Genomic DNA, 122,454 nt, shown 5'->3' on the forward strand with positions numbered 1-122,454 from the left:
GTCACTCCGCCCGCGAGATCGGCGACGCACGCACGCGCGCGCACTATCACGAAGCAACACGCACGCGATGCGCGTCCACGCCGTGCTGCCGCACGCACGCGCTCTCCCTGCCGGCGATGCTCCCGCACACTCCACGAGGCGCTCGTGCCATGCACCGACCCCGCGCTCCTGAACCTGTGCTCTCCCATTTCTTCCCCAAACGCTGAGTGTGACCCGCGCGGACGTCGCGGATTCTCTGTGCCGTCGTTGGATGCGTTAAAATTTCGGGTGAGTGAGAGAGGCGAGCGCTCGCCCGCGGCTGGTTTGACCGCATTATTTTCGAAATACGTACGCCATGATCCGGTCGACCGCGCTAGAGCGATCAAAACATTATAACGACAAAATACGCATTCGTCAACGGCGAACCTGTATTCGGTTCCACTTAGAGTTTCTTGTGATAAAATAATCTCGACAGGTTTGTGTCATGTGCACAGATTAAAGTTTCATGAAGTGCATCCCGGGTGAGGGCGCTGGCGCGAGGTGAGCGCAGGGACTACGGCGGGCGATCCATCACCTGTCCGCCTCTAGTGCTCTCCGGGGCGAGTCGTCAATCGTCAATGCATCTCGTTGATGTCTTTTACTTAACGCTTAGGTACTTTGGAAAGTGCTTAGAGATAAGTGCGGTGTTCGATGTTTATATAATTCTCAATCTGAATGTTAATAACGGCTCTGTGTTGTGTTGTGTATGTTTCACACGCGGCCAGTTGTTTGTTTGTGTGAGTGATAAGGGCCGCGGCGGACTATCAGCAGTAAAAGTTACAAGTGCTAAATTAATCGAGCAAAAGTGTTAAGTTATTATCGGTCGAATCTAACTTTCTACGTAAGTTCACTTGCTGATGTATTTAAATTTTGTTAGCATATTATTTCTCTTTACTGAACAAATAATAGAATAGATGATATGAACAACATTCTTAAAACAATATGAAAATAAATATATGAATGAATATGCAAAAACTCATTTGTTTACATAGTATTAACCTATGCGTTTATCTCTGTGTGCGTAAAATTAAGTCTTGATTGTTGGAATTAATTTTATACATCGAAAAATTATTTTTAGGCTGATGTTCTGTTAAAATCTTGTTACTGTTATGGTTAAACCACGTGATAATAATACGCGCGTAAATTAAGGCCGTACCTTGGCTTTGCGAAATTTTTGTGCTACTCCGTGATGTAACCCATTGACCGATAGGGAAATCAGTCTATGCGCGAATTTTGGTCTCGGTAGTTTTTCGTTTATAAGTAGACAAACTTGCGAAATTTGTTCAGATGTCTTCCGATTGTCGAAGAGTGAGGAGCCAACAATTAAAAACAATACGAAGCTTTTTCTCCCTCGACATATTTAGAGCGACTCATATTTAATATTACGGCATTAAAGGTAATTAGGAATTAACTTTTCATTTGAACAATTGAATGTTTATTTTTTATTATTTTATTTATTTAATTAAATCTTAAACATATTTTTTTTATCTAAACACTTTAAAGATAACATAGTATGCTATTTTATTTTAGAATTTTAATTTTTTTTATTTTTAAACTTTTTCAACAATTTAAATTTGTTCGCTTTTCCAATAAAATATTTTGTCGTTTATACTACTTATTTAAAATATATTAAGTTTATTTCATAATAATGCAATAGCTCTCTACAATTACTGCGGTTATTCCAATATTTTTCACAATAATTATACAACTTTATAAGTTATTCTTCATTTTATATAATATTTTTTTTACATTTTCATAAGTTTAGAATTTTTGAAACAGGTTTTTTTTAACTTAATTATCTCATTTATATCAATATATTTTTTACTTTATTTGTTCATTTGGATATTGTTTCATGTAATTTTTCTATCTCCATATGTCAATTAGTATGGCGTAGGTCACAGAGTGCGCATATGCTCATTAACGTAACCCGGGCAGCGGGCAGCGGGAACGTTACAATGTGGATAAGTGACTTCATCAGAATTGGCGAGATAAATTGACTGCCGGCTACGACAATGTCGACCTTTGTTACACTCGTGTCGCTATTTAGAAATGTTACGTCCAGGAATTTAAAAACAATAACCGTACTTCTTTGTTTTTATTCTAGCTTTTCTTTATTATAAAACTGTGTAGCGTTTTGGAAAGCCTTCCCTTCACGATAATTTCTCTATTCTACGGATGTATTATTAATGTATCAACTACTGTAGTGATAGCTTAATATTACTAATATTATAAATGGATGTTAGTTTCTCGATGAAGCCGATCTTGATAAAATTTTGTATAGGTGTTAGAATACACGGTGGAAGGACACGTATAGGCTCTCAACAATCGCGGAAATGTATACGGTTCCCGTCCAATACGTTTGATCAACATATCTACTCAATAAATCTGCAATTGGTCGTGATATCTCATTATAATTTGGGGTAAAAGCATGTGATTGAATAGCGGAGCTTTTGATGTAGTAACGATTTATATTTAACCTATACATCTTATTTGCAGGTGGGTCGAGGAGAATTATGCGTGGGGCGTGCGCGTGCGCGGTGGTGTGCGCACTGGTGGCGCTGTGCGCCACGCTGGAGCCCGAGGCGCGCGCTGCCGCCGAGCGTCAGCTGCTCACCCTGCTCGGACTGCCGCGGCGGCCTGCGCGCCTCCGCTCTGCGCCGCCGCCCGTGCCGCGCGCTATGCGTCTGTTGTACGAGGCGCAGGGCGCGCTGCCCGCGCCCGCTGCCAACACGGCTCGCTCTTTCCACCACACACCCACCGAGCTCGATCGCCGGTTCCCCGCCGACCACCGTTTCCGACTCTACTTCAACGTGAGCGCCGTGCCCTCGGATGAGATCGCGCGTGGCGCCGAACTCACCTTACAGAGGTCGCACAACGTGACGGGTGCCCAGAGGCTCCTTTTGTACGACATCGTACGGCCCGGGCGTCGCGGACGCTCTGATCCTATCTTGCGACTGCTCGACTCCGTGCCGCTCAGGGCCGGCGATGGCGTGGTGAAGGCCGATGCGCTGAGCGCGGCGCGCCGCTGGCTCTCAGAGCCGCAGCATAATCATGGCTTACTAGTAAAAGTCTTAGATGAAGATGCGAAGGGAGTGCCCGCGCAAAGCCCGCACGTGAGGGTGCGAAGACGAGCGACGGAACAGGAGGAGCAATGGCGAGCTCTGCAGCCGCTGCTATTGTTGTACACTGAGGACGCCCGGGCGCGTGCCGCCCGGGAGAGCGGCGAGTCGCGCCTCACGCGGAACAAGCGAGCGGCAGCGAGGAGAGGGCACCGCGCACATCACAGGCGCAAGGAGGCCCGCGAGATCTGCCAGAGGAGGCCGCTGTTTGTGGACTTCGCCGATGTGGGCTGGAGCGACTGGATCGTGGCCCCGCACGGCTACGACGCATACTACTGCCAGGGCGACTGCCCGTTCCCCCTGGCGGACCACCTAAACGGCACCAATCACGCGATAGTGCAGACTCTAGTGAACTCAGTGAACCCGGCGGCTGTGCCCAAAGCGTGTTGTGTGCCCACGCAGCTGTCGCCGATATCTATGTTGTATATGGACGAAGTGAACAATGTGGTGCTTAAAAACTATCAAGACATGATGGTGGTGGGTTGCGGGTGCCGATGACGAAGGGCCACCGCCCCCCGGCGCCCGGCGCTCTCCTAGTGATATCTCGTGGACCCAGTGTAAATATAGTTGCGGCCTCGAAATCTGTACATACTCGTAGATTAACCTGTATATATATTCGTGTAATAATTATTTTATTGATGAGATGATGTTGATGTAATAAAAGATATAATTTTCTACTATAAATTCCATTGATTTTCTAGTGTAAAAATCGTCCCTTGGTACAGTGAATGTTCTGCCATATTTCTATAGAGTGTTTACGGAAGCGATTCTTATATTTGTACTAGTCGTAAAGTATTATAAATGATAAACTTATATTGAAACGAGTTAGCTACTCGTGTAATACATAAAAACGATAATTTGTAGCCTAAAGACGTCGATACCGTACGTAAAAAGCCTAAATGGTTTCCACGCATAATTCATGTTAAAAGTATAAATTATTAATTTTTATGTTTACCGCTTATCAAAATTTATTTATACTTAATTAAAATATTCTGTAAAATACTTAGAGCAAATGTGTAAAGTTTCTCTAAATATTGTATTGATACCATGATATCGAAATAGTGAAAACCAATTCACCTTTATTTTGTATAATCACAAGTCACAACAATAGTGATTCGGATCGCGTAGACCGGCGGGCACGCAGTCTCCTACTCAGGTTTTAAAGGTCAAGATTTTAGACTAAATACCTGTCCACGGCCGTCTACAGTTTCTATGGGCTGAGGTCGCGGCTAAACGATTCTATTGAATCGGTACAATGCTCTATAATTCATTGTTGTGACTTTTGTAATCTGTACTTTGAGCTCGGGCTATTCAAGTTAGCTCCAATATAACCTTATATATATAATTTCATGTCATTTAGAACTGATCATAGTTGTATATGTGTACGTTGAAGATTTTAAAATGTTGAAAGAGTAAAGGATGTTTTTATTGATGCATTTTGTATGTTTTTACATAACCGTCCGCAACCTGTAACACGGAGTATAATAATATACGACAAGTAAAATTGGAACCACAGTTTTATTTCATTATTATAACAATATTACCTTGTATTTATTAAATGCTACTAATGTAATAAATATCTCTGCAAAATAATACAACATACTGTATACAAATTACCATACTTTATATTACCTAATTTAAAAAAAAATGACAGCCAATTAAAAAAACAGTATTTAAATAATTTAGGTATGTGTTACGAAATACCTACGATTATGTAAACAAACCCTGTTGGCGTTTTACCACTAAACTGTTTTTATTAATTAAAAAAAACTGTGAACTATAATATGTAACTATAAACTTAATTATTTTCTAACACATAGAGATGAACTTGATTACATTAGATCAAAGTATTCAACGAGACTAGTATTCTGCCATGGAATGGTCAAGCGAAGCTCTACGAAAAGCATAGCTGATATATCGCTTGAGCTCTTATGAAGTCGTCCACAAACAATGTCCCAGATAATATTCCGAGTGAATTCCATTTAGAGTGTGGCAGGTCTCCAAATCTCAAATATTTCGTCACAGGGCGACTATATATCATGTTTTTGCCGGGCCGGCCGGGCCTCAGGAATGGCCGCCGTATAATTTGGCCACCCGGCAACCGCGGCCGGCGTCCTACGTCTATATTATCAGTAGATAAATTTAAGCTTTGTCTTTGCCTCGTATTTCGTCCTCTCGAGGTTTTGCTTTTGTTCTTTTTTTTCTCAACGTGGACGGCAACAAAAAACTGAGTCGAGAGGCGAGCGAAGTGGGTATAATTTATTTTATAGCCGGCTCGCTCGTAACTCGGCGGTGGACGGCTGGACGCCGATTTATCCCCATCTCGGTGTAATTAACGTAAATGGATTGGCCGAAGTCGGTGCCTGTGAGTGAGCGCCCGCCTGCGCCTTCGCGCCCTCGCGCCCTCTCCCAACGTTACCTTGACCACTCCCCGTTGGTTCTAGTACAGCTTTATTTTTTTAAACTATACGCACATAATTCTACGATGCTTAGTATCCAATTAAAGAGCCATTATGAGAAACCGCAAAACTAATAAGATATACGAAAGAGAGTTGCTTGCAATTACGCTCCGTTCGCGAGGAACGCAACTTAACCCTCGGGGAATTGTAATTGTTTTGCATTCTTGAGTGAGTATAAAAACAAAAGGGCGAAGTATGGGCCCCCCGCGCTGCCACCCTGCAGACCAGACCAAAGTCTGACGACTCGCATTCCCCGCAGACAAAAAGCTACGAATGAATCAGTGTAGGTAGAACCTTTGTCTCTCCTTTCGGTCACTACTCTCTCCAACATTTCGCTCTAATTAATTTATGTCTAACTTATTTTAAAAATAATTTTGTTTGCCTTGGCTAAATCGTTTACTGCACTGTATATCTTCATTTTAAGTTAAATGTCTTATAAATAAAATCATAATCACACGGTAAGTAGGTTGGGTTAATTTTTCCAACTTTTCGTGCAGCTGTTGGCAATGAGGATTTGGCACGATTGAGTGATAGTTTGGGATTTCCTATAATTTCACAAGCTATCAGTTGACACCGGTGTGTCTCGTGGTGCATATAATGAACTGTCACTCGCATATGTGTAGCACAGGGGGCGCGTGCAGGGGGCGCGCGGAGAGTGCGGGTCCGCGGCGGCCATCGACCGCGCCTCTCCTCACCAAATATTTCAAGCATGCACATATTAAACTGGTTCTTATTTCACTTAATATTACTTTATTACTTTTACATTAAACATTGTAACTTAAATAATACAAGCATACTGCGTTATGATACTTAGAATTTATTTTTTGATCGTACATTCCGCCTCTACAGTACTTACTATGTTACGCCGCAAGTCCAAAGTCCGATTGCAACAAAAAAAAATTGTAACCGCAAAAACAGCATAGTAACATGCATAATATTTCTTTGAAGAAAAGTCTAAGGTAATGATAAGAAAATTAGGCTGCAAGCTAACTTTAGTAGGTGAAATGCTGGAGTGAGGCTCGGAAATGCTGTCACATACCTTGTCGGGACCTATAGCTTATCTAATGTTTTGCCATCAAAATAGTACTCCATATTTTCAGGTAAATATATAAAATAAACCGTAAATAAATTATTGGCTTCCAACACATTCATACAGCACTAATATAATTCTATTAAGGTGACTATTATTTAAGTTTTCCTTATTAAAACAGACAGGACTTTCCCGCAGAGTTTTAACGGTTATTTTTAATATGGTTAGGGTTAACAAAACAAAAATAAAATAACAGTCGATCTGGACGATTAAAATAATACCAGATTGAAAAATTCAATAGTTTGTTAGTGACACCAATATTTCATTCAGCCGAGACTAGAACCTGAGACCTCAACATTTGATGCATAATTCAAACAACATGAAATTTACATGAGATGTTATAATACATGAACTCCAAACACAACTATGTAAGAAAAGTTGTGTCACTAAAAATACATCGAACATAGCTTTTTACGTGAATCTTTTTAATAGCAACTATTTTTAGTTTCATTTAATTCGTAGTCCGCGTATCTAGATGTTACGGTTTTAGGAAAACGCTACGTATATTACATTCGCACAAAATGTTGATTTGTTACTTAGTATTATCACAAAATAAAGCTACAGTGTGTTCTATTTTATAACTGATGGAACATAAAATGACAATTAGAATTGTGAATTTTAATTAAATACATATAAAGTGTACAGATTAAAAAGGTATTTTGAAGATGAGTGGACAATGTAAAATTTAATCAAGGTTCTATGGTAGAACGACACAAAATAACTTCAGTCAAGGTCACATTAGTGACGTTTCAGCAAAACAAACGTCTGTTTCTACATCAGCATGTATTATACCTTACGGAGGGTCATACTATATATTACTCTTTTATATGTATATATGAATCAGGTGTCATATCTGAATTAACTCTCTTCCTAAATATTATATTTAAAGGAAATAATGGAATAAAGTAGTAGGGGAAAACCGGACTTTATGTTGTAGTACGCATCTCTATTGTTTACATTATACGTTATATGAATTAATTATTATTACATTGGCGCCCATTGACGCAACAAGGAAAAACAACATAAATTAATATCAAATTCCAAGAACTTTATCTTATATGTTTGTACATAACAAATAAATAACATTTAAACTTTCTTTACCAAAAATTCACACATAACCTATAAATTTATTTAAACCAAAACTAAATTTTTGTGCTAATGTAGTAACGCACATAGATAAATTAAGAAAAAAGCGTATCGTTTTCTCAAGGCACTCATATGCTCCCAGATACCTTTATTAAAGGCCTGCAACTCGTCTGTAACTTTTATTATTATTGTCACTTAATTTAAACTTTTTCGAATGGGGAGAGACTAATAAGTCTCTTGATACAACTGATTGATAAATATTAAATGTTTACATAAGAATTATGAAAGTCGATTCGATTATTTATAATAGAAAATAGTAGAAAATAAACATCTCTTCTTTCCTTTTAACCACGACCTCGGAAGAATTAAATTAAATAATAACAATTTGTTTTCAAATGTAAACGTCCTACAACAATATGTAACAATTGCGTAAGTCAGCTAGTACCGATAACCCTATTCTGGGTGAGACTCACTAAGAATAGCTCTCGCTAACAATGCGGTCTCTTTTGCGGTCAAGTTTGCTAAATTATTGATTACTTGTATTGATTCTTATTTCTATATGTCATTTTGAAAAGCGATATCAATATGAAAATATTGAAGTCCGATATCATGAATTTGGACTTCTCCTATTTCATATTTGACCTCTCTTATTATTTTCAGACATGCGTAAAGTGGAAACAATTTGATGTTTCGTCTGATGATAGATGCTTTCCGGAGGGTTAATTTTACTCTTCTTTCCCTTCCCAGCCTTTTCTTGCAGGTAAAGGATGAGAAAGGAAGAGGATTTGACTGAGGAGTAGACGCCTAAAAATGGAAAATATTCTCTTTCTGTGCGTTCCCTCCTCCGTCAATTTAAGGTAGGCAATCGCTTCGCTATTTCAGCGAATACAGATGGCTGCTTGCTCGTTTTCGACCTTATAATATAAAAAAATGGAATAAAAAGTATTGCTTTTATTTTTACTTAACATAGATCTATCGTAAAAGATTACTATGAACACAATCAGTTGTTGATGCTTGTTTATCGACATGTTGCGTTAGTTTTTTTAATAACTTTCCTGCAAGTATTTATACGATCCGCGACCACTTCCCATAAAATGTGCAATACGTTCCTTGCCGTACTTTGGTATCCAATATAAAAAGATATTTATGGTGTACTCTTATCAAGCCTTCACGCTTTATTACGTGCGAACCATGCGTCTAGATGAAACTATGAAAAACCTACTTCAATTTTTATCGTAGAATTTAGTACTAATAATTCCCCACTTATAGTATAATTTGTTCTTGGTTAAATGGCTTTTGAAAGTGCCCTTAAAAATCTAAGAGTTAAATTTTGAATAAAGTAAAACATTAAGTCGAATGACGGTCATTGACCGATAAGTAGTAGGTAGGTAAAGTTAGCAAAACATTGCTTACATGATCGAGCTATTGTTTTATTCTTCAAGTACAAGTAGTTACAATATGAAAGTATATGCTACGCCTTCAACGAGGGGCTTTTAATTACACATTTTGTTTATATGATTTTCAAATATATATTTTTTTAACTAGAGTTAACTAGAAATCTTACGATGTACTATTGTAATACGTTATTAATTATAATATAAGAAAAGGAACGATAGTTTTTTTATGAGTATACTTTAACGTAAGAAAAGCTTATTGTCGAATAATGGAATCGAATCCTCGAAAGTGTCCGCTGTCCGTCTCCTTAACAACTACGCCATTGGAGCATAATAACCACAAATATAACAAATCATAATCGTTAATATCAAAATATATTCCAAATCAAATAGGTATCGTGATATTTGTTGCTTTTTATAGAATCTTACCTCATGATGTCTGAAATCAGAAAAAAAAACGGCAGTTTAATAATATTAGCTAATATACATAATTTAATTAATAGTTGTTAGCCAACATTAACATAATAAATACAGCCAATAAATGAATGCTAAATAAGCCTTTACGATGACTTACAATCGTATCACATTACACGAATCCAGGTGGCATCATGTTATTATAATATATAATTAAGAATAATGTTTATGTTCAAAGTCAATTTAAGGTTAGGAAAATGTTCCTTAAATCAATCGAACAATTATCGTAACCACTTCTTACTAAACTTATGTAGCCAATCCCCATAACCATACGACCATGCCAACTGACTTGATGTATTTAATTTTGAATCGCAATTTATTATTTTTCTTGATAACAGTATATAAAGATTTCATCATCATCAGCTCACTATACGTCCCCACCGAGGGGCTCGGAGCCTACCCTTAGTTAAGGGTGATTAGGCCATAGTCTACCACGCTGGCCAAGTGCGGGTTGGTTGACTTCACACATATCTTTGAATTACTTCTCAGATATGTGCGGGTTGCATCACGATGTTTTAATTCACCGTAAAAACGCGATAGAATTGTGGTCAAGTAAATCTTTACTTGACCACAATTCTATCGGATTCTTAGGGATAATATGATTGATTAGGGCAGTGGAGAATCTAAGAAAATGTTAAGGGTTGGAGCACACAAAGAGTGGAAACTTCAATGAATAAACAATATCTATCAAACAATGAAAACTAATAAAAATTGGAGTCTCTTGGTACTGAGCGGCACTTAGCAGCGCCGAGCAGCATTGCGTAGCTTTGCGCAGAACTGAGCGGCACTGAGTGGCACTAGTGCAGCAGCGCGCAGATGACGCGGTGTAACGGTGGTGACATATTTAACCGGCCACCTGCCTGCACGCCGCGTCTACATTATCAGACATTTCACCCAATGCTATTCTGATTTAATTCACTAACAACTGTAGTTAAATTGTAGACATTACTTAGTAATAACATAGAATATTTAAGATAGATCAAAACAACATTTACTATCTAAACTAGCATACATTCATTACCGTTAAATACTCAGATTTGTTTTGTGTTTTTTTTTTAACCAATGTATGTAATGGCATATGCTCTGTGGATCTATTCGTGTTTGCCGCGCTCTAGTGAGCTGTCAAAATTAATAAGAACTTTTTAATGTCATATTCCTTTACCTATTTTGTTGCAACAGATCAATTTATAAAGTCAGTCGTTTCCTTGTTTTCCTTTACAAATTGCTACCTAACAAAGAGAATTACAGTGAATGGCACATGATGTAGTTGAGAAAAAAAACTTGTATATAAATCGAAGGAGCGAGCTGTGGATGTTTTTTTGCAATGTAACTGAACCGAGCTTGCACATTGATGATATTTTTTTTATTAGATAGGATCAATTGTCAGAGTTCAATGATCTTGTTGCTCTTGTCTTTGTTGGACTATTTGTTAACTAATATAAATGTAAATCACCGCAGTGACCCAAAAAAAAAACGAAATATTTTCATCTTATTTATGAGATGTATCAAAGTAAAATTTGTTCAAAACAGTATTTTTGTTTTTATTGAGTTCAGATACCTTTTTATAGGAAAATTGCATTAATTATAAAGTCAGTTGTGTCAAAATGTATTGCGCTTCTTCAAAGAAGATTACTACGTTATTACATAACTCATGTTGTTTATCAACGCACAATTCGTATTTTTCCACAAGCTTATAGTAAATTACATAGTTATTTCAAAAGTTCTTGACCCTTGTTTGTTCACCTTTTGGAAAAATTACACTTAATTTTTTCCATTTTTTGAATTTTTGTGGTGGCAAGTTGAAATGCCTTCGATCAGAAGTTCAAAAAGTGAAATTCTTTGAAATCCCATACACTTTCATAGTTTTCAAGAAAAGTTTTCGTAACAAGTATATCAACGTCAATCGATTTCAGACTCTATATTTCATTACATTACCAATCGCCTTACCATTTAGTATATCTTACAATCTAGATGATTATTATATAAACATGTTCTTATATTAATATTTCATGGACTAACTATTGTTTATTTACAGTGGCTAGTTTCCGCATGTGTTGCGGCAGGGAACAGAGTGAAGGGGGCAGGGGACGTTATCGTCTAGCGATTTATTTCTGGCAACGAACCCGCGTCCTTGGCGCCGACCTTACATTGCGCAACACCGGTTTCCAGTGCGCGGGCGCTATCTACACGATACCAACGCAGGGCCGCATTCACACCTCAAATTGGACCGTGCATTAGATATACTTATTCGTATGCAACTTATAGATTTATATTAAATAAAATAAAAAACTTACGGAATCGTTAAATAGTCACGATTAATCTCTAAATTAATTTGTTCTTTGTTTTTTATCCATGTAAGGAAAGAAGCATAATATTTATTTTCTTTTATGATTGCAAATTACACTACTGTATTTAATTAAGACCGGAAAAGCTTTGAACAACGCGTAAGCAACTTACGTTTAGAAGCTTTGTTCTTGTAATTAAGTTAACCATTAAGTAGGCGTTAAACTGCAGCAAGTTGTTACTCGGTAACTGGTCATTAAGACAATAGTTCACACGAGCGTTATTATGAGTTCATTACAATTCTTGTTAATGCGCTTTTACAAATGCAATTTACTGTGCGTTTTAACTGCGACACTTGTTTTGCAACCTATGACTGTCTTTGTTTTTTCAAAGCGAATTATAGAGATGGCAATAATATGTCAAAAAGTATCACGGCAGTCAAAACCTACTCAGATTCAGTCATATCAGAATAAGAAACCCAATCAGATCTATCCCAAACCGAAGTCATTGAGTTTTTTTATGTTTGATTGGTGCGCAGCTGACATATCTTATCCAGACAATTTTTATAGCATTTGAATTCGCCAAAATGGCTAATAAATGTTGCCAGTAGACATCTGCATTTGCAGATGCATTACCTTTAATCGAGAAATAAAAAGCACGCAAAGAGGATATTTCCTCATCCTATGCGTCGACTACTCTGCCAAAACCACCTACCATCAGACGAAACGCGATATTATTTCAATTACACGCCAGTCTTCTGTTTTTCATTTAAATCTCATTGCTCATATAACTAACTTGTAAAAGTTGGTATCATTCATAACAAGGTTATATTATTAGATCCACAGGCAACTAACATTTATTCTAAGCGTACGTCTCTGTGATTGTTGTAAAAATTCCATGACAGTAAACTACAGTGGATTTGTTTTTAAATTAAAAACAATCGTCATTATTATCAGATGCCATGTTATGTAGAAAGAGCAATCTAATGTGAATAAATACTTGGCCCTCTCCTCAACCACAGTAATGCAAACATTTTGATGATCATGCATCTATGAACCGTCGGCCGGATAATTATTTTATAAAAGTCACCAATTCAAAACATTGGAATAAAAAAGTTAAGCAATATTTTACTGCCTCACTCATAATTCCTTAGTGTAGATCTCAACACTCACAATTGAATTAGTGAGTAATAATCGAATAAAATGCTAGGATTTAAAACATGAACTTATATATATTTAGTAAGAAATCTACATTCAGTATCATATGTGGTAGTTAAGGACAGATTAACTTTATGTTTTGCAATGGGCTAATATAGTTGTTTTATAAGCGATAGATTCGGAATGAGATGTTATGCCGTATCCATGTGTTATCGGGTTCAAATGATTGGTTGCGTGGCGCGTGGCGCGGTCGCCGAGTGAAAGTGGCAGCAGGTATCTCGACGGACGAAGGCCGATTGCCGATGCCGGCGCACAACTCGACAGCCGAGCAGCGACGCAACGCGACAACATCGCTAGCCACACCGCTGCGCCGTGAATAACATTAACCACTGAAACTGTGTTCCAAACCAATTTATAAACGTACAACACAGACCCAACATTCAAATCTTTGACGTTTTACAGACAGAACTTGGCAAGTTGGTAACATTTCCCTTTGTCAATTAAAAACGAACAATAAATTCTAAGCGTGCTTGCTTGTGTCATTGTTTTCTGTAAATTTTTGAGTCAATCTACGTTCATAAAAGTTTTCGATTTTACACATGTGTGACTGTAATTTTTACTACACCCCCGCGCTAAGACACAGAACTTATTATTTAGTACAAGCGTGGCGATAGCCTAGTCCATTTCTTTATAGTCGAAGATTCTAACAATTAAAGTACAAATGCAGAAACAGAAAAGATGTAAGTAAGAACGTAATGTCCGAGCTTACTAGCCTCGATAGAAATGGAGGAATAAGTGTATTAGTTGGAGTGGAGTGAGGCTGATATGTTAGTTCGGAACCCGTTTATACCGCTATACCATCCACCAACTAATTAAAAACTCGCTCAAGCGCTATTCTATTAACTCGTTAAGGGTTCCTTGAAGTCAGTTAATAATGATTTCTTTCAGTAATAATACTGTTTTTGACATATTTTCAAGTTCCTCATATCTAAGAACAAGAAATTAAAAAAAAAGGTTCTTAACCTTTTACAACACATAATTGATTTTATGGAGATAAATCGGTGAAATTGGTGAACTGTTACAGTACTCATATTGATTGCGATATGCTTTATTCCTTCATTACACACAACCATAAAACGATTTGCATTTTAATGGCTAACTAAATGAATTTAAACAAGTAGCATAGAGCCGTTAGACACTGATATCAGTAATAAATCGGTGTGCTATTGCGCGGGGAATCCGGATATAAATAAATGTTAGGCGCAAAAGCTTCGGCGATGGGCGGGCGTGCTCAATCTCAGTGCAATTACCACACGGCCCGCGGCCATTCTAAACGTTTACCCTAATTAGCCAAGTATGCGATGAGCCTTTGTCTAACAATTCACCTTGCCGCGTTTTTACGATTGCCTTTTGAATGCCGATCGTTTCGTACACACGACCTTTGGTTAGAGGACGTGTCCCTTTTGGCACAAAAACCAACTTGTTGCGTATTCTAAAGACTGCTTTGTGAAATATTAGCGCACGTCGAGCTGTATGCGTTCGTGCTTTATTTCAACGTGCTTATTTTATAGTATTTTTATTAAATTTTAACGAATGCTTTTCGGGTGTCAAATCCTAAATCATGCATTTATCTAATTGTGTCTGTATGCACACATTCACACATGCGCCCACTCAGTCTATCGTAATTAAGCTTAAGTAGACATTGTATCCCCTATTTACCCCAATGATTAAAAGCGCTTAAAGGAGTTTATTCTATCTGAACAAGAAGTATGTTTACAATACCAATGACCGAGTCTCAAAGTTCATTTCCGCGGCTTCCAATTTGGAAATTAGTGACGGCGTTGTCGGACATGTGTAGAGATGTTCGAAAATTTTTACACGAAGGTAGAACTGTGAGACAGACCAAAAGGATAAAACTGTACGTTAGTGTCCGTTCAAATAATACTGGATTGTCCACTGATCTGCTTGAGAATTGCCTTCGTGTGAAACTTGTATAAGCGAACGAGATGAGCAAACAGCGGGCAGCGGGCAGCGGACAGCGCCGCAAAGGCTCGCCCGAACACTGTTAGTTACGTAAACATGTCGGACACATAGTGCGCAAACAGCCGCTGCACTGATCGTTAAAAATAATATTTATTCAGCTACCGTAAGGCAGACAGAATGAATCCGTCGATAATGAGTGAGGTGAACGCTTCTAGATTCCGTACGAACGAAAACGTAGCAACTGCGGACAGATGTTTTTAGGAGGATAGGAATGAAATAAAAAGTAGTTTAAGAAAACAATCTCTTGTAATGAATTTTATTTGAAGATTGGCGAAAATTGAGGTCGAATAAACTAAATTTTAAATTATTATTACAATCAAAGAAACATATAAAATGGGATTTTCTTCAAAATTCGATGTGATTGATAAGCGAACTTATTTGTATCCAAGATTTGATATCAAGGTGAAATGTAAACTTTCCAAATGTTAGTAGATAACTGTAATTAAATAGGTTTCATCCTAGTCTTTCAAACAATAGAATATAACTGTACGGACCATAAACAAGAACTCATTACAAGTTACAAAGTTAAAGTGATTAAAAGTGTAAGAAATTGTCCAACTACGGTAACTCTGCATAAGTTATAAAGTACCAACAAATTTAGACAGTGGAATCACTATTAAAAAGTCAGTAACAGTATTTCTATGACAATGTCTAATTGTCGTGTTTTAAACGAAAAAACATTTTGACAATTTTGTGTTTGATCACGCTGATCTTCGAACATTGCAATTAAGGACGAAAAATCATTCAAAATACGCCTACTATCATATATTTGACAATGTTCAATCGTTTGTGTTATTGTTGTTAATCTGAACTACCATCTTCATGTCCTTATTCCACTCACGTAGAGTCAACGTACCAGATTTTTAGTCGCCAGGTCGATCTACCTTCCGTCATTAGTCGTAGGTACCTTGTCACGTGACTTTTTGCGCAATCTGTACTACCATGTGCATATATTTAATTTCTACTGTTGTCGATTTATTGTAGATTTGTCGTGGTTGGTGTATTTGGTGCGACCGTAGTGTCAGTGACATGAGACAATATCGTACAAGCTCGTGTGTGTTACGCAAATATTGTCAGCCGACCACCGAACCACGCGGCAGCGGTTGTGGTTGCGGTTTGGCGAAAGCTATGAATATTAGTAACATTTATTTGTTTCTGTAATTGCATCAAAATCATATAACAAAGTGTTCACAGGCGCGTATTGAGTCGTGTTGAGATTTGAAACTCAGGTTAATTGTTACATTTGGAATTTTTCCAGAAGACATATTGTTGTAACTCCATAATTTACATATTAATATTACAATATTTATTAATAGGTTTTATTGTAAACACGTCTTTCGGTATTACAAAGAACATGAATATGCAAAAAATATGTAAAATCTTTGTACACAATCCTGCATTCCGTCGTTCGCTAACGTGCGCTTGTTTAATTACTGACTATTGAGGTACGAGTTGTGACTCACTCTCGCTCATTTAAACTCTTGTCGCGTCCATCATTTAAAAATACGCAAATAAAGCTCATGGAAAATTATAGAGACTGCGCAACCAGATAGAGCACAATGTTTGTGTTGTCTACTCGCTATAGAGTCGTAGTTAGTGATTTAAGTACGCCTCGTGATGACTGGCATAGATTATCTTCGCTAGAACACTGCAGAAGCGTTAACTACATAAAAACCTCATCTCTTATGAGAAAATGGACTAAAGTATCCAAAATAACATTTTTAATAAAAAAAGTATAGAAGAAAAGTAAATAAAAATTATCTTCGTTCTTTTACTAAACATACTTTTTACCTACTTTGTCTGCCCTGCTGTCCAGGCTCGGGTTGAGATTTTTCACAAACAAATTCGACCTCAGACTGTCTGACCAATGTATTAATTTCGCATACATTTAAGAAAAAACAAGATTAATAAAAATATAAAGCAATCTCGGCTCGTTAAGGTGTATAGTTTTATTCTGTGTTTGCAGTGCGGTCTGATTTATAAATAGCCGGCGGCGGAGGCAGGTGCGCTGCGCCGGCAGACGAACGCAGACGCGCGGACGCCGCGCTTCCGCGAATCTTCCCCTGCCCCCCCACACTACTCCCCCCTGCACCCCTACAGCGCACCACGTCCTGATACCATCACATACCAACCAACAAGACATACCTTTGGGCAATAAGAAAACATCTATCAAACTGATACTGACTTATAACGCAAATAAACAAGACTTTTCATAAACATGTTCATGAGAACCTAATCGACTTTATCTAACACGATAATTAAGAAGTAATCATTTAAACATTATTCGTAGAAAGATCAAGCAGAAGAGTTTTTGCGAGGTTAAAACTTCACGCTATAAATGAAGGTGGCGGTCAATGGTGGGCCAACCAACTCACGAACAGTTGACTACAGAAATATATTACGATCCGTGTACACACCATGTATCTTTCGTATTAACATAGATAGAAGAGAAGATTCTAAGAAGTCCTAGCAATACTTAATGAATAAAGTCTCCTATAAAACATCATTTACAGTGTAACCTTTGATCGCAGGAAGTGCGGAAGTGGATCACGCGAGCAATAAGTCGTATTTTCAAACAAGTTAGTTTTACATTGAAGTTGGCTCGACGTTTATATCAATGCTAACAACATACGTAACAGTTTTTTCTAATTTTTTAGTTACATATAAACGAGTATATCTACAATTAGAAAATAGACTCACGCTTTGATATCTCATCTTATGAAAATTGCCTTCAAAACATTTCATTTATTATCTGTCTATTAGATTCTATTAGATTTGAAAATAAATCTTTTTTAAATTTTTTCTTATCCACATTGGCACAAAGAAGTACCAAACATTTGCCGTACGACGCAATTGCGACCAACCAAGTAAATGATGTACAAAACATTGCAAAAGCTTTCATTTAACAGGAATAATGAGCCACCAATATTTGAAATCATGATTGAATCATCTAGGTAACAAGACGTTTTGTTTTCTATAAACAATTTTCTTTCTAAAAAATCTCAAACATAAACCGGCTATAGCAAAGCAATCAGTGACATTCTATGTTTACCAGATGTAAGACGATTACGACCTCACAAGTGTACTTCAACTTTACATACATTTAGGGCGTTCATTGTTACTTTTTTATCAGATGTAAAAACAACAGACAGGATAAAAGGTCGTGTGGTAAATACGTTTGGATGGGAATAATGATAGGCGGCCGGTAGACGAGAGGGCGCCGCGCGCGACGCCGCGCCGCCTGACCGCGCCGCCGCCAACCGCACACACTGCACACAACGATTGAGAACATCCCGAGCTTTTAAGATGTTTTTCTAAGTAAGAGGTTAATTATAAAACTTAAGGTAAGGTAAATTATAAAATCAATTACCATCTATTCATTAGAACCCTGATATTTAAGTTGACAGTAATACTTTGTTTAACTGTTAGTAAAAATTGACTAGAATAAGAACAAATTTTACTCGTAAAAATATGAATCATTTATTTTTAGGAATAGGATTGCATAAAGATATTAATCTACGACGAATCGTATAAACTTAAACCAATATCACACTCTACTTGTGGAACGTACTAGTATCTCATATAAAGATTTTCAGTAGTTCTTGAACCAAGAAGATTATAATTTCCGGGAAAATAGTTAAACATCTTATTACATTATTGATATTGTAAGATAACACAATAAACCGCTATAATGTAGTGCCGTGAGTTCGCTCGTCTTTTTTCCAGTTCGTGTGTATTATAGCAGCGTTACCGTATACACACCAGCTGCGCCCGCGCACGGCCGGCACTTGCGTCATTTACAAGTTACAACTTTAAAATAATAAAACTGGTTCCGATTGTGATCTATAAGAAGTTGGATCGACGATTAATGCCCCAAGTGGCACACCTGGCACTGCGACCCCGACACCTGATACCTTCCCAACACCAAAGCTCGCTCAAAATTCGACAACTAATTATTTATAATTTAAATATATACATATGTGCAAAAATTATAAACATTTAACATTTATCTAATCGATACCTATCGTTATAACAGTCTACGTGAATCGCACATCACATCAATAACACGAATATTTACAACCTCGACATCTGTTTTATTCTAGTCATTTTTTTACGTTCGATGTTACATTGAGTGAAATTAATAAACATGTCGCGATAGAAAACAGTTTTGTATATTGTTATTTGAATAAACGAAGCGTCAAGAGGATTACCATTCCTTCCACATTCATAAAAAGCGAACGCGTCCTTTTGTCTCATTTCGTTATTCAGCCTCACTTGTCTTTCCATACACGTATAAAAGGAAACATGCATGTATTTTTTTAAACAAAGAAGACGGAGCAACGACCTGTCCTTATTCGGTGGAGTCAGCATGAAGGCGACACATGCCTGTTTGCTGCACACACGTTATATATGCACCAACAAGGAACACCACTGCTCACAAAAATAACATTTGCTCTCCGGTGATCGTTCATTCGCGAGAAAGAGTTCTGGGGGATACACAAAGCGCATTCGCTCCGAAGCGATCCCATAGCGAACATCAAAAATGTATGAAACTGACGCGCGACAATCACGTGACTTATTGAAAGTTATTGTCGGTTCCATACATTTTGAAGTTCGTTATGGAATCGCTTAGGAGCGAATGCACTTTGTCTAACCTCCCTGGTCACTTTCAAAGGAGTACTTGCACCAATAAACGATATTTGTGGTTGAAATGGTAAAAGTGAATTTGAATGTTGTATTAGTGTAAAGTAGTGTGGAGTAGTGAGGTGGCAGAGGCGAGCGAGGCACGCAGCTGACAGCTGGGCCGCAACCTGTTCGCTGCCGGATCAAGTTACACTAGGTTTCACATTAGGAAATTTATACGACGTCTCGTATAACCCCCGACGCCGTTAATTATTGTTTTATTAACGAGATAATTTATTGTAATTATTGATATGTTCCAAGAATTAACTGCAAAACAAAGTGAATCATCTCGAGTGTTTAGCCGAGCCCGCGCCGCGGGGAGCGCTTATTAAATAAATTGACATTTCATATTAATTCATCGCCATAAATCTCGGACATTACGAGGTCTATTATCGCACTGCGCAGGTGCCGCGGCGACCCAAAGGTCCCCGGGCCTCGGTCGCGCCGCCGCCAGTCGTCGTGGCGTCTCGTTTGCTTCATATTACGTACCATTACAACGCATACTATTAAATGAAACGCGATAACCCTTCAACTTTGCGATTGCTATTAAGCGGCCGACCGTTTAAGCGGAACGCATCAATAACAAGACTTGAATATTTTCAAAGAAAAAAGTTTCAATGAGTCTTACTTAATGCTTTCTTCAAAATGGAGACCGGTTTCGTGAAGCGATCTCTTGGAGTGATCTCGACTCATGAAATCATAATTTGTCAACACGACACAACACATTACTCACATTGATACAACACATTTTCAAACACTTCCAAAGAAGGAAAGGCGCTCGCATCATAACTATTTACTTTCTACGCTTGTTCTCTATTCAATACATTAAATGTAACCCCATTCCAGTATTAGAAATCAAATATTCAGCGAACTCAAATCTTTCAATTATCAAAGTCAAAAATGGAATTGCCCTAAAATTTTAAAAGTCCGATTCCTTCCCAAGACATTTTATATCAATTTATTCTCAGTTCAAAATATCTATAATAGAAATGTCATTTGTTTACGGCTAATGGTCGCCGATTTACGGATATATTAATCTCCGGTTATCTAGCGAAATATGATTAAGCACAGCCGGCTAATGTTCTCGCACAACGCATGAGCGAAATAGGCCGAGATTAACATTCGTATCTGTTCATCGGGCATTGGAAAAGCACAATTTAACTGTCCGCCCGTCCGCCACTCAGGCACACTCTCTTTATTGCCTACGGTGGTTAGTACACACCCGCTGTCAGTTTTATGCGTCAACTTCATACATATCCATGTATATTGTGCCTCGATGTTCCAGCATTTGCATAAGCGAAACGGAGGAAACGTGTAAAAGCGCAAAGTGCAGCTCGAGTGCCGCGGTGGGTTTCCATTTTGCAATACAATCGGCTATGACACGCCGCGCCGGCGCACGGCCCAGGGCCTTATTAACATAGGAATTTACGACTCCGTAGTAAATCAACACGTTTATATGTGCCGTACTTCATTTATTGCTGGTAATGTACGGTTGTTAATCGGTGTTATATTATAAATTGTAATTTTATACAGAATTAGCGAAATACTTGTAACGTAGCGCGCAAGCGCAGGCGCAGCCACTCAAGTTTGGTTTGCGTAAACACAACGAATAAACATTTAACTTGATAAACATATTTTGCACCGCGTTAATAACAAATATGTGTGAATATTGTGCAAAACTTGTTTATACCACTAATCTTGCAGTGTTATGTACTTCGTTCTGATAAATTTCCCCATCTTTTTAGTTGTTATATATTATGATTGTCAGTTGCGGTCGGTCATGTATCGACTTATATAAGCTATAATATCTTTAAATTGTAGTTAATCTATGAAGTAAATGACAGATACTCATTTTTGGAATTTTGTAATTTGCGTCTTGCTTCAATAAAACTTGATTAAAGCTGTTCTTAAAGTGTCTCTACTTATATCATGACGATGGTATTAATCATGTGGCATTCTTATACTCCTTACTTCTAGTTCAGAGGTCTACGAAGAAAAAAAATGTGTGTCTCGTTGGCGGTTGTTAGCTAGTGGGTAGGTCAGTCGGAGACAAGCGGAGTGCAGTAGCCGACCTTGCGGGCAGCGGTGTCAAGTTGCGGCCACATTGCTGGGGCGCGGCGCGCGTGCGGTGCACGGCCGCGACGGTATACCCATCACCACACATACCACACCTCACAACCGACGTTCGACAGCCGATAGCTCGCAACATCCGATACACTCTCCGCGACGGCATTTCAGACACGCCAGCAAACCATTCAACCTTGCAAGAGTTTTATCCGAGAAATTTTACTCCAGTTGTTTAGTATTTTCTTTTTCATTTGCCGTCTTTAGAAACATTGAAGACAAATTACCTTTAAAATAAAAATGTTTACAACTCCATTTCCAGCAACGTTTAACAATACAAATTGCGAGCAGAATACTTACTTTTTTTCTTTATACTATGTTAGTACTAGTTTAGTTATGATTATTATACATAACTAAGTAACTGTGATAAAACGATCAACTAGCAATAGGCACTGAGCGATAGTTCAAAAACAATAGGAGTGATATTGATTTTATTACAAGCTGACGTATATTATTTATTTACCCAGCATATGACACCAATCGTTATCTGACAGCTGTGATTTATGTAATTACATCTCAACGCAACATGTATAATGGCATTATCCAGCCGAGGGATGACGACCAACGAATACTTACGGCAGATTCGACCGAAACATAGCATAAACTACAAGATATCCACATTACGCAGTGCTGGTAGGTCCTCGTCAACACCGTGTAAACGCACCCTAATGTTAAAGTAACTATGTTTGATAGCCTAGAACGTACTTATCACTAGTTTCTAATTGAAACCTAAACCAGAGTAAGCAGGAAATTAAATCGTTTATTGGCACTTAACACAAGGTAAAAGACAACCGTTTAATTCGCTCGTTAATATTCCACTTTGAGAACTTTAAAATCGTAAATATATTTTACGGCTTCTCGATATAATTTCAAGTTTATCAAAGGTAAATTCTTAGGTGATAAGATTAATGAAAAAATTTCTTGGCAGCGTTTCCATGATGTTTTTAAATACTCAAGTTAGAAGTCTCAACTTCACGACATTAAGAGAGTAAAGAATGTAACTTTAAATTAATAATTGCAATTATTTTTAAAATAAAACCAAAATAAGGAAATAATCAATAGCATTTGCTATTTAACCTCCTATCCAATTAATGTTGCTTAACTTTTGAATTCCTATTTAATGTTAACAGAAAAATAAATAGTTATTGTTCATCATAAAAAGCTTTGAAACTGAAATAAACGTGAAAAATCGTGAAAAACAGTTTAATCTATAAATATTTATATAAAGTTCCACAAATTCCGTATGAAAGTTATAAATATGTAAGAAAACTTCATCCTGTTAATTCAATACATGCCACTAGTTCAGGCTATGCATTCCAGTATTAGCTGAGACGGCTCAGATTACAAGACTATTTTTAGCATCACTCGCCACTTCAAGCTATTAATATTTTTACTCTACATTTATAAATAAATACACAGATTTAAAATATCGATAATTTAATAAATAAATGAATTTAATTTAGTTATAATAACAGATCACATCATATCTGAGGAAATACTCTTAGAATAGAAATGAAATATTATTAAGAGTACTCGAAACCGACATGCAATTAGTTAACAATATGCTTGTGGAAGACAAGAGACAGATGTGCTAGGTCTATGGACCGATTTATGGTATAAGTAATAGAGAAAACAGTCTTAATTAATTGTAAGCTCTTAGGAGAGTTTTGCAAAGAGCAATTTAATTGTTATCACAGCCTTCGACTGACCATTAAACAAATAAAGAATTAGAAACTATGACAAATATTCCGTACCGTGTGATTCTGGGATCAGACGCTCTAAGTCGAGATAACGTATTTTAAGGGGTTCCAAAACAGAGGTCTGACGATCGATCATTAGGCCTTATTTGTTTTTTGACGGTGACAGGACACCGGGCGGGCATCGGGCAGGCACGAAGCGGGCACCGTGCAGGGCCAGTGTCTGCCGCTTTATCTTCGGCCAGCATCGGACCATTCGTCATGCTGTCACTAAGACAGGGCACAAGGCAACATTCAAAGTAACCGCACGATAACGGTGATGGGCTCTTGACGTCCCAATTGCTCGAGAGGTCTTAGAAACTTTGCTATAAAAAGTCGGTTAAGTGCGAAACGAAGAAATCTTACATCGTATCATTTACTGTCACGAAATGAAAAGTGAAATCACTTTTCAATTAATGGTACTTAATGATGTAGTACTCACTATACACATTGTGACTTTATTTTTCCAATGAGTAATATAAAATATAATTCAGTAATGTAGACAACCTCGTCTACGACCTCTAAATTAATTTTCCTTGTTTTCTGTAAATTCTCTTAACTTCTACAGATAAATAATCAGTCTTTTCTTCTTTGCAATTGTTCTTTTGTACTAACTGGCTGCATACAAAAAGAAATTTCCAATACCGATTATAAACATACTTAAAATACCTTAATACTTGAGGTTCTTAGAGATTAAGCTAATTTATGAATCTTCTAAAACATATTTCAAATAGTTTTAAATAAACTACACGACTCACAATCAAATATTTGAATATATGTCCTCGTACCTTGTTCTTAAATAACAAACATGTAGACATAATCTGTCCAGGTAAACATTTTTTTTACTAATCTGGAAAATTCGCAGCAATATTATCGATCTTACTTATCTTCGAGCACTATGAAGACCAATAATACTACTTCACGACACAAAATATTTGCATAAGTAAACGTAGCGACAATCAAAAACTTTAATACATCTTTATCACAAGGCATTATAGTCTAAATTGTTACGATTCTGATATTATTCAGCTGCAAAATAAACTATGCTTTTGTATTAGTAAGATTATCGAAGGCGAGTTTAACATAGCGCAGGCCACGTCCATAAAATTCAATACATAACGAGCGAGATATTGGCTCCCGTATTACGTACATATGCATATATTAGAAAATATTTCTATGATTGAGAAATTTTAAAACCGTACCGAGGGAGAATCTGGCAATAACCATTTAACATTTCTTAAAACCATGTGTACCGATACAAAATTATTATTCTATTCTTCTTCTTCTATAAAATCCGAGTAGGATGTAACGACTCGTTTATTTAAGAGGAACCACATCTGGGTAATATGAAATTTTACTATAAAACATTAATAATTAATATTTTGTTTTCAAAATAAAATAATAATCTCCTATTAACGATTAAACATATAATTATATTATATTATATGCAATTAACTTCTAAAATATCAAACATAGTTTGCGTCTATAATGAAAATTTCAGTTCAATAAAATTCATTTTAAAATTTAAAACATATGCACAGAATATTTGTATGTCTATTTTCAACGATTATATAAGGCTGCATCACATTTGTTAACATAATTAAGATAGATTTCATTTAAATTAACATACGATGATATATGTAGACAACATATAATAATTTCGCTAGTAAATTTATTCATTAACTAGCTGTTGCCCGTGAATTCGTCCACGCGGAATTTGAGAAAACACTATGAATAGTATTAGATGCGGCAGATTGCAATAAGATATATTGAAATATAGCAGAGTTGTCGAGTAAAGTACGTTAATAGAGTACGAGCTCCAAGATCATAGGTAACCTGTATGTTCTTCCAAACTGTGATCTACATTCATACCAAATTTCATGTAGATTAAAGTAGCCGTTCTTAAGATATCTCGTAATAAACATCCATCCATTCAAATATTCGCATTCAAAATATTATATTGGGTAAATTAATAATGATGTTGCTGGATATCAGTATAGACGAGTTTGTTTTGTTATTTATTAATAAAAATACAAAAATAAATGCTACATCACAATCTCAAGTGGTGAAATTGTTAATGCCAACCAATCAAATTGAAGCACCAATCATTTACAACCGTTTACATTAATAATAAAATTATTCTATCACAATATTTTTACCTCCTCTGTTTTCCTCTTAATTGGAATAAGGCCTGATTCTATTGATTAGGATTAGACTACTTTTCATACCCCTTCAAAAGAATGCAATGTTTATTTATAACTAGAATCATTGTGGTAATAAACAGTATCAATTATTATTGTAATTGTTGACGCTCCAATGCCTTCTCACTGATTACTCTTTTCAAAGCTCAATGTTCTATCATTTAAAGACTTTTACAATTATTTTACAATTATATAAGTAGCTTGTATTTAAATTTGTACAAATGTTATTTTTTTAATTATATTGAACATATCAAATTCGTTTTATAAAAGCGGAATTTACACAATGACATCTACAGCAAACAAGAGAAAACAACATGTATAGTTCGTCACCCATCAAAGTATTTTTTATCCCAGGACTGGTGTTTGGTATGTGCTCCCAATATTCCCATTCACTGGTTTAAACGAAACCGAATCCCGAATCGAAAACATCGTTATCTATGTTTCCACTCAAATCACTGGACAATAAAATTTCAATGGTTCAAGAAAAACGGGCCATCTCGATAACCATAAATTTCTGAGTGAAACGGATGGGACAAATTTTTATAATGGGCCTCCCCCATTTGGAGTTCGAACCGCGTTAATGACATCCTAACAGTTTGTTTTAACATCATTATAGGAGCGTATCGGACATTCCATCAGAGGTATACCTGAGCACAGTGCGGGGTTGTACATATGTCGGGGCTCGGGGCCGCGTGGTGTTCCTACAAGCCACGCTACTCACGATGTCCTCTCCGATATCATGAATTATCATTTCAAAGCGGCATCACCGATATAAACACCATGATAGAGTTAAGTGACAATTCACTTAAAGTGAGCCCACAACTTTATACATAAGACATAAGTACACATATTATGCTGATAATGAATTAAAAGACAAATTTATTTTAAAATATATTATGTCACTTATCGTTGGTTTGTGAGACCAAAATTTCTCTATAAAATATATTTTTACTTTTGACAAAACAGAGATAATTAAATGTTTTAAAAGGGGATTTTGGTCTCCCTGTTATGTACAAGATATTTTCTAACTTAGTCTCTTCAAGTTTTCTCTAGTGAGTTTTCCTTCAAAGATTTTACTACAAGTGATGTTTATTTCAATTAACATAAATCAATGGAAGATTTCTGACAGTTTTTAAATGATATCAACTTTTTTATAGCATCAGATATTTGTCATTTTTACTGGCAACCCTGTAATACGCTGTCGAGCCTGGGCTTGCGGCCCGGCGGACGGCGTTGGCATCCCTCGGCATCGGCAATATATCCGAGGGACAGCTACACGTATTTACAATTACGTTATCTCATCGACCTGGCTTCTGACATCATGCGACAAATATTTGTGATCACTCTGAGCCCATATTAAATTGCAATTTCAATGTTATTTCATATTATTTAATATGTTGTGTAATAATTTCACGATAACAAAACCATTTCTTTATTTTCATAATATTATGAATCGTTATTTTAACTTAATGATTTTTTTGGATTAATAATAAATAAGGGACTTAAAGACGGCATAACTCACGACGCCCCTGAGATTTAGTACAAGTTTTGACAAATCCAGTGCCGGTAAAAAATAATATCAAAGAAAGGATAACTCCAAAAAAAAACAAAAATAACTAAAGGACGTACTTGTAAGAACAATAATACAGTCGAACACGGCGAAAGAAAATCACGAAGAACTGAATTGAAATGGGACATTCTTAATTTATTTTGTGCGGACACACCACGAGCACTGGCAAGAAATTGACATCACAATGGCAGATAAATTGAAAAAAAAACATCGTTTGTTTTATAGAGTCTATACAAAAAGGTAGTAAATCATTTGCTTGAAAAAGTTTTCATTGATATAAAACTAGCATAGGTGCTTTCGCACTTCGTTTCGAAAATGGAGTGTCTATTTCTTTTGCTGTAATTAATATGTTAAATTCCCATTTTACTAATTACACCTTTCTATCACGAATTAAAACATAAAGTTTTGTTTGACTATAGCATCATATTTATCAAATAAAAAATGATGGAGCAGGATATTAAAGTTACATTGCGTTAAATAGTTGATGATGTATACCAGAAATATGAGATCAGAATATTAGCTTTTTTCAACGGCTTTACGATTCTGAGGCAAAAGTTGACAATTCGATAAGCATAAAAAGCGAATTTGGAGAGTGAGTCGCGAAGGGATTGATTTAGCGCGCATTCGGTGAGGTGAGTTCCCATGGGAAAGAGTCCGCAAATATTGACAGCGCGGCAACATGTTTATATGCACTTAATGCATCGCTCCACCTTTTTTACGTATCGTTTGTTTTGTGCGCGCTGAGGCAGACGGAGCGTCGGGCGCGTTTAACCGTCGCTGTGTACAGGTAGAGGCTGACCACTCGCAATGTGTGCTGCGTGCTGCCTGCTGGCTGGTGCCCCGTTACAGAGTTATAACGATATGCATAACAGACATGCCACACAACTCAACCGTGGAAATTCCTGCGCTCTTGCCAGAAGTCTGCATGAAACATTCAATACGCGTCGCTAATTTATCTTATTCTCGACAGCGTTTAAAGGGTTAGCAGCTGATAGTTTATGTTGTGATATTATGTTAAAAATATACTCAAAAGTCTACTTACCTCATCCGCATCCTCCTCTTTTTATTTTACCTATAAACACCAAAATAAGAACATAAGTATGAAAAACTACAAACTATAAGATTAAATTAATTTATACATAAAAGTGAGGTTACGTAATTATGTTACTCAAATCAATCAATAAAATAAAAATACATTTTCTATGAATTAGAGATCATTGGAAAGGTGGTTTTATTGCATTTTATAGCAACGTCCCCTTAAAATAAATCGAAAATACCTTATTAATTTCTTGTCTCAAGTCACCGCCATAGCACCGGATACAACATAATTATAGTCCACGTACACACGGAATAGAATGCCATTTGGTAAATAATAACCAATTAAATCAATAATAAATGGGCTATAGCCGCAGGCCCGTGGTTTTGATCTCACGTTTTTGAATTCTATAATCACTTGTAACACCGCACTGTAGCAAAGAATTCTTTTTACCTCAAACATAACCTACGTATTTTCTTAACTTATACGCGATATGATTATACGAAACTACCCTTCCTTTGCCTGACATATACTAAAAATCAAAAATTGTAGAGTTGTATTTAGACAGATTAAAAATCAAGAGTAAAATAAAAAATAACAATTTATTAATCCAAACATTACAGATAATAAAAAAACGAAATAAAAGTTTGAAAATGGAATAAATAAATTCAGCCATAAATAGTTATTTTCATCCAAAATTCCGTGCGCGGCCAATCAATCGGTGTGACGGCTGCCAATTTTTGACATAAATAAATAGGTCATAAATAGGTCAATATTACGTGGTCTGTTCTGACCGTGACCATGTGGGAATGTGCGACTTATTGATGTTACAGGCCCACTAATTATTCCTGTCGATGTGGATGTACAAATTATAGGTCTTCCATTGATTCGAAACGGAGGCAACCCACTCAAGAGGGACCCTTGAAGAATTCCATATGACGAATCGAATTTCAAGAATGGTTTTTTATCATTAATTTTAAATCCTTTTACAATAAAAAATAAACGAAGCAAAGATAATGGCTTCAAATTACTTTCAGCTTGTTTACACTAATGTTAACCTCACTGTTAACATGCCAGTCATAATTGACAGCAGTAAGGAATACTCACGTCTTCTCTCTTACTCATTATCTAACTAAGAGGCTACACAAACTTTAATTTGACATTGCAAAAATTAAAAAGAAAATAAAAAAGAAGACATTAATCAATAAAGTTTTAGATGGATACACTTTCCGTTCGATATCGAATATCAACTGTTTATTTTACGAATGGCCATACTTTGAATTGACAATGACAGGCGATGACAAGATTTTTTTTTAATTTAAGAAAAAATAAATTGATTTAAAACTGATTAGTTTAATATCAACAAAATAATAGCTGTCAGCTTTTTTTTATAAAAAGAAAAGAAGACTAACCGTGATGAAGACTGACATTTCTAAGGTATGTAGTTTAGTATACTATAATGAGTAATTATGAAAGTTTAACTTTACTCTGATATTTTGTAAGTGTGTGACATTTCTCGGTCGAGTTGTCTGTCTTTATTTCTTTTGTGGAAAAAGTCTTCAAGCAGTCTACTTTAATACTAAAAATACAGTCTTAAATAATACAAATACGTATATATTTTGCCTACCTACATTAGCTACGAAAATACAAATTACATATGTTAAATTGTTTTGTACCTGTCTATGATTAGAGAATTTTAAAGCAAACATTTTATACTTAAGACATCAAATTCAATTATTATTCCCGAGCTTGACTTATCCTTGTAGTTATTTATCATTATGATCACAATAACAAAAAGAAAACGACACGGAATAACTTATTTAAATGGTCCAAGCAAATATCGTCTTTACTTGCGAAGATTTAAACAAGGTTATCCCGTGTCAAATGAAGTTTGGATGCTCGGAGCGATTTCGATTTGGGATACATGAATGCGTGCAAAGGATTTGGACTGTTTACGACTTCGTGGGTGGTTGTGGGCGTATCATCATCTTTCCCCCTCACTCCTATAGCTTCTCATATACCCTCTCTCAACCCGCGGCCGCTCCCACAGGACCTTCTTGTTAAGTTATTTTTTGTTCCTCTCATCTCGCTTTATGGAATGGTCAGACGGGCAAATATTTACTCACGATTTTGAAAATCTCGTTATCATACTGGCTGAGAGGTTTTACAGTAGATTAGTGCTCGTAAAACAGTAGACACGACTTGTTTGAGTAACACAAATAAAATTATCAAAAGAAATACTAAACTGACTTTTAACTCAGTGATGTGTTAACGGCTAGAAAGCGAATCCTAGGTGAAACAAAACATAATGGATGTTCACAATCTTAGCTACTGCCAATTTGATTACCTTACTTTTTAAACTATTCAAAGTTATCAATTTTAAAGTTATCACCAAATCCCATCATATCAAAACATTATAGCGAGAATCTAAATCCAGGGACCTTCTGAAAATTATGCGGTAAAATTATTAGGCAACAGAATTAAAAGCGTAATCGAAAAAGGAATTAAGTTATTCATGTGATATACATAAGTAAATTAAGAGGCAATTTTTCTCAGAATTACTATCAAGTTATTATGGCGACACGGTAATAAAATTCATATGCTAAAATAAAACCTAATAAAAGTCATACGACATAATTGTTTATTCCCTACAGTAAATAACAAAAGTCAAAAAATTACATCTAAAACTCAATCTTTTAACGAAGTGGCAAATTTAAATTTTTCAACGTATAATTAGGGGATTCAGAAAAAATGGCGGCGGCTTGGCCGAAAAGACCTCACGCGCGCCGAACGCCGAACACCGCGTCTGATAAAGAAATCATCCACTTTCGATATAACGAGCGTACGGCTTTACGTAAACCTCTTGATTGCCCGCATTTGTTTCGGATAATCTTTCTCATACAGGTTCTTAGGCTTTTTATTGATACTTTCCTCCGAGTGTCAGAATCATACATACCAATAATCTTCCTTGAATATCATAAATAAGGAATTCCCTTGACCTAAGCTTACGTATTGTGGGAGTCACAAATGTCTGCCACACAATGCTGTCTTGCAAGACATAATCCCATTTACCATCGGCGCCAAAAGTCAAATACACTTTTGTCATAATAACTAATTTGGATAAAGATTAGTCTATTTTGATTGTTTATACGTTTTAAGTCAAGGTATATAAATGCGTCTATAAGTAGTACTAACGCCTAAGGAACTATCCTAAGGCGTTTCTACCAAGCAACATTTCAGTAAATATATACGATGATTGCTCATACAAAAGGTATGAGCGTGAATCACGATGCTCCACAATGACACCTTAGCGTCCATCAATTGACTGATAACACTAAACATCATCGCATTGTTTACAGAAAAAAAATACAGTAACGCTCTATTTCAAAAAGGTTCACCGTTGAAAAGTGAGATTTAAATATCACGAATAGTATGAAATAAAACAATAGTTTGTAGTCGATAACAATACGTAATGGGTTCGGAGTACAGGAGCCGGCTGTTTTGTGGCGATGGCGCTTGCAAGACAATGACTATAATCTGATGTGCAGACAAAATGCAAACAGACATCACCGACATTACACCGCTGTCAAAAAAAGAATGCCTGTAAGGGAAAGTTAACAGGTAGACAAAAGGCATTCGCAAAAGATCCAGAGATAACGTAACACGTATTTTGAAAAATATGCGCCGTACGGTACTTTATTGTGATTTGAACGCATTACGCATCTCGAGTAGAACCATTGTTTTGGATACTGTTACTTTTTTTTACAAACATGACATCATAGCTTTTGTTTATTTATACTTTACTTATAAATAAGATAAGAAATAGAAATGTGAAACTGTAGAATTTGTGAACAACCAATAATAACTAAGTAAAAAATATCAAAGATTCATGTGTGAAGTCAACCAACCTACTGGGCCAGCGTGTTTGACTAGGGCTTAGTCACCCCTGACTTAGGGTATGCTCCGAGTCAGTTAGTGGGGACGTATAGTGAGTTGATGATGAACTAACTAAAGTCCACACGAAACAAGATCAATTTTACACAGACATGCATAAGTGTGATATATATGACATAGGACAATGACATAATGTTTGTGTAACATTCCACCAAGAAAGCCAAAAACACTAAGCACTATCAAAAGCGTACCGTTAAGATTGTTCGGTTAAATTGAAAGGACTTTGTGATGTCAAAAATCTAGACATTCTAGTTGATGTTTGATCGACCATAACCACTTTCCATCGGCGCGTTCTCTGAATATTTGCATTCTCATTACATAAAACAGAAAGAACAAAACACAAATCGCCTACAAGCCGATGTGATGACGCACAACAAACGGCAAACGGCAATCTTTGGCGTCCACTTTCAGTTCTTACGCGCGAAGCCAAGTGATGGCGCTAACGCTCTATTTTGCCTCGTATATCGCCTTTGTGTCCAAAGTTAGCGCCACCTTAAAAAAAGTACCGACGGAAGTAAACCCACAAAGTGAATGCCAAGTGGCAAAAAGCCGAACAAAAAAAGCGCATAATGCGGTCGAAAAGGCAGTGTGGCCGGCCGGCCGCTCTTGTAAAATTTACAACAGCTCTATTTTGTTTACCTGCTTGACTCCGCTTCGAATTGTCCTATAATTGGAGGCATTTGACGATGAGTTATTAATTTATTGAATGTAGTTTCGCTTTAGTTTTTTATGGAGGTGCTAAAACGTCCTTCTTACAGCGAAGCACACTCGCGCGAGGCCGGCTCTCGGCGTTGTTTTGCTGTCATGGAAAATTACAAGTAGAGATGTTAGATTCAATGAAAGCCCAAGTGTTAAATGATGGACAAATAGGAAATAATGACTTGTAAAACCTCATTATATATGCAATACATTTCGGTTAATTTGAATATGTTATAATAATAAGATATCACTATCTTTAAAACTATTGATTATATACGTAAAAGAGAAAAACTGTATCATATATCCACAAAACAACGCTGTATTTTAAAATAAAACTATTACTTCCACACGTAAGGAGGGTCGCATTTACACATTAACTTATGATATTTAATAAGATAAATGACATAAACATACAATGTATTTGTGACTACAGATCTGCAGTATTGCATCTTATTTTGAATCTAGCATTGTGTTTGAATTCAAAGTGTAAAAGCCTCCGTTTCGTATCCCGTCGGTACGTTAACTCAACATGGAACCGTGTAAACACAGATATTAATCATACTGCCGTTGCTGTCACAGCATTTGACACTTTCATATCTTTCACAGAGAAACTATTTACCTTCTAGAACAGTAATGTTCTCATTGTATAAGGAATTATAGAGAGAGAAGCATTTTTTAGGACCGTGTCATAATAAATACCTATGCTGGTTTGCATTTTAATTTTAATTTACTCAATAGCATTATATAAAATGTCCTTAACGCGAGTGACAAGATATTTACTTCACAACCAACTATCAACACCGAAGTGTTTCTTTTGGAATTTGTGGAGACAAAATAAGTGTTGTCTTTGTATTCTTTTTCTATCACATTTCAAATCGAAAAGTTAAAACGTTAAATAAGTAGCAACGTTGCCGTGTATTTTTTTATTTTATAATCTGCATCATATATACTATTAATATTTATAAATATTTTTATACGTGTTAAATAAACGTTCAGTATACGAAAAGCCATTCCTGAAATAAGTTAAAGCCAAGTTAAGTTATTTTACAAATGTATTATAGTAAGCAAAGTTAAACATCTTTTGAGGACATAATATTTTTACACTTTATTTTTATTATCAAACATGTTATCAATTTTATCAAATTGCAGCGTTAGAAATCAGTATACATAAACTGCAATAACCACAAACAAAATACTGTCGCCCGGTTGTCTCGTACGAGTCGGTACTTACTAGCCAATCGCTGGAATACCTAAATGTTAATAATAAATTTCGCATACATTCTCCAATGCAGCATCATTTAAACGTAGCATCCTACAATACCATAGCGACACAGCAATGGGTGTGTTACAAAATAAAGGCGACTGTATTAGAGTCTGTGGACAGATTCAGGTTCCCCGCGACACCTGTACATCGATGTGCCATTTACATTGTAATGCTCGTGCAGCCCATAACCTGTTCGATTAGGAGGGGAATGCCGTCCACATACTTAACATCAGGTGACCATGTACCAACTATTGTCAACTATTAAGCTACAATAATTAAAAAATCAAACCGTCGCCGTCTTCTTGAGAGATTCTTTAAAACATAGACAATATAATTACTGGCCATAGATTATATACAATCAAGCTCGTAGAACGAACATGGATTACGTAAAAAAATAGCTGAGTGACGTCAATCGTTAAACGTTTTAACGGGTTTGCGGTAAAGGCGGCATTGGAATTACAAAAATATGTGATTGATTCCTGGTGCGAGGGCGCGGGCGGCGTGCGAGGGGCGCGCGGGGTGCGCAGGCGCAGCGCAGTGACCGCCGCGCCGCGCCAGGTGCGTGCGGCCATCGACACCATAAAATTAATAACCAGTCGAGCCTCCCAAGCGATGCACTCGAGGTTCATGCGCACTTCACACATGGTGCATTCGTAGCACGCGCTTTTAAAAACTATTAGTGATCGCGCAAACGCAAAAACAAATACTCATTTAGACGGGTAGGAGGGTAAATATTGTCCAATGCGATCCGGTTTGTCGCGGCGCGGCGTGCTCAACAGATTTCTGGGTGTTAAACATCAAATAGATGTTTCGATGATGATAAGTCATCATGATTTGTAACGCGTGAAATAATATTGTCTTTTAATGTTATTGAAATTGACAAAGTTTCTAACAGTTTTCTCAAAAGAAGAGAAAAGGAAAATTGAAAATGTTTCAAAGTGGTGATTTATTTGTCTAATGAAGATCATGTTCTTCAATAATACTTGGTAATAAATTATAGCAAAAATTATATTCAAACCTTACTGAAATTTGAAGCTATATTTTTATATCTGATGATTTTTTCTAATCTTTAGAAAAGCACATTTCAAGTCAAATAAATAGATCGTCATAAATAAGTAATTACAAAGCAGTATAGTTCATTGAAGGTGATTCGTTTTTAATGGTGGTTTACGCGAGCCGCAGACGGATGAGCTGCAGTGGGGCGGGGGACATGGAGGGGGAGGAGGGACAGCCTCCGACGATAGCCGCGACGGTGAGTCTGCCTGATAAAGAAGGATTTTATCCGCTCGATTTAGCATGAAATTGGAACACAAAGTGAATAAAGCCACAAGATTGTAAACATTACGAGGTTCCTCTTTTTTATTGCGGCATTCGGCTTATTTACGGTTTTGTTTTTATTAATCGCAGCTTCGTATCCTCTGTTTATTACCTTGTTAACTCTAGTTAACGAAGCCAGCTCTCTGTACCGCGCCGTGCTGCCGGTCGACTTAATTGGAAATTTATCGCCTCACTTCTGCAATGCTTAATTGATTCGAATTGTAAGTTAAGTAGGTGCGTTCCCGCTGGATTTATCGATTAAATTCAATCTACACAAAAAAAGAAATATATGATATCGTGTGTTGTTAATGTGACTATTTTATAAATCACATATAAAATTATCGAGTCGGGGTTGTAAGTGGAGATGGCGGGTCGTTCCCACGCAGCAGCGGCGCGGCACGGCCGGCGGAATGAATGACTCACTGAACTCCGAGCTACATTTCCACAAGTCATAGTGCAATTAATAATATACGGCATCCTGTCGAATTATCTCTCGTCGTGGCAGGGGTCCGGGCGGCTTTAATTTACCACAATGGAAGTCGGTTCCGAGAAGCGTCCGCCGAGGCGGGCCGATTCCCCGACGAAAACAAACAGAAAATAATTATCATAAAGATGAAGAGCGGCCGCTCGGAGCTCTCGCTGCTAATGGGAGCCCACCTGGCCGTGCTCCGCCGCGCCCGCGCCCTCACCGCGCCTCACCCGCGTCTCTCCCGCGCCGCACACACGGCGCATTCCACCGGCTCAGCGCCTCAGCGCCCCAGCGCCCGCAGAGCCACCTAAATGTATGATTGATTTTTAATACGAACTGTTGTGTACACGAATTGTTAACGTTTTCTTAGGTGTTAATTGATTTGCCTTCTCAATGAAATGCTCCCGCCGACTTTAATAGAATGTGGCCAGTCAAAGTTCAAAAGATTCCTGTAACCGAAAAAACTAGGTGAAATGGGACCATTTGACAGGAATCTATCATAATTAAACGTAGGTATCCCAGCGTATTGGTTATTATTAAAGACAAAAAGAAACACATTTGTGTATTATGCTCGTAGCAACAACATATATTGAGTAGTGCGAAACACATGTATTGTAGAATATAAATTCTGTAGTGTAGGTCATGTTCGGGTATTTTTAACATTATTTGGCCCCCTTGCCCACGCGAGAAGAGGCCGGGGCGCGGCGTAGGCGCACGCAACTGCTGGATTCGCTTACAGATGAAAAACAACCTGACTCTGCTATTATCGTGTTTATACAGACACACAAATTTGTTTGTACAAAAAGCATATGGGAATGCAATTCAAATTATTTTAAGAAACGAACCCATTATTTGCGATCTTGATTTGTATGAATGTGTGCAAATTTTCTTTATGTATCCAGTTATTTATTTGTGTTTTAAAAATAAGATCCATTATTGATTACGTAAATTCCTGAGACAATTCAAAACCAATTTCCTTAAGTTTTATTTAACTCCTCTGATCTACTGATACAGTTTTTATTAAAACCGTAAGAACAGTCCTTTTACCTCATAGGTTTTGCAGGATAATTCGACCAACGAACCAGTATGCAAACGCGTCTCTCGTTGGATTTTAGACTTAAGTTTATTATTGTATACTTAGGTAATGTCTTGTATCTGCTTTATCTACATCAGTAACGCTTAAAGTGTTCCCAATAATACTTAAAAACAATATCGAAATACATTCCTAAAGATGTGAAGAAGGGCACAATACAAAAGGGATTCGTGTTTTATACGATGACGCGGCCTGAGGTGGTCGGAGCCTTATCTCAAGAATGTAGAGTAATCTACAAAGGGATGTTTGCGCTACACTCCCCTCACAAATTCCTGATCATTTTTGCATTGTTTCATTTGTCACTTATTTATCTTTTAAATTCTATCACATTGTTTTTTTTATTACATTTTATTCTGACAATAAGTGAGATTTAAATTTTCTACTAAATCATTAAAAGACAACTGTAACGTTACTTCAATAGTACTAAAGTTTCGGCAGATAAAACTAAACGTCAGGCCCTTGACCTACAGCTCGCTAAGCCTAAAACAATGCTAATACCGAAAGCATTGTCTGTAAAACCATAACAAAGTATCTTTCTTCAATTGTTTTCATTGACAAAGTAATTACAAGAAGAAAGGAATAAAAGGTAGCGAATGGCGGCGCCACCGCTTAAAATATTTCCAGTTATGTTATAGCATAGATTCTATTATCAATAGAACTCACTAACGGCTCTCACTTTTCTCCGATAACTTTGTCTTGTCAACAATTTAACACCGCCACCGTTATCGAACTGTGAAAAGCTAAAGATAAAATACTTTAGCTAATTCCAATGAAGTCCCTAAATGATGAAATATATATTGTTTTACGCGTTCTTTTTTCAATGCCGAACATTTCGGTGCGGTTTTTGCGAGGCGCTCGTCTGGGAGCGGCCGGTGGTCCATTAGAAGTGGAACAATGGCCCTCTTGCTCTCTATTACCCAGTTTATCTAAGTTTGACGCAGATTATGTGATTCCCGTCGGCCTTCCTTTTCAACTTTAAATAACGACGTGTGGTCATTAAGGCTAACGCCAGTTTTAAACATTTGAGTGTCTTTTATAACGACTATTGTACAGATTGGAATGTCTTAAGTTATTTCTGGGACTTTAGATAAAGAATCTTTTCTAACTCTAACAGTTTCTTTCTAATAATTGTTATTGCTAGTATGATGGTTATTTTGTTTAGTCATTTTATACATATAATACTAATATAATATGTTTTAAGAACACTTACAAACATTAAAATGTTCTTAGAATTTGCCGCAACGAAAAGCTGAGCTTAACTTTATGATTATTGATTGAATACCATTGATATTTTGAATTAATCATGACGACAAATAATATTGACGTATCTTATTATAATTTAAAAAAAATTACACACCTTTATTTACTCCTTTGGTACAAACAAACATCAAGAATGTAAATATTTCCATAACAATGTCGCCTGAATTAATAAAATAGCAATAAGTCACATGCTTATTAATTAATTAAACTAACCCTTTTAACTGTTGATATTTACCAAACACCGACCACATTCCCGAGTCATCCATGAAATTAGAGAATGTGGGGACGGAATTGTTATGTGTGTTAAGAATTTTATCAATTATGATAGTCCAAAGCCACAGGTGGGCACCCCGCGGGGAAGAAATTAATGTGGAAGACCGTCTGTTCTCACAAATGCTTTACATTTTATTTTTATTCGTTTATAAGTTACTTTCTTATTGGTTTTTAATTTACTTAGAATTTTATTGATTTCTTTTTCAAAGAAATCTATATATACAAACCTTTATGATGTTTACTGGAAAATGTCTTATTTAAAAATATCAAAAAAGTGGGAAGAACATAATCCTATGAAATGACTTTCTCATTATCAGATTATTGAAAGAGATCTAGAAGCTACTCATATACATTGAGAAAATCTCCCAATGTTTAATCGTTACGTTGTTAAACGTGTCAGCCGTTTCCTTAAACATTTGAAAACGTGTATCAACATTTGTGAAAATAAATCTTTGTTATGTCACAATACAAAATAATTACTCAAGGCGAACAATAAAACAATCGTTTTGCTTATTTACTTTCCGATAGGAATTATTTAATTTAGAACCGAGTGAACGAAAAACAGCCCGCCGATTTGTTTGTAAACGAATCCGAAAAGACGGCCGGGAGCCTTGAAGAGAGCGGCTAACACGTCCAATCTTAACCCATTTACACCGAGGTAAATTAAACTTTCATCGCATAGCGATAAAAGCAAACTTCAAAAGCGATTTCGCTTCCATTCTTAAGGTAACGAATTACACGATAAGTGCCTATATGAATACTGTATATAAGGTTTAAAATATTTCTTCACTCCAGACTCAGTCCCTGGAAATTTCGGGACCGAACATCGAAATCTGTTTACTCGTAAATCACGCTCATTGTTTAAGTAAACTTCTATTTCGAAGCATTACTGCGAAGCGCTCCCCGCGCCGGCTTCTCGCTAAATAATGTTTCAATGTAAATGTGGGAAGTAGCATTTAACTGCGCACTAAAGAGGATCTTTTAAATAATAACATGTTTATATTAGTGTTTAGGACGTGGGCAAGGAACGTGCGGGATGGAAGCCGCGTCCGTGGTGCAGTAGTTACATCATATGTTGTTATTGGTCGGCCGTGCTCCACAATGTTCAATGTCTTCCTACATTATGTTTACTGTTTTTCATGTCTATCTCAAAATATTTATGAGGAAATATTAACATCGGCCATGATTATATTTTGTATAATATTTTATTACAGAATAACATCGTACATTCTCGAACTGTTAGCCGATATATAGAACATCATATTATCGATCATAACTTCGGAAGCGTGGAAGAAATAAGGTTAATAAAGTTGGATTATTATATCGTTCTGCCAAGAATAAATCACGATTATACAAACCCATATCAATCCATAATTTTAATATATTATTGAAAGGTCTACGGAATCTTATGGCTGCATAATTCTAGTCCTCTTTCCGCGACCACACACTGAGTGCATTTAGGTGCGCCCTATGAGTTTTGTATGGACCGGCAGAACTCAAAATGTAGGAATACTTTTTCGACAGGGGCAATAGCCTCTGGTGATACACTGCGGTACGAAATATAAAATCTTAATGAGAAAAATAAAAAAAATTGTTAAAACATAATCTTAACGTAAACGTTAAAACTCGAAGAAATAAAAATAAACCAAGTTACATTAACTAATACATTTATTTTTCTACATAAATTACCAAGTTTCTTCGATTAAGAACTCTTGTACTGATTTATTATACCTTGGTGGTAAAAGTTCCTTTAATTCATTCCTTGTAAGCCAGTTGAAATTCTTTTCCTTGCCGTCTACAGCACCACCTTGATAATTAGCATAGTAAAAGAAAACCTGTAATGTAAATGATAATTATTTTTTCAATCAAACATAAAACATTAAATTTAATGTCCTAGTTCATCCATTCTCATCTCTGCAATGGAATGACAACATTGAACTTAATTTTGCACATGGCAATACTGATTCAAAAGTGCAAAATTTTGCACATGGCAATACTAATTCAATAGTGCACAACTTTATACAAGGCAACACTGATTCAACAGTGTTAAAGCACAAATGATCAAACTTTACATATTTTTGATTGTGTGTAGTCTATATGCAGAATTGTTTCTTATTTATACCACTTAGCCAATGCTAACCGCTGCAGCTGCTGCCATAGACAAGGAATAATAAGTTAAAGCATTCAACTTACTTTGGCACCAATACTGTTATCTGTTTGTGAACTTTGTGGATACTTATATTTGTAAAAGCCACACGGAGCATTTGAGAGGAATTGCACTTTAAGATCTTTCCCGCAGTATTCTTCTAAAACTCTTTCAGCCGTCTAAAAAAATAAATTCTATCATATTATCTTAGTAATATTATAAATGTGAATGTTTGAATATATGAATCAATGTTTGTTAGAAGGTATCTGCAAAGCTGAAGGGATCTCAAAGTAATTTGACATAGATGTAGAATAAAGTTTGGAAACATTTTGAGAACTAATTAAGATTTTTTAACTTGTGTGGACGCAGTAGCGGGCAATACCTAGTTAATGAAAAAAAAGTTGCTGCACAGGCATAAATCATCATATAAAAAAATATTATAATTCATCTGAAGTCTATTTTGTTGAAGTAAGAACATTCCCTAAATCAAAATAATTTCACAGTCTACATAATAGATCTTGTTCTTGATTTTGGTGAATAGTTTTTTTGCATTGTATTGTGTAACTGACCTGTTTTAATGTTTCTCCCTCTTGCCATTTCCCCTGGGGGAGTATTGTTCTTACATCAGTTCCCAATTTAACTGGTGCAACCAACACCAGGTGTCTCTGTAGACATCTGTCAGGGTTTGTCTTGTCACCTTTCTTGTCTGCTTCTATAAACAATATTAAGATATAAAGTAGAAACACTGTATTCAATTAATAAAATTGGAGTGTATGTATGTAATATAAAAAACACAAATTTTGTGCACACAATGTATTTCTGTGACTTAAAATGTAAAACCATTTTTTTTAATTTTTCGTCTCTAAAACTACTGAAGCAATTTTGATGGGACTTTTACTGGAAGGTACCTTTAGTGTGGTAACTTAGGCTATTTAAGTTCTGTGCTGAAAAAGCCACATGCAAGTGCAGTATTAATATTGAAAACAATCATCTACAAGTTGTTGTTCATTATAATGGTAGATAAAATAATGTGTATGTTTGTTTACCTGTTTCAATACTTCCAAATTTGAATTGTGATAATTCCTCAGTTGCCGCATCTTCCATATCTTGAGCTGTTATTTTGCTAACAGCATCTATATCCACATCATGAGTGTCACTCTTAAGAAGTTCAGCTTGGATTCTATAGAGAAAAAATATTTTATAACAAAAGTAATGTCTTCGAAATCAAATTAACAAAAGCGGTTCAAATACATTGAAGCAGTATTTAGTGCAAATTTAGAAGTACTTACTTATCGTTTTCATGCCTTATCTCGTGATCTGACTTTAAACTTTTTTCAACTTCTATGGTCCATAATAATTCTTTATACTTTTTTTGTATGTCGTTCAGTGGTGGTGTTACGACAGGTAACCTTTCAACGCATACCCCTGTTATAATGTCCCACTGCGGCTTCGTAGTCAAACCTTTAAAATATTAGCACATATAACTGATGCCGTATTCTAAATTAAGATTAGGGATAAAAGTTTGAATTTCAATAATAACCTTTACTCAAAACTCGTAAACACAGTTTAATTTCTGGTCGAATTAACCGCTTAAATATCATTTTCGTATCTTACAGCCTAGGTTTTGCTAAATTAGTTAAACTTAAATAAACGTATAATTGTAGATATTCTAAGCGAAGTTCATACTAATATTTTATAAAATAAATTAAACACAACACAGAAAACCTAACCTTAATGCAATCTTGACATTGACACATTATGTCAACGTCAAAAATTATGCCGTCAAAATTTTTATGATTCTGGTGCATGTACAATAACTTAACATTTTTCAGATATTTAATTCTCTCTTTCTGATAGTTAATCGAGTACAGATAATTTGTTTTTTGTAAAAATTGTGTGCTACAACAAAAATAGTCATAGTTTTCTTTTTAACAAACACGAAAATATGTTTTTGAATGATTTTTAGTAGTGGATATTCGCTGTTAAAATCTGTAAAAAAATATGTTATTAAAGTATTGGACCATTTATCAGTTCTTTATTAACCACAAAAATCAATTCTATATTCTACCTTTTTAGCCTTGCCCTACCGATAACCGACAACACTAGATAACAGCTTTTGCAAGTTGGCAACCCTAAAATTCTTTTCCGGCTCTCTGTGTCACTGAAAGTAAGCAGAGTTTCTGTTTTTAGTGATAAAATCTATATTAATCCTATTAACTTCTTGTGGTTTCAGTGAAATATTTTTGAGAGCAGTGTATATTGTTCTGCTTTTAATGTTTCCCCAAATATTTTACCAAAAATAGACGTAAAACATATACATTTAATTGTCAAACCGTCGTATAGGTTATGTTCATAAATATATCTTATTTTAGGCCACAACATGAAGCAAATAGTTGCTAACCAAAAGGTGAAGATCCCTGAGGGGCTCACAGTTCATGTGAAGTCTCGACTGGTGACAGTGAAAGGACCCCGAGGTACCCTTAAAAGAAATTTTAAACACTTGGCTGTTGACATTCGCATGGTAAACTCTCGATTACTGAAGGTGGAGAAATGGTTCGGATCGAAAAAAGAACTGGCTGCGGTGAGAACCGTCTGCTCTCATGTGGAGAACATGATCAAAGGTAAAAATATATTTGTTTTGGTTCTATAAACATATCAGGTTGGGATGTGATATGTGGTTTCTTTTTATCTGAGCATTTTATTATAGGGTTTATTAGACTTAATACATTATTAATGCAACTATCTGTCTTAAATACACTGTAAACATTTAATGTACAAATGTTAAAAACTAAAATGTTAGAACAGTTTACTTTACTATTGCCCTTAATATAGTAGAAACATGAATAATGATCATTAAATTAAAAGAAACTGAACTAATGTCATGAATAGGGGTGGGTAATGTGTTTATCAATTATTAATGTTTTTGTCTAATATTTGGTTAAGCATAAATTTACTAAAGATATAAGAATGGTAATGTTCTGATAAAATGAAAACATAATTTAAAATAATACTTGAACTTTATTTAATTAATTTCAACTATGATTTAATCTTTAATTAAAACATTATCTACATTAACATAATTTGGATGCTTAAATATTCTTTGAAGCACATTTAGTGTGACTTATGTTATAAAGTAAACTCACAAGTTATTTCATTTAAAATAGTAAAAAACAATTTTGAAACAGTGTCCGATCTGGGAAGATGTCTATCTAAAACCAGATGTAAATAGATTTTTAGTATATGCATTTAATAGGTTTATTTTTTTTATTTGTGGTACATAAATGAGTTAGCAATGTTTTAATATATTCCCATTCATAGGAATTTAATTTATTTATTTCAATCTCAGCTTATACCGGTTTTATATGTGAGCATAATTTTTTTAATTTCAGGTGTAACAAAGGGATTCCAATACAAAATGCGTGCAGTATATGCTCACTTCCCCATTAACTGTGTGACCACTGAGGGCAACACGTTGATTGAGATCCGTAACTTCCTCGGAGAGAAGTACATTAGGAGGGTAAGGATGGCACCAGGTGTGACAGTTGTCAACTCTCCCAAACAAAAGGATGAGCTGATTATTGAAGGTAACTCCATTGAAGATGTTTCCAGCTCAGCAGCCCTCATTCAACAGTCCACCATGGTCAAAAATAAAGACATCAGAAAGTTCTTGGATGGTTTATATGTATCTGAGAAGACTACTGTTGTAGCAGACGAGATTTAAGTTCATTAAAAAACCAACTTGAAACCTCTTTGTTTGATTTTTTATATTTTCCTTATATATATATTATGGCTTTATCAAAGTTAACCAAAATAAAACAAATATTTTTAAATTTCTATAACAGTTAACGATTACAGATTTGTACTTGATGTGATCAAAATAGTTTGTTATAAATTTAGTAACTGCAAATCTGTAGATCCAGTAGGAAAGTATGTATTCTTCTATCATGTCCAAATGTAATCAAACATTTCAATCGGCTATATAGACATTCAAACAATTTGGAAGTAAGGTTGATAACACTGCCATCTATTGTACAATTATTGACAGTAACAGGTTACATCCCTGCAGTAGTCATTCGCAAGGAAATAAAACTAAATGATATTTAATATAAAATTATTTTTATAGATAAATATTAAATACAATAATTAAGAAACCACACCTTTACTTTCTATCTTCAAATAGGTTTCACTTATAAATGCAATATAAATTTATTTAGTACTGGCAACAAATTAAAATTGCACTCTAGTACATTTTCACTATTCTTTATATTTTTTTCAACCAATAAACTGAGATTAGGGTTGTGATAGCTCTGGATTTGGGATTTCTAATTTAATTATCTTTGGCTGTTTGTTCAGCTTCAAGACGTTTCTTCATGGATTCAGGCATCTCGGCTGGTGGTGGTCGTGGTGTTCTTAAAACAACCTATAAAAATAACACAACTATTAAGTGTTGTTTATAAAATTATGAACCCATAAATTGAAATAAGGTAATATGGATGTAAATGCTAAGATTGTAAGGTACAAGTCCAATAGCTCTACACTGTTGTATTCACTGACCTCTGTTAAATAGCTTTGGTATGGTATTTTGAGCTTATTTGATTTTCGCCATTTTGGTGCTGATGATAGCGATGGTAAGGATTCAAACTTCGGAAATATCAAATGGCAGGTTCGTGTCAAAAGCAAAACCTATCATTTTTAAGCAATGACCTATCCATCTATAGAGATCAGTGGTTACATTGTACAAACCTTGGCGCCATCGAAGATGAACCATTGCAGCGCGGTAAGTGTACCAATCATGACAATCCTGGTGCCGAGTCCCTTCCAGACACCAGCCCAGCCCAGCTTGCCCACGATTGAACCCACTGTCGCCGACTTATCCTAAACACACACGTAAAATCAGTATTTATTTCAACTTTCTTGTTTCATACAATAAATATATTAAACATGGCATAGCTGTAGTTCTCAAATAAACTACATATTTCAAATATTGTCTAATTTTGTGGACTTTTCGAAAACATCATACCCTCTTTTGACGATCGTTTGAAACACTAGATTTGATTGAGCAAAACTGCTCAATAGTGATGAACAATGAGCTTCTAGTAGCCTAATTATGTATGACGGAATAATTATGACCTTCTGTAGTCTAAACCTTGGCCGATTTCAAAGATTTAGGTAAGACAGTAGATGGTACAACAGAGGTAAAGTGCATGTATACCTGGTTGAGTTTGGAGACGACGGTGTCGGCGGGGTGGGAGACGATGGCGCAGAAGACGCCGGCGACGCAACCCGCCGCAAACGTTACCACCAGCTGCTCGCCCTTCGTGCACTGGTCGCGCGGCTTCGGCACTACGTACTGCAACACATAAAAAACGCTAAAATTATTACATACTTATAATCATAATATATTTCCGATGATTTTGGACGAGATCTAAGTCCTTACCTCGATAGAAACCAAAAATATTGGTTTTCCTTAGTTCCGACTCAAAGGACCATTTTTTAACAAAAGAAGTAAGCAGCGCTGTTTTCGCTTGTTATGTGCAGAATCACAGTAAAATAAAACAGCCTTGGTCAGTTCACAATGGAGAAATGTATTTAAAGCACAGAACAGGAAAGAATTGAAAGAATGATATAGAAAAAAATGCTGAAGATGAAATAATACCGCCATGTCTATGAATGAAAATAAATAAAGCACAGGATGCACTAACAACATACCTTATAGAACATTTCCAGTGTTCTTTCAAAGCAGGCGAACTTGATCATTGTGTAGGGAATCTGTCGACCCCACAACGGCACCAGACCCTTGTAGAATGTGCCGTAGCCCTCGTTCTGCACCATCTTGGGCCACGCCTCGCGCATAGTGTTGGCGAAACCAGGCATAGTTTGGATGCGGACCTATATACAAAAATTAAAACTTGTAAAAAAAAACAATCCCCATATAACTCAGAAAAATGAATTCTTCTTCGTGGTCATCAGTTATCGGTGACCTGCCGAGGCGCCGCCACTCCACCCTAGTCGCTACCTTTTTAGATGAATACGCCAAGAGTAAAAATGGTGGTCAATAACTAGATGTTTTACCTTAACAGCTTCGAATGGCGAGAGGGCGATGTCGGCGAAGACCTCAGCGGAAGCGGAGGCAGCGAGATAGACGAAGGTTCGGTACACGTAGGCTGTCTCCGCGTCCAGCATGTCCGAGTAGCCCACTTTGAACACCTCGTACAGACCGAATTTGAACAGACCCTGTAGAAGAATAACACATTGTAGTGAAAATCATAAGAACTTTATTAAGAGCAGGTCTCAATAATCGATTCCTCGAGATCGCCAACTAACCAATACATTAAGCTTTTCCACTGTAATTGTTTTCATAGATTTTATTCGATTTCTTTTTTTGTTTTATCTGTGTCATAAAATAAATTCAATAAATATCCACCTGGTGATTTCGGCTGACCCAGTTTAACGGTACTGTAAAAAATATCACCATCGTACCTGTAGCGAGTACCCAATGAGTGTTGGAGCCCAGCCCTTGGCGAGACCCCTCACACCCTCCTCGCGCACGGACAGCCTGAAGCCGTTCATCACATTCTTGTACTTGTCGGGGTCCACCTGCAACCGGCACTTCACCAGATCCAAGGGCACCACGGCCGTGTGGGTTAAACCTGATTAAAACATGTAGTTGATTATTTATTGATTTGTGCGGAAGACAGTATACTGTGGAAGGCTTAAGATCTACGTCCAGCAGTGGAGTTATATGCTTGGTCCATGACCATTTTATTGTTGAGTTAATAAGGTTTAAATGTGATTTGGTGTCTTTGGATCATTCATAATAGGTTTTTTAGTTTAATTTTTTTTTATCTTATGGCTTTGAAATTGAATGTTGTAAACCTTAAATTTCACTTAAGATATTCTTTTTCATAAATAAAATACTATTAGCGTGTAGCCTTGTTTGTGTTAATCAGGTTTGAGTGAGCGATAAATGTTAAGGATAATGTCAAGTTCATGTCCGACTCTCATAGCGCTTGCTCTGATTGAACATATGTCAGATAACATGATATATCAATATTTCAAGAAGCATCAAAAAACATCCTGTATAGTAAGAAACTTACCGCATGACAGCAGACCGCCGACACCGCACAGCGCAAAGTACTTGGCAGAGCCGAACTCGCATGAGTACGTTTGCTCCGGCGCCGACGACGCAGCTATTGTCTGGATGGGCTGGAACAGACAAGAACAACTATTGTTAAACAGGTATTCGTAATTAAATTGTGGCAATCAATAGAGACATTAAACTCAAAAACATTATCAATGCGGCTGTAGAAAAAGTTTCTTCGTATCGCAACTCCCACATACAATAATAGGGTTGTGAGAGTTGGTAGTCACGTATTGGCAACTGAGAATACGAGAACAAAAATAGAGAAATCATAGCTAACCTGTACATTAGACTCTGTGAGTGCGGGTGCGGGCTCGTTGGTTTCGCACAAGGCGGGTGTCAGAGGCCCGTGGAACGGGGACTTACGCGCTACCTCCAGAAGTGACGCAAACATTTTATCTAAACAAATACGCAGCCTAAATATATTGTCTGTATCCCACGAGACTACAGATCATACGACATATTTCTCTGTACAGCTTGTGACATAACCTTTGCAGTAAATTGATCTGAATTATATCAAACGGGTGTGAACCAGTATTTGCAAGTCACATACTTAGACGGTCATTATCTGTTTAAAAAACACAGACAGTTGTGTTTGATGAATTTATAATCTTTGTCCGCTCATACAACCCCAATGGGGGCTCAGAGCCTAAACAAATTATGAATGACTAGGCCATAGGCAAACACGCTGGCCAAGAGTGGGTCGGTTTTCACAATTATATTTGAATTTTGATAATCACACGTCGCTACATGGCGAGGATCGAACCTGGACGTGTAGATTTCGGTCCACTCCAGTCAAGCGCTAACAGCGCCACCGACGTTCGTTTTTTTTTACAATATTTCACATCTTTAGTAATTTTTTGAGTATTAGATGTCAGTTTAAAGACGATGTATGAAAAATGCCATTACCTGGAAATATTTAAGAACCCTGCACTTAACTCTCACTGTTACTATATACAATATGATCAGCTGAGTGAATATCTAATTCAATTATCCATGTCGCAAATCTAGATCGTTTCGTAATTGAGTTACGCACATATTGATTTTTTAAAGCGCTCTACCTCTATTCTAAGTGTGGGTTTGATTCCTAAATTTCAACTGAGCTAATTGTTTGCACAGTCCTATATTATACTATCTGTTAGCCGATTCTCAGGCCTACTGGACATATTTTTCATAAAAATCGCTCAAGCAGTTTCGGAGGAGTAGGTATGGTAACTAGCATTATAACACGAGAATTTTATATGTAAGATAAATCAATCAGTAGTATTCGTTTGTAAATTAAAGAGTTCTGGACATTTCAAGCTGTAATTTTGGAATGGCTCAATATCTCGACAATTAGACGTTAAATATAATTTTCAGAAAAAAATAAATTAAATCTTTTATTTGGTCGCGTAACAATTATGACGGCCACGTGTAATTGCTCCTGACCCAGTAACCTTGTAAATTACCGGTATTATTAAGTTTCCTATTATAGATACAGTATAGACGAAACGAAGTACTGAGTCGATGTATAACACAATGTTAACGTATCAATTGTAGCCGAAATAATAGTCCTTTATTATTATTACGTAATAAAGAGAAATAACACATACCTTGCCTTAAATCGAAATCAACAATTCGGCAGTCCGCACCGCACTGACAAATAATCTTTCATTATCTTGATAATCGGCCGATATCTTTAATTCCATTCGTCTACACGTAAATCCAGATATCAAAATTTATATAATCACGTGAAAATTTAATTTCATAATACTTTTATCTAATTCTGGCAACATTCTGAAATTATAAATAATTATTATAACAGTACAAAAAAATAAAGAAAATCACATTTTTAATTTTATTTGTATCATTTGAAGATGGAAAGTAAACCTAAAAAAAAATTAAAGCATAGAAATTAAATAAATACATTTGTTTTTTTGATCAAAATCCTAGAACATTCAGGTAAGAGTTCTCTTTACCGTTAGTTTAATACAAAAGGAAAATATTATAAATAACAACACCAAGTAGAATTTTCAACGTAAATAATTTTATTCAAACTATTCTATTGAACATCACTAACTGATAAACATTGTACATCTGCAAATATGGGATTTCTCGATAAAATGTTAAAACACTAAATTGTTAAAAAGTCATCATTAAATTTTATTAATTTACACAATGCATAACAATTAATCCAATACAATATCTTCTTAATAATATAAAATAAATAGCTATTAAAACAAAAAAAAATCATTTTCACAATTATGTTATTAAATCAGGACGAATATTAACTTAATGCATAAATTAAAATAATAAATGTTTTTGCATTACGTGCACCCACTGACTAAAGAGACGGGTACACTAAAGAATAAAACTGTCCTGTCACTAAAATACTGAGGAATTAAAAAAATAAAATATTATTTACATGCAGTTGTAAAACAAAGACTACGACCAACTAAACATTGTTGGGGAGTTAAAACATTCATATTAAGTACATTTATAACTGAGTTTGCAACACATGCCGCCAATGTACAGTCAGCGTCAAAACTACTTTATCTAATAATAAAAAAATATTTTAAATTTTAATAATAGCATATTACAATTAAAATAATAATTAATCTCGCCGCAAAAAGTGTCATCTCTTAATATTGTGTGCAAGTTTAATTTAAATTAAAATTTTCAAATTTTTGCTGCTGACTGTACCACGGAAGAACTTTGGTAATGTCTTGATAAGGTTCCTTATTTGCCAATAAGGATGTATCAAATTTAACAAATAAACATGGTCAGTCGTAATACTTTGTCGAATGTCTATATGTCATGACAGTAACATACAAATATGCAAATGCTCTTGCGAACTGTTAAGTACAGGTTGGTACTACCGTAGAATCCCACTGCATATACAATCTTGCTATCTCTTTCATTCCATTTGACAACCCGAGACAACAATATGTATTAGGCGTTTGTGTAGATTTTCGTGCAGTTGCGGCCATATTTGCAGATGGGCATCCCATTTTAAATTGCATATATGAAAATAAAATTCTCAATAATAAATTAATGTCAAACACTATAAAGGTGGTGACACACCGTAACACAACTGCTTAGTAACCAACAAACGAGTTCGCAGGTCGCCGTGTGACAGCGGTACATTCGCCGAATGTCGATGAGATTCAATGACTTCTAAACAGATTGCCGCTTGAGCAAATAATTGTGATTACATTATAATACGTCTTAGCCTAGCCATGCGGGAGTCGCGTGAGGTGGGCTCAACTAAACGGCACAGTCGCTCCCACTGACCTATCTACACTGGAATGTACGGGAGACGATCATTTCCAAGTAGATATATTTAAATGTATTATATTTTATTTTTAATATATTTTCGCTTTCACACGAGTTCGCAATGTAACGTATAAACGTAGGGTGCGTTTCCACTGCATTTAGAACAAAATGTGGTAAGGAAAGGCAGTGTAGAGACGTCACTGGCCGCGACTGTACCCGTAGTAAACAACTAATACAGCTAGTTTGTAACATTCAACATTGTCAGTGCACCGTGAATTCGACGCAAACACTTTTACGTGTACATAAGTAATATTAATAGTAATTTCTTAGCGCTCAATAATTTCGAGCGATCCGATTAAAAATAACATGAATATTTTTTTTAATTTAATTTATATAATATACAATTTACATAGTTAATACAAGCATAATTTGCTTAATAATGTCAATAAATAAAATTGTATAGTCAACAATGCATCACCCTCTAGGATGTTAGAATTTGCACGACGAACAAAAAGCATTATTAGTCTACAGTGAAAGCCGTTAGGATCAACGCACGAGTGAAAATTTACATTATAATAAGAAAATTGAAAACGTACTTATCCTAAACATGTCCCCGGGGACGTAAAGTGACAATGATAAACGCAGTCGGCCTATCACAACCGCCGCAGCGCATATTGCTTCTCATGTCGCGAGACACATCTCTCCACAAGTTTACATTGTCAACACTCGTACGAAAACATATTTTACATTCTCTTTGAACACATACACTAATAATATGTTTTTGCTCAGGTATTGACAATGGAAACTTATGGTTAAACAAGTCGTTCACTATAAAGTATCATATGATTATATTCGTTCTTTTACATCACATTTCAATATTATATCAATTTATATCAACAATAACAGTTTACTAGCCTTTTTTCTCCATGTCATACCTAATTTTCAAATGGAGGTAAAATTTTACGTAAAATTGAATTATATTGGGTTAGTTTAACTACTGTCGAATTATTAAAATTGCATCAACTACATATTACTGATATGAAATAAGTAAATTTCATACAATTATTAGTTGTTTTCATATGATACTTTATGCTAACAAAAGTATTGCTTCATTTATCTTGCTCAATAGAGCGTCGTCAAGGACAATATTATAGGAGATTCTGCTACGCTGGAACACCACATTTTAACTACGCTCACATAGAAAGTTTTTAAAATTTTAACAATTGTGCCTACCTTGAGCCCCCAAGGATTTTTTTTTGCTTAGACAGAACCAGGAATCAATGTGATTAATTCAGAATACGAATATAGAAGGTCGTTTGATTCGTTTCCTGTAATTGAGCGTGTTGAAGTCCCAGTCTACGATGGTGCTGGGTGCGGTGGGCGAGCGCGGAGTGCGCGGTGTACGGGGGGTGCGCGGTGTGCGGGGGGTCCGGGTGTCGGGCGGCGGGTCGGCGGCGGGGGGCGCGCGGCGGTCGCCGGGGGGCGCGTCTCACAGCGGCTCGCGGCGCGGCACCCACACAGTGGGCCCGCTCTCGGCAGTTATCACCGCCTTCACTTTAGCGTAGATCTCCTCGGGCGTATCTCCGGTAACCACCGCTGGAAATAAAATAATTATTAAATATTTCTATACTCAAAAAAACTCAGAGCTAATCTTAATTTCATAAAGGATCGTTTAGATTGTCTGGAGTAGAGGAACATACTTTTAGATGTTATTAGTTAGAATCCTTTGACGCGAATGGCGTGTTTTCGTTACCAAATCAAGTGTCAGAATTACAGTGAGAGGACATAAACGCCGACATTTTAGTGACGCTAGTGTTGCGCCAGTACACCGGCGCAGTGTCGGATTTTCTTTTTTACAATACTGACATCACACTAACCCGTAAAGTATTCAGCGAATTCTTGTTCCATTTTTAGTGCTCGTTCGTAAGTTTTCTTCGCCTGGTCTTCAGTCATCCTTTTATTCATCTCCCTGTAAAACATAAATTATTGTATTTGTGAAAAAGTTTAAAACAAAACTAAAACTGACTGATTTGATGCTTAGTGACATAATACAAGCGTACTTACATAATAGACTCTACACTCTTTGGTTTAATAAATATGGCAATGGGGTAGAGCTGCGCCACTTGTAATCTCTTGATGGCGTTCCCGCTCACGTCCAAAATGCAATGCTTGCCCTGAAATTTAAAAAAAAATGTTTTAATTTATTAACTAGAGTATATGAAATTTACACAAAATTTAGTTAAAATAAGAGCCTTATAACATGAATTTTTAATGTGACAGGTTTTTTGTGAACTTTGTGTAGTCTTTATGATGAGTTAAATCGGTGTTCAGCACATAAACACACAATGATATTAATAATCATAGCAACAAAGTTAAATTCTAATGCGTTTTAAACCAACTACGGTCACGTCCTATAGGTGGTCTCCATTTTTTTTTGCGGTTCAAGGTCATCTGCTCCCTGCGTATCCCTTTATATTTGAAATTTTGTTCTGAGCAGGGACTTCACGAAGTTCTGAGAGACCAGTGTGTTTGAAAATATACCTTCTCGGCGACCTCTCGCACGGAGGCGACTGATGTGCCGTAAAGGTTGTCGTTGTACTGTCCGGCCTCAATGAACAGGTGGTTCTGTATGTCGCGCTCCATCTGCTCGCGCGACGACACGAAGTGGTAGTCGCGTCCGTCCACCTCGTAGTCGCGACGCGGCCGCGTAGTATCTACATACATTACAATATTAATATCACGAAAGTAATTAATCCTATAGCTTTTTTTAGTTTATTTCTTCTCTGTTTACGCTTACAGGTTGCGGTGTGAGTTGCTTTGTAAATACTGTTCAATGAGAAGCAATCTAATGGTTTTTATGTGAGAAGCAAGGAAATAAGAAATAAGCAAGTTATGTTAATATAAAAAAATACATTTAACTCTTATGAAGTCGTTTGATTCAATTCAAGCATTCTAACGAAACCTCTAAACAGATATAAGGCTATCTGTTATGATAGTAATATAATTCTATAAATAATTAACACAAACAACAATAAGGTCATTTGTAGTGTTCGGACTTTGCTTATCTCTGATTGACATTAGCACATGCAACTCCCACATTGACTCACATCCAACTGTTGTTAATCTATATCCTATTATAAGTGGTATAAGAATATCGCATTTGTATAAATACAAATATAATTAAATACTATATAAATACATCATAGAGCTGAAAAGGTCATGCTCGAAGGACCAAAATTCTCAATTTTATTATTAAAATGTACACAAGCTATATGTAACTGTATGGATAGTTTGAATACTAAGATTTAGTTACTTACGAGGCACACAGCTTCCAAACTTGTCAGGAAACTCTGATATGAGGTCATCGTTGATCCTGTCCTTGAGAGGTCCCAAGATAATGACCGGCCTCGTGTAAGCTATCGTCAACTGCTGTACCGTCTCATATGAGAGCACATTCTCATCTTGGCCTGCGGAATACAAAAAGAAAAATTATCGCCACATTATACAAGAAAAGTTAAAAGTAAAGAAAAAATACCATACATTCTATAAAACCTCGAAAAGTTAATTTCTTTAGTTCTCTAACAGAACATAGTCTATTTTCCAATTTTATATGTGTAGAGAAAATATACAATAAAAATACCAAACTCGTCTACACTAAATTATTGAAACAAATTCCTTGTATACCATGCCTTAGTTTCGATTAAAAACATATTAAATGGCAACAATAAGAAACAGAGAATTTGCTTAATAAAACCTTATTGAGTTAAAATGTAATAAATCGTAGATATTCGTGCGAGGCGTGCTAGGTGACTAGTCTAGTTTTATTGGACCTATATCATTCTTAATATTTCTATTTCGATATTTATTTCACAAGTGTCTCCTTTGATATGGGCAATGACAGGCTGAGTGAAGATTATCATAATTTTATGTGACATTACATGTCATTTATTTACGCGTAAAAGCGTTTTCGTAAGTACATATCTTGTCACTTTGGCGCATTTTAGTTAATCGTCAATGTAAATTAGTTACCGACCAGATAAAGTACTTACATAAAGCCAAATAAAAATGTACACTAAAGATCACTCATGCTATACAATTTTTTTTAATTTAGCTAAATTAATTACTCGATATATAATAGCCAGGATTAAAACGTATTTAATCACAAAAAGTTAATTCTGGCTTATAACCACAATACTTTTGTATGTAAAAAAATAGAAGCAAATATACATAAAATAAAACACCTTGCAACGACTAGGCTAATAAAATAATTACAGCGTCTATGTGTTCGAAGCGGAATACATTTGATGCTGAAAAGGAAACCCAGCGTAGTAGTGTTCTGGTAACAAATCAATTGGTAAAACAAGCCCGTATGGTGGTGTGATGGTTTAATGGCCCGGACGTGTCCATGGCATGCTGGTGACGTGCGGCGACTAGAGGCGAAGCTCATTCGTGCGCAAGCGCCGCGGGTGACAGGGGGCACTCTGATCGCCATCCACTACCCCCAAAATCCCCCGCCCTCCCTCGCCTTCCTCCGACTAGTCGTTCGCGTGTTATATCGATGCTGACTCGACTGAGGCGGTCCGGAATCGATTTTATATTACGAAATGAATTTCAAACATCGTGAGCTTCGATGACGAGAGATTCGTGTGCGGATAGGCTATTAGAATTCTCGCGTTGTATGAATTAGGAAAAAATAAAAAAAAATACGAAACAAAACTTAAGATGAAATAAACAATAGTATAAAAAGATCGAAGTGTTATTTGAAAATGAATAACTACGTCTCTAATTTGATGATCATAACCAGAATGCGGGAGATAAGGTAATCCGCTACGGCACTCGCAAGCTACGCCTCACTCCCAAAACTTACTCTCGTCCTCGAGATATATGAGCGTTATCTCCTCCATCATGGGAAGTTCCACTCGGTACAAGATTTCCCCTACACGTAGAAAAATTAACGTTATATACATTTAAAAACATTCTACATGATACCGTATGGGCCAGAACAATGATTCGATTGCACAACTTAGATTTTTTGCAAAGGTCGAGAGATGTTTCCATTGAATTTACTAGAGAATCCATTATATTTTAAAATAGCGCTTGAAAACACAAGGTGCAAATAAAAAGACAATAATGGAATGACAATAGGTGTGTGTGTGTGTGGTTTCGGGTGGACAGAAGCACGGGGCGGTCGAACGCCGGACGCCATCTGAACCGAACTGTGTGCCTCGACCCAGTCTCACGATATGTTATTCCAATGTCTAACGACACAGCTGTGCAAAGCGAATATTAATACCTAGATAGTACACTCAGCCATCTATTTTTATTTCCACCAAAATTAATTTTTCTACAACCTATAACCCTTCTTCTGCACATAACACACTGCACTGACGAAAATGTTAATTGAAAAATAAAAAAAAATACACCCGACTACTTGCTGTAGTTGCTACATCGAAGCTAAGTTAAAAATGTTTATATATTTTATTACATAAGCAAGCTAACATGCAGCCATTTAATGTTGTAAAGTCTGGCAACACCGACGACAGCTGGTCGCTAGATGGCGCAAGTGTTTGTGGCTAGCGTATTATAAATTATAGTTCGTAATGTTCACTTACTTAAAACCAAACGGGTTTACTATTTATTAATATAATTACACAATATAATTAATTATTGATTACGTCATACATTTAAATGCCAAGATATATATGTTACTTTTACGTTTTAAACAGTTTAATTAAGGTCGAAATTTGAAAAATAAATAAAATTGTGTTCAGACATAACCAGCGTTCAATTTAGAATTTTTCCTTAGTATAATAGGGTTCTACATAATATGTGCTGTCGTTTAACATACTTGTTTTGTTTTGATAACCTGAAGACTTTTGTCAAATTAATAAGGAAAATGTAAACACATTTGCATACTCCGGTGATGCATATGCAATATAATCCTTAAAAATACTTAACTTAAAATACTTAAGTAGAATAAACTAATCTACTAAATAAATCATAGTACATCTACTTCAAGTCCAAATATCAAAGTTCTCGTTTACAAGGATCTTGTGGAACCATGCTGATGCTTTTCTCATACATTTTTATAATACCAACAACACTATAAGTAATCATTACTTTTACATATTTCAATAGATTTATACTTTATAATACGTTTTATTATCATTGATATAATAAATAAATTATACTTCACTGTAATAATCAAGCATAAAGAGAAATATATATTAAAATTCAACTTTGTCTGCGCTGTACTTTAAAATAAAAAGTATCTTATTTATTCAATGACACTATATTTTATATCTTTGCCAAATTTCAATAAAATATGTCAAATCGATGCGGAGTTATCCAGTAAATATATAAATCAATCGTATCCTACGGGAACTGTACATGTTCCTGGAAACATAGGTAGCCTATGTGATCTTCCAGACTGTATTCTACATTTATACCACATTTTATCGAAATACATGCATCTTAGAGATATATTCTAACAAACATCTATCCATCCAAATATTCGTATTTATATTACTAGCTGTTGCTCGCGTTTCCGTTTGCGCGGAACTAAAAAATAAAAATTAATTAGCCTATACGTTCTTACAGATTATATTCTACATGTGTGCCAAATTTCATAAAGATCCGTTTAGCCGTTCTGGGCATATCTTCTAACATTTATCTATCCAAACATCGAAACATACGTATTTATTTAGTAAGATATAAGATTATAATAGTGATATTTGTCTGTAGCCTGCACACGAATGCGTCTGACAGAGCGTTGGTAAAATACGACCGTATGACAGTATATATAATATTCTGACAAAATCACCTTAACATATAAACGTGGGTTTCTACTACCGAAACATACAAAAACATATATTCATCTCTTTCAATTTTATAAAAAAGAGATGACAATAAGTTTCCATACGGTTGTTTCGTCAATGGAAATGCAACTTAACTTAAACAATTCCCTACATATAATATAGTACAACAACATATATTATAGGTTTTTTAATGATTGTGATAAAATCACTTTAAATTAAATTTAAAAAAACATAAATTACATAATAGTGTTTTCTTGTTGAGTTAATCCAAAATATTAATAGATTATTTAAATAACATTAAACATAATAAAAAATTGTAATAAATAAAACATTTTAATACATATAAGAACTTAATAATATAAAAAAAAGAAAAATAAAATCAAGGATTGTTTATAAGAACAACTGTAATACGATCGTGTAAAAAACGGCGAAACTATGAAACCTACTTATGATAAACAGCGATAAAAAAGTAAAATATATGACTATATTTAAAAAAAAAACTTACCATCCGCATTTGTATCCTCTTGCGTGTAACATAGCATGAAAGCTGCAACAAACACATATGTTATGTTCAAAGACAAATAACGTATGATAAGACAATTCTTTAAAGAATATTTTCCAACCAATTAATCTAATTTCATATAAACTGATTTACCATGGATTTCTGAAACCAAAGTCCCCTTTTAAGGGATGATGATATATTTTGTACGGAGAAAAGGGCCCAGAAACCTGCGATAAATCTTTTTATTCTATGCAAATATAAATTGATATAGAAAGATATAAAAAAATACTTACGTTCTTGATCCGAACCATCTTCTGATTTACCATCCTCTCGACTCTTCATGAAAGGAAACTTTCTGCTAAACGATAAAGTTTTCTTTTTTCTTTCAAGAGTAGATTGGCTCTGTAATAACAAAAAAAGCATTAAATTAGTTACGAAGAATCTAATTTAAAGTCATAATAATAGGCTAATGCGCATGTTGTTTTGTCGCATCGTACACTGCCATCTGTTATTCCTTGTCATAACTAAAGTGAGGTGGGCATTGCGCCTCAAAATCTCAACACCCATATATTTTTTTCATAAAATAAATAAATAAAGCAAAAATAAAAGAAATGTATCAACTTACAGTACTTACTGGCGTGCCCTGTCCCTGGAACTTGACCTGCCTGTCCCGTGCGCGCTGCTTGCGCTCCCAGCGACGCTTCGACGGTATTATACCGATCGCGTCCGCCTCCGTCGTGTCTATTCGTCTAAACAACAAAAATATTCTCATTACAAACTATTTCTAACATATTTAATGTCGATCCTCAGGTAGTCAATACATTAATTTAAATTAAAAATACATCCATACATTAGTTGAAACATACATTTGAATTAAATCAATAGTCATCTTAAATATTTCTTGATTCCAGAAGACCGCCGTAAGCGAGAGACCTCTATAAACAAGAACAATATAGCGATCTCTCTTACTCTCGCTTATCCATATTTAGAAACTTACTAGAAAAAAATGTATTTGGCAATGTCTTAAGTACTTTTTGCTCAAAGCCCGTGAATAAGTTCATATACAAATATGGGTAGTTAGAATCAAGTTATCGCCATCTTAGTAATAAGGTTTTATTTTATCAAAACAAATTAACTTGATCTTTAATACATAGTAAATGTAATAGATTGTTTAGTTATGCGGTCACATTGTTGATTGTGTCAAATGCATTACAAAGTGGCATGCCTTTACCATTTAAGGTTTGAATAGTTCGCACGTGCGGTAGGATTATAAAGCGTGTCTCGAATTAATTATATTGTTTATTTTATATGTAAATAGAATATTAGTTAAATTGTACAAACTGATTGGGTTGGCGGCCGGTGACTTCGATCCTTGGTAGCGTTAAAAAATATAAAATTTTACTATATTACAAACGAAAACATTCTCAACAAAGGATTCTTTTTCAACAAACGATTTCGAATGTAACGAAAGTGTTGTTCGTATTTATAAGATTTACCGTGAGTTTTTGAGACCAAAATCTCCGTATAAGACATATTGTTATCTCGGATTTGTCAAAGATGTACATTTTGGTCTCAGAAACCTAAGTGTTAAGAATTATATGAAAGTCTAACAGCCTTTTTACCTTACATAACCATGATTTTTTTTAAACGTTTGGTTAAACCTCCAGATAGTGAGATCTTAAATCTATAGTCTATGTACTAAGTTATTCTTATAAACAATTCATTAGTTATTATTCAAACCACATCAACTGAATGACGCTTAATTATGTGCTAACAATCAGATGCATACAAATAAATATTAAAGTCGCAATTTATTGCGCAAAACTAATTACGAGACAATTTTGCTACAATATATTAATTAAATTCTATTGAGTACTTGCTGTCGCCCGCGACTTTGTGCGAAATAAAAAAAAACTTATTAACTAGCCTATGCGTTCTTCCAGACTATGTTTTACATGTATGCCAAATTTCAGCGAGAATCGTGCAGCCGTTCTGGAGATACCTTCAAACAACCATCCCGTCCATCTATCTAAACATTCGCATTTATAATATTAGTAAGATAGTATGAAGTAAGATTAAGATAGAAAACATACAAAATATAATTACCTGGCTTGCCACCATTCGTCATCAGAAGCGTTTGTGACATGCAGTATATCTCCGTACCGGAATGGCAGTCCTCGGGATGGTAGACCATCGTCTCTTACAGGGTCGTAGTCGAATAGTGCCCTGTCAAAATATTATACATTTACACTTATGGTACAATCATTAGTATTGTCTGCAATTTTGAGTAGTTTGTTATTTTACAAGTTTAAATGCTTCGTAAGTTACACTTTCTTACCCTTGGTTTCTGAGGTCAAAATATCTATGTATAAAACATATCCCTTTAATTAACTTTGACAAAACTGAGATAACAAAAAGTTATAAACGGGGATATTAGAAACCCACAGTTAGTGTATATTTTGTTAGATGTACTTAATTTACGTTTAGACTTAAACTGAGTTATTCCGTAAATATTTGCATGTATATATAAAGAACATATTTATCATAGTAATACTAATTCTGTATGTTAAGAATTTTTAGGACCTTAAAAGTACATCCAAAGGTTTAAATATCACATAACTATGAAGAAACAATATTAATTATCAATGATTCGATGATTCACAAGTTACGTCTCAAGCAGACGACAAAAAATCTGGCATGTCATGAGTCAATTGGGCCATTGTTTTGTTAACACTCAATTGATACTTCGTCAGATTGCTTTACTACCTCAGACCGGACAATTGGAACTAAATATATATATATATGTTTTTAAGACATATATAATTTATAAAATTTCAATGTAAAAAGTTGGTTTTTGTAGGTTTCAACTGATTGTGGTTTCAAATGTCTGGCTTACCTTACATAAAGTGATCGCTTTTGTGACGTTCTTAAAAGTGTGTGGTGCTGTTTAAGTTCGTTGATACGGGCTTCAAACTTGTTGTATTCTTGCGGCCGATACACTACTGTCAGTTTTACATTCTGTCCTGTGCCCTGAAAAAAAAACAAAAATATAAAAAAAACTTCCAAATCATTTAACGAATCTAAAACTTTCAAAATCGTGATAACATAATTATGTATACATAAACCCTAATAATACAAAAATAATATAGTAAACAGGTACATCAAAGTAAGTTCACATATTTGTTTTCAAAATTCAATGTAGTACAAAATAGGAGAATCATGTTATATTTACGTAACAATGTTAGAACATTGTACTTTTAATTACTAACACATTTTCATAACAACTGCCACAACTCATAATATTATTCACAATCACGGTTGCGATTGTTTAGAAAACGTTGTAAAGAACTTATTTTGTATGAAAAAGACATTTTTAATTTTTAAACTGTACTTTACAAACATCACATTGATATTGTATTGTTATTTTTTTTTCTTAAGACAAACTTTGTCAAAGAAAAACATTGTTACATATCCAATACTTATGGAAAATGAATCCACCATCATTTAAATTCTTAAACCAAACAATAATCATTACTTCCCGTAAAAGTTCTTTGTTCATAAAAACTTTTTGATACTAAAAATAAGTGCAACATAGTAAAAAAACCTATATTACTAAATCAAAAACTCCTTACTGTTAGGAAGAAAATCCTACACTGTGCCGGTGTACTGTCGCAACACTAGCCTTGCTAAAGTATCGACGTTTATGTCCCTCACTAATCATTCTGACACTTGACTTTGTAACAAAAGCGCGCCATTCTCGCTAAAGGATTCTAACTAATAATGTCTAAAATTACATACCTTCAAAGCTTTTGCTGCTTGTTCATGCGTTGCGTGCGTTATATCAATATCATTGACGGCAAGCAACCTATCTCCCCTGCGCAATTCCCCTGATTTCTCTGCCGGCCCTCCAGCGAGTAAAAAGGACACATAGATCCCGTGTCCATCTTCACCTCCCACTATATTAAAGCCGAGACCTTGGGGGCCTTTTTCTAGTTCAACAACTCGTGGCTCTTCAGTACCGTCCGTTACGTCTTCACGTCGTAGAGAATTAGCCGTGCTTGAAGCTGAAATACATTTAACATGTTAAGATTGCATTTCACTAACAAATTTCATCAAGATCCATTGAGCCGTTCCGAGGTACTTTCAGACATCCATCCATTTATACATTGGCTTTTATAATAGTGGCAAAATATATATGATCCGACAGAAGACACTGAACTTGTTATTAAGAGAATGTTACATAGCTTAGGAACTACAGATAAGGCAACTGGGTAGATTTATTTCAACTTACGCGTATTAGCCCGTGATGTCCTCGGCGAGGGCTGTCCGTGCCTGGGTCCGGGCACTAGCACAAGTAGCACGCGCTCACCGGACGCCTTGAGCGCGCTGACCGCCTCCTCGTGCGTCACATTGTCAAGGTTCACATCGCCTTTCTGACAACAAAGATAACAAATGCTATACATAGAATTCCATACTTAATATTTGTCACTATTCTTTTCCATGCTATTTTCTCCTTATCAATTCATAACTCTTGTAATCTTATTTTGATATTCCAACTGGAGTTACTATCTTTTCTTGGCTTCTTAATATTTTGTACTGTGTATAATCTTGACAAGATACATAAAATAAACAAGCAGCCATTTCTTAATTCTTTAAATAAATAATATAATATGCAACACATAACGTCGAAAAATGTGAGTTCGTCCGCGCGGAATTAAAAAATCTAGTCATAAATATATGACACCCATAATTTACAATCCCCTATGGTAAAAATTTTATTCAATACAAATAAACAACCAAATCTTTCTTCTTTACAATAATATATGTAACATGACTACAAATAATCTCTTACCGATGTGTTTTTGACCATGAGCAGTTTATCGCCGACCCTCAGCCGTCCGTCTCGATGTGCGGCGCCACCAGCCATTATCTTGGTGACGTAGATACCATTGTCGCCCGGTATGTGTTGATTGCCTACACCTCCTGCTATACTGAACCCTAGACCTGATCCTCCTTTAACCAACTCTATCTCTACAGCCTCTTCTTTATTTGTTATGCTCGGTACTGTTAAAGTGTTCTCGGCAGTACGGCGCCTTATTTTCTGTAATATTTCACCAAATTATCCTATGAACTAAATGATGAGTATCAAACATATAAACCATTTCTTACAGTAGTATACATGGAAAACAATCCTTTACTCCACAAAATCAGTCAAAACATTTAGGTACATAGTTCATAAATAATCTAATAGTTATATTTTCAAACAGGTAAATAAACATACCAGTCTTACAGTGTTGCCGGCCTTTTTTAATGCATCTACAGCTTCAGCATGAGTCACATTTTCAACATTTGTGTCATTAACCTAAATATAAATAAATATATTATTAATCTATAACTTAAATGTTTAAAATGTATATAAAATTACTACTATGTCTTACTAATATTATAAATGCAAATTTGGCATAGATGTAGAACATAGTCTGCAAGAACACACAGAACAAGACTACAAATTATGTTGTTTTTTTAATACCACGCAGACGGGGTCGTGGGCGATAGCCAGTGTATTAATATAACAGACAAATCTGTAACCTATAAAATTCTATGTTTAGTTTTAATCAAGGTTAATTAAGGCTAATAAAGACCACACTGACACAATTTATTTTATTTTGTTATTTTTACATGGTAATCTTTTTAAATTATATTGATTAACTTAATAGCCAGTAATCAAGTGTATTTATCAAATAGTTTAACACATTCAATGCTACTGACCGGACATTCCAATTTACTTTAGCATAATGATTTGGTTACTAAACTTACTTGCAAAATAGCATCATTGATCTGTAGTTGACTTGCAGCAGCCGCACCACCAGGGATAAGTTTTGTTACATAAATAAGTGAATCCTCGGCCACATGTGGGTTGTCAGAGCCCCCTGCAATACTGAAACCAAGGCCCGCACCTCCTGCTCTTGATAGTGCTACTGTCAGATATAAAAATCCATCTTCACCCACTGTCCTGTCTGTTCCACCACCTTCTATGCCATTTATCTGTAACTTCAAATCAAAATCAATAATATAGAATGCATTAATTTATCATATTGAGTACTCTGTGACCCAAACCAATATTTGCTGTAGCCATTTAACTCTACAGCTGGTTGAAAATTATTTTGTATCCATAAAATTCATATACATTGTTTTATGAATTTCCTAGATATCTCTATAAAAATAGTAATGAACACCAATGAAAAAAATAATTATATTTTCTTGTAATGTTAGAAAGTAGTGCATCAGTACCTTTATGTAAATATTTTGCATGTGCAAGGTTTTATTGTTCTGATATTTAATAAATAAAAAATGTAGACCTCAATGACATAAATACATACAATGTAACTAGACTTAACAATAAATTATATTTATGTAACTTATATATATGCAAGTTCTTGCTTCTCTACCATTCTTACAATACACAAATTTAATAGCTAATTAGCATTTATAAACATAATTGTAATTTATAATAACATTGTACTACAAAACTTTATGAAATTAATGCAGTATGCCTATTAAAAAGATTTTTGATCTATGAAAAGGAAAAAGAAATATATGTAATTTATTAATTAGGCCATAGGCTTGAAATATATAATGGAGTTGCTTACCTGCTTCATTTCTGGTGTTGGAACGTGAGCCTGAAAATGGAACACCATTTATAACCACTCCCTAATTGTAAACAATTAAATATATATCTAATGAATGTGAGTTAAATATTAACACAGTTAAAGTAGAGGCATATATTTTGAGGTGGCATTTCACCTACATGAATGTTTGAAATTACTTTCACTATGGCAAACATGTTTTGACAACATGCAATGTTGGTCAGTAGTTCAAGTTCTTATCTGTTACAATTGTAAAATACAAGCACTGGTGGCTCACTCACCGTGTCAAGATTGAACAGGGAGGATACTTTTCGAAGGAATCCATTGTGCGTTTTTTTCTTTCGTCTTTCTGTCATTTTGAAGAACGATTGTGCATAGCCTCTGGGCACTTATATCAATCTCTCCACTACACTATGTACACTGCATGCATTGTTAGTTACACACTTGTGCTTGTTCTGAGCACCGTACTGGGCGACGATCGGCATGCACCATTCTCTACCTAGAACCCACGTCTAGCTTGCACCAACGTTTATAACAGCTAGGACCATATTCAAAATAGAACACCTGCGTGTAAGTAGTTTAATCCCATTATTTAAGCTGATTAACATGTTAGCTTGTTTCGTAAATTGCACAAGTCCTTATCTAATGAGTGTTATAATCATCGAGCCGAACCCTTTTCTGATAGTGATACTGTTACGATGTACAGCTTTGTAGTTATTGGTTTGTCGCCGATTGTGTTCAATGATAGGATGGTACGAATGTCAAAGCGATGGACTTTAATTAGAATGTCCGTGTAACGTTATTTAACGTGCAATACAAAACTGCTGGGCTGGGGAGCATTTGTTGTAAGTGGGTAAACGATCAGCGAGTAACACAGCGATTTGTCACAAGCAAAACTATCTTAGGAATCTCATTAGCCTCACCAATGATTCGAAAACGCTCCCAAATTATAATGAAATTACTAAACGTTTAAAAATAGATTAGTGTATATTATATGGCCTTACTTGAAACGAATACGAAATATCAGCAGTGTGAATGTCAAAATTTTATGTGCAATATCATTTCACTGAAAATTCATCTATTAGTTGTATTTTTCAATCAACGCACAACCCGTACGACATTGGCACAATTGTAAAATTTAACAGCACAAATCCACACAACTGCGAAACGTTAGCGTACATATCGCTGAAAACTTGTACTATATTTTAGGTTATAAATAGTACTACGGGACGCGAAACACCAACCATCCGCCATTACCAACCACTTGTTGCTTGTTGAACAACGTTTTGGTACCTTCAGTCCCGTCACGTCATCAAAGAAAAATCTCAACGAAATAATCGAGTATCGGTAAACATCGAAGTGTTTTAGTATTTTTGCGGTAGATGGCGGTATTATTAAACATTTGCCACGTGAACAAAGTTCTATCTCGTAAAATACATCTTTTGCACAGATCTTTTGTATGTAAGTATTTATTTTAATTTCTTTGATATTTGTTTTTTAACGTTTTAAAAATCTTCTTTCTACTATCATAAATAATATTAGACATAAATTGTATCAGCGCCTCTAGGCCCATGCGGAATAATAATACTTTGATAATGTACGGATGCATTACTTTCAATTTGTAAGTTACAAGTACTATATTATGCTTTGGCATAATTTCATGCCAACAAGCCAAAGAATTTACAACGTGTTAAAACATTATTGGATTTATAAAGGTTTTACTTGGCTTTACTATTAAGTGCGAGTATTACACTCAAATATGTCCACTATGCATCATACAACGTAGACTCGAATTATGGACTTTAAAGCTTGCGGTAATGTTGCAGAAAAGTCAACGCCAATAATTGTATTTATTTATCAACTTCAAATGTTTCTTCAATTTTTTTTTTAAATTTACATTATACATAAGTAAAATACCACCTCATGCCTATTTCACATAATTTTCAAATACTATTTTTGTAACTTGTCATTTGTAATGAATAGTAATGTTACGAACATTTTGTGATTTGATTAACATTACCTTTTTTTCTTCATTGTCACCGCACGGTGATAACATCGGTGTAGTTCCCATCTGTAAACAACATTTTTTTTAGTTTTTATTTTCTCAATTGTTTCCACTTTGACAGTTACTTTTACTTCTCGTATTACCTTCCCCGAATCTGGAGTGTCATCGTTTCTATGTTCTTCTTTCCTGTTGCTGTCCTGTAAGAATGCGTTTGACACAGATCTGTAATCGCCTTCATCGGTGTGTATCTAGAAGAAAAAACATTTTATTCTACTAAAACGTATTATATTATACAACTAGTACGTTAAAAAAATTATGTGTAAATAAAAAGGGTAACGAAGATTATTTTTTTAATAAAACTGTATGAACTAACAAGAGCTGTTCGTGACTTTGTCCGCGCCGAATTAAAAAAAACCTAGTAATAGATATAGGACATAACAAACCTATCCTCTTTATTACAACTCTTTATAAACAACTTGACGTATAGCGATAATTTAAAGGTAAGATATCTTTGCATGAATACAGGTCTTAGAATTAATCGACATGCATGAGTAAAAAGAATTGCCGTACGACGATTGTTTGATTTACGATTGACCGATTTAATAGGTAAAGGTAAAATAGACCGTGTAGAGTTACTGCAACTTTTATGTCATAGATAAAACCTAAGAAATTGATAATATCAACATCGCTGTAGTGGAAATCCTGTTATTATTTGATTTACAATTTTTTTTTTAAATTGATAGGATTTATGTCTTTACCTTACATTTTCGCCAAATAATAGATCTCTATAGTAAGTGATATAAACGTCGTCATCAGCTCACTATACGTCCCCACTGAGGGACTCTTAGCCTACCCAAAGTCACGGGTGACTAGGCCATAGTCAACCATGTTGGCCCAGTGCGGGTTGGTTGACTTCACACATATCATTGATTTTCTTCTCAGATATGTGCAGGTTGCATCACAATGTTTTCCTTCACCGTAAGAACGTTGGATAAATGCACATATGTAAATCGGAAATCGAAAAACACATTGGTACATGGCGGGATTCGAACTCAGGAACTGCAGATCGCAAGTAAAGTGCTTGACCCCTGAACTACCGACGCTCCCTCAGTCACCGACGCTCATATAAACGTAAAACAGTTAATAAGTTGAAAACCCCTTCATGACATTTTCTGTTTTTCTCTTAACATAAAATAAGGTAAGACCAAAATCACAACACCATTTGATACCTATCTTTGTTTAAGCAACTGATTCAAAGTGTAAAAGTAACAAAAGTGAACTGCTATTTTGTGCAGACGTCGGAATCAAAATATCAAAATGTCTATGGCTATACAATGGGAAACATTTCGCAATCAAAATACTGCTACTGTTGCACAAAAAGGTATATGCGAATTCGTTTCATGGACCGCCTATGCCGGCTGTATCGGAAAATTAACAGCAGTAAATAAAACTTTAGTCCAGAAATTGTTGGCTCGTTCACTAACGAAACCTTATCTTTTTTATTTTTTAACAAATTGTTGATGTTTTTTGTTTCCCGCTCATTTTAATTAGTCCGGTACAAATGTATGGTACATTGGCGCGAAACTAAAGTAGGAAACACATATTTTTAACTGTAAATTTTTTAATATACTTAATGAACCTATTAAATCTGATTAATCATTAAAAACAAAGTATTTCGGAATCGCTAAAAGGATTTAAGATCAATGTTCTAAATTGTGCAAATAATTAAGTACATATATATAAAAAACCAGTAGGTAAATTGTATAAAATTGGTCAAACAGAAACACGGAATAGACGTCAGTTTCGTTCACTATCCAAATGTTCCAGGCCGCGGGATGTTTGCAAAAGCCACAACGTTATTTCTGATTTATCAAATAGTTCTAGCCACCGACCAAATAAAGTCGCTACTCTATTTATTTTTTATTGTTTCTTTTTTATTCCAATTTTAAAAAAGTTATACATTTTTATTATGATAAAAATAGTTCTCAAGTTACATAAGCGAAGCTAATAATTAGTGAACAAATGTAATATTAGTAAGATGGTGCAATGGCAGCTGGTGCATTGGTATGTGAACATTTGGAGTGGAATTGCCTTTACAAAATATCTAGAAGCTATAATTTATTTGATTTTAAAAAACTCTCACCTCACGTCTCGTACCATCTGCTTCCCACTTGTTAGCAATTCGTATTGTCTCTGCAGTCTTCTGCTGGACCGACTTGTTGTCATCCAATAATGTTAGCTCATAGAATTCTTGAATATCTGTAACAAAAAACACACTTATATACATATACTCATTTAAGTAAGATTCATACCGATTTTATATTTTAATTGAAGTGGATTTTTCGGATGAAAGGCACGCGAAAGGAAAATATTCTCTTACTGTGCATCCTCTACTCCGTCGATTAAATGCAGGCAACGCATGTTCTACTGAGTATGTCTATAGGTAACTGTCGTATCGCTGTTTTAGAGATTTATGTTGGCCTTATGGCACCTTATGATATAAAAAAATAAATTTTGAGTCGGTCTTTCATAAATGGTAGAGTCAAATACGGACAAAAATATAAAATTAATTAATGGTCTGCTAATGAGCTGGTTCAACGTGTAACAAATAATTTTACAATGTAACGAAACAACTATAAAATAAGAATCAAAAACAAACATTTAATAATATGCCTGCCTTTATTTTTGACGTTTTATTTTAAGAACGATTGAGTTTTAGGTCAAAGCGATGTGAAAAGGTTATCAATTTCTACTACCAAACGCTAGAAATGCTTTGATGTGGAATGGCATATTGCCTAGGACATACTAGTATTTATCAAGTGCAAGTTTTTTTAAGTAAGAGCAGTTATATCTTTATTCACTTTGTGAACAAATAGATGTAGAGTCACAGATGAATAGAGCAGATTTAGACACCTTACAAAATAATGTTTTTTTGTAAACAGATAATTGTCAGAGTCCATGGTCTTTGAAGCAAAGATTCAATTGTTTTTCCGTGTCATGAAATATTATAATAACCTTTATGTTACAGAGATACATAAATAAAGACAGCGCGGTTGAAAAAAATCGATAGATCGTTAGTGACAGCACGTTCACTTATAAATAAAAAAAACACTGAGGAAAAAGTATCTAGGTTATGTTTGATTATTAAAAAGTTGATCACTATTAAGTGTATACGAGAATGAACTCGTGGAATATCGCGTGAGTCGAGCCAAGATCGATAGCGCGGCCAGCGAACTCCAACAGCGAGCATACTTTATACAACAATGTTATGGTTATGGCCAGATACAGTCAATTTACTATATCAGATTCAATTCGATTAGAGAATGCAACGGTTGTCTACATTAAGTGAAATATTTATCTCATAATGTACCTTGGAATATATAGTAACTATCGGAAAACTTCAAGATATGAATCCGAAGAAAGATATCCAATTACAAAAAATATTTTTAATCAACTTTTTTGTCGATAAGATTATACAACAAAATATTTTTTTTTCTGTGGTGCGCATAAAATTACAGGTTGGGAGTATTTTATTACTCTATAACCCGATTATTTTGAGCACAAAGTAAATGAAATGTTGTTACATTCGTGTGCTTTGACGTAAAAGTCGACCCATATTCCGTGTGAAATGCTTTTAAAAGCTGTGGATTATTTTTAAATCGATTAAATATGTTTCTTTTATATCATGCCAAGTTATATTTACAAATTTGTTCTCAGGTTTCTTTGTTTTAGGATTCTAATTTCAAGGACATTCCCCTTTTATATAATATCCTAATGTCATGTAACTAAGAACGTTACAATGAAAGCAACAAAGTATTGATTGATGAACTTTTAACGCATTTTCCAGAACTAACTGCAATAACTCAGTCGCTGAGTTAAACGAATGAGTAGGGTAAAGATTTATTGCAGGCGAAACCTGGGAACGTTGTAGTCGCGGCGAACGTTCCTGGCCACTAGAGCGTAGGCTAATCAGTATCGATTAGAAGAACTTTCTAAAAGTACATACCTGACTGTTTTATATACGAGAATCACATATGGAAAACGATCTAGATAAATATTATAATAAATTGCTGTTTTGATTATAAGAATGTGAATCGTCATTCGTTACTTAGTGTATATTTGAAATTTGTTAAAGATTCATCTTAAACGAACTAGAGGTTTATAAATTCCTTTAAATGCAATTATTGGTACATACAGCACGTGATTAATAAGTATTCTATCAAACTTAATACTTTGGGCAAATTCCAATAGGAAATGTTTATGTTCCGATGGACTTAATGTAGACTTAATTTAACGGTGGGTCGATCTGCCCAAGAACACACGCCCCTTTCTGATAAGTTATGAATATATTTTTTCTATAAACTCTTACACTAAAGGGGCACGAATATTATGTGTAATCAAATTAAAATCACGTCACATGATGTCATTAAAATTAAAAAGTAACGGCGATGCGTTGCTTTACGTAATTTTTCGAAGCAATAATAACAATAGGTGAAAATGTAGTTTTTAGGTTAACGAGATTCTGTAGCACGGAGATTATGCAACGACTTTGGCAGTCCGCGAGGGAACTTGATAAAACTGGGACGACTCCAAAACATTAAGGTACTATCATGAATTATTATTTACTTCCAAACTTCTTATGTCTTCGAATATTTTTAAAAATGCTTGAAATGATCGTTCACCACGTATTCAGTAGCCATTTTAAAGTCATACGTAGATGTTTAGCTCCACATGAAGAAGTTTTTTTTAATTATAATTTTGGACACCAACAACTTGATCATTAATGTTTATATAAAGTGTTTTATCGCGGAATTTAAACTTGCTTATATCATTAGAAACGTGGTTAGCAAAAAGAGATTTCTACAAAGATTTTCCGTTATTTTGGTAGTACACATTATAGATTGCGGTTAACATAAGATTTTCCACAAAACAATTAACTTTAACCGCAAACCGAAAGCGAGTTGTAAACCTATTTAAGTAATGTTTATAATTGTCTGTAAATAATTTATTTTAAAATAATGTTATTAACTAATATAAAACATGTTGTGGTATCGGAACTTTACAACATTATCATGTGAACTTTGAAACTATGATAGAATGCAATTGTAAATAGCCCAGCTGTTTCAAACAGTTAATTAGGCCCAAATTCGATTTTCATCACAGTTGTGTATTTTTAGACCATAAAAGTGTGACTCCGACGTATTGCCAAGACTTGTAATTATTATGTTATGCTGATTAAATGGTATTATACTTTGGACCAACCTTAAAAACCAATATACAAATCATGTTATAATGTCATAGTTATATTGGTGCAATAAGAGTTATTTCAGCTTCTCAAATTCCAATTAGAAATGGTTCACAGCACAACATGTCACTAACGTTCGACTTCGATACCCGGTGACCTGTATCTAGAGATCTAGGTCAACCAGATTACAGGCATAGAAGTCTGCCTTTACAATTATTACTCATATTACAATTAGAATATCGCAACGCTATAAAAGGGACAGTTTTCCTTATTATTACTAGCTGCCCGTTGTCAGATGATTTTTATATTATAATCGAAGTCAATCGTGTTGAGATTGAAACATCTAAACAATCTTACATTTATAAGCTAGTAGTCACAGACTTATTAAAAACAGATAAGTTGTATTGTTAAATTAAACACTAAATTCATCTTACTATTATAATATAAATGCGAATGTTTAGATGGATGGATGGATGTTTGAAGGTATCTCCAGAAAGGCTGAACGGATCTAGCTGAAATTTTGTCATACTTATAGAAAACAGTCTGCAAGAATACAGAGCTACTAATTATCTTGTTTTTTAATACTGCACAGATGGAGTCGCGGGTGACCGCTAGTAGACAATAAATGACTACTCCTACCTACCCTAATAGAAGCTCTGGTAATAAGGTTGTAATATTTAGTTTTTGTTGTTTTTCATAACTTTTCCCGATAGCAAAGTTTTTTTATTTTTTTTATGAACACCTAGTTTATCCAAACCGTTTCTTATTATAATGGATATTAAATATTGAAAATTGCGATTGAGAAACAAAATCTTCTAAGTAAAAAGTTTTGAAACAACAATCTTCAGAACACTGAATTTTATATGTACGCTAGACGGATCAAGCCTTAGCAATGTCGCGAGTATTGAAAAGGAAAACTTAAGATAATTTAGCGAACTGAGCCGTGACTAATACGTTGAAACGGGCTCTCGTAGGCACGTCTTATAGCAATAGCTACGTACATAGGAATACGTTAACTTGAACGTATAAAAGATGCCTTTTCAAAAATCTATTTATATATTATATATAGCCTTTTATATTTGATACTTTAAAAATTGGAATAAATATTTATATAATTATACAGGCATACTTTCTAGAGTCTTTAGGGAAGAAGGCAGAAAGATAATGATGACCTTCAATGGTTGAGACTAGCATTTAAATATAAAAAAAAATATGAAACAATTTCTAGTATCAAAGCCAATACCAAAATACTGAAGGTAATATTAGACGTATCGGGAACGGATATTCTTGTTCGCTTTGTATGAAAATAGAAATAAAATTTCCGTTAGCTTTTGATTTTCTATCATACACAGGGCCCAGAAAAGCCAGTGACGCTGATTTATAATGTAAGTACTAACTAAAAAAAAATACTGCATAATATTAAGAGAATAGTAACGTATAAAAGTTTGTCGTCGATCCTGAAACATTACTTCCATTTAAGAGCTACACTCCCCTTATTCTGTTGGGCCCAATGTCTGAACGATCACTATGTATACAAGATGAACAATATTAAACCGCTAGGTGTAAATACGTTCAACCTCATTATGACCGTCTAAATATAATGCGGATAACAATGGCAGTGTCGTGGTCAAGACTCAAGATCTGTAGTGACGCGCGTTGCGTTGCGGTCACGCGCTTGCCTCCAACTACACTATAAATAGATTAAACACGGCACATTTACCGAATTATACATCTCGTATTAGATTAATTAAATTACAACCTGTCAACAAACACGTGTACGTGTTCCAATCATGGCCTTGCACAGCCGAAACATATAAGCAGTAATTTTCCTATTCTTTCAGAACAAAAAAAAACAATATGTTTTAGAGGCATATTCAGTATTAGAACCTATGGTAAAGCGTACCAGCATTTTTATCTCAAAAATTTTACCTTTAAAATATGAATGTCTGCCAGTAATCACAAATTAATTGAAAACAGACATGTTAAAACTTACCAAAATAATCCATAGACAACATATGACACTGTCCACCCACCCAGTGAAATGAGTTAATATTATTTCTTATTTCCATTGAATTCGGCTATACGAGTATGTATTCGTATATAAAACTCACATACACATATGTATTTTATACGAAGATTATATACACATATGTATTGTACTATACGAGTATATAGCCGTCTCTTTTGTAATTGTACATTCCCAAAGCTCCCTCGCAACACGACCTTACCTTACAGACCCGGAATGCGGGTCATGTTATTTTCGTTCGGGGAAGAATAATATAGGTAGATAGAATGATATTTAATAAAGAAAAGAAAAAATTAAAAAAAGGTTCTTGTTCGTCAAAAGATTTTTTTAAACGAGCCTAAACTCAATGTGGTTGTGTCGTTTCATTGCGAAGTTCCCATGGCTACCTTCCCCATCGTATGATAGAAATTTTTGTGGAAATATGAACTAATTATCTACTTAGACTAAGTAAGTGGCCAAATTAGTCTAAGTAGATAATTAGTTCATATTTCCACAAAAATTTCTATCATACGATGGGGAAGGTAGCCATGGGAACTTCGCAATGAAACGACACGACCACATTGAGTTTAGGCTCGTTTAGGTAAGTGGCCAAAATATTTCTTTCTACTTTTACTTCATTACTCCTTTTTTTTACTTATAATTATGTTTACCTTGTTTTATTTAATTTAAACAATGTTTAGGAAGTTACATTACAGTTTTTCTTCGTATGTAGGTCATCATTAGAATACAAGCTTTTTAAAAATAGATGCAAATGAATAGCGTGATAGTATCGAATGCGCGCGTGTAGTCCTCATGGGGGATAAACGTTTGTTATACACTTTGTAAGTTGTGACAAGGGTCGACAAGGGGAATGAATAGTATCGCTCCGATATTACGGAGAAATCATGCTGCAATTGTTTGTACCATTTTTAAATTAGGTATTCAATGTTTATAAATACTTTCTTGTATGCTATATGTATGGTATGTTTAGTTATTATTTCATAAAAACCTTTTACTTTACGAATATACGGATATAGTAATTGGAAATCGGTCAAACCAGTTTAGTTAAAAATTAATTTATATTAATGATCAAATTAAATATGAAAACGTTTTTTTTATAAAATGTGTATAGCCGATATTAAAAAGTACTTACCGAGTAGAGCTTGAAATAGCCTCGACTTGAAGATTCTTATGACTCTCTCGATAGCGAGCCTAAGTTGACGATCTTGAGGCTTCACTAATTTGCTGTGGTAATCTTCCAGCAGTTCTAATGCTCGGTGGGCCTCTGTCAAAATAAAGCTACGCTTAAGTTAACGCTTTAATCCAAAATTAAAACACATAAAGTAGATAAAACCGATAATTTATGGCATCGTATGAAATTATGACAAACATTAACAAAAGGAAAGTTTGTTATTTCTTTTGATAATGGTTAACTAATTGAAGAAATGATATGTATAAATTTCGTGACACTTATTTTCTATACAGTTTTACGAAATGTTGATAAAAATTATCTTCCTATTTGCGTTTATGAATGTCTTCTATCACCAAAACTACCTAAAAACTAACTAACTAACAAAACTTTTTTAAACGATCTGAAAACCATCGTCCTAAAAGAGCTAACCTGAGTATTAAGTAGTACTTTAAAAAACGCCTGTGGCGCAAAAATCTACAAAGGTTCTTTGTCTTAAATCTCCATTACGTAGACTAAGTGTACCTACAATAGAAGTTGGAACTATTAAAAAATTTCTTGATTAAACTTACTTATCTTTTTTTTTCAATCTCGTAATTTAACTTTTTAACTACATTAAATAGTTAGAGTTTACAGTTAATAGAGTTTTTTGTAGTTTAAAACGTTTAAAAGATTTAACTGAACCTGGTAATATATTATAAGGTATGTACAAATAGCAGTTAAAAATGCTTCTAATTGGAATAACTTTCTTACACTTTCTGCCACAAACTATTCTCATCAATATAGCTTCTCATACACCTACGGGCTGTCGCCTTAATGAAAAATTGCTATGCAAATATATCAGGAAATATTTTGGTAAGTTACATACGAATTACTATTACTTACTATTTAGTTTATTTAAGTTGTTACAGTTGAACTTTTTGTAAAAGTCTTAAATTCATAAGACATAAACTGTCATAACTTTAATAAGAATACCTTAAGTTTTCTAACAGATACAATTTATTGATTTTATTTTGTTGCCCAAATCTTATTCTTATCGATGCGTAAATAAGAAATACCAAAGTAACCAACAAAGTAAATAAAGAAAAACCTTATGTACACAGTAGTAGAGTTTCTTCGAAGGTACGCAAGGCTGTACATAGTAAAAATTTAGGACAACGCGCGATTACAAAAGCGCAGAAGTATCGCATATGTATTACCTAGTTTCTTTTCTTCAGTTCAATAAAAAATGCATTAATTTTTAATATAGCATTATTCTTTTGTATTAAAAGGTGGCCAGTGTATAAGCGGCCAACTAAATTCGCCGAAATAGGTAAGCCACCGCTGCTGATACACATCAGCAATTGCAGATGCGTTGTCTACCTTTAACGGACGGGGGAGGGGTCGTTCAAAAAGAAAATATATTTTCTTCCTATCCACCTACTTCCCTGCCCATGCTTTCCTTATAAGAAAAGGGCGGGAAAGGAAAGAGGACTAACATTCAATAGTGTACATACCAGAGGACGGCCTCTAGTATGCACACTCATCAGACGAAACGCGGCATTACTTCCACTTCATTCCTGTCTTCTGTGTCGTGGTCGTGGTCGTTTCGGGTAATTTGTGCAACAGATCCTGTTGACGTCGTTTACCACTGAGTATTTTATTTATCATCAACATAGACATTCATGTTTAAAAAATAAAACAGATAGGCAAAGGTTTAATTGAAAAGTAATAATATTGCTATTGCTTTGTTTTGACACCTGTTTTTATTAACATCGTCATGTCTCTGTAATCTTGGGTTTGAATTTGAAATACACATTTATAGAATATGTTTTCTTTTTCATACCTCAGTAGTGCAAACCTATAGTACATGATTGTAAATTGCCAATTATCTTTTCCTTTCCTCCTATTTTTGAAAGGGTAAATACGCTCTTAAATAACTATTTACGTACATTGAAAACATTAGAAAAATGTTCAAAGGCCAGTGAAGTTCTTAAAGCACATAACAAAGAAGGATTATTATGAAGTCGATGTTACAAATCAAAGAGAAGCCGTAACAACGCTAGAGGGTCGGCAGTGAATAGTGAATAGTAAGCTAGCCTCATTTGTTCATGGTCAGCGTATCTGGATCACAAACTATTTGTCTACTCTCGCAAAAATTACTATGTGATGTAAAAAATGTATCTAGGCATCAAGTATATAAATAGCTAATTAATAAATTAATTTAGATGGCGTACCTTAAGACACAAAACTAATAATACATCAATAAACACATTTAAAATATTAAATAAAACAGTTTAAATACCAATAAGAAAATTCGAATTTTAAATTCGATTGATTTGGCAACCCATGCCGTAAATAGGGTGAGAGGGAGAACTACTGTGTCGTAACTGCTTATTTCAAGAAATAGCCGTGCAATAAAATAACATGAACAAAATAAATTTATATTATAATATTGTACAACGGAATCGTAATAATTAGCTGAATGTAATTCACCTTGCTTGCGAACTGGCATCACGGTACCTCCCCCTTATATTGTTTTGTAACACTAATAACGTATACTGATAAAAACAAAATGAAACACTAGTTTCACAGCCAACAACGTTATAATTATTTCATTTTATAACAATTTCAATCACAATTAATGTCATTTTTGAGCACTAAACGAAAGTCGCACAACGAAAAACATTAAATACTGCACAAAATAATATGCGACACTGATATTGCTGTGAGGGTCATCTAATACTGTGCCAGATGGGATTGGTCGATTTTCACAATGACGTCAGGGGGTAGTTTCATAGATAATGTAGAATAGGGGTAGTTTCTCGATGTATCGAGAGTTTGAAAGACATCACATTTTATTTTTTACATTAAAGCTTTTATGACGCAGCATATTAGACAAAGGTAGGCACAATTTTAATAACACATTCTGATTCTAAATAATACCAAATCAGTAAGTGTAACTTAATCAGAATGTAGTGTGTACATAATTGCTTCCGAATTTAAAATCTTTGTTTATTTAATTTTAAAGACTAACACCTTTTATTCACATAAAATAAACTAACAGTTACCTAAAGAAAAAAGTCGTTTTGTCGTTCACGAATATGATATCTTTATTACCACTACTCGTACAATAAAACATGAGGTCCTAGCCTGAAAACATTACAGCGATATTCTTTTAAACTGTGGATAAATTTAGATTGCGTCGATAGGAGACGAAAGTGAAAAAACTAGGTATCATGTCTTATCGCCAATATGCAAGAAAAACTTATTTATAATGTTTTGTTTTAGTATCATTATTTTTTTTATTCGACAAAAAATCGACTTATTTAGTCCGATACAAAATGGAATCGATTGTCTTTAAATCGTAAATTCAATAAAACATTAAAAGTTACTTAAAAGATCTTAATTTTCATGTAATTTTTGATTGATTTTTACTATTTTAGTTTATGAGTTTTTCATTTTCATTTATTTTTCAAGCTCTGATTTCTGGTTAAGTTTTTAGTTTCATTACCTTTATAGTCTTTGATATTTTAATCGTATCTCAATCAAAGTTAGGTATCGATATTTATTGCATCTCGATTCTTACACCAATCACCAATCATTCAAATTGACATTTTACGTTTTACGTCGTGTCGTGTGTACTGTACTTTATCTTAAGACCTGGGTGTGCTGGTGCGGAATGTGAACTCTGACTTGACTATGTGTAAACCTTTATCGATATAGCTACGTATTCGTATAGATATTAGTTCAAAATCAAATTGAATCTGTGAGGTGCGAGGCTTAAATATGCCTCTTTTTGGTAAAAAGGATTTTGGTAGAAAATCAAAAAAAGATGGTCGTGAAAACGAAAAACAGCCATCCATTGAAGATAAATATATAGTTAAGGATCTTTTAGGCACAGGTGCCTTTTCTGAAGTACGCTTAATAGAGAGCAAAGAAAATGGACAGATGTTCGCGTGTAAAATTATAGACAAAAAGGCCTTAAAAGGAAAAGAAGATTCCTTGGAGAATGAGATACGTGTTCTGAAAAGATTTAGTGAACAATCGAAAGTTGAAGGCGGAGAGAAAAAGATGTTTTCTCATCCTAACATTGTCCAGCTGTTAGAGACTTATGAGGACAAGAATAAAGTTTATTTGGTCATGGAGTTAGTAACCGGCGGAGAATTGTTTGATAGAATCGTTGAAAAAGGTTCATACACCGAAAAAGATGCTTCCAATCTTATAAGACAGGTTTTGGAGGCTGTTGATTATATGCATTCTCAAGGAGTCGTACATAGAGATCTAAAGCCAGAGAATCTTCTATATTATAGTGCTGATGAAGAAAGTAAAATCATGATAAGTGATTTTGGTTTATCAAAAATTGAGGATTCAGGAATAATGGCTACAGCATGTGGGACTCCGGGATATGTAGCACCAGAGGTTTTGGCACAAAAGCCATATGGTAAAGCTGTTGATGTGTGGAGTATAGGAGTAATATCATACATATTGCTTTGTGGATACCCTCCATTTTATGATGAGAATGATGCAAATTTGTTTGCTCAGATATTGAAGGGCGATTTCGAGTTTGATTCACCTTATTGGGATGATATTAGTGAATCTGCTAAAGACTTCATAAGGCATTTGATGTGTGTGGACGTGGAAAAAAGATACACTTGCAAGTGAGTATCTAATTAAATTTTTGTCATATTGATCACTTTTATAAAGTGCCAGGTATACTTATATATACAAAAGCAGATATTGAACTTAACCTTATTAAACACATTACAAATAATCCCAATTGTAGCATGAATAAAATAAAGAACAAATATAAATCTCATACAACTGGCCGTGTGGATGTTGTATAAGAAAAAAGCTTAGCTATTATTCTAAGGAAAGAAGCCTATAACAAATACTACTGGCAACTAAACTTTTTAGTTAGAAGTAAATAAGATTAGGCTATAAATACATGTTATCTAATATTTGCATAAAAATAATACTAATACTGCCTTGAAATACAAGCCGGGTTTCAATGATACATACAACTTAGAAAACTTTTATTTATAGATGGTATTCTGTATAACATATCTGTACATTCTAAGACATCACAATCAGCATAATTCTTTACATTTTTGATGTAAGGTAAACAAGCTTAAATCACACCAAATACATTTTTAAGTACTTTAGTCATTTTTAACCTTCATTGCTATTAGAGTATTACTTTAATATTTGCTTAAAAAACCAAAGGTCATCTTTGCGAAGCATAGTATGAGACAGGTTTACCAACTTTACAGATTGTCTTAATGGAATAATATAGCAGATTTTGCTTATTAGAGTAGATTCAACATTTGTGCCTATTTTGAACCCTATAAATTGTCCAATAATTTATTAATTTTTCTAAAATCCATTACAGGCAAGCATTGGCTCACCCATGGATCTCTGGTAATGCTGCTAGTAACAAGAATATCCATGGTACTGTATCTGAACAACTCAAGAAGAACTTTGCCAAGTCTCGCTGGAAACAAGCGTACCATGCCACCACAGTCATCCGACAGATGCAGAAGATGATCCTCAGTAGCAGCAGCTCGAGTCGTAATGCCAACCAACAACCCAAACAATAACTGACTTATCGCAACATGGAGATTGATGAATTGAATATTTGCTTGGAAACTAGCTTGGTAATGTACTTAAAATATCTTTATTTCTTCTACATGACACAAATTCGTTATAACTTTCGACTGCGCGCGTTCGTTGCATAGTTAATTGGCCGATTTACTTTAATTGAAGTTCATTGCTTCTGAAGTGATTGCTAGCTGACTTTAAAATTGTGTCATTGCCTTGTATCATTGTGACATGATTTTTGCATTGTTATAAAAAAAATATTTTAAGTAAAATAGTAGATATTGATTGAATTCAATGAAGATTTTTTCAGATAAGGCTAGTCACATAATGACCTTTAATTAGACTTCAAATGAAAAATAATCTTCTAGTAGAATATTGTCTTCAAATTGCTCCAAGATCTGTTTTTACTTACGTATAATTAATCAATGCCGCTGAGTTGATAAAGGTCTATTGAGATAAACTATGACTTTAATGATTCTAACATAACTTGTTTGTTTTACCAAGTATCATTTGACTATGTTTACAACAAAAGAAAATTGAACAACAATATGTTCATATCTAAAAAGGTTTTCTTTACTCGGAATCTCATTTCTTTCTCTATCTTAAATATATATCTGAGAATAAGCAGTGTCATGACATTGTATATTTAATAATTACATATTATATGATACAAACCCCATTATATTAAAATCTTAAGCATTGGTAGATTGTTAACAATTTCAAAGTCTTATTAATAAAATTGTGTAGTTTATTTTAACAAGTGTTACATGACATAAAGATCTACATTTTAATAAATGATATAAATATTAATAATTACTAATAAGTAAATATTGGCTTATTAGGATTGTGATCAGTAGTATATGTAAATTGGAAAACTGATTAACTATTTTCTATATTAACTTTGAACATTCTAAATACAAGTCAAATTATTGCAAAAAAATATGTCTTTCACACAGTAAATCTGTTCAAATATTTACATATATAATTCATTGTTGTGGGTGGTTAATAACTTTGTATGGATAAAAACTAAAATGCTTGCATTGTTATTACGATGAATTTTAATAAATTAGTATAACTTCCTATCTATTCTATGTATATTGTATACCATTATATTCGAGTATAATCTTCATTAATATATAAGAGTTTAAAATTTTATGCGAAATATGCTATGTTTAACTTTAGAGTAAATAAAAACATATATAACTATAGGCTAAAATATATACTGCATAGTTTTAATGCTGATTCCTTCCTATCTTTAAACTCATTTATCTTCTATTTCAAAGGAATTACATAAAACTATATCACATTTTAATTATCCAATAGCACTTGGAAAATTAATATTTTTAACTATAATCATAAACAATTAAATATTTTTGTGGGCCTACTGAATATTTTCCTTAAAACTTAAATTCAAAAATTTAAGATTCATTGCAAACATGAACCTATATTTAATCTTTATGCTGGCAATTTTAGAATAGGGCTTTCGGCAGAGTATCGATTAAAGGTAGGCAACGCATATGCAATTGCATATGTCTATGGGCAACGGTCACTTCGCAATTTCAGCGATTTCTGGTGGCCGCTCGCTCGTTTGCCACCTCATGATATAAGCAAAAAAAGGAAAAATCGATACTCATCGAAATTAAAAGGGTTTAAGTTTCGAAAAACCACTAAGCCTATATTATTTTAAGAGATATGATGACAATCATGACGTATCTGTTTTCAATAGTTTAACAGTAAAAAAAATAGTCACTTCTAAAAAAAGATTAAAAAATGTATGTGTTGCTTGACCATGACAATTTAATATACTGCGTCTCACTTAACCTCTACATTGTAACTTTTCATGTCACATTTAATTCTAATTTGTAATATTTGTTTTTACACATAATTCTAAAAGCATGCAAGTTAAAAAATCTAATCTTTAATACCATAATATTTGACTTTCTTATATTTAGTATTGTGATAAATTATTATTTTACATTCCAGTTTTTTTTATTGTAGGCTATCTATTCATAACAGTTAAAAATGAAATTTAAAAATAATGCATTTAGTCATCAATTCTTTGCCATTGTTTTAATGAATTGATCAGATTCCATAATAATGGAACATTCCACATCAAACATCAACATCTTTACAATGTGTTTATAAAAAATATTTTCCGTCCATCTTACAAGCCATCACTTAAAGGGTACATGACGCAGTATAGAAGTTGACTTTAAAGTAATAATTGCATTGAATTGTTTTATAAATTTATCATATTATAAATACTTCAAATGTGCCAGAAACAAAATCGAGAATTTATAAGATCTGGATAAAAAATATTGAAAATCGATTTATAATTATTTTTTAAATGTTTTTTGCAAGCAAATGAAATAATGGAGGTGGCACTATATGTCCCCGAAAGAAAATCTCAAATTATTTTCTCTAGTCTTATTTCTTGTATAAATTATTTTTGATTTATATGTTTATTACATTTTCTCTCTTCTATAGGTTTTAATTGATAATGGAAATCAAGTTGATTGGAAAATAAAACCAAATTAACATAAATTTTTTAATATATTCGTGACGGAAATCGAAACATTTTAGCCATGTTACTTCTGAAAGTTTGGTTCGCAAACTCATTTTTTGTGTCACAATGGATTATATCTTACACAATTTTTTTGGAATTCTCAAAAACGAAGTTATGATAAAAATATGTAACATTCCATTTGATTTTTTTATGTCTATATTTGACAAAATTCCTTATGCTCATTCTTGTAAGATCTGGTTTAAAAAACTAACATTATTTTTCTACTTGTTTAATTTAGAATTTATTTTTAATATTGGTATTTTAAATATTTATGATGCTGAAAGAAAAATCATAAAAGTCTAAAATATAAAAAATCTTCCAACAATAATTGTATGTGTTGAAAAAAGCTTATTAGAAATTTGCAAATACGAAACGAGATTCTAATATTGTTATTTGATTTTTTTATTATTTTAACTGCATTATGATCATTATATAAAATTATATTTTCTTATGTTTAAAATATTGCATTTTTTTATTTCAGTTTTTAGGTACTGCCTTAAGATTATATTGTATACAAAATAAGCTAATATAGAGCTATAGATTTATATGTCTAATTTCTTATGTTTTAAGCATTAATTTTTTTTATTTGGAAAGATTATAATTATCATAGTTATTCTAGATTAAGTTATAGATAAGATTTTTTTTTGCCAATGCTGACTTGACTGTGCCATTAAAAATGAAATTAGGATTTCCCTGTATACCATCTAATCTATCTGGTCTGCTTTTTGTGTTTATTATATTTACTTAAAATATAATGATTGTCACTAAGTAGCTTCATAAAATTAAAAACAAAATAAAAAAATTGCTTTTTAATTTAAATCTTCGAAATGTTTATTGGAAAATTTACAAAAAAATTGTTTTAAGAAGGTTTTTTTTCGCACAATTGTTGTAATAATTCTACATTACATATGTGATATATTCAATGTATGTTAAAATGCTATTAAAAATGTGCTTTGATAATTGGCCGAACTAATTGTTGCCATATTATCTGATAAAGATTAAAATATACTTAAGAAATATGTATTCCCTTACTTAATATTAACATTTCTAATTAACAATTTTAATACTGGCAGTCGGTCATCAAACTGTCTCTCTTACTCAAGTTACTTAATAATCTTTATGATACAGGTTTTATTTTCTAAGATACTAATATTTTTTTAATTACGATCTGATTTTAAATAGTTGAAATATTTAATACTTTTGGTGATCGGGTTGAGCTCAAAGGAGTGTGATAAAGAGAAATTAATTGTTAAGGGATAATATGTAATTACGCCCTCAAAAATAAAATTAAGAACAACGCTATTTCGATTTTATTTAAGAGTCCTGACAGCTCTATGTTTTTCTATAATTAATTTGAATTTACTTTTTAATAACTGTAGATAAAAAAATAAGTTAGTGTTTTACAGAATAATAGAAAAAAATGATTTAATAACAATTTTTTTTTATGTAACAAACCATATTATAATTCCTATTCATATGAGACAAAGGTTTGTAAAGATTTAATACAATTTTAGACTTAGCTTTTGCTTAATATTAGTACTTACACAATCATTATTGCTCTCTTACACTTAACCCTTTAAGCGCCCGCGATCTGTTTCACCATTGTGCCAAACCATATCATGATCAGTGATAATATTTTGACATTTAACATAAGATTCTCGTACGTTAAGTACATATAATGTTTTATCTTTCTACTATAAAATTGAGTATCTTTATGCAGTGCTAAGCTACAGTGGAAGTTCCTTGTCAGTTCAGATAAAAGTGCGCAATAATATGAGACCCGCAAGGAATGTGATGTCCTCGCTTCTCACCTCTTTTCAGCCAGCAAAGCTTTGCTATAATCATTGTATAAGGTTGTAAGACCTCTTTTGTATACTGTACAGCTGTGACGTCATCGAGTTGGAGCTCATATTATTGTGCACTTGTAGCAGTATGTTTTTCAATTGTATCTTTAGTGTCACTTAATAAAGTAAATATTTTTCGATGGTTATTTAGTATGTGTTTCAAACAGAAAACTTAAGTTTATAACTGAGCACAATAGTTTAAGAGATATTTAAATTTTTACCATGGATTATTTTTAATTATTTGTCACTGGTATCACTTTTTAAATATGTTTGGGTTGTAAATTGGTTTTCTGTACGTATTACATCTTTGGTGACTCGACGGGAACTATACATGCATGTTGCGGACGGGTTCAAGATCTGTATGTTACTGAAATAATAATCTTGTGATCTAGATTTTATACTTCTTGTTCTAAACAATCAAAATTTATTGGTAGATATTAGATGTTAGCTCTATTTTCAATGTCATTGTAAATAAAATGCCAACTTGTTGATGATATCTTTTGTTTTATTTTACCCGACCAACTGTTTCCATCCTGTCAAACACTTCAAATCTGTCAAGTCAGTTAACGTCAAAATGAAAGACACACATAAATACATAGTTTGAAGAATAATAAAACAAATAATTGAGATTATACATATAATATATTAAATTATATTACAATTAAATAACCAATACACCAGGAATGTTTATGTCTGTATCTCCTCGCCCAAGAGAGACAGTTGCTTCAGGAATTGAGATGCGTTCGGTAAAGTCGTCGCTCCGTATATTAACTTTCTAGGTGTGCCGCTACTCGCTTGTTGCTGTAACAAGAAAATTCACTACAGTAGAAAATAAGAAAAATTAAAACAATTTGGATATTTCTAGCAATGGCATTTACTCGCCTGTTCACTTTACAAATAAGTTATAAACATGAAAAATGAGGAATGAATCCTTGCTGTAATACTAAATTAAGAAAAATAGTTAAGAGCCGTTATATTTCTAAGTATTATATTACTTTAGCAAAGTCGAGGAGATTGTGGTACTCGATGTAGTTGCCTCCACCGACGAGGAAGACGACGGCGTCTGTGGGCGGCGGATGTTTGGCGGCCCTTGCACGCGCCGCGGCATCAGTGCGCGCGGCCCGCGGATCCATCCACGCCAACTCCGAGCCCTCACCGCACAGCGCCGCCTCCACAGTGCGACTCACTGGCAATTTCTGTACACAAAAAAGTGAAAGGTTAACTGTTTATATTGATAAACGATCTCTATGAAATTTATCGACCAACTTAGTGCCGAGCGTTAAAAGTTGGTTTGGCGGTCAAAAGGTTAACCGACAATCGTTCATAGCTGTATTAGTCTGTAAGTCTTCTGTCTAATTTTGCACGTCTGTATGAAGAACTTTTTCAGAACTTTCAAAGAACTTTTTTTTAATATTCACTTTGTGACATACTTTTCTTAGAAAATTCTAAATGGTATTAACCCCTCTCTAGTGTCATTTCGTAAACAAAACTCACGTGTTTCTTGACGACCAGATTTTTAACACCTTCCATGACGAAGGAGGATCCCTGCGACACCAGCTTGGAGAACATGGAGACCGTCTTCGTACCGCCGCCCTCATACTGACTAGACATCTTTGTAAAACCTCTGCACACAATTAAAACGCGATTTTGATTAAACAGAACTTTTTTACACATTAGAGATATTATAAGACATGTATAAAGTCGTAATGTGTCGTGTTTTGAGCGAAATTTTTTTTTGCTTATCCGAACTCTACTAAACAGGATTTTCTTAAAATCAACATTGAAATATTTTATTTAAATCATGACAATTTAGGTAGAACATAGTCCTTACATAAGTACAGCATCATTATTATAAAATTTATACTAACTTCCATCTCTTCATATAAGACATTGGCTGTATATCGCAATTGGCCGCTAGTAAAGCCGCTTCAAACTTCTTGTACTCATCATCAGTGATCTGTGGTGAACACAGGTAGTATATGATGAAGAGTCTCATCTTGTCTTCCGCGGTACCAGCGCTCACGTCACTGATCAGGTCCATCACCGCCTTATTCTCCACCCCACTACTCTTACTCATTATCTTCTCTTCTAATTCGAAGAAGGAATCCAAGCGACGGGATTTAATCGCATTCAGTATTGCTGTGAACAAAGCTCGGGTTAATAGACTGGTAAATTTTACTGTGTATTTAAGAATTTATCCCTCTTATATTGAAAAACTGAGACATATTTTCGACAAAAAGACCTACCTGTAGCAATAGTAGTATGCATATCAATAAGCCGTTTCTTCTCCATGAGCTGCGGCAGAGAGTTGACTGCACTGGTTAGCCGCTGTGTGTTATCACTGACCAGACTGAGCGCCAAGTCACTCTCAGCGTCTAAACCCATTGAACTCTTTAATTTCTTCACTTCAGCCTCTGAACTCCTGCAGAGATAAAATGAAAAGGACATAGAAAAACATATTAAACAGTTCATTGGTACTTACTGTAATATAAATAATAGCCTACTTGTTTGAAAGTCATGTATGTATTAACCCAAAACTAAATATGGGTATGTAAACAGTTTAGGCAAAAAAGCAATGGTGTTATGAAACTAAAATAATGACAAACAATTACTGAAATAAGTTAATATTTATTTGAACTACTTAATAATAGTTATAAGAAGACTTCAAGAAAAAGATTAGAAAACACCCAACTAACCTGTATTTATCTAAATCTTCTTGTATAGCCTCAGCTACAGTCGGAAAGGGGCTGCCTTTGTGTTCAGACCATAACGGATCTTTGGAATCAAGGTCACATATCCGAGTCTTAGACATTTGACCTGGTATTGCACTTCCAGAACTTTCTGGTACCACTGCCCTGTAGAAAAGGTTATGCAGGTTTGTACATTTTATGTGGTACAGTCGCAAGAAAATAAAATAAAAATAACAATTGTATACAGTTGTAAGAAAATGTGTACAACAACAATATGATGATGTCACAACAATCAAGAAATATTATTTTGTACATAACATACACAACACCCTGTATAATATGTCTAACCTGTTTAATGATAAATCCAACACATCATGAGCTAGAGCTTGGTACGTCCAAGTGTGATGCAATGGTGTCGCCATATCTAGATTTCTGTCCAATAAAATGAGCATTGGCCGTGTAAAGCTGAATGAACCAGTCTGGCCAGTGTTGCCATGAAAAAGGTTATTTCTGGCATCCCATAGATTCTCTCTCAGCTTCTTGTCTAATTTCTTTGCTACCATTTCAGCCGCATTTGCTTTACTGCATCTTATGATGGGGACATTACCTGCAAGGAAAAATAAAATCTGTGTTTAAATAATTATTTCATATATACAACATTGGAAATACTATTTATTTAAAAATAGTCAGGATTTGTCTTTTAATCATGATGTAAAGTTTTAGCAACTTTTTATTTAGTGAAATGGTGCTATGTGGTGAGGTTTTAGATTGAGGGGCAAACCTAAAATAATTTGTATTTTTTGTACCAATTAATTAGCAAATTCTAAAAATGTCCTATTTAAATTCAGGTAAATTGTAATTAAATTAATTTTTTAACTCAGAAAATAAATACACAATCTTATTTTAGGCTCTTCAAGAGGATTCATGTTGTTTTCAAGCCTTTCTCCTATTTGAGCATTACATGATACTAAAAACTCATTTTGTTAGATAAACAGCAAAAAGATGTTAAGTTTAATGAAAAGACTTACCCAAAGTGACAAATACTGAAAAAAGACTTTCTACAATATCATCCATAATTGCCTCCATTTCTGAATCTTTTGTATCTCCTTTGTTAATTGCTAGAAAATAAAATTGTAAAATCTTTAAACCCACAAACATAAAACTGGATAGATGTATTTTGTGAAGGAGGATATGCGTAAGTACGGGGTTTAATTCAAATATGATAGCTGATAGAGTTGTATGGAGGAGTAGTATGTACTGTACCAACCCTCCAAAGGGATAAGGGCAGGTTGATTACATTTACATTTATATCTCAAAACATTATACATTAAATGTCTTAAAAGATTAAGTAAAACATGATTATCAATAAATATTTCTAAATGAATTTATTTATTTCAAGCTTACCATAATAAGATAAAGGATCAGATTGTTGGTGTTTCATAATAAATAAATCATCTTCTAAGCATATATAATTGAGATATTGGTCATAAACTTTATGAATGCTCAGTGCTGCATTAGATTGTATGGCTGAAGCAGCAAGATCTTCTAGTTTTTGCCTTGTTATTGGTGATATGAAGTTCAGATGATACTGATCATAGATTCCATTATCAAGATCTTGGCAAATTCTACCGAGATTTTCTTCTGATGGTGAACAGAAGTAAACAGCTGGTACTTCTGGTATGGGGTCTCTATCTGAATGTAGTTGACTGCAAATGACAATTGATTTTTGATAGTGTGTAAAGTGAAAACACCAATGTTTTATTCAATTCATTGAAATTCTGTTGAATCTTATAACATAATCATAAATGTTAAAGGTACTTACACATGCAGTGTTACTCCCAATTCCCTAAGTTCTTTTATGGAAATTAAAGGTGAAATAATATCTTGACCAACCCTGTCATAAATCAATACTTTCCAAGTAGGTTCTGTCGCAACAGCTTTTGTCAACGGCTGGTTCAAGTTAAGCATTTGCTTTAAAGCATCTGTGTGCAAGGAAAATATTTAAATTAATAAGAATCACATTATATCTTCACATATTAATGAAATAAATATTTCATTTACTTAATTGCCGTTCTCGTAGAGTGGACATTTTGTCTAACACAGTAAATTACTATGAATATTAAGTCATATATTAATTTAGTACTCCATACAGCTTACTATAAATAAATTAATTTAATGATTTTCATTTAAATTTTTATTATTTTCTCAATCAGTATTGGTATTAAACGTCACTTTGACATTTAAAACGTCGGTGAAAAGACACGTCGGCTTTGTTTCTGGTTCGCATACTTTGATACAAGCCTTTTGGTACAGTACAGACCAAAAAAGTAATATGCGGTTTTTCCAAACAGATTTTTTTATATTTATCAGATGTGAAATATTAAACAGTGAGTTTTACAGTTTCCCTCGTTAAGGCACCATAATAATATCCAATATCCATTCGACACATTTCAAGCTTTTGTAGGTAATTAAAATGTAGACAGCACTGCCACAGTAAATGTTTTGTTGTAATTGATCTTCATTAAGCATATTATATTATTGACCACGGCCAGTCTGAAGAAGAACCATTATATACCAGATCAGATCAGATACTTATTTGGCTTAGGAGCTGGCGGGACATTGTTCATTCGTGGTATCATTATAATATAAAAAACTTTAAATTTTGTTTATGATAGTTTTAATAATGTTATTGAGATGAAGAACACAATAAAAAGTATCTGAGTATGGTTTGACGAAACAACTATGTTTTTGTAAACGTACACAAATAAAAATAAGAACAGAGTGATTACTTGCATTCTGTTAAGTACAATGTTGTAAAGCTTAATGCTGATTGCAACTCCCTTTTGTTCAGTCAGCGCTTGCAACTAGATAGAAAAATCAGTTCAATTTCATTTGCGCTGCAATTTCTATTACTATGGATCTTCAATAAAGGTTTTTTTTATAGAAATTGTAAAATCAAACAATTTTTACGTATTCTTACGTAATATATGTTTTGTTAATCACGCTATGAAAATCGCTAACGAGAAACTTACAAATAACTACCGACTCCCGCACACATTAGCAAAAGTACGGTTAAAGTCGGTCCAGCCGTTTAGCAAAGACATACAAATAGACAGAAATTTTTACAATGGTATTTTCATTATAAGCAAAGCATCTTATTTTCCAAATGTGTTTCTAGATATTACATACAGACACACATATTAGTTACATAGATTAAAATAATTTTTGTTTGTAAAAAACATGTGTTCTGTTGAGTTATTTTATTCCACGTTGTTATTGAATTGAAAAAGCCAGTCTTCAGGACTGAAAAATAAAGTTGCTCGTATACCACCTTATAATATACAAAAAAAAATTAACATCTGTTATGATCTTAATTATGAACTGATTTTATCTATTAGCCCTCATCAGACCTGTCTATTGTAGAAGGCACAGCAGTCTCCGAGCGTCTGTGAACTTTAATTGAAAAATTCAATTCGTGATAAAATCAGGGCTCAATTGAAATGCTGATTCAACAGTTTAAATAAATGTAATTTTTACTACAAGAAAACTTGATATCGAGACTCAAATTACATATAAATAAAATTCAAAGACTAGTTGTCTGTAATGATTTTTTCTACGTGGGGACAACTTAACGACGAATAGGTGAGGCAAGTTTAAATCAACTTTTAGTATCGACATCAAATTCAGAAAAAAATTTCTCACGTGAGCTCCAGTTTGCGAACTATTTTACAAGCGTTAATAATAGAAATTAGTTATTTTTAATTTGCATAAGTAAATTGTAAAGTTACATAATAATATGATAGTGTTGTATACGTAAGATACGACGAACATTTTACCATTATACTTATTGAAATATATATTCGATCTTTGAGTGGGATCGGAATTTTTTTCCTAAAATACTTGTATGCAACGGAATACGAAAATTGTTCCATCGCCGTCTTTAAATAAGATTATGTTCATGTTTTTCGATTGTGATGTTTAAATTTGAAATAGATTAAAAATGTTAATATAATAACCATTTTATTTATATATGTTAAATATAAATAAAAATGGTTCAAGATCGATTATTGACTTCGACTTAGTCGCATTTATCTGTCAGTGCAATAGAGTTCAACGGGAGAAAGCCGTTCTTAGAGGCCGGTAGGCGCGAAGTCGGGTGGTGGCAGCTGCTAGCGGCCGGCAGCAGGCCGCTAGCGGCGCGTTGGCGCAGTGCGCGCACGATGGTGAAAGGTGCTATATCAATTCTTCGGCGCTCGGACTTTGCGCGCCTCGTCATGCCATACGCGCGAATTATACTTTTTTGTGCCATATTTGTATACGGTTAGTTAAACAATTTTTATTTATATATAATTTAAGCAACATAAATAATCGTTTGAAATGTGATTTTTGTTATTTTGAGTTATTTAAACATGTATAATCTTATGCAAGCGATTCAACTATACAACCGTTTAGTGTATTTTTTCCTTTAACTGTTCCACTTGTAAGATAACGTAACTGTTTACACGAATGAGAGTGAAAGCTTTAGATTTACTTTTATTAGGTGTAGCGAAACTGGATATAGCGGAAGTCAACGCTATATTTGGTAAGGCTGTTTAGGAAACAATTGTTGTCGTTTGCTCACATAACATATCTAAGTTTAGAAAGTGAATATCGAACTATACGAACGGTCTGTCTGTGTGTAGACACCTACTAATTGAATTCGTCGAGCACGTCCTTTCTTTCACTTGACATTGAGACGTGACCGGTTGTATGATGGGGGATATTGACATTTAGTGGTTTGCTTGAGTGCCTCAAATTATATAATAATTTTACCCCCAATAATACATTGATACGGATGTAGTCGAATGGCATACTTCCTTGATTGCATATTAACACGCATGCTGTTACAAGATAATGTACCGCAGACTATTCACGTTTATGCTAAAAAAACAAAAAAAACTTAAGGAAACTTAATAACCAGTTAACGGAGTGTGCACAGACAAGCTTTACAAATAACTTGAGTTAATACATTAGATTCAATTGAATTACTTATTTTTAACAACAATTATTAAAATTACATTTAAGGAATGTATTTAATAATGTCATAAAATTTTCACACGAAACTTTTCATTACATTATTCGATAACTAATTTCATACCTATATCTTTAAAATACTAACTACTAAGAGACCTTTACCTACAAGTCCATAGATAACTAAATGATCTGTCTACGTACTTAACTAGACTGAATTCGTATTAACCCACGCTTGGAGTCTCTTGATCTTGCGATCAAACAGGTGCTAAACGCAGGAGCTTTTCCTGTCATCAAGTGCAGTAAAAAAAATTAAGATTTCTGATTGGTTATCGTCTATGGTTTATTGTTTAATTACATTTCGATAATAATGGCTCCTTGGCCTTTTTAAATGAACCTTAAGTCATCGCAAGGAATTCCTAATTAAAAAAAAAAAAATTACAATTATTTAATTTCGATAGAAAATTGGTCTACCATTTGTAAATCTTGAGATTATTATTACGATTGAAAAGGTGAACTTGTCCGCTGATTGATTCGGTAAATTCTTTTGATATACGTAAGAAAAATAAAGGGTAAAATAATAACACTTTATGAAACTTTTAGAATTTTTATAACGAATTTCTCTTATTAATGTTCTCGAAGCAATGAAGTTATTTGTTCGCTCGCTTAAGCTTGTCAACTTTAAGACGACAAATTACATGTCTACAACATTACTCGGATCACGAGGGATATTTAATTTTTCCCACAATTTATTGCGATAAAATGGTTTCTATTGTAACGGTTTTATAAATTATCTTTGGAAACTGTTTGACTATAACATAACAAATTTAATTTGAAGTCGATCAGGGACAAAATGAACCGGGAATCATTTCAAATCCAAACAACATGTTTAATTTTTTGAAGTGTATACACATAGGTTTCTATTTATATTCTATCTTCAATATCTTTATAGTAGCAAAGGTTTTCTTATTAATTAAAGCCTATCAATATTCATAACAATAACTTAATGTATTTGTCGCAATTTGATTTAAAAAAAAATTATAACAGAGTAGAATATAAGCGCTCTGTGTAAAGATAAAACATTAAAAGCATTCAAAAACATTTTGTCGATTTAATACGTGGAATTGTCAAACAGGTATGTTAATGGCTGAGTCAACTCACTAGGCTCGTATGTTAACGAGTTACGAGAAGCGTAATGAGAAAATTAAGTTTTTAGATGTAAATACTTCGATAGCAGTCATATATTTTATTTTAACTATCTTATAATCGTGTTTGTGCATTGAAATTGCATCATTTATAAAACGCTTGATCAAATTTAAATTTATGATTATAACTTAATATGATAATGGCTATAACTTAGATTAAATTTTGAATTTAAAACAGAGCGGTGTGTGATATTGATATTTCAAATCGACGTCGATGTTTTTTAAAATTTCGTACAACATTTTTTAAACCATGTTATATTAACGACTTACAATTTACTAGGCTAGGGATAGCAATATCAATTATTGGCCATTGAAAAACCTTCAAATCTGAAACAGTTGTGCACTGCAAGGCATTTCACTTATATATCTCCAGTTACAAAGTGGAGTTATTCATATTAATTGTAAGGTAATTATTATAAAAATGTGCCTAAATGACATAGGTACATATTATATCAATACACCACGTAGTGAGAAATAAAGAGTAAATTAGTTAGTACATTTTAATTAATTTACTGAAGTTTGCAATCGTTTATTAAGATATCTATATGACTTTAATTTGCTAGAAGTTAGAACGTAACTTTGCGCTTGTAATTAATTTAATAAATAGTTAATTGTAACATTTCGTTCTAATTTGTTTTCGTAAAGTTTTACTCTCAAGTACAATCATTTCGTAGACAGTTTGAAAATTTAAATTAAATTTGATTACAGTAACATGAATCTTAATTTATGTTTCAAGTAGTTACATTAAAATTATTAATTTGGTTATGTTTCAAATGATTAAAAACTAGCTGTCGCCCGCGACTCCATTCACGTAGAATTAAAAAAAAAAACTTTATAAGTAGCCTATGTGTTCTTCCAGACTATGTTCTACATGAGGGCCAAATTTCATCAAAATTCATTCAGCTATTCTGGAGATACTTTCAATGTTTGATTGAAGGTATCCATCCATCCATCCATATAAACTTTTGCATTTATAATGTTAGTAAGACATAAGATGTAAGATGTATAGTAATCTGTGTGGAAAAGTAATTCAAAAATAAGTTATTTACTTGTTTATTTTCAGTAAATTGTCAGAAGGACAAAGAAGAGGACTTTGTATGTCCAGAAGGAACACAAGGAAATGGAAATTTTGCAGACCCTGCGACGTGTAGACGTTTTTATCAGGTACTATTTACAAACTTTACTTTGCAGGCATGGTAATTACTTCAAATGACAATTGTAGTACTAATGTATTTAAAATGTTTAGTACTCCGACATTGTAACCGACAAAGTTATATGATCCGGTGGAATAAGTTTATTAGCTCAATAGCGCCCCCTGTCAATAACAAAAAAAATGTCACAAAATCCTTGTCGCACTAAATTTTTTTTATCGTGTTTTTTTCTTTTTTGTTATTTTCTATGTCTATATAGATTTCACATATTTTGTGATAAAACTCACCGCGTGACAACGCCTCTTTCACCGGTACATATAAGTTTGTCGTTGTGTTCGTCCTTAACCTATTTCTCAGAGACGGACTCGTCTGTCACCAATTGCTAAAAACTCTGCAATAGGTCACATTGCAAAAAAGTTAAAGAGTAACTCTGTAAATGCGTAGTTACAATCTAGCTGATATATTTCGTAATACTGAATTATGTATGACTAAGTTTGACGTTCATTTACTATTTGTCAGAGTAAACGGCTCGGAGTAAATGCGATTTTATCATTGGTCGAGTTGAACTCGGGTCATCGTGATTAAAGGATACTCTGTACGTCAGATGATCGTGACTAATGGTGCAGGGTTACCTTTGTCGCATATTCATTCAATTTATTGAATACCCGCGGAATACATTAGGCGTTTAGGTCTGACAATGCCAATCGACTTTTTCAAAGACATTTTGTTCCGATATCTTGTTTAAAACTGAAAACGTATTTAGTATACCTTAGTATATTGTTAACAAAAAGACAAGAAAAAATATAGCGGTCGCACGCGACTTTGCGCGGAATAAATAACTTAATTAGTAGCCTATGTGTTCTTCTAGACTATGTTCTACATCTACGCCAAATTCCAGCGAGATCCATGCAGCCGTTCTGGAGATACCTTCAAACAACAATCCATCTAAACATTCGGATTTATAATATTAGTAAGTTAGTAAGATTCTAATATTGAACAGATGACTCATGCGTTTTTTTTTAAATTAAAAAAGACCTCTTTAAAGTTATAAACACTAATAGACTAAAATTTTGGTTGAATCATAGTGATTTCAGAGTAATTCCTAGTTTCTATTCATAATTCTAATTTCACATTCTTATGGGCGAGAATGGCGGCTTGGTCTCCTTCGTAGAGAAATTAAACTCTAAATTATTAATTAAACCTACCTTCGTGTGTAAACAAGCGTTAAACCGTAACATAACTTAGCAGATTTATTAAGAATAGCTAGAAAGCACCGTAATTTTTCTTATGCGGAAAAAACGCGACAGAGGAAAGAAAATTCTTCTATTTTACTTTAATCTGTTGTCAAAAAGACCACGAAAATATTTAATTGAATAATATAAGTATTATAATGCTGATAAATTAACTTTTTAGTAACTCTTCAATATTGTAAGTTTCATAAAACCCGGCCAATTTCACTTTTTATAAACATTACCAATTTTTATTTTTTTAAACATTATTATTTTTTATGTATTTAATGTGTAAAATCAAATTAATAGTTCTACATTTTCTCGTAATAAAACAGACATTTAGGATTAATTAAGAAGAAACGAGTTCAAGGAGAATTTGAATAATAGGAATTTTCATATAATTACAATCAAGGAAGCATTTTTGCATATTAATATGTTTAACACACATAACTAGTTATGGGCAATGCAGGTCGACCAGATTTTAAATTGGTAAATAATATTTGAACATTTAAGCTCATAAAATGTACTCTTGATAACGATCGTTAAAGATTTTTTTATCTTGTTATAATATTACATAATATGAAATTTTTGGGTGTAGCCCTCTCCTAAAGATCGCCACGTAATAACAATACTGAAGAAGTAAAATTTTACGTTAAAATCTTGCTAATGCATTGACTGGGTCAGCAATAATAGACAAAAGTTACAAATATCTCGTAAAAATAAACCTTTGCGTCAACTTTAACTACGGCTCCACATTTTTGCCACGAAACTTCGCGAACAGGCGTGAACCTGAATGTAGATGGTGCGGGATTCGCGGGTGTTCACGAACGAATGTGAACATCCCGCGAATGTGGATAGCATGACTTGTACCTTGAAATCACACCACTAGTGTGGTGCCACCATAATATGGATTGTACTGTTCGTTTAGGTAATTTTAAAAATGTATTATTTGAGCGTATGTTTTTATAACGGAGATCAGTAATAATTGACTTCGCACTATAACATTCACGTTGATAAACGTGTTGTCAAATGCTCGTGTGATGCATTGGCATTGACGATGCAATCACTTGAAATGTTGTGAGTCATATATTTTTATAAATTCCTTTGTCTTGTTAATACTTTGTATGAAGAAATAAAAGGATATTTTAGATATTTTGTATAGGCAATTTACACTGATACTTATACGAAAATATTCCAAGGTGGCAATAATTAAAATTCTTTAGTTATTTATTAATTATAAATGTTAATGACAATCAATAAGAACGGGAAATCTTATACAAATATGCCAATATACCAAATATACAATATTTATTACCAATCTTAAAGGTACCGAAAACGACAAGCTAACTAAGCTTGCTCATGTGTGAAAAGCGAGCGTATAAACGCTAAGAAACCACAGACATAATACCAAGAAATATTATGAGTATTTTCTTATCCTTGAATTGAGCAAACAACACGAGATATAATATACATTTTCTTTCTTTATATATACAAAGGTCGCCAAAGTAAGGCTTTATTAGCTTCTGACCTTATAAATAAAATTATGTTTCAACATTTTTTATTGGTTAATAATAACGATGCCATAGACGTATAAACATATAGAAAGTCTATGTTTATTAAATTAGTAACAACCTCTAACTAAACGAAATCTTCATGTTATTTTATAGTACTTTTTATTTCCATAAATTTATGAAAAAGCGATTATTTCTAAGTGAGATGTTTTATGAAAATCCAATCTTGGACGGTCCAGATCGAGAATAATTTTCTCGGAACGATTCTCACAATTAATGTCAATTTTCGTAATTTATATCAGCGTTAAAGGATTCCATTTGGGATGGTTTTTATAGCTCTGGATCCTTCTCGGCCGGTAATAAATGAATGAGTTATGGAGATCAACTTTAACAACTTATATTTAAATCATTCAGGCGTGAATGTATTCAGATCGATAAATTAATTTTCAATCATAGTCTATATTTTAGTTCAATTACTGACCAAGAAGTTAAGAACGACATTCCATTTCCTTTTTTATATCTCTTGCTTTTATCGATGTCCAATATTCTGTGATAGTCAAGATGTAGCCTGCACATATCTGCGAATAAAATTCAAATACATGAGTGATGTTAACCAACCCTCACTTGGTCAGCGTGGTTGATAATGGCCTAGTCACAGGGTATGCTCTGAGCCCCATAGTAAATAGTGAGCTGATGATGATTCTGTGATAGGCACTTGTTGTAGTATACTTTTTAAATAGTAAAAGTATCATGATATGGGCTTTGTTAACATTATTCAAACGGTAAACTCATAGGATTTTTGCCTATACTAATGTGTCTGTACGTTGCAGTAGAGTTCTGATATTATTTCGTATAATAGTCGTGGTGATACGTACCCAATGTCCATGTATAGAGTCAGTTTGACGGATGTTTACGGTTTCCCTTCTATTTTATATCACGCAACTGACTTAAGGCTATGTATGTTTTAGAGTCTTAATGATTTAGTACATATATTACGACATACAAAATTTTAGTTACAAACTTTTTATATTACATTAAAAAAATGTTGTATTAGGAAGATACTCTTAGTTAATTATAATTATGATTTGTCGAGTACAATGTGCAGACCTCTAGATGTTTTTAATTTTTCTTAGCATTGTGCTAGTAAACAATGCGAACGCCTTAATTGTTATGTGTATATTCTGACTGTCAACGAACAAAGTGAGGTTTAAACAAAGATCAGTAAGGTCAGGACTAGAAACGTAGTTTTTCAACCGTCTACTCTAACCTTGTCGTGGCACAATTCTATTAGTGTTAAAAAATATTATTCTGTACCGTAAAGTTTTTTTAAAGTTCTTATTAAGGTACTAAGAAGTAAATAATACATATTTAACTGTTTAAAAAAACTTGTGGCTTTAAAACATACAGATGATCTAAGCTTAAGATCATAGTTATACTTATTTTGTACGAAACTTTTGCTTCTGTTGAATTATAGAGAAATTATACTATGCTAAAATTAATTTAGAAAGACACTTCTATGTAGTTTATAAGATTATTTTATAGAGTTTGAATTTATAGACATACCAATGTATATTTGTGAATTAATTAGATATGTAAATTATATTATCCATTATAATGTTGGTCTGATGTGCCTTTGTTCCAGTTAATCAGGGTATCGTCCCTTCCATTCATATTTGATTTAACCGACTTATTGTTTCTCAGTGTGTCGACGGGTACCCGTATTTGAATAGATGTCCCTCGGGGCTCTACTTCGACGATATTAGCAAGTATTGTACATTTAAAGCCGAAGCACGATGCGGTCCCATTTCCACGAGTGAGTACGATTCCAAGTCTATTAATTGAACGTCTCCTACACACGTTCCGCTCACTGAAGTAAGTAAAATCGGATTATGTGTCGGTGCCCGTATGGAAAGGGAACTTAGCACGTTGCGGGAATACTTAAAAGCATTAAACATTCATTCTCCGAATACAATATGCTCCCACAATGCTACATTGTGTTTAACATTTCCATGCTGATGTATTAAACCTTTTTGATACTTATTTTTGTTAAATAATTCTCTTTTAGAATTTTATATCTCACATTATCTGCTGCTATAATATTCAATTACTTTACTCCTTATTAGTTGTATTTTTTCACTGAAATATTAAAAATAAAATGAACTTTTATTTTTTACCGTATTAACTTTTGCTTTATATTTTAGCTCCAGCTCCAATAACAGAGGCTCCGTTAGATTTGGCGACGAAATGTGATCTGTCACAATGTGAACTGCCGTATTGTTTCTGCTCAAAAGATGGCACCTTGATCCCCGGCGGTTTGGAGCCTGATGATGTAAGTCTATTAAACTGCATTATAAATTATGAAAATATTACCTATATACTGTCCAGGATATTTAATTTCTAGCCACTTCGGCGAAATGTTATTTGACGCTCGCAATCCTTAGAAAGCTCTTAAAGTTTTCAATACTATTTTATATCCTACTTGTGAGGCGAATTTAATATCTAATACAGCATATATTTTCTATAATTCCTAGAATTGGGACTTAATATTTTCACACCGACTCGGATACTAAACACATTTATCAATTATGATTTCGCGGCTAACGTTGACTTTCTAAAGTCATTAAGCAATGATTTACTATGCGAGTCCACATGCAAAAGTAATCGTTTCCTTTCTATATAATGTATCGACAAACATTGTTTCTATTTACAGACGCCGCAAATAATTATGCTGACTTTCGACGGTGCTGTCAATTTGAATAACTATGAATTGTATAAGAAAGTGTTCAGTGGAAAGATAAAGAATCCGAATGGTTGCCCGATCCGAGGAACGTTCTTCCTTTCACACGAATACAGGTAATTGGTATTAATATTTCTGCTATTCTGCAATAAGTATCGAATGTTGAGTACCTTACTATGAACCCTCGTATTTCTAAGTGTTTTCTTGACTTTGTATTTGTTATAAAAGTTTCCGTTTGAGGTTCCTTTATTGGTATACTGGAATTGTGTGCAAATGTGCTTTAAAAGAAACTGAAAAAACATTTTTTTGAAGAAATTATTTATACTATAATAAAAACCCAAATGTCGCGCCCAAAGTGGGTTACGTAAAATTTTAAAGTATTTTATAATTATAAAATCTTCTAAAAGTTTGAAGAAATTTTATCCGTTCATCCCGAGATGACTAGAAACAATAGAGTTTATAATAGTAATCAGTATCTAGGAATCTCATTGCACAGAACACGTTTATGCAAAACGTGCAAACATCTTCGGCCGATGTACGAATGGCGAGCTTTTATGTGCGGAATTAATGCAAAACAACTTGAAATTCTGCACGACTGCGTACGTGAGTCTCGTGTCCGTGAAACCTCACGGTCAATGTCCACCTCTCATCTATTAAAATGTATAATGAATAGAGTAGAATTCTATGGAAATTAGAAAATATAACGTTTTTATCGAAACAGTTTTATCTTTATAAATCTGTAATAACAGACTTATTAAAAACAGACAGGTTTGTTTCATCAACACGTTTAAACTTTTCAAAATAAATCCATAGCCACTATATGACATTGTCAGCCAGTGACATGCTTTACTATAATAACTCATTTGATCGAATTTGACTATACATCATTTGTTTTGAAAAAAAAGGTGTTTATTGTAGATAAAAGTTATGTTTTTAGTGGATACATTTAAATATCTTTTGATTACACTGGAATTTTCTTAGTAGATTCTGATTAAATGTAAAGAACATTCTACTCTTTTGTTGCAAACGACTTCGCCCACGTGAAATTAAAAATTATGGTAGTATAGTCGATGTCACTTGAATGGAGTCAATTCAAAAACAAAATCTCTCATCTTTATAATATTCGTATAGTTTCTTTTAAAATATTGCTAGTTATAAAAAAGAAATAAAATTAAGTGAGAGTTACATAATTTAATTATTAATAAGACAAATTATCATTGTAATGTTTACGTAAAACTTGCATAAATATAAGCAAACAGACCGTTATTATAGTTATATAACGTAAGAAATATTACTGCCGAGATACTGGTAAAACAAACAGATTTTCTTTTTTTATAAGAGAATATAGACAACATGTTACGGGTAGTGGAAACACATTTGTTGTAATACAAATAATGTTTGTGTTAATTAATGAAATTACTGACTAGTACGGGTAGCCGCGGTTTTAGCTAAACTAGCGCCATGGGGGAGTTTTCTACGGCGCCTTCTTTTTACCCTTCTTGTATTTTTTTAGGTGGGGGAGGGGGTACAGTATTATGTGAGACTGTAATTCACAGACCTGTGTCGCCCAACCGCGCCCTACCTTAACGCCGACCTGACGGTATATTTAAATTACGACTGTGTTTGTTTAATTTGATTTGTTTTACATTTTCAGTAATTATGCCATGGTGCAGTCGCTCGCCCATGACGGTCATGAGGTATGGGTTTTTAATTATTACCAGTGTATGTTCATTTTAAATTAAAACAAGCAATTACTTAAGTTGTTACAGGTGATGTGGTAAATAACGATTCATTTTGTTAAATAATATATTTTAAATACCTTACTATGATCCTAAATTAAACTTTGCTTTAACACCATAGTTTCTCCGAAATATTAGACTGCGGTCGGTGTTTGCACTTTTATAATAGTTAACATAGTATCTTGTTTAAAACACTCTTCAGTCTTGTAAAGACGTTTCAAAGTTAATTAAAATATCAATAAGATGTAATGAATGTTATGATTGTCAGATCGCTACCGGCACAATATCTCAGCAACAAGGCCTCCAAGACAAAGGGTACGAGGAATGGGCCGGTGAGATGATAGGAATGCGGGAAATACTCAAGAAATTCGCCAACGTATCCCGCTCGGAAATCGTCGGGGCCAGAGCGCCATTCCTAAAGCCCGGCAGAAATACGCAATTTAAGGTAAGTCGATTAAGAAATAGTGGTATTGCCCATCACGGTGAACCGGTTCGTCGCATGCAGCAGTTAAACACTGCCTGACATTTTGTATATTTAAGATAATTTTATAGTTTAAAGTAAATATGTTATAGTAATTAGAAGACAATATTGTATTACAATAACAAAGTGCAATAAAAGCAATAAACATTAATGATATTTTTTTTGCTTTTTGCGAATCTACAGGATGTTTTAAAATGTGCACTCGCCTGCACCGAAATTGAGTACATTTGGATTATTTATTGTATTAATAAAACGGGTAAATAACTCGTTACGTATATGTTGAAAATTTAAACACAGCTTTACCATTATGAAATACACGAACAGATGCAATGTAAACAGCTGCGAGTGTTCTACGGCGATTGCTTCCGGCGGCGTCAGAATTATTCGGAAATTGAATTGTTCATTTGGATACCGGCATTATGCTATCCAAAGTATACGATTTTATGTTTTTTGTTGTGTTGCAAATGAGTAATCGGTTTACCTATTAAGTGACCACTATCCGTCAGCATCCAGAACAGATATCTGTACTCAATTTGTCTGATTGACATAAGGGGAACGATTTTCGGGGAGGTTTACATTCAATTGTAGCACCCTGTAGTGTAAACTTTTTTACCGAGTTCTACATTAGTATTTTTCGTCATTGTAATAATCAATGAGGTTTATTTTTTTCCAATAAAAGTGCAGATTTTCGTATTAAAAAGTATCTATATGTTTTTTCTCAGGTTCTTGAAGATTTCGGATACATCTACGACAGTTCAGTTGGTGTACCACCACTTCCAATACCAGTTTGGCCTTACACTTTGGATTACAAGATACCTCATGAGTGTAAATCAGGCACATGCCCAACTAAGTCATTCCCCGGTAAGATTTACTAGTGAAATAAAAAAAAATACGTTATAATTTCTTATAAAAGTAATTTGTCAAAGAACCTTGGAATTTTCCTAATTAACTACTGGTAAGTTACTTCGATATTCTAGGAATTATTGAGACCCCTCGGGATGTGTATGTGAGCGATATCAGAAAATAAGTTAATAAAGTTGTTATCTGAGTAGGTCTGTGGGAGGTGCCCTTCAACGCGCATTACGTCGAGTCCTTTGAGGGTGGACATTGCCCCTACTTGGATCAATGTGTTCTTCACAACCACGATTCAGACGAGGTAATATATTTTTCATTATAATGTGTAACATTAGATAAGAGATCGGAAACTGGTATATTTTGTTATAGTAAGATGAAATTTTACTTTAAATGTAATATGATTGTAAAACATTAGTGTAACGACTGTCACCATTTGGTCAAAATATTTCACTAAAACACATTTTTGATTCGAAAGCTGACCCAAAAATACTTTAATTATGACTCAAAGCACTTAAAAAAATTACGTATTGTGAAGTAATATCGACGGGTCTCAAATTAATATTAAGCTTATCATTAATATATTTTCTGACTACTTTATTATATACGCTATTGTAAATGTATCTATAATTCCTAGATCAGAGCTGACACGATATTACTACACTAATGTCCTCTATGTTCGTCCCGAATTCCTAATTATTCTAAGTGACGTATGAATTTGGCTCTTTGTTCTTCTAATATGCCCTATTTGCTTCATTTAACGTCACCGTAATATACCTTTATTCCCAAATTAATGAGAAAATATCACAGGACCCGACATTCCTGTCAATATAGTAGGTATCCTTTACAATTTTTTGTGATTCATTATAAGACTCTATTTACAGAAAAGTGCAATCATTTAAATGACATATTTTGTAAATTAAATAATCAAAATTTATTAGATTACTATTGCAACCATTTGTTTAAAAAGTAAAAATCTCAGTAGCTTATTAACCTAATTGTAACATCAGATTCAATGAAAAAAGCAGCTGGAATCATCATTATATTTAGTATAAAAGTATACTAGCTTTTATATCCTTATATATAGGTGCTAGAATGGCTTCAAGAGGATTTCAACCGGTACTACGAGCAGAACCGGGCGCCTTACATGATGCCGTTCCACACCAACTGGTTCCAGATCAAAGAACTCGAGCAAGGCCTGCACAAGTTCCTTCGTTGGGCTGCTGACTTGTATGTATACATTTAACTACATGGATCGCACCGAAACATTTATAAAAAATATGTTGTTATCGCAGTTTTTCAAACACAATGAGCGAGATAAAATTATGTTATCTCTGAGTAATTTCTCTCTATTTTTTCTCAGAAACGATGTGTGGTTTGTTACCGTTACCCAAGCGTTGACATGGATCACGGAACCTAAACCAGTAAAGGCGCTGAACAACTACGAAGCTTGGAGATGTGACAACAGAGATCTGCCTGGGAAACCTTGCAATCTTTCCAACAAATGTGCTCTCTCTTTCAAACATCCTGATACTAATTTCACCGATACGAGATACATGGAAACTTGCAGCGAGTGTCCGAACCAGTAAGTAGTACTTTCAAAATAAAATAAGGCATTGTCAATCATCATCATCGTGGAATCTATTTTTGTAGTTACCTCAGAAAACTACAAAATATACATTGCTTTTAGGGGAAAGATTGGGTTATGTCAGATTTTTAACCATCAGCCTCAAGTGCGATGCAATGTTGCCATTCCTTCCAGTGAAATAACTCCTCAACGATCAGTTTTTATGGACTGCGGTGGCAAGCAACAGGCACCTAGTGTTAAGTGTCCATTTCCCATAGTAATCTGTAACAAGAAAGAAGTTTTAAGGAAGAGAAGAGGAGAAACAGAAAAACTATACACAATTATCCTGTCCTTTTGTTTATGGTCTTTAAATAACATGTCGCATATTATTTTTTAGGTATCCATGGCTGGGAGATTCCGGCGGTACTGGTATTTCTGGTAAAGATAATTACATACCGGACAATTTAAAGAGAAAATAGTATAAATATATTACTTGAAGACTTTGTAGGATTTAGTATAATCTATTCAGTATACTGTTTAAAATAAGTTTTTTGCGTTTATAATTAAAAAAAAACGTAAAAAATTATTGTAAAATAGTTTTTAATTGTGTCGAAGTGACAATGGTTGTGCAGCATTAGAATCTCAATGGATTATTCATTTTTGTACATAATATACAAGTTTATATAAAATTATATTATGTTTATAATTAATAATTTGTATGTACTTAATATAAGTATATCTTATTGTTATATTTTTACATACGAGGTTATGAAATAACAGACTATGTTATCAATTTATAAAATTTCTTTATAATAATATTTAGTAGAAGGATCGTAATTAATTTGTTATTTACAAAAGAGTGGTGCTATACATTTTTATTTAAACATAATTTTTAATACTTTAAATGTAGTTCAGTTCAAAAATGAGTTAAAAATTACGTTGTCGCTAACGAATGTTTGACGTTTTTATTAAAATTGGCTTAACGTATTTTTTAGTTTGAATATTTTAATGTTATTACGACAATTATATCGCAAACTCGATTGACATGAAATATGTCATATTGTTTGAGTTCAAAAAAATATTTTATCGTCAATTTCAATTGCCGATCGACAAAAAAATTGTTGTGTATTTCTGTTTTTAAAAGATAATGAAATGGTAATATGTTTTTGTTCACGTGTTTCGCCAGTGTAAACCCACGGTTATAGATTACATAAACGTTTCTGGTCATAGTTTTGCTCATTATTTACTTCAATCTACAATAGTTTTTGTACACATACACATTTTTGTTTTGTTAATATTTTGTAAAGGCAATATTTTTTTACTATTGTTAGTTGTTTTTTATATTGACATGAATTTGATTTTGCTGAATAAAATAATTTACATCGATATATTGTGGTTATTATTTGAAATATCTTCAACATTGTTTTCGATTTCCTTTTTCATTATACAAAAGCCTTTTAATATTTCTAGTGAAATATGGCAGTTAAAATTTATAATTGGCTTTTCATGTTAACAATTTCTGTAAAATGTGTTACTCTTTGACAATTGTTTTGACTTTCAAATATTTCTTTAAACTAGACGTTGCCCGCGAGTCCGGCCGCGCGGAACAATAAAAATTTATTAGTAGCCTATAAGTACTTCAAGGCTATGTTCTATATCTATGCGAATTTTCAGCGAGATCGATGCAGGCGTTCTGGAGATAACTTCTAACCAACATCCATCTATCCATCTAATCTAAACGTTCGTATTTATAATATTAGTAAGATTACTTCATGTTAACACAATACGAATGGATTGGAAATAAAAATTACTGTATATATATTTTAAGGCGTTATATTGCAAATATTCGTGTCAAGCGCGCGCGCGCGGTATGCCTCCCGTCGAATATACGACGTTGAACAATTTTCTATGTGAATAATTCATGTCGCGGTGTTCGCTCTAGCTTTTAGCATGTCACTATGTAACTGATTCTATTTTTACTTGCCTTCATAAAAATGGATTTATTTACCAGTATATATGAAATATATTTCTGTTTATAGCGCCCAAGCGACACTTTCATCAATTGAGTTAAACGAAGTTATTTGACTTTGTAACCGCTATCTAAAGTAGTGGCGTATGTGGTGTTTATTAATGAAGTTAACGAGAAAATTAAATAACCAAAAGTCTAGCCAACTGACACTAATAAGTCGCAACATTCACGAACATTCATAATACCGAAGTCCTTTTAGACTGTCAATTGTTTGGGAGAATCTGTGTTAAAAGAGACAGTGACGCATTGCGTTCCGTACTATGCAATACTAGTGGAATGTTTGGGATATCGTGAAGAGGCAATGTCGTAGTTGCATGCCAATTGCCGCGATATTGCCAATATATTGATACAATACTACGATACATGTATGTAATATGGAAGAATGAATAGAGAATGCATAATGCGATCCATATCGCTAAGAACAGCAGAGAATAGAGAAAAATGTGAGATGGCCAAAAAGAGGTCGTGACCCTTAGGAATTAGGAAAAAAAGAGGGAAAAGATAGAGATCATAGACAACGTATCTACATTAGCATCTTGTCCTTTATTAATGTAAACAAGCGTTAGTATATAATACTAATATTATAAATGAGAATGTTTAAAATTTAGATGGATGGATGAATGTTTGACTGAAGTTATGTCCAGAACGACAGCATGGATCTCTTTGAAATTTGACATAGATATAGAACATAGCCTAGAAGAACATATAGGTTACTAATTAAGTTTTTTTTTAATGCCGCGCAGATGAAGTCACGACAAATAGCTATTTAGGTTATAAATCTTGAAACATGTTGCAAAAAATTGTGTTTTTCATATTTCTTTACAAAAAAACAATTTACAAATTACTCAACTGAAAACATATTCCGAAACTTTATGCCCGAACTTCTGTCATAAATTAAGTACAGCAAAAGATTTTTTTAATATTTTCGCTTAAAGTTGTCAAAAGTACAACACATAACTTTTTACGGCCCGATGTTTTTGCATAAATCATGTTTTCATATAAACAAAACGCAGCTTATACCAAAGTATTATTTTTCATCGGCACTTATTTTTTATTTAAAAATACGAATAAGATAATACAGGAAAGTACTACTAATACCTCAGATCTATTCTCATAGTTCAATTAAGTTCCAGGAGATCTTAAAGAAACGAATATACGTACTTCCTTATATAACTACATAGATACAAGATGTATGTATGTAATAGTGTATGAAAGTGAATCACTAAAATTAAAATGGTGTTATAAGTTAACCAGAACTGTTGTAATTTAAAATTCTGAAAGAATGAAGTTGTTATAACAATAAAGTTTCATTCCGGGATTCATTAAAAACACATGAGATAGCAAAGTATACAACAATATACGTTAATTATACGCCATTGTGATTTTGTTTGTCGCATCATAATGAAACAAGTATCATTTAATTACGATTGAAACGTTTGATAACGTTCAAAACTATTTTACTTTGTAATTAAATGCACCATAATTTTCTTTTTTTTCAAGCTGCCTATTTACACTTCACTTTTACCCGACTGATTTAAGTGGGTTATGTTATGTACGTTTTTATGTTAGTACATTTATGTGTATGTCAATATATTGTGACCTTCTTTCTGTAGCTTAACGGACTAAATAGGGGGCCTAGCACGAATGTTTGCGACACCCTCCTTCGTAACGTCATAGACAAAATACATGAAAATGATTATGAGGTTTGTTAGGGACTTTATGGTCGGTAGGGTCGCTACACAAATTTTAATACAAAAGTCGATGACGTTACGAAAAATCACGAATATTCCTGCTAGGCCCTCAGTTTTTGACCATTGTGTCGTTCGATTAGTCAACTATCAGTATTTAATTTAAACAAATGAATATTTATTAATTTATAATACATAGCATCAATTCTTTATCTATTTACTTATAGGGCAATTAACATGATTTATAGTTACATAAAGTAGATTTCTAACAAACTGTACTATTGATAACAACGATTTAAAGTTTACGTCTTTAGGGTTACCAAGATATTAATTATGGCGGAATATTTGACCTTACAATATTATTTATAGTGGCATTATAAGAAATTTATTTAGTAAACTATAGAGAAAAAGTTAATATGGATAGAATTATTTCTTCTATTTCTGTATGAAAGGAAATTTCTAATTTCCTAAGAAGAACATAACCCATGGGGCAGTTAACGCTTGTAGCCCATAGGGGTAGGCAAAAACTGATTAACATTTGGCGCCGACCTGGCGCACCTAAGAACATCGGAAGATAGTCTGAAAAAAGTTTTTTTTTAGATATGATTTTATAAAGTAAATTAAAATAGAAATGAGAGTAATTTTCAATTTTGTTTTGCTGTCAAAATGTAGCAGTTTATCGCAATTTCACTAAGAAGGCATTAAATTGGCAGTAATCAAGCTAATGAGCAAACTTCGCATCCACCAAGAATACGCAATTGGGCAATTCAGCTGCTCCCGGTATATTTTCTTTACTAAATATAAATCGTTATTATGAAATTTGAAATAATATTATAATATTTTTAACATTGTAATCCTTTTTAACTAAAAATAATTTCTTATATAGTCTTGGTGTATTTTAAACAGTATTTTCAAGTTTGTTTTATGAATCGATATGCCAAGCTTTTATAATATTCCATCTCTAAGAATTGGTTTTTGGTAAACTCATTTCATGAAACTGGCTTTAAGAAATCAATTTTCAATATATTGAAGCGACGAGTATTAGCTCAGTCTTTCAAGAATGTAAACAAAATTATTCCTTTATTAAAAATAACATCAGCATTTTCTATTGGCTGTTATATTTACCAATCAACGTGTACGTGAGATCGATATTTATTCTTCTCGTATGAGAAGGTATTTCGAAATATTATCTACGGATTATAAAGACGCCTTGGACGGTGAAGTGACTAGAGTCTGTTTACTTTACTGCAGTTAGATTTATAACATGGTTTATAATAAAATTATAAATACTTTTGGGACGTTAGTGCAAACTTTTTTTCGCTGATATGTTTTACGATAGTAAAATGTTACAGTGTGTGTACTTTTGTCATGTAATTTTATGCGGTGTGCCGTGGCTGAAGACGTGGTAAGGTAAGTAGACTTTTTCTCTAGTAGGATATGGTTTACGACGGTAATCGACTGGCGAGATTTGAATTCTCGAACATTTGATCGGTTTTCCGTTTCCTTAAGAATTAGGCATTTGCTTAAACTCATACAAATCCACTTTTTGTTTACCTTTTGTCATAGACTAGCTGTTATCGGTGACTCCGTCTGCGCAGAGTTAAAAAAACGTAAATTCTAACCTATGTGTTCTTCCAGACTATGTTCTATATGTATGCCAAATTTTAAAGAGCTCCGTTCAGCCGTATTGAAGATACCTTCAAGCAAACATCCATCCATCCATCCATCTAAACATTCACATTTATAATATTAGTAAGAAGTACATAAGATTTGGTGTACACGATTTTAAAATTGACGACTAGATCCTGTAAAACCTTCAGTGGGATAAAAAGGTAAGTCTTTGGTACATTTTTTAATATAAAATATATGTTATATGGTACGACAGAGGGACATTAAAATTAGCAATAGAAAAATGTACACTGAATTTATCTAAATAAATTTTATTTTAAGAAACTTCACTACCAGAATTTTGATACATTCATCAAATTCTGCGCGACGCTTCACGTAATATACTGCGGAATAACTTGTAGGCAACAGATATGAGATTGGCTCCAAGTTTTACTGCTTTAATTTTACACCGACAGATTTTATACCAACCAATCTGTATATATTTGAAGTTTGTATAATATTTATCAAACGGAATATAATTTAATACGCCTTTCATATCGAAGTGAAAAAAATCGTCATACTTCGATCATTTTCCGAAAAAAATCTTATCTATTTAATATTAAAAACGATATGTTTCAAAACATAAAGATATTATAGATGATATTTTTAATTAAATATTAAAAATATTCTCTCAAAACTTATTCAAAGTAATTGAAAATAAGTGTAACATTAAAATTTGTTTCTACAAAACCGATATATTTTAACTGAATATTTTCTGAGATTTAAAAATTAGCACAGAAAGAGAAGTTAACACAAAAACTTCACATAAAATGTATCTCGCACTCTAGAAATGGAGACCTAAATTTTGTGCGATGTCAGCGCCCGCACCTATTATTTTGATATGTTGGTGCAGTCTTAATTCCTCTTTAAAGTTTCTCGTTTAAAAAGTTTGTCTGTTATGTTACAGACAAACTAATTATATATTTATATATGTAATTAATATTATAGAATAAAAACTTGTATTTCATCTGTATCACTTCTTCTTTTGAATTAGGAAACCGAATGAATATTGGTTTCACAATCGTTCCGAAACATATTGCAAAGCATACGTCTAGAATTTATATTCGGCTTTATTGAATGAGGCGAGGCGTTAAATCCACATAGAATACGAGCACAGGTGGCTCGAATATTCCTGCCAATGAGACGTGATCGGGAACTCAATTATTCGAACAATATAATGTGAAATTTAAGTCGACCAAAATCATCAAGTCTCTAAATTCACGTCTATGACCAGCTTTATATTTACGAGTAGAGTACATCGTTTTTAAATCTTTTTCTATTGGTTAGTAAATTATAATAAAAACTATCATACTGTAGTTAGAGTATCTAGAATTACCTCTATTTATTGATGGAGATGGCTTATGCATAGATTGCTAATCAATGTTTTTAATGCGCGTTATTTTGCAATAACAACTATATAATAGAATAACTTGGTTTCACTATTTGTAAAATTTGTAATAAGAACTATATTTACTTATGCAGATGTATTAATTCTTGTGTTTTTTTAATCTATTTTAATTCTGCTTTTATACGGGTTTCATAGATAAAGCGAACAAACTGTTTGGGAACAATTTAGGCGACATAGCAATGGCCAAAAATAAAAAAGGTCTGCGTGAAAGCTGGCAAACGAACGATCGCATTGGATGTTGCAAAATATAAAAGCATTAATTGCTCTCCGTCTAAAGAATGAATAGGATAAATCAATAGAATTTTTAGTGGCCTTCTTACATTTACAAATGTTACTTTGACTGTAGGTTAAATTTAGTGATACGTAATTATTATTTTGTAGAGAACGACTGAAAATTAACTCTATATTCGTGTCGAATTTTACATAAACTTTGTTAGCATTCTTGTATAGATCATGACAGATTGATAGCGACTGATATTGATGACTGAAGTAATCTTTTTTTGAAACGAAACCTTTCGGATAATACTAATTCGTGATTGTTGGATGTGTTTTGGAACCCAAGGTTCAAAGTTGAAGATAGTTTAGATAATCCTTTCCCGCTGTGATGTGTAAAGCAATTTGGACGAAATATTACATTATTCTGGGTAAACATTGACCTCTTTTCCCGCAAGAATTTAAATGAACTTTTACGCACGAGTGATGATAAGGGTTAAGGATCATCTATGTGTTAACGGAAATATTTCTTGTTTATACAGTTTACAGATTTATGAACATAAAGTGAAAGAATAAATTCAAAATTCCATAAAAAATCAAACTTGATGCTATAACATATATGTTAATCAGCTAATGTTGGGATATATTAATTTAAATAGGAAGGAAGTTAACTAGAACTTTGGCCATATGTTGAAAATTCCTTAGAGGTCCAATATGGACGACCTTCGGTTGAAGTAAGGAAATTTTTGCTTCCTGGTAACTTTTATAACATGCAGCCAGGCATCGTCTACATTTCAATCTCTCATCGCCAAAGCCAGTAGCTTGCTAACTGTTGGTCATCGTTGTGAGAAAAGTTGCTGCGATTTACAAGATGACGGAGCAAATCTATACAGTTGACATATTGTAAATACGAGTCATGATCGTTATGCCTGTGCTGACCAAACAGACAACTTGAATTTAACTCACGTTACAAATAAAAAGTTTCAAAGATCTACGTTGCCTTTTGTACGTAGGGACAAATTGAAAGTTTAAATGTGACGTAGAATACTTCCGATCTTGATTAATTATTTTTATGCCTCTTCTTCAAGACCAGATAACCAACTTGTTATATGGGCCGTATTTGGTATAAACTTCCTTTGTACTATATTTATTATGACATTACCGGTATCCGTTGTTTGTAAGGAAAATATACTTCTTATTAAAACATTGAATTTAACATTTTTAAGGTTTCGTTCTGTTTGAAAATTTTCTTAGGTATTTTAATAGGATTCGTGGAACTTTTCTTATGGTTGAATCTTAATTGAATTCGAAAACATAGAAAGACAATAACATTGTTTTACTATTGTATTTATTATTTGAAACTAATTTTGTTTATAACTTTAATATTTTAAAGTTTTTTTTTCTAATTTTAACTTGAATTATAGTAGAAAAATTATCAGGATGCGAAGTTTTATTACTGTACGAATGGTACTATACTTGTTTTTCGTCCAAACAAAAACTAAAGCTGTAGTAAGGAGTCATAGCAACAATTTACTTAGTTAATTCTTTATTATAAATAAACTAATAAACGTAATGTCCTTGTAAAAATATTAAATCTTCTTCGCATAAAACTTAACATTTCTTTTTCTGTTCTCGTTCTGTTTACATATTTGAATACAACATGAAAAGCAATTTGTTTTTAAAAGGGTTAAAAGGAATCAATAGGCTTTCAGTACTTTGTGCTCGTGCCAACAAATATCCTAGAAGATGCGATAGCTTCATACGTTGCGTTTGACGTTTTGACATGAGCCGATAAACGTGTTTATTGTTACCAATTTGAAACTAAAATGCAATCCACAAAATTGTTGTTTCCTTTGAATGCTTGCCAGTAAACTTTCTCAACTAATCCAATCGCGTTTATACAGTAAACAACAACATATTATTGGAAACGAATTGAACATGTTTATAAAAATTGAGTTGGCAAGGTGTTCCTATGTAAACCAAAGATTAGGAAATGTTTGCTCATTTCTTTTACATTTGTAGTAAACATTTTAAAAACCAATAAAATGTTTGAACATCAACGGACAGCAAAAAGGATCTCGGTTTAATTTTGTGAAGGAATTAAATTAAATTGATGTAAAATAAATTACAGATCTAGAACATTTGAGATAAAGAAACGTTTAAATAAGATGTAGACAATTTTAGATTTCGAAACAAATTGCGACCGTAACATTCGCAAATCCTTCAATGATGAGTTTATCCCCTACTATCGAAACTAGAACGTAGCGTATTTTAATTGATTTATATGCAATTTATTTAGTATCAGTATTATTATATTACATTTTATTCATGTTTTGAATGTTTTTATACTTACCTGATAATTAACTTATTTAAGTAATTGAAAAAATTTTAACTTAAAATTTAGTTAGCACAGAAATTTTGAATTAAAACTGTCCACTATCTACAGTTAGAATAGAGTATAAGTTTTTCATTTTCTTCAGTATCATTTGTGAGGGTTCCATGAAATTAAGCACTGTTTGAGTTGTTGGGAATGAAAGGAGTATTCTTGTCAGTTCAATCAATAAAGAATTTCTCAGATTTCAGGTTAATATCGGTTTTTGCTTTTCGTTTTTTTAAATTATTTATTACATATTCATGCGATGTGAGATGAGAAAACAATGGTAGGGCTAACGGATGTTCTTTTCTTTTTGAAGATTTGTCGGCGTGGTTTTATTTGAGATACAGCCGCTTTATCGTACGTTACTTTTTATTTTTGTCTTTTTGCTATTCCTTGAGGCAAAGGGAGTTAAATATGAAAAAAAAACTGTTTTTTTTACTTAATTAATTTTGGAATACCTATGATATTGAAATTATTTTACAATAGAGACCGATATATTTAGTTAACACAATTTCAGACTTGCTTTTATACAAAGAAATATAATAACAAAAAAAAAATAATTCTGCTGTTATTTTTCCATCCCTTTATTGTCCGAAATTACAGATTTCTTTTTAAGACTCTAGCCTCAGGAGAAAGCAATGATTAAAATGATTACGATGTGACGTCTGAAAAAATTTTTAATCTATCAAATCTGACACAAAGCCTTCAGAGAGATTTTCATCAAAACGGCTTTAGAAATATGATTAGAGAAACACTTTCAACCTCAGTACTTTATAAATAAAATGTTTCTTATTTATTTTAGTGCTAACAAATAACAAAATAAAATTTAAATGCGTAATATTAAGCTTTGACTTATACTATATACTTATTATATATAATAACTATATTATCTTTATATATATAATTCTTCTGTGAGTGTGTGTCACTGAACTTCTCTGATTTTTTTTGTGTGTGTTCAAGGGGATCTGGGAATGGTTTAGATTCACAATTTTGTCCGTTGGACAATGTTTTTTTAATTAATTTTTAATTTATTAGTAGTTGTTGATTTAGGAATGTTTTACATTGGATCCAACAGACGGCGCTACCATCGCAGTGTCAAATTTTAAATAATATTCGAATTAAAGACGTGTAGACAGGACAACGTCTGTCGGGTCCGCTAGAATCGATTGCTGTTCGTTAGTCTCCATAAACTCGAGAACGGCTAAACGGATTTATCTTATCTTGGTCTTGAAATGTTCGTGGAGGTCTAGGAAAGGTTTAAAATAAGAAAAGAGAAAAATTCGAATAATTGCCAGGAATTAATAAAGCTTTTTTTTCATTCCACGCGGACGGAGTCGCGGGCGCCAGCTAGCTAGCTAAATGTAGGTTTAACATATACATCATTACATCGTACGGAAAATATACATCTTTTCTCATTAGTAAAAAGTTACACGGAAAAAATAAACGCAAACAAAATAATTTTGACGTTATTAAGGTTTTATTTTTTATTCATTTTCTGAGAAAATAAATCAAAGTGAAATTTATAAAGAAATATTGGTCGTAAAGCTTGTACCGTAATGGCTAGATTGGAAACACCAACAATATTGTAAACAGAGTGAATTTCCCACGAGAGCGGTAAATATAGTGGACCTCCTCAGGAAAACAGGTGGATTTTATTTAACTTTATATTTAGGTATATATAAAGAAACGATATAATCCTTGATAATTAGGTCAATTATTTATGTAAATTACAATTAAAATAACTTTAAGTAAATTCGTAATCAATCTTTTTGGCGAATCTCAGAGGTTAGACAAGATGCCTTCGCTTCGAAGCGATTCCATAACTAACTTCAAAAATGTATAGAACAGAAAATAATTTTCAATACGTGATTGTCGCGCGTTAGTTCTAACCACCTTATCGATAAAAAATGTGGCACGTTTGTGGAGTGATAATATTGTGAAATTCTAAGATTTGAATAAAAAAATTAGAGATAAATTCTTCAATGCTATCATCAATTTTTTTGTGCTTGAATAAAGATTTGGATTGCTAGGTTATGAGGAAGCTACTGTTTTTTTTGCTGGAAATTCCTCTTAGAGATTGGCTGTTGTTACAAGAATTCGCGTACATTTTTAAGATTAATTAGGTAGAAATGGTAAGTCAAGCCTTAGTATAGATTTTAAACAAAATTTTAATCAACACTTTTAATTTTCATGTTAAATTCTTTATTCCTATTTGTATTTCGTATTAATTTTATGGGTAACAAAACCCGTCATTACGTTAGCTGGATAAAGGCGAAGGTAAATCTATTTTGTAACTGCCCAGAGCAATCTGACAATGGGCTTGTAACGCCTATTTTTCACATTTTCCACTGTTTCCTTTCAAAAGCGGGGAATTTAAATTAACTGTCTGCGACAACAATGGTTTTGAGGGCCTTTATGGCATTGAATTTTCGTTTCGTATGCCCCGCTGCTCCTCCATGGACAACAAACAACAGCATTTTTTGTAAGCTATTGTTTAATATGTTTTTTAGGAAATGAATGGCGCCCGAATCATATTCTGTTGTACAAAATCTTTTCAGTTAATTTTTACAATAAAATAAAAGATGAAGGTTGTTTTAAGCATTTGTAAAGCATTCTTTTCTTTTTCAAAGTCTAAAACTTTCATAAACAGAAAAAAGAATTTTAGAAATTTTATTTTCTTAAACGGCTATAAGATTTTTTTTGTTTTATTGTAGTACTGGCTGTCGCCCGCGACTCCGTTCGCGCGGAATCAAAAAATTACTTAATAAGTAGCCTATGTTCTACAACTATGCCAAATTTCAGCGAGATCCGTTCCGGTGATATCTTCAGACATCCATCTATCCATCCAAACATTCGTATTTATAATATTAGTAAGAAGTAAGATATTCATAATATTAAATTTTTTCTTATTATAAAATTAGGATTAGCTAAATAAAATTGAATATAATTGACCCCACAATCACGTAAACAATAATTGGAACTAACTAATACTGTTTGATGAAAATGGCACCATTAGGCGCTTTAATAGAAAGAAGGTGGATCGCTATGCATTAATCATATTTCCTCGTGACATCGCCTTTTGATTGCTGTTGAATGTCACTTTATAAAAAGCTTTTAACAAAATTCATTTCATGTTAAAATATTATTAACGTAACTTTGTATTTTATGTACAGTTTTGTTTTGTTGTTGTTGTTTGTCAGTGTTTTTCTATACACTTTTTGATTATTATAAAAATTTCTGCACTTTAAAAAGTAAATACTAGGGCCTTGTTTTTAACCGACTCCAAAAAGGAGGAGGTTCTCAATTCGTCTGTATGTTTTTTTTATTTTTGTTCGTCGAAAACTCCACCATTAGTAGTCCGATTTTCCTAATTATTTTTTATTCGAAAGATGTTTCTAAACAAACCTTTTAGAAGTGATATAGTGACACAGAAAATGTTTGTCATACATATAGACGGTATTTAAATTTCTATTATCATACTAATATTATGAATGCGAGTGTTTTGATGGATGGATGGATGTTCGAAGGTAGTCTGGAAAAACACATAGGGTACTAATTGTTTTTTTTTAAACCGCGTGGACGGAGTCGTGAGCGACGACTGGTATGGAGTAAAAAATTTAAGCTCTGACTTTTTAATATTGTAGCGTCAATCTTTAAAGTTTATAATCTAATATCTGTCTCGAGACAAGATTTAAGAAAAAAAATAGATTTAAGCTTGTGACTCTTTAATTAAGTAGCTTTTGCCTGTTGCAAAGCTCAGCTCACGATGTAGACGTCTGCGGATATAACTTTAACTTAACTAACGGCGCTTACGTGATACCCCAATTTAAAAACGAATTTTTCCCGGAGTTTATTTAACTAGCTTGTATTTTTTGACGTCCTTGTATGTTATTTACACTTAAAAAGTTTATTATGATTTGACTTAGCTTTTTTTTATTAAATGGTGGCAAACGAGTAATTGGCCATCTAAATTCGCCGAAACAGTGAAGCGACCGCTGACCATAGACATTCGCAATTGTGAACGCACAGAAAGAGAATATGTCCCTTTCCTAAGTGTAACCTCCACCGTCAAATCCTTTTATAACAATTGACTTAAAAATATCTATTCCGATCGATAGTTCGTACCAATTAGGCTTTTGACGGTTCCCATGGTGATTTCTGTTTTTCGACAGAAGTAATCGACGAATATCAGTTTAAACATTTTGATAGCGAAGTAAGGAAATTATTTGAAAGATACCGCGAGTAAGGAGCTTTGAAGTTAGAATAAAGTACTTTAAGAAACCATTGTTTTGAGAATTAAGTCTTAATGGTGTAGCACATTAGGGCGGGGTACCGCTGCAGCATTGCATAAATCCTGCAGGATCACTGTAACACATTTTGCGTGAAGTATCGCACACTGCATACGCCCGCACCAGCCCGAGACGTTGCTTAGTTTAAACGTGTCTTTTTGTGTGTTTATATATTTTTAATAGAGCATGCGGTTAACTGAATTTGACGAAATAGCGCAGTGTTCGCTGTCAATGGACATCTGTAATTGTACATGCATTGCCTACCTTTTATTAACGAAGACTTCCATCCTCTGCTCATTCTATGTTTCTCTGTCTCTCATCATTTTCTTATAAGAAAAGGGTGGGAAGGGAAGGTGGACTAAATTAAGCTTTAGGTATTAAGCATGCGCACTCGTCAGAGGAAACCCAAAATTGCTACCATTTTAAGCCTATTTTCTGTATGCTCATGGTATTTCACCGGTTGATACGGCTTATTCGTTCACCCAACAAATATTGATGTTGTGAGATCTGCCACTCAGAGTGCGGTAGTATTTTTTTAATTAGAAACATGTATGTTATCTGTTACATTTGTATCGCGGTTGCTACGTATTTTTTTATCTTAGTGAAATTTTACATATAATTTAAGTCTGAGATATCTTTCTTTTATTTTAGTCTTAATGCAGTGGACGTCGGGTCCAAGATTGCTTTTAAATTGAATTGCTTTATAAAGACATAGACTTGGCAACGTATTTGCATCCAAAATTGTTCTATAAACGTTTCACATGGATGTTCGAGAATTTGTCGGCAATAGTCTAGTAATCTTCAATTCAATTTTTCTTTTACATTTTAAGTTGACACATTGCTAGAGTTTAACTCCTTTAAATACAGAAAAATTGGTCGCCAATGCCGCCAGTTCTGCGTCGTCTTCTGGTAGTCAATTGCCTGTAGTTCATGCAGGTCCAGGACCAATCGGTTTCCCAAGAAAAGCTCGTGTGGCTATCTAATCTACGTTTACCCTCAATAGGTGACTCCATCACGCGGTGTCTCTGAGTTTTCACTTCCCCTATTATGTTTAATTTGCCAATCAGCCTCTCGATCTCAAGGTTGTGTCTTGTTCTCCAGCTTCCGTCTTCCCCCTCGGTCGGGTCCAAAACTTGTTTATTTTTATTTTTTTTGGTAAAATCACCTTCTTGTTATTAACCATACCCCGTTGACGAAATTGTGAAAAAAAAACATCTATACATGTTGTCATCCCTGTTTTTTTAATAGTGAATAAAGAGGATGACAATATGTTTTATTGTCAGTGTTTCTACAGTGAGAACTGATTGTAAGGGATTACACATAGAATATAATACATATTTATAACTCAGTGACCAATTTACGTATGAAATATTGTTGGTCGTTTATCGTCCAATTTTCCTGTGTATCACAGCTATCTTCGTATTCCAGTGACATAAAAATGCTATTCATCCGAAAAGTCGGCGCATTATCTCAACTCGTAATCTGACTGGAGGAAATTAGATGTGCGGACTTTGGGGGAATGTTACGTAATGTTAAACAAAAGTATCGCTTACTGCGGACAATAAAAATGTTGATTATAAAAATAACATCGAGGAAATGAAAGTCGGATTAAATTACGATTTTTGTGAATTTTTTGGGCTTTTGTTATTAAGAAGATTCAAGCTACCTATTACAGTATCACAGTATATTAAATACTTGAGCAAGATAAGTAATGTAATTAAAAAATGAATAAATTTGACTGATTGAGTGGTCTAAAAGAAACTATGTTTCACGAAAAACTCTAAAATGGCATTATTAATTTTACATACAGTCAGCGTCATATAGATCGTAACAGACAAGATATGCAAATATATAGGTACACCAAAAGTAATCAATTATATCGGTACAACAAAAGTCTTCAAATTAATAGATACATTCACCCTGCTCAAATACATCGGTACATACACAGCGTCAAATATATGAGTACATGCTAGGTGCCCATAAATATCGTAGCAGCCACAGCGTCATAAGTAACGAAGCAGTCAAGGTGCGCAAAAATATCGTAACATTTGACAAAATTGAACGCTATCTCTATATACTTGTGATACAATTTGGAATAAACTACTTCTGTTACATTCATTTGACACTTTGTATTAACATTATAGGTTGTCCGGAAAGTTCGTTCCGATTTTCGATAGGAAGCTTAGAATAGACTGTAGCTGAAGTGGATTCATTTTCGGATTTCCACCATTATCAAACGTTACAAAAATTTCTATATTGTGAATAATTTCATTTCATTGGTTGAGATAAAAACTAATTTTTTAAATTTTATCCAAAAATAAAAGACGTTTTAGGTATAGAATCGTACCAATATAATTTAAAAACGTTTCCAAAAATTTAAGAGAACAGGGTTTCAATTTTCCTTATAAAGCGGCACGAGCTTACTGGGCAACCCAATATTTTTCTTCTCGTGTCATAACGCTTAAATATAAAAGTTTGTCGCGCCGAATATGACAGATACGTAATAACTAATATCAAATTTTGCCTTGTCACAATATATACTAGTTTGGCGCAGTATTCTAATATGTTTGCCGTAATATGTAAGTTTACCGGTTCGAATCTCAGGCTACTTTTTTATCATTTTATCAATCACGGGGTTATTTTTTCATAACCAGTAAAAATTTGTTAATGCAAAATTAAGGCTAAGGCTAAGGCTAAGGCTAAGGCTAAGGCTAAGGCAAAGGCAAAGGCAAAGGCGAAGGCGAAGGCAAAGGCGAAGGCGAAGGCGAAGGCGAAGGCGAAGGCGAAGGCGAAGGCGAAGGCGAAGGCGAAGGCGAAGGCGAAGGCGAAGGCGAAGGCGAAGGCGAAGGCGAAGGCGAAGGCGAA

General features: G+C 33.8%; 8 protein-coding genes across 25 annotated transcripts in view; 4 read left to right on the plus strand and 4 right to left on the minus strand.

Annotated features, from left to right (window-relative positions):
* dpp (decapentaplegic morphogen) overlaps positions 1–4,647 on the plus strand; it is an 18,311-nt gene extending 13,664 nt beyond the window's left edge. Inside the window, exons 1-2 of one of the 4 annotated variants that reach the window (XM_013325374.1) lie at positions 18–859; positions 2,515–4,647. In XM_013325374.1, coding sequence (XP_013180828.1) covers positions 2,532–3,635 — 1,104 coding nt within the window. In that variant the 5' untranslated portion in view covers positions 18–859; positions 2,515–2,531 and the 3' untranslated portion in view covers positions 3,636–4,647. Of the gene's footprint in view, positions 1–17; positions 860–1,061; positions 1,415–2,514 lie in introns of those variants that run through there. The other 3 variants (XM_013325367.1, XM_013325380.1, XM_013325386.1) reach the window with 3 other exon arrangements.
* Positions 4,648–40,452: 35,805 nt separating this feature from the next.
* mRpL46 (mitochondrial ribosomal protein L46) lies at positions 40,453–42,689 on the minus strand. Its single transcript, XM_013325216.1, has 6 exons — positions 42,489–42,689; positions 42,238–42,409; positions 41,995–42,128; positions 41,518–41,660; positions 40,996–41,127; positions 40,453–40,637 (listed from the first exon to the last, which is right to left on the minus strand). The coding sequence occupies exons 1-6, from the start codon at positions 42,547–42,549 to the stop codon at positions 40,488–40,490; spliced, it is 792 nt and encodes a 263-aa protein (XP_013180670.1). The 5' UTR covers positions 42,550–42,689; the 3' UTR covers positions 40,453–40,487.
* A 410-nt stretch (positions 42,690–43,099) lies between these two features.
* RpL9 (ribosomal protein L9) lies at positions 43,100–44,693 on the plus strand. Its single transcript, NM_001312081.1, is given in 3 exon segments — positions 43,100–43,115; positions 43,321–43,569; positions 44,338–44,693. Coding segments are annotated over 2 exon segments (573 nt in total). The 5' UTR covers positions 43,100–43,115; positions 43,321–43,328; the 3' UTR covers positions 44,670–44,693.
* A 413-nt stretch (positions 44,694–45,106) lies between these two features.
* On the minus strand, positions 45,107–49,778 carry LOC106127856 (phosphate carrier protein, mitochondrial-like). Its single transcript, XM_013326141.1, has 9 exons — positions 49,682–49,778; positions 48,370–48,488; positions 48,046–48,154; positions 47,429–47,598; positions 47,021–47,182; positions 46,658–46,837; positions 46,161–46,298; positions 45,692–45,823; positions 45,107–45,368 (listed from the first exon to the last, which is right to left on the minus strand). The coding sequence occupies exons 2-9, from the start codon at positions 48,481–48,483 to the stop codon at positions 45,276–45,278; spliced, it is 1,098 nt and encodes a 365-aa protein (XP_013181595.1). The 5' UTR covers positions 48,484–48,488; positions 49,682–49,778; the 3' UTR covers positions 45,107–45,275.
* A 3,040-nt stretch (positions 49,779–52,818) lies between these two features.
* Positions 52,819–78,435, minus strand: dlg1 (MAGUK family member discs large 1). Of its 15 annotated transcripts, none has more exons than XM_013324305.1 (23): positions 78,231–78,435; positions 75,720–75,851; positions 69,460–69,575; positions 67,460–67,564; positions 67,332–67,382; positions 65,315–65,344; positions 64,482–64,709; positions 63,946–64,026; positions 63,517–63,765; positions 62,956–63,097; positions 62,463–62,728; positions 61,561–61,694; positions 60,771–60,890; positions 60,006–60,035; positions 59,290–59,413; positions 58,958–59,066; positions 58,668–58,709; positions 56,212–56,280; positions 54,662–54,811; positions 53,886–54,058; positions 53,409–53,518; positions 53,222–53,313; positions 52,819–52,940 (listed from the first exon to the last, which is right to left on the minus strand). In XM_013324305.1, the coding sequence occupies exons 1-23, from the start codon at positions 78,247–78,249 to the stop codon at positions 52,834–52,836; spliced, it is 2,679 nt and encodes an 892-aa protein (XP_013179759.1). In that variant the 5' UTR covers positions 78,250–78,435; the 3' UTR covers positions 52,819–52,833. The 15 variants fall into 15 exon arrangements, with proteins under 15 accessions (XP_013179759.1, XP_013179751.1, XP_013179774.1 ...); XM_013324297.1 differs by having other exon boundaries at positions 64,482–64,715; XM_013324320.1 differs by lacking the exon at positions 60,006–60,035 and having other exon boundaries at positions 78,231–78,434.
* Positions 78,436–79,361: 926 nt separating this feature from the next.
* On the plus strand, positions 79,362–82,713 carry LOC106127412 (calcium/calmodulin-dependent protein kinase type 1). The gene is made up of 2 exons (XM_013325493.1): positions 79,362–80,395; positions 81,127–82,713. Exons 1-2 carry the CDS (start codon positions 79,524–79,526, stop codon positions 81,332–81,334), a joined length of 1,080 nt encoding a protein of 359 aa, XP_013180947.1. The 5' UTR covers positions 79,362–79,523; the 3' UTR covers positions 81,335–82,713.
* A 3,701-nt stretch (positions 82,714–86,414) lies between these two features.
* Slh (sec1 family domain containing Slh) lies at positions 86,415–90,574 on the minus strand. The gene is given in 11 exon segments (NM_001312456.1): positions 86,415–86,546; positions 86,741–86,941; positions 87,240–87,369; positions 87,614–87,884; positions 87,992–88,167; positions 88,442–88,600; positions 88,784–89,042; positions 89,464–89,553; positions 89,840–90,141; positions 90,258–90,417; positions 90,497–90,574. Coding segments are annotated over 11 exon segments (1,890 nt in total). The 5' UTR covers positions 90,525–90,574; the 3' UTR covers positions 86,415–86,432.
* A 1,650-nt stretch (positions 90,575–92,224) lies between these two features.
* Cda4 (chitin deacetylase Cda4) lies at positions 92,225–107,248 on the plus strand. Its single transcript, XM_013326045.1, has 13 exons — positions 92,225–92,248; positions 92,535–92,755; positions 95,714–95,814; positions 100,243–100,354; positions 100,743–100,870; positions 101,252–101,394; positions 102,933–102,975; positions 103,286–103,462; positions 104,221–104,359; positions 104,551–104,654; positions 105,438–105,580; positions 105,714–105,935; positions 106,315–107,248. The coding sequence occupies exons 1-13, from the start codon at positions 92,232–92,234 to the stop codon at positions 106,394–106,396; spliced, it is 1,632 nt and encodes a 543-aa protein (XP_013181499.1). The 5' UTR covers positions 92,225–92,231; the 3' UTR covers positions 106,397–107,248.
* Positions 107,249–122,454: the final 15,206 nt, after the last annotated feature.

This window comes from Papilio xuthus, unplaced genomic scaffold, assembly GCF_000836235.2.
Source record: "Papilio xuthus unplaced genomic scaffold, Pxut_1.1 DF828952.1, whole genome shotgun sequence".
Classification (NCBI taxonomy): Eukaryota; Metazoa; Arthropoda; class Insecta; order Lepidoptera; family Papilionidae; genus Papilio; species Papilio xuthus.

What these genes read in the sequence shown, in the direction of transcription:
- LOC106127412 (XM_013325493.1), top strand. Translation starts at nt 79,524, where the DNA reads ATGCCTCTTTTTGGTAAAAAGGATTTTGGTAGAAAATCAAAAAAAGAT. An exon ending in GAAAAAAGATACACTTGCAA is followed by an intron (nt 80,396 to 81,126) that starts GTGAGTATCTAA and finishes AATCCATTACAG; the next exon opens with GCAAGCATTGGCTCACCCAT.
- mRpL46 (XM_013325216.1), bottom strand. Translation starts at nt 42,549, where the DNA reads ATGATATTTAAGCGGTTAATTCGACCAGAAATTAAACTGTGTTTACGA. An exon ending in TTTACGAGTTTTGAGTAAAG is followed by an intron (nt 42,410 to 42,488) that starts GTTATTATTGAA and finishes AATATTTTAAAG; the next exon opens with GTTTGACTACGAAGCCGCAG. An exon ending in ATAAGGCATGAAAACGATAA is followed by an intron (nt 42,129 to 42,237) that starts GTAAGTACTTCT and finishes TTTTCTCTATAG; the next exon opens with AATCCAAGCTGAACTTCTTA.
- LOC106127856 (XM_013326141.1), bottom strand. Translation starts at nt 48,483, where the DNA reads ATGTTTGCGTCACTTCTGGAGGTAGCGCGTAAGTCCCCGTTCCACGGG. An exon ending in CGCCATTCGAAGCTGTTAAG is followed by an intron (nt 46,838 to 47,020) that starts GTAAAACATCTA and finishes TTTTGTATATAG; the next exon opens with GTCCGCATCCAAACTATGCC. An exon ending in TCGTCTCCAAACTCAACCAG is followed by an intron (nt 45,824 to 46,160) that starts GTATACATGCAC and finishes GTGTGTGTTTAG; the next exon opens with GATAAGTCGGCGACAGTGGG.
- dlg1 (XM_013324297.1), bottom strand. An exon ending in GTGACAATGAAGAAAAAAAG is followed by an intron (nt 65,345 to 67,331) that starts GTAATGTTAATC and finishes TTCCATTTTCAG; the next exon opens with GCTCACGTTCCAACACCAGA. An exon ending in ATTCGCTGAATACTTTACGG is followed by an intron (nt 52,941 to 53,221) that starts GTTAGTGTGATG and finishes TTTTATTTCCAG; the next exon opens with CGGTGGTTACCGGAGATACG.
- Cda4 (XM_013326045.1), top strand. An exon ending in ATGCGGTCCCATTTCCACGA is followed by an intron (nt 100,355 to 100,742) that starts GTGAGTACGATT and finishes TTTATATTTTAG; the next exon opens with CTCCAGCTCCAATAACAGAG. An exon ending in CCCAACTAAGTCATTCCCCG is followed by an intron (nt 104,360 to 104,550) that starts GTAAGATTTACT and finishes TTATCTGAGTAG; the next exon opens with GTCTGTGGGAGGTGCCCTTC.